Below are 143,375 nucleotides of genomic sequence, written 5' to 3'. Positions count from 1 at the left end.
ACATGCATAGTTATACAAGTATAACACACAGTGAAATGTAGCCTGACACGCTCCTCGACATGTGCAAAAATTGGGGGGGGGGGGGGGGGGGGGTGTAGAGGAAGAACATTATATATATATATATATATATAATAATGGATTGGATTTATATAGCGCTTTTCAAGGCACCCAAAGCGCTTTACAATACCACTATTCATTCACTCTCGCATTCACACACTGGTGGAGGCAGCTACGGTTGTAGCCACAGCTGCCCTGGGGCAGACTGACAGAAGCCAGGCTGCCATATCGCGCCATCGGCCCCTCTGGCCAACACCAGTTTCTGTACATTAATATGAATAGACATCTGACTATTATACAGGATAGACAATATAAACATATTTAAAATTAAAGGAATTGGAATGTACATTGTGCCTTGGTTTAGTGTCTGGAAGAGTCCTGTCTCAGTCAATTATAGATGATGTGAGAGGGCGGGTGTGTGTGTTTAGGGCACGGATGGCTTGGGGATAGAAGCTCCTCTTGAGTCTCTCTGTCCTTGCCCGGAAGATGCGGAACCTTCTACCAGATTGCAGAAGTTGGAACAGTTTGTTGCCTGGATGGGACGGGTCCTTCAGTATCTGCGCTGCTCTAGTCCGGCATCTCCTGGTGTAGGTGTCCTGAAGCGGGGGGAGAGCAATCCTGCAGCAGCGTTCTGCTGTACAGATCACTCTCTGGAGAGCTTTTTGGTCCTTCACACAGCTGTTCCCAAACCACGATGTCATGTTCTGTGTGAGGATGCTCTCCACAGCGCCTGTATAGAAAATCCTAAGGATCTTTGGAGAGACCCTGAACTTCCTCAGTTGTCGTAGGTGATACAGGCGCTGCCTAGCCTTTTTGGTCTGGACCTGAATGTGGGCAGCCCATGTCAGGTCTGAGGAGATGTGGACACCAAGATACTTGAAGGACTGCACCCTCTCCACTGGAGCTCCATTGATGATAATGGGCTTGTAGTCTCTGTGCTGACCCCTTCTGAAATCGACCACCAGCTCCTTGGTCTTGCTGACGTTCAGCTGGAGGTGGTTGTCCTGGCACCACGATGCCAGATTCTTCACTTCATCCATGTAGGCCGCCTCATCGTTGTTGGAGATGGCACCCAACACCACTGTGTCGTCAGCAAACTTCACAATGGTGTTGGAGCCATGGGTGGCCACACAGTCTGAAGTGTAGAGGGAGTAGAGCAGTGGCGAGAGGACACATCCCTGAGGTGCTCCTGTGTTGATGGTGATGCTGTTGGAGAAGCACCTGCCCACCCTCACCACCTGAGTTCTGCCAGTGAGGAAGTCCAACACCCATGCACACAGATGGCTGTTAAGTCCCAGATCCCTCAGCTTTGTGAACAGTCTGCAGGGCACTATTGTGTTAAACGCTGAACTGTAATCAAAAAACAGCATTCGCACATAGTTACCCTGTTTCTTGTCCACGTGGCTGAGAGTGGTGTGTAGGACGTGGGCGATGGCATCCTCTGTGGATCTGTTGGATCTGTAGGCGAACTGCAGCGGATCTGTGGTGTCTGGGATGGAGGAGGAGATGATGTTCTTCAGCAGCCTCTCAAACACCTTCATTACTACCGAGGTCAGTGCAACTGGCCGGTAATCGTTCAGGGATGAGGGTTTGCTGTGCTTGGGCACAGGGATGATGGTGGATCTTTTGAAGCATGTGGGGACCACAGACTTCGCCAGGGACTCGTTGAAGATGTAAGTGAACACACCTGCTAGCTGGTCAGCACAGCAGCGCAGCAGATGCCGTCTGGCCCCGCCGCTTTCCTTGTGTTCACTCTCCTCAGTGCCGCTCGGACGTCATGCTCCGCGATGCTGGTCACCGGTCTCTCGCTGATGACGTCACTGTCCTCGGTAGTCAGGCGGTAGATAGCATTAGCCGCCTGGCTAACCTCGAAACGGGCGTAGAACCGATTCAGCTCGTTGGTGAATGCAGAGTCGGCGTTGATCGGCGCAGTGTCCCTGGCTTTGTAGTCCGTAATGGTGCGTAGTCCGTGCCACATACTCCGTGTGTCGCCCTGGTGGAAGCGGGACTCCACACGTTCCCGGTACCTGCGTTTGGCATCTCTCACCGCGCGCCGCACGCCGTATGAGGCCGCTTTGTAGGCGCTCATATCGCCAGTGGCGAGACCCGCGTTGTAGGAGGCGGTCCTGGCGTTTACTGCAGTGCGGATCGATCTGTCCATCCACGGTTTCTGGTTTGGGAATGTGGTGACTCTCGCAGTGGGGATAATCTCCTCCGCTAGCATATTGACGAAGCATACTGCTACTTCCGTAAACTCGTTGATGTCGACTGCGCATGCTCTGAACATGTCCCAGTCAACGTTGTTGAGTGCGTCCTGTAGCGTAGCTTCTGATTGGGCAGTCCACCGTTTTACTTCCTTCGTGGTCACGTCTTCCCTCCGTATGCTTTGTTTATACTGGGGAATGAGGAAGATGGCGTTGTGGTCAGACTTCCCAAAAGCCGGGTGTGAGACAGCTTTGTAGCCCTGCTTGTATGGCGTGTAGCATACACCGATTGTGCAAGTTCCCCCACTTAAAATGATGACAGAGGTCAGTAATTTGCACCAGAGGTACACTTCAACTGTGAGAGACAGAATGTGAAAAAAAAATCCATGAATCCACATGGTAGGATTTGTAAAGAATTTATTCGTAAATCAGGGTGGAAAATAAGTATTTGGTCACCTCAAACAAGGAAAATCTCTGGCTCTCACAGACCTGTAACGTCTTCTGTAAGACGCTTTTCTGTCCCCCACTCGTTACCTGTATGAATGGCACCTGTTTGAACTCATCATCTGTATAAAAGACACCTGTCCACAGCCTCAAACAGTCAGACTCCAAACTCCGCCATGGCCAAGACCAAAGAGCTTTCGAAGGACACCAGGAAAAGTATTGTAGACCTGCACCAGACTGGGAAGAGTGAATCTACAATAGGCAAGCAGCTTGGTGTGAAAAAATCAACTGTGGGAGCAATCATCAGAAAATGGAAGACATACAAGACCACTGATAATCTCCCTCGATCTGGGGCTCCACGCAAGATCTCATCCCGTGGGGTCAAAATGATCATGAGAACGGTGAGCAAAGATCCCAGAACCACACGGGGGGACCTGGTGAATGACCTGCAGAGAGCTGGGACCAAAGTAACAAAGGTCACCGTCAGTAACACACTACAACGGCAGGGAATCAAATCCCGCAGTGCCAGACGTGTTCCGCTGCTGAAGCCAGTGCATGTCCAGGCCCGTCTGAAGTTTGCCAGAGAGCACATGGATGATACAGCAGAGGATTGGGAGAATGTCATGTGGTCAGATGAAACCAAAGTAGAACTTTTTGGTATAAACTCAACTCGTCGTGTTTGGAGGAAGAAGAATACTGAGTTGCATCCCAAGAACACCATACCTACTGTGAAGCATGGGGGTGGAAACATCATGCTATGGGGCTGTTTTTCTGCCAAGGGGACAGGACGACTGATCCGTGTTAAGGACAGAATGAATGGGGCCATGTATCGTGAGATTTTGAGCCAAAACCTCCTTCCATCAGTGAGAACTTTGAAGATGAAATGAGGCTGGGTCTTCCAACATGACAATGATCCAAAACACACCGCCCGGGCAACAAAGGAGTGGCTCCGTAAGAAGCATTTGAAAGTCCTGGAGTGGCCTAGCCAGTCTCCAGACCTCAACCCCATAGAAAATCTGTGGCGGGAGTTGAAAGTCCGTGTTGCTCGGCGACAGCCCCAAAACATCACTGCTCTCGAGAAGATCTGCATGGAGGAATGGGCCAAAATACCAGCTACTGTGTGTGCAAACCTGGTTTGAAGTTGAAGAGCCCCTCAGGTGGCTCGATGCACCGGCGGCACCCTGCACCAGGGCTGAGCCCCCATACACCCACCCGCCCACAACCCGGCAACACACCAACCAGGACCCAAGCCCCCGAGGCCCGGCCAGGGCCCCAGCCTGGAGACAGAGCACCCCCAGAACCCCACGCCCATCCTGGACCCACCCTGGGGCAGCCAGGCTACCAGGTCAGTAACCCACGTCCGTCAGCACAGACCCTCCCCTAGCCCCGCTGCACACAACCGTCACCTACGAGCCAACAGAGCCCTTAATAGGCCATGACTGGGTTGAGCCCCCCAAGGAAGATGCTCCTGGGTAATCCCCTGACGCCCCAATCCTGTCCCTACCTCCACACCAATCACAACAGCAAAGGTGGGACCAAACTATGACCCCCCCACCCCCACTAGGTGATGGAGCTGATCAAAGGAGCCCAGAGCAATTGATCTGATGTGGTGGCAGAGGCTGTATCAAGACTAATGTAATCTAATAGATAATTTCTATATTGGTTAGAATTAAGATTATTTTTATTTTTCCAGTTCATGAGGACAGTTTTCTTGGCTATGCATAGGGCAGTGAAAACCATATGGGCCATATTCTTTTCTGAAGTGACATTATCTAAGCTGCCCAACAAACACACTAAGGGGGAAGTTGGAATGTTACTGTATGTGGACATCACATTTTGGGTTATTTAGACTAAAATACTCAATTTTGCTCTACAAGGGCCTGATGTCCACTGACAAGGACATTATGCTGCTACTTTTCTATCAAAATTTTAAACAAATGTCCTCATATGTGGCTCTCATTTTTCATAAAAACAAAAATAAGGTTTTAAAAAAATCTGGTAATTCTTTGTTTTTACATTCATTGGGCCCCAATATGCAATAGCAAAGAGAAATTAAAAATGCTGCTGTGGAAGAGTTCGGGTCTTAGGAGGTTAAGGTGAAATAAGTTTTATTGTGAAGAAGCATTATTACAACAAAGAATTATCCACTAAATACAAACTTCCTTACTGTTTTGTCCTCAGATTATGGAGTATTACATTGAATAAGCAGGAAAGTTATTTTTTGTTTTTGTGTTTTTTGTTTTTATACACAATAAATACAGAAACGTGGCTTACCATCCCTTCTAATTTATCATTTGAATGTCCAGGAAGTGTCACTGTAGGGTCATGCAATAGAGGAGGTGCTAGTAGAAAGTAAAGGGAGCGCAGCTGCAGGTAAAACAGTGCAGTGTGTTGATAAAGGCAAATGCAAAATGGGTGCATTTCTTGTGTAATTTTGTGCAGACATCAGTCTGTGTGATTATCAACCACACAATCTGCTCATGTCCAAGTGATGTCATGTGCAAATGTCAGTGTGCCATTCATTGAGATGAGATGAGATAGCCTTTATTTGTCAGTTGCAGGTCTTTTGCCCACAACCGAGATGACAGACCTTGCCGACCGTACATAAAATACACAAACATCACACTGGGGAGACAGGTCAGGCCAGGTAGCGAGGAAAAAACATTGAAATGTGTAACACAGAAGGATAATACAGGAATGCACAGATATCAACACACCATAGCACAATAAACACAGACAGCAACATGGGGAAGAGTTCCAGTGTGCACATCTGATCTGGGACCTCTGCAATCTTCGACTGCGCCTCCAACTGACCCGATGTCCACATCAGAGGGGAGCGTTGGAGGTGGCGTTGGATCCGGGGTAGGGAGGGTGATGCTTCAGTGAGTGCTTATCAGTATCAGTATATGTATGTGTGTGCGTGTCCATAGTTCAGCTGAGACAGTGTCCTTCGCCCTGCCAGGCTAAGTAAACAGTCTTCCAGCCAACCCAGGTGGCCTTGTAGGGAATGGGAAGGAACAGACTAAACACAGTCGTTATCAGGGAGTTTTGTTCAGCTCCAGCCTTGCAGCTGGCACCGAGAGGGTATCCGCATAAATGATGTTATTTTTTACTTTAGTGCGAACAGCTCATATGAATTTCAAAGCAGTTCTACAGTGTAAAGGGAAGTCAAACGAAAAAGACAGGTGATCAGGGAAGTTAATTATTTTGTTGTGGGGAAATACCAACCCGAGGATATCTAACGCGCTTTGCAACACTAATAGTGAAAGAAAAACTTCAGAGGTTTAAAAGAGACACGGTTTCAAATAGAAGCGTATTATTAAGTGTCAATATTAAAACAATAAATGAGAAAATAACCATATAGTTAAAGGGTTAGGGGAGGTAGCCAATCAGGTCAGCTGTTAGCATTGATTAAGATAAGATCAGCTTTATTAGTCCCACGCGTGGGAAACTTTTCATCATGGCAGAAAGTACAAGTTTAAGAGCAGTAAAATTAAGAAAAACATGACAGAATAGGATAAGATAAAATCAGATACCATACGATACAACAAGAATAAAAGTGCTATATACAACAAAATAGAATAAAATGCTCAGTTATAGTAGGAAAAAAAATTGCACATAATATTGTATTTAAGGGAGACTGGGAGAAGGCTATCATGGTGTAATGGATGTGTGTGTGTGCATGTGTGTGGTCATCTGCAGAGACCATGTTGTCTGACAGCAGTGGGGAGGAAAGACCTGGGAAATCTCTCCGTCCCACACCGTGGGTGCTGCAGCCACTGAAGGAGCTGCTCAGTGCTGTCACAGTCTGCTGCATGGGGTGGGAGATGTTGTCCAACCGGGATGACACCTTAGCCACCATTCTCCTGTCACTCACCACCTCCACTGGGTCCAGAGGGCATCCTACAACAGAGCTGGATGTGTTTGTCGGCGGTGTGTTTGCTGCAGTAGGAGCGGAAAATGGCCAGCTTTTCATTATAATCCGCTGGAAGTTGCTGCGCTACCGTAGTCCTGGTCCGGATGGAAAAATGGCACCGTGTCATGAAACGAAAGCACCAAGACGGATCTCCTCGGAAATGTTCAATTTTCATTTCTTCTGCTAGCGAAACGCTTCTCCCGCTCGTTCTTTGCTCGATGATCCACTGCTCGAGTCTTTCCTCCAACTCGGGCCACCTCGCCTTATGTCCGCGGAAACTCCGCTGCATCTTCTTGACCTGTCGGAGCTCGTTTTCCAGCTTCCTCCACTTGCGAACCATCGATTCATTAATCTTAAATTCTCTCGCGGCTGCTCGATTTCCATGTTCCTCCGCGTAGCTTAAACTGTGCTTCATAAGCGTGTCTCTTTGCCATTTTCAGGGTTGTTAAAACAACGATGTTCTGCATAATGCACATACCTGTTCTTTCATACAGGTGTGTGCAATTGTACCGGTATATACAATCAACGCCCACACTTCACCCTTTAGCGTTCTCATGGTGTTCTCTACTATGTCCTCCTTACAACACACAGGGCGGACTGCGCTATAGGGAAACTTTTTGAAGAAAATCTAAGACTTTTATGTGCGCCTTATAGTCGCGAAAATACGGTACGTCATTGTCATGAGACACTCTCGCAAAAAAAGAAAATCATGGTTTTAGTAATGCAGTAACGCAGCGTGCTTATGGGAAAGTAACAGTAATCTAATTACCTTTTTTGCAATAGCAATCCCCTACTTTACTCGTTACTTGAAAAAAGTAATCGTATCTGCCCGTCTCTGCTAACTAGTCTCTCAGCGTGACTCTGAGACAGAATGTTTGTAATATTAGTTATACTGTGCAAAATAGTACTAACACATCAGAAACTACTAAAAGCTAATGCACAAAAGGAGATGTTTATTTATTATGTTTTTTTATTACTGCATACATCATGCATCTCTATAGAAAATACACACTTTGCTCACTGTGACGTATATGTCATTATCTTAGTGCACCTGCATGTCTGAGCGTACTTGCATATAAAATCACACAGGTGCAGGTAGAGGAAAATGTGTAATGGTTTTAGGTAAAAAAAACTTCCTTGTCAATTTACATAAAGATCGAAACTTGTGATAAACATCACAAATAAAGGCATCCCTTTCTAATGTGTTCTCAGAGTACATGTGATTGGAGCGAAACATTTCCCGGAACAATCAAACTCAAAGTTCCGTTTTCATGTTTTTCATGTAAAGTGTCCCACTTTCAGCGTCCATGCTTTTTTGGAATTGGGTTTGTAGAAGAAAATCATTAACAGTTATTATATTGAAAAGTGTTTTTAATTTGGGGAGGCATGGTGCCACACCCAGCTTAGTCTAGTTCTTCACTTCTGAGGCTGATTCGCTCTCCAAAAGTTGCTTCTGTTCATCTGGACGCAGCGTTTTGTGGGAGAAACGTTTCGTCATCATCAGGTGACGTCTTCAGTCTCAGCTGACTGCAGGTTTCAACCTTATAAACAGTACATTTGTATAATGACTGAAACCAGCCCACTGAAGGAACAATGAGCTGGGAGGTCAGTTCCTTAATCATAATTATGCAAATTCTCATGACCATTGGTCAACAACCACTGACCAAAGCCCACTGATCAATGACCATGAGTCCCATTCACAGAGAGTTGGGGAATGGCTGCAATCACAGCATTGTAAGATGGTGACAGATGTACCCTTAGGCCCCCTCCTCCATTCAGAGATAGTCTTTCCCTTTTCACATAAATGGCCTCCTTGACTCCGCCCTCAAACCAGCGTTCCTCCCTGTCCAGGATGTTACATCCTCATCCTTGAAAGAGTGTCCACTGGCCTGTAGGTGTAAATAGACTGCAGAGTCCTGGCCTGACGAGGTGGCTCTGCTGTGTTGTGCCATCCTCTTAGCCAGAGGTTGTTTGGTTTCCCTGATGTATAAATCCTGGCAATCCTCCTGCACTTAACAGCGTACACCAGGGGTCGGCAACCCTAGGCACGACCATAGCTGGACTGGCCATCGGGCATACCAGGCATTTGCTCGGTGGGCCAATGATTTCTTTCTATTTTTTTGGTAAGGGTATAAACAATGAAGGGTGGTGGATTGGTCAGATGCTGGCTGGTGTGGAAAAATAACTCAGCTGTATGGTGGTGGCTGTCCGGAACTTCCACAGATTCAGCAAGTGGTGGAGGCCAGCAGGTGGATGAGGGAAAGGGGAGGCAAGAGGAGAGACCCGAGGCGGCCGCCCGGTCCGAGTGTCAGGTGAACCGAACTTCAGGTAAGAATTTCTGACCTGCAGTCTATCTGGGTCAGATATAAACCAAGTTTAGGTGGAGTTTATTTTCATTGTGCTGACTTTTTACAGTCAGTTACAATAACTCGTACTGCTACTAGCTAGCATGAGGGAGTTTATACAGCTGGGTGGTGCTATGATGTTACTGATAGTGAACTTTATTTTGTTCATAAGGTTAGTTAGTAGAGTTGCCAACGGCTCCTTACAAAAATGGAATCGTCTCACATTCAGAGAAAATATTACACGTTTCGTATTGAGCTGAGAAGAGACGCAGTTTGTCCCGGACTTCAGCTACAATGGAAAAAGACACAAAGCTGGAGTTACTCTGTGTCTTTGCTGCACAGCTGCCTCTTCTTCTCTCATCCTCTCTCCCCCTCTCTCTCCTGTTTCTACTTCAATCATGAAACTGATCAATGATCAGCTGATCAGCTTTTCTCTCTTGTTTGTTTATCGCCCACTTTGCGCCAGAAACAGGAAACCAGCGGATGTCGCGCTAAACAACAGCAGCACGTTTAAGCTTGATCAGCTGTTGTTAGAATGTATTTAATATTAATTTCTAGTATCAGCTGATGTTTGCTGGAGCCACAGCTGTAAAGCTGCTGGTCATGATGTCGGTTTGGATATGTGGTGAGAGGGAAACATGAAGATGAAACCAGGAGATGTCCTTACTGAACCATCAGAGCTGAACAGGTGATGGAGAAACAGGTTTACCTTTTAGGTCACATGGATGAGTTGAAGTTATTCAATTCAATTCAATTTCTTTATTGTCCCACAAGGGGAAATTAGTTTAGCAGCAGGAGGATAAAAACAAACAGAACAATACTATAAAACAATAATAACAATAATAATGATAGAAAATTCAAGGACAATTATTTGCCATTAAGGAGACAAGACGCAGTAGGGATAAAAGAGACCTGGAGTCTTTTAGTCCTCCTCGGAGGTACTCTAAAACGGCGGCTGGAAGGCAACAACTCAAACTCACTGTGAAGTGGATGGTTCACACAATTAATAATAGAATGAGCCTTTCTAAGCACATTTCTATTGTAAATGGCCAAAAGTTCATCTTGCCAGCGCCCTGAAATTTTGCTAGCAGTTTTTACCAGAAGTCCCAACCGATTCTTATTCTTCACCATCAGGTTACCAAACCAGGCAACGATACAAAAGGACATCACAGATTCGATAAAACTTCTATAAAACAAGGACAACATCTCAGATGAGACGTTAAAAGATCTCATTTTCCTTAAAAAGAACAGTCTTTGTTGAACTTTTTTAGTAGTGGCATCAGCATGAGATTCAAAACACAGTTTATGGTCAAGTACCACACCTAGATATTTATAACTCTCAACGATCCCAATATCGGCAGTTTTAATGATAGTGGGTGATGAGCTATAAGAGGACTTCCTAAAATCAATAATCATGTCTTTAGTTTTTGACACGTTAAGTGAAAGGAAGGACTCATCACACCAATTCACAAAATCATCTACAACCTGTCCATGGCCTGACTCGTCCCCCACTAGAAGACTGACGATCACTGTGTCGTCAGCAAACTTCAGGATGTGTCTGTTTGTGAAATTGCTGCGACACTCATTTGTGTACAGAATGAACAGAAGGGGAGAGAGGCAACAACCCTGGGGTGATCCAGTAGAGGAGGAGAGCACATCAGAAAACACATGATTCACCTCACACATTGTGACCTATTAGTCAGAAAGTCTGTCACCCAGCCGACCAGACTAGTGTCAAGCTTGAAATGATTGTAAAGCCTGTCAGCAAGTAAGAGGGTTGAATTGTATTGAATGCCGATGAAAAGTCAGCAAATAATAATCTTGCATGGGTGTGGGGGGCCTCAAGATGCTTATACAAGAGATGCAGGAGTGTGACAGCAGCATCCTCCACACCTCTCCCTGCTCTATAGGCAAACTGGAAGGGGTCAAGATGGTGTTCAACATGCATTAAAATCTCCTTCTTAATTATCTTCTCAAATGTCTTCATCACTAAAGAAGTCAGAGCCACAGGCCTAACATCATTCAGTGCCTTAGGAGAACTGCCCTTAGCAACAGGAACAATGATCGCATGTTTCCAAATTTTAGGTACCATCTGTAGCTCTAAAGAAAGTGAGAAGATATAGTGAAAAATCCCACTCAGCTGATCAGCACAAGTTCTCAGTACCTGTCCACAGATGTTGTCAGGTCCAGGGCTCTTGCTTTTGGTATGTCTAAAAAGATTAGCTACCCCTGTCTCATCAATACAAATAGATGGGGGAGTGATGGTCTTTTCCCTCAGTGTGCTGGTCTACCTAGAACAGTCAAAGTTCTCAAAACGAAGGTAAAAACTGTTAAGACTGTCTGCCAGATGTTTGTCAGAGGTAAACGCCTCTAAGGTAATGCTGGGAACGTCTCCCTCGTTAAAAGCAATTTTCCTTTTAAGAATCAGATCCTTAATATCTTTAGAGAGCCACGGTTTGTTATTAGGGAAAGTCTTAAATTCTCTGAGTGGAACCACAGAGTCTTTGCAAAAAGAGATGTAGCTACACACCACATCAGTGAGTTCATCCAAATCACAAGTGTTCTCTTGAAACACGGAGCAGTCAGTGCAATCAAAACACCCCTGAAGGGCAACACAACTGTCTTTTGTCCAGACATTACTCCGCTTCACACAGGCCTTCTCCCTCCTAATCACAGATCTGTAGGCAGGGAGGAGGTGAATAACATTGTGATCCGAAGAACCTAGCGCAGGTCCGGCCACAGACTTGTATGCCCCCTTAATTGGTCCATAACACAAATCCAGCGTTTTGTTATGCCTTGTAGGACAAGTGACATATTGAAAGAAATTGTTCAGTGATTTCTTAAGATTACAATTGTTAAAATCACCAAGAATAAAATTAGGAGCATCCAGAGAGAGTCTGCAGATTGTGTACCACTTTAAAAATGGCATCAGCAGCAACTTTAACGTCAGCCTTAGGATGAATGTAAACAACAGTGACAAAAATTTGAGGGAACTCCCTCGGTAAGTAAAAAGGCCTGACAGATACTGAAAGGAGCTCGATGTCAGGAAGACACAACCGCCCCCGCACAGTAAAATTATTACACCAGCCCTGGTTGATATATAAACAAACCCCTCCTCCGTGAGATTTGTGTGTTACTCCACAGTTCCGATCCAATCTGACAGGGGTCCCAAAGCCGCTGATTCGCAGTTATGAACTGTTTCTGAGAGACAAATAACACCAGGATCCTTTTTTAGGTAGCTGACAGCTGGTAACTGTGCAGGGGCGGGTCTAGCAAAGTGTTGCCAGGGGGCCAGGTAGGGCATTAACAGGGAGAGGGGGGCACAAAGAAATACTTTTCTTTCTAATTGTCATTTAAAATTTCTAGCTTTTAACAAATAATTATCCGAATCTTGCGAACAAAGTTTTTATCTGATGTAAAATGTAGAGATGGCACGATGCCACATCTTTATGTCCGATACCGATATCAGAAATTTGGATATCTGCCGATACCGATATGAATCCGATATAGTGTTTTTTAATCAATAAAACTGTTTTTTTAAATATCTTGCTGCATTTTGTATAAGCTCATACTCAAGTTTAAATAAACAACACTCAAGTTTACAAAACAAAACAACAACACTAAAGCTATTGTAGTAGTATTTATTTTATTGTCATTGTCAAGAACAATGAAATTGCGTTTGGGGCTTCCATACAACCCAAAAAAAGAAGAAAATAATAAATACCCCTTAAAACCCAAGTGTACATATTTAACCCAGTGTGACTCCAATGCAATAAGACAATCCTTAGCAATAATGTTCGTAGAAATTCAGACAAAGACCTGAGAAACATGACAAAATACAACAATGCAACCCATTCAATATTATTGTACTGTGAGATATGATATCAGATATGATAGTTATCTATTTAAGAAAGAGGGGGGGGGGCAGGAGGGGGAAGAGAATAAAGATATGATGCACCAATGCAGACCAGTTCATTGCTATTAAGAAGTTGGATATGGTTATTGTCCGTGAGAGGGGGGCAGAGAGTTCAGGAGCCTCACAGCCTGTGGATACAGGCTGTTGGCCAGTCTGGATGTTCTGGCCATACAGATATTCTGTTATACCTGTGTGTAAAAAATACACCGCACCCAAAACATTTCATAGTTCAGCAACACTGATCAATCTAATAAACTTAAACCTGCTCCATCCTCCCTATTCTGGTATTTTAAAGAGTACTTAGAAGAAATATTAAAATATTAAGCAACCTAACTAATAGGGTTCCAACTCCCAGCAAAAGAAAATAGGGAACCCCCCCCCCCCCCCCCCCCACCCTCCACCTCATGATGCTTAATCGACGTAATCAACCTTAATTTGATGCAGTGTGAAAAAAAATGCACAGAAATCAATTATTTTTCAAGAAATATTAAATAGATTCAACATCTTTCTTCAGCAAAATTGCAGACTGCACAGATGGTACCTTCCCAAAGTAAAAAGTACTATAGCTTACTAGGGTATATATATTAGACTTAATAGTCACTATATACAGTAATGGACTTCTATTCATTTTACATCAAATTAAAACTTTCGGTGTAAGATTCGGATAATTATTTATTAAAAGCTCGACATTTTAAATGAGAATAAGAAAGAAAAGTATGTCTTTGTGCCCCCTTTTCCCTGTTAATGCCCTATCGGCCCCCCTGGCTAAACTTTGCTAGCTCCGCCCCTGCACAGTTACCAGCGTCAGCTACGTAGAAAAAGATCCTGGTGTAGAAAGTAATATTAAATAAATTCTAACAACAGCTGATCAAGCTTAAACGTGCTGCTGTTGTTCAGCCGCTGGTTTCCTCTTTCTGCTGCAAAGTGGACCAAAAACAAAGAAGACAGACGATCAGCTGATCACTGATCAGTTTCATGATTGAAGTAGCAGCAGGAGAGAGAGAGGAGGCAGCCGCTCCATATATCGGTTGTTAAGCTTAACGTGGGAATGCTTTACAAACATTTATCCGCTGGTCATTCGACATGAGGAATGACTTCTGCATTCTTAATTCAGCTCAAGACGCTGTAACAGTAACAGTAACACTTTCAATCCGCTAGTAAAACGTAGTTCTATTAAATTTAGTGATGATCATTTTCAAACCAATAAATGGAAATTCAAATTAGGCTAATTCAAATTCCGTTTTTAAAAGCATTTATTCAAGTTACAATTCAGATTCAATCCGAGCGATTCAAATTCAAATTTAACTTATTCAAATTCAGTTTCTGATGACACAGATTTCTGCCCATAAAACCTGCAGTCAGCTGACACTGAAGAAGTCACTTGGACGAGTGACGAATCGTTTCCCACAAAACGCTACATCCAGATGAACAGAATCAACTTTTGGAGATTTACTTTCCTGGATGATTGAGATGCATCAAGACGATATTCACTCTGTTTTCTGTTGTTGGAACAGCATCTATCATCCGTATGGAGGCCTCCTGGTTGACTCAGTGATTCTCCCAACATTTTCTTCAACTGACAATCATTGCCTGTCTTTAAACACGTGTCTTAGGTTCAATGTCAACACCATTATGGACTTTGTCTCCTCCTCCTTTGGCTCTTCCATCTCACTGTGCAGAGAGTTGAGGATTCATTTATGTCTGATGTACAGTTGGTCTTGTAAAGTACTTTATTTGTACTCTTAGATGTTTCTAGAAATATCTTTCTGGGGTTTCTTCTTTCTTCTTAAATCTTTTATTTAGAGATGCTGTGTTTTTCTCTCACACCTTTGGTATCTTTGCGAGCCCTTGTAGGGGAGATACAAGGGCTCGCAAAGATGGTAAATGTGACCTGGTTCAGGACACTGGCCCACATAGCTCTTTCTTTAGACTAAGCAGCACTAAATGACCCATTTCTAAACCAAGCTTTACCAAACTAAGTAATGCAATGATCTGGCAGGTGGTTTCGGGTAAGTGGCAATTAAGCACGAGACACAGTATAGAGTGCTTTCTACAACAAGCCATGTATACTTTACTTTCAATAAAAGGTTAGTGTTAGTTTGCTTTGCTTCTGAGAGTCTCAGTTCTGGTCCTGACAGTTCATAGCATGCTTCCTTTGCAGTTTTATTTACACAGCGCCAAATCACAACAACAGTCGGCTTTTATATTGTAAAGCAGACCCCACCGTAACACATACAGAGAAAAACCCAACAATCATATGATGTGAATATGTTTCTGTGTGTGAATGTGTGGATGACTGGATATGTAAAGCGCTTTGGGGTCCTTAGGGACTAGTAAGGCGCTATATAAATACAGGCCATTTACCATGTTTCTGAACTGAACTTATGGAGTTGGCAGAACAGAGACAGATTTCTGCCTATTTCTGTGTCAGTAGCTGTTTATGCATAAATTTAATTTTGACCACTTTTGTTTCTTGTTGCTCTCTCGCACTTTACTACTTTTACCACTTCTATAGTTCTTATTAGGGATGTTGTGATGAAACTCACCTATGTTCTGCATCTATTCTCAGCACACGGCTCTTCTGATTTAGTTCAAGGCAAAAACATCAGGAACAAAAGGTTGGAGACATTTTTGAGCCTACCTGTAACCTGTCCAGTGTCTACAACACATGCACAGATGAACATAGCAGAAGCAGTGCAATAAATATTTTTTGTGGTCTTGCTAAAAATTCACACAAATTACATTTAATATAGAATAATACAGAAATAGCCTGTTTTTAAGTTAGTCGACTGAATTAGAAAGAATGAAAATACAGAAATACAGTTGTTAATGTCATTTATTGATTAATTCTACAATCTAGTGTTAAATGCAGCTGTTTTCACAGTACACAACAGACAGAAGTTAGGATAAATGATCAGATCAATAATATTTACACAACTGAACATCTTTCTTTCGTAGTTAAATATTTCATCTAAATGCTGACCCTCTGATCGGACGAATGCAATTAACTCATGTGAAAATAATCTGGGATCCTTTTGAACATGCACACTATACAGAGCAAGTACACATATTTACCGGCTTCTAGAATCAAAGATACATTTCCCACACTTCTATTTATCCCCTCCGTTTCGACACTTTCATATAAGATGAAAAATAAACATAAAACACGATCAGACTGGAAATGAAAAGATGAGCTAGAACTGTAAATACGTCTGCTGTTCATTGCAGATTAATTACAGTCACATGTTGCTCTTTATAGAAGTGCAGCAGCGATGATGGCCACTGTGACAGAAACCAGGCTGACTTCATTAACCACTGCCCCCGCTACTACTGCCGTGGGTGTAGCTTTGGTTGTGGTTGTAGCAGCTTTGGTTGTGGTTGGAGCAGCTTGGGTTGTGGTTGGAGCAGCTGTAGTTGTGGTTGTAGCAGCTTTGGTTGTAGTTGTAGCAGCTTTGGTTGTGGTTGTAGCAGCTGTGGTTGTGGTTGTAGCAGCTTTGGTTGTAGTTGTAGCAGCTGTGGTTGTAGCAGCTTTGGTTGTGGTTAGTGCAGCTGTGGTTGGAGCAGCTGTAGTTGTGGTTAGCGTAGCTGTGGTTGCGGTTGTTGTTGGAACAGCAGCTGTGGTTGTGGTTGGATCAGATGTGGCCGAGGTTGGAGCAGCTGTGGCCGTGGTTGGAGCAGCTGTGGCCGTGGTTGGAGCAGGTGTACTAGTGGCTGCATCCGTGGTTGTGGTTTGTGTGTCGGCTAAAGATGTTCAAGAGCAACATTGATGAAATTATTTCACTTTCAGGCCCGTCTCCTGTACAAAGTAGAATTTGTGATATTTTGCGTAAACTTACCAACAAACAGAAGCAGGATGGCAAAGATCTTGGTCGTCATTGTGGAACGATCCTTTACTGTTTTAAAGATAAAATGATTGGTCATAGTATGATGTAACATTCAGAAGTGTTCAATGTGCCCTCACATTTGTCATTATTCCTACTCATACATCATATTATTATTATTATTATTATTATTATTATTATTATTATTATTATTATTATTATTATTGTTGAAAAAAAGGATATAAAACATGAGAGAGAGGATATGCATTTATCCTAACTTTGGAAATTCCCACGTTAAAATAACCAAAACATTAAACACAACCTATAACAACATAGCTTAACTAAGTTGGAATAACTGAAAAACAGAAAACATAATTACATAGATACAAGGGAAGTAAAATAAAATAAATGTGTTGACCAGCTTAATAAGTAATAAGTGATTTTTATGACAAACCTTTGTTTAAAAGGAGAAAAATAACTCTAGACTTTATTTTTTAAGGAGTAAAACTATAAAAACCTTTTTCTCCCAGAAACAAAAGCACGCAAAGTACTGTCATAATATCTAAAGTGTTATTTCTTTCTTTCTTTCTTTTTCTATTATTTTCTATTAAATAATATAATGGAACAAAGACAGAGCCAGCAGTTTTCACTGAGGTTAAATTTGGTAAAATATCCAGGATGAATGAACTTACAGGTTTCGGTGGCTTCCCTCCTGAGATAGAAAATGTGATGCTCACAGAGTCCAACTGTTTAATTGTCGATGTTCTTCAGTCGTTTTATACCCACAGAAGGCTGACCGTGACATCAGGTGCTGAACAAAGACACAGGGAGGGAAACTGGTTGGGTGACTTCTCGTGTTAATGTGATATTAGATTTACTTTTAGTTTTTTTTACTGATGGCTGTGAACAGAGTGAGCGAGTCTCCAGCCATCACACGGCAGAGGCTCTTTCAGGCTTGGTGCTGGGTTTCAGCCAATGGGGTTAGAGATCTTGTCAAATCCACAGGCCTTCAAGCACCTTGAAAGAGTAGTTGTCAAACAGCTAACAGATCATCTTCAGAGGTTTATTTGAAGAGTTTCAGTCAGGTTTCAGAGCTCATCACAGCACAGAAACAGCTTTAGTGAAGGTTACAAATGATCTTCTTATGGCCTCTGACAGTGGACTCATCTCTGTGCTTGTCCTGCTAGACCTCAGTGCAGCGTTCGATACTGTTGACCATAATATCCTATTAGAGCGATTAGAACATGCTGTAGGTATTACAGGTACTGCACTGCAGTGGTTTGTATCATATCTATCTAATAGACTCCAGTTTGTGCATGTAAATGGAGAGTCCTCTTCACACACTGAGGTTAATTATGGAGTTCCACAGGGTTCAGTGCTAGGACCAATTCTGTTTACATTATACATGCTTCCCTTAGGCAGCATCATTAGAAGACATAGCATACATTTACACTGCTATGCAGATGACACCCAGCTCTATCTATCCACGAAGCCAGATAACACACACCAATGAGTTAAACTGCAGGAATGTCTTAAAGACATAAAGACCTGGATGGCTGCTAACTTTCTGCTTCTTAATTCAGATCAAACTGAGGTTATTGTACTCGGCCCTGAAAATCTTAGAAATATGGTATCTAAGCAGATTCTTACTCTGGATGGCATTACCTTGGCCTCCAGTAACACTGTGAGGAACCTTGGAGTCATTTTTGACCAGGACATGTCCTTCAACGCACATATTAAACAAATATGTAAGACTGCTTTCTTCCATTTGTGCAACATCTCTAAAGTTAGAAATATCCTGTCTCAGAGTGACGCTGAAAAACTAGTTCATGCATTTATTACTTCCAGGCTGGACGACTGCAATTCATTATTATCAGGAAGTCCTAAAAACTCCCTGAAAAGCCTTCAGCTGATCCAAAATGCTGCAGCAAGAGTCCTGACAGGGACTAGAAAGAGAGAGCAGATTTCTCCTGTTTTGGCTTCCTGTTAAATCCAGAATTCAAAATCCTGCTCCTCACATACAAGGTCTTAAATAATCAGGCCCCATCTTATCTTAATGACCTTGTAGTACCATATCACCCTATTAGAGCACTTCGCTCTCGCTCTGCAGGCCTACTTGTTGTTCCTAGAGTATTTAAAAGTAGAATGGGAGGCAGAGCCTTCAGTTTTCAGGCCCCTCTTCTGTGGAACCAGCTTCCAGTTTGGATTCAGGAGACAGACACTACAATACAAGACAGACAAATTTTATTTGTCACGTACACAGTCATACACAGTACGATATGTAGTGAAATGCTTGGACAACTGCTCGTGACCTAAAGAGAACAAAAAGGAAAAGGCTATGAATAAGATAGGAAATAAATATGAAAAATTAAAAAGGGTAAATTTAACTAGGAAGGAATAAAATATAAATTAAGGTTAAAAATGAAATAACTGTACAACACAAATTAGAATGAAGGGTAAATTTAACTGGGAAAGAATAAGATAAAATATATAAATTAAAGTTGAAAATAAAATAACTGTACAACAAAATACACAAATCACACTGCACCGATGCCAAACAACACTGGCAGAAAAACAGTATTTAATGTCCTGGAATAAGAACTGGTCGTTTGGTGGTTGTGATTGACTAATGCCAAGCAGACAGACTTCAGACCTGTGGCCTACTGTTGTTAATAAAAAGCAGAAGAAACTGCTGTGATCTGGATTTTTCTTCACGTTGCCTTGCTTTATGTCCCTGCCGATTGAGCACTGACTCCACAGTGAAACAGGAGATGAGTCACGGGGACAATGATCTTTTTGTCATTCAAGCTTTGGTTTGAGAGAAATACGATGAGCAGGTGCACTTTGTTTGTTTGTCCCCAGTGGAAAATTGCTGTGACGTTTCAGTGTGTTGCGTATGCTGCTGCTCCTTTGACAGTCCCAGGTCTGACTGATTTGTCAGACACATCCAGGTCTCCTCTGTGTCCATTTTCCATGAAGTGAGCAAATATCCACTGCCTTCTGTAGAGCTACACACACACACACACACACAGTGCCTTAAAATTCACTAAAAAGCAATCTTTTCCATCTTTTAAATCTCTAAAGTTACATAAATCCAGCTGTTTAATGTTGGTGGTTCCTGTGTTCAGTGCGTTTTTATTTAAACTCCTTCCATACATGTAATTTTTTTTTTACTTTTCCAATGAAAAAAACAAATGATTTGCCAAATCTCTAACAAGCATTTATAAAGAGTTGGATAAATGTCCTCGCTGTGGGTATTTGGTTTGTAATGTTTCGAGTAGAAAAGTTTCTTAACTGGAGATATCTATAGTGGTCTTGGTTTTCAAATTCAAATTTTATTTGTCACGTACACAGTCATACACAGTACGATATGTAGTGAAATGCTTTCTATATCGATATGATCCCTTTTTCTATCCAGACAAGTTTATGTTTAAGTTCATGTTTCAATGAAAATATATTGATAATGGCTTAAACCCTGTCTTGCCTGTCAGCTTTTGCAGTTCTCGGCTTGTGCCAGAGTGGCCGGCTTCGGACGGGGATCAGCTGCCTCTGGTTCTCTGGACCTCTCCACACTGCTGGGATGGATCCACAGTTGTTATCGAGATGTGAGGGCACAAGTCTTCGAGACTCTTGGGCATCCCACTCTCATTATCAAGTACATGTTGTCAAAAAAGACACACACACACACACACACACACACACACACACACACACACACACACACACACACACAGTGCCTTAGTTTTATGCAGCACCACAGGGGTTTTACGATGAGTGTTTGTGAAACTGTTTGTCACTGAATAAAAGGCGGCAAGGGGACACTAGGAGTCGGAGTCGTCTGAGGTTGGGTGCAGAGTTGCTGCTCTGAGATTCCGACTGGACTCCCCTTGCGCAGGGTAAAACGATCGACCACTGTTTGTCTTGCTTTGTTCACGGTGATAAGTCTCTGAATCAGCGGGGCCTGCAAGAGCAGACCTAACACCCAGGACCGCTTACCAATATTTTTGGCTTTGGTTTGGCTTTTGTGTTTACTGACAAAGTCAATATTAATAAAAAATGAAAACAAAATATTTGAGTGTCTTTATGAAGCGTTCTGGTGTAACCACAGGAGCGTGCTTAGTTCCTTTTGTTTGTCATGAAGAAACCACAAACAAACCTTTGGTACTGAGTCGTGTCTGTCAGCGGAGCCTCGTTGGTATGCTGTCGCTTCTCCAACTCAGTACTGCTCAGCAGGTTTAGGTAGCAGAAAAGAAATGTGATGCCAAACCAGCCTGCAGGGTAATATGATACAGCTCTGTGCAGTATAACCTGTAATGATAATTAGTATGGTCAAAGAATGGTGGCCCTGGGTGATATTTTTCAGTGTCTTTTTGGTCTTACATTAAGATTATTTTCCAAATTCCAATTACAATAAAAGGTGTGAGAGAAAAATCATTACATTCAAGATGACTTATCCAAAGATTCAGTGTTTACTATCTTCTTAAAGAAAACAACAGCCTCACATTTGATTAATGGCTGCCATAAAACAGAATTTAAACCTACTGTGTTGGTGCCTTTCTGTTTCCATCATATTTCAAATGTTAAATACGATTGAAGTCAGAGTTGCACACACACACACACACACACACACACACACACACACACACACACACACACACACACACACACACACACACACACACACACACACACACACACACACACACACACACACACAGGTCAGCTGGTAACAGCAGACAGAACTACAGTTAATACTTCAGGTTTAATGTTGACGCTTTGTTCTCAATAGTACGCACATGTTCATGGAAAAGAAAATATGACACAAATATCATTAAACCGAGCACTGATCATTCTGGCCCCACCCGGACTCCTACCCAGCATCCACCTCCACCTGCTTCAGCTCACCACCAGGTGGAGACAAGTTGACAGCACAGCTGCTCTCTTCAAGCTGTCTGCTGCGCCTTTATATACGTATGTATAAATATGATACAATAGTACATATATATATAAATATGATATATGTACCTGTTAATAAAAAGCAGAAGAAAAAACAGAAATTATATGCCACACACACACACACGCACACACACACACACACACGCATATATAAAATTCTACCTTGAATAGCATATAATTTCTTCTATTTCCTTCTATTAGGTATGCTGCGCCTATTCACTTATTCCTGCCCCGCCCAGAATTTGAAATCTCTGGGATTATTAAAGGTCATCTTATCTTTGTTCTGTTAACGTGAGAAAGAAATGATTAAGAAAGCTGTAAACAGGCTAAACCTGTCAGCTGCCACAGTGTCTCTAATTTTGTCTTTGACAGGTGGGAGGTGCCACAGCTTTGGCATTGCATAATAAGATGTGACCTAATGTGACCCGACCACTGAGCTCTGACATTTTGGAACATCACTCATGATTTCCTGCAGCTTTGTCACAAAAGCCTGTAGCTGAGGTGGGATTTATGCTTTATGAAACCATATTTTTTAAATGGACTAGCCTGTTTATGACACAGATAATTATCACTCGTTTTCATTTCGATTAATTATTGTTTGAGACGACTGAGAGTAGTTTACTTTCCAGGTTCAGAGATCATGCCAAAGTCTCACCACACAACCCACAACCTGGAACACCCATTAATAAAGCCACCACAAAGCACTGTGTATAGTTTATTCTATTTATTGTGAGTCATTCTCACATAAAATGTGTTTGTTTATTAAACTCAGAGCTGAAAACAGGCTGATCCTACAACATTTTTTAGTCTTTTAGTTAAAAGAAGATGATTATTTTCATCTGCACTTACATTTATACTTGGAGGTGTGGTTGTTGGTGGACTTCCCCTTTAAAATGCAAACATTGGAAAGCTGGGTGTCAGAGCAATCTTTTTCCACTGATATCAGCTATTCAAATAAAAAAAGGTGGTAGCATTCTGTTTGTAAATACAATATCTCAACAATGTTGGGAATGAATTCCGAATAAACCAAGTTGCATAAAGTGTTCTGAGTGCTCAGGTAGAGTAGAAAAGAAAACAGACTCGTTCTTTTATAGAAATCAACAATTTATCAGCTGAAAACTGACAAAATGCCTATTGACTTAGAAACTATGATTCTTACAGTTGGTGTGTATTTTCAGCATATAAAATTATTTTTTAAGGATTTAAAATATCATGTCATATTTGACCTCTGACCTCTCCTTCAAGGTCAACAGATCGATCTGAAGATCAAAGTGATAAAAATGCTATACATAGCTGTTTCTGTCATGTAAACAATAATAGGAAAAATGTTTCTTATTGACATTGTTCATATTCACATCAATAAAAGACTATAATAAACGATAAAACAGATAAAAACAATAAAAAGAAAGACTTTAGTTATTAATGTTTAAGTTGTCTCACACAAAATACCAAAGTGAAAAAGTTTGTTTTAAATTCTTGTAAATTTATTCAAATGATAAGATAAAAATACAATATTTACATAATCATTTACAGCCCAAACTGTTTTTGAGTCTGAGACATTTCCTTGGACTTCATGGCTTGGTTAGTTCTCTGACATGGACAGTCTGCTATGGGACCTTATATGGACAGGTGTGTGCTTTTCCTAATCATCCTAAATGCCCATCATCTACTAAATTTTGTAGGATTTTGAGGTGATAATAAATCCATAAGACTGTAACATGATCATCTGTGGAACAAGTGAAGCACTGTGTATACTTTCCGGATACACTGTATGTAAATACTTTATCTCTTTGTTTACGGTGTGATGGAACCAAACCTGTTTTGTGTGACATAAAAAGTTGGACAGTTGGAATCAGTGGGCATTACAACTTTAATAACATCAGCAAAGACAACCTAGAACCACAAGTAACTTGTAAGTAACTTGTAAATAAATCTTGAATATATGTCCTAATTTCACAATAATGATTCAGTTATTTGTTACAAGATGTTAAATATATTCTATAAATATATTCAATTGTTTATTATTTTTTATATTTATTAATTATCTTTGATCAGTTGAGTAATTTTCTGGGAAAAAAAGCTAATATAAAAGGTCTACAAAAGTGTTCTTATAAAGTCCAAACATACTGAGGCATTTAGGGCATTAGCTGCACTTTAGCTTGTTTTTTTTTTCAAAAGGTGCTTCTCTTTAGATACGGCACTGTAGCGTTTTAGAAGCTTGCAATTTTCACGAGCAAATTGTACAGTTATAAAAAAAATTATAGATAAGCATAGGAGAACAAATTCAGAATGCTGTTGTAATTATGATTAGGATCTTTTAAAATATATTTTATTATGAAATATATGATAATTTAAATATTGAAGTGGTGATTCTGCTTTTGAAGGTTTGTAACATTTTCCCAAAATGATGGTGAGGGTCGTTGTCATCTTATTTCTGTTTGTTGGTAAGTTAATTATGAAAAACATTACAGAATATTAATGAATAAAAAAAAAGTAGTGTGAAAACAATATCAATCTCACACTGGCATAGGTGGTGCAAACGCTACAACAACAAACACAGCTACAGAAACTACAACTGAAACATCACCAACCACAGCTACAAGAGATGCACCAACTACAACCACAGCTCCACTAACTACAACAACAGCTCCACCAACTACAACTACAGTAACACCAACATCAACAACAACTACAGCTCAACCAGCTACAACCACAACTCCACCAACTACAACTACAGCTCCACCAACTACAACTATAGCTGCACCAACTACAACCACAGTTTCATTAACAACAACAGCTGAACCAACTACAACCACAGGTCCACCAACTAGAACTACAGTCACACCAACTACAACCACAGCTTCATCAACTACAACAACGGCTGCACCAACTACAATAACAGCTGTGCCAACTACAACCACAGCTGCACCAACAACAACTACAGCTGCCCCGAGAACAACCACAACTGCACCCACAACCACAGCTGCCCCAACAACAACCACAATTACTCCAACAACAACCACTCCTGCTCCAACAACGACCACAGCTGCTCCAACAACAACCACAACTGCTGCCGCAACAACAACCACAACTGCCACAAGAACAACCACACATGCCCCAACAACAACCACAACTGCACCCACAACAACCACGACTGCTCCAACAACAACTACAGCTGCTCCAACAACAACCACAGCTGCCACCCAAACAACAACAACAACTGCGGAATCAACTGCAGCAGCCCCAACAACAACCACAGCTGCTCCAACAACAACTACAGCTGCCCCAACAACAACCACAGCTTCCCCAACAACAACAACAACTGCTCCAACAACAACCACAACTGCTTCAACAAAAACGACAGCTGCCCCAACAACAACCACAATTGCGGTATCAACCGCAGCTACCCCAACAACAACTACAGCTGTTCCAACAACAACGTCAGCTGCTTCAACAACAACCACAACTGCTCCAAGAACAACCACAGCTGTCCCAACAACAACCACAATGGCAGCAACAACTACAGCTGCCCCAACAACAACCACAACTGCCACACCAACAACAACGTCAATAGCTACACCCACAACCACAGCTGCCCCAACAACAACCACAATGGCAGCAACAACCACAGCTGCTCCAACAACAACCACAACTGCCCCAACAATAAACACAACTGCTTCAACAACAACGACAGCTGTTCCAACAACAACCACAATTGCGGTATCAACCGCAGCTACCCCAACAACAACTACAGCTGTTCCAACAACAACTACAGCTGTTCCAACAACAGCCACAACTGCACCAACAACAACCACAGCTGCCCCAACAACAACCACAATTGCGGTATCAACCGCAGCTACCCCAACAACAACTACAGCTGTTCCAACAACAACTACAGCTGCTCCAACAACAACCACAGCTGCTCCAACAACAACTACAGCTGCCCCAACAACAACCACACCTGCTCCGATAACAACCACAACTGTCACCCCACCAACATCCACAACTGCACTCACAAGCACAGCTGCTCCAACAACAACCACAGATGCTTCAGGAACAACTACAGTTGCTCCAACAACAACCACAGCTGCCGCCCCAACAACAACCACAACTGCGGCATCATCCACAGCTTCCTCACCGACAACAACCACAACTACACCCACAACCACAGCTGCTCCAACAACAACTAAAGCTGCTCCCACAACAACTACAATTGCGGCTCCAACAACAACCACAATTGCGGCTCCAACAACAACCACAGCTGCTCCAACAACAACTACAGTTGTTCCAACAACAACCACAGCTGCCGCTGCAACAACAACCACAACTACGCCCACAACCACAGCTGCCCCAACAACAACTACAGCTGCTCCGACAAATACCACAACTGTTGCCACAACTGCAGCAGCTCCAATAACCACCACAACTGCTCCAACAACAACTACAGCTGCTCCCACAACAACTACAATTGCGGCTCCAACAACAACCACAGCTGCTCCAACAACAACCACAATTGCGGCATCATCCACAGCTTCCTCACCGACAACAACAACTGCTCTCACAACATCAGCTGCCCCAACAACAACCACAACTGCCCCAACAACAACCACAGCTGCTTCTACAACAACCACAGCTGTCGCCTCAACAACAACCACAACTGTTCCAACAACAACCACAATTGCGGCTCCAACAACAACCACAACTGCACCCACATCAACCACAGCTGCTCGAAGAACAACCACAACTGCTCCAACAACAACCACAACTTTGGCCACAACTGCAGCTGCTCCAACAACAACCACAACAACTGCACCCACAACCACAGCTGCTCCAACAACAACTACAGCTGCTCCAACAACAACAACAACTGTGGCCACAACTGCAGCTGCTCCAACAACAACTACAGCTGCCCGAAGTACAACCACAACTGCACCCACAACCACAGCTGCTCCAACAACAACTACAGCTGCACCACCAACAACCATAACTGTCGCCACAACAACAACCACAGCTGCTCAAACAACTACAGAAGCTTCAACAACAACCACAACTGCACCCACAACCACAGCTGCCCCACCAACAACCACAACTGCCACCCCAAGAATAACCACAGCTGCCCCAACAACAACCACAGCTTCCTCAACAACAACAACAACAACAACAACAACAACTGCACCCTCAACCACAGCTGCTCCAACAACAACTACAGCTTTCCCAACAACAACCACAGCTGCTCAAACAACAACCACAACAACAACCACAACTGCACCCACAACCACAGCTGCCCCACCAACAACCACAACTGCCACCCCAAGAATAACCACAGCTGCCCCAACAACAACCACAGCTTCCTCAACAACAACAACAACAACAACAACTCCCTCAACCACAGCTGCTCCAACAACAACTACAGCTGCCCCAACAACAACCACAACTGCTCCAACAACAACTACAGCTGCTCCAACAACAACCACAACTGTCGCCTCAACAACAACCACAACTGTTCCAACAACAACCACAATTGCGGCTCCAACAACAACCACAGCTGCTTCAAGAACAACTACAGTTGCTCCAACAACAACCACAGCTGCCGCCCCAACAACAACCACAACTGCGGCATCATCCACGGCTTCCTCACCGACAACAACAACAACAACACCCTCAACCACAGCTGCTCCAACAACAACTACAGCTGCTCCAACAACAACTACAATTGCTGCTCCAACAACAACCACAGCTGCTCCAACAACAACCACAATTGCGGCATCATCCACAGCTTCCTCACCGACAACAACTGCTCTCACAACATCAGCTGCCCCAACAACAACCACAACTGCCCCAACAACAACCACAGCTGCTTCTACAACAACCACAGCTGTCGCCTCAACAACAACCACAACTGTTCCAACAACAACCACAATTGCGGCTCCAACAACAACCACAACTGCACCCACATCAACCACAGCTGCTCCAACAACAACCACAACTGCTCCAACAACAACCACAACTGTGGCCACAACTGCAGCTGCTCCAACAACAACCACAGCTGCTCCAACAACAACAACAACTGTGGCCACAACTGCAGCTGCTCCAACAACAACTACAGCTGCCCGAAGTACAACCACAACTGCACCCACAACCACAGCTGCTCCAACAACAACTACAGCTGCACCACCAACAACCATAACTGTCGCCACAACAACAACCACAACTGCGGCCACAACCACAGCTGCTCAAACAACTACAGAAGCTTCAACAACAACCACAACTGCACCCACAACCACAGCTGCCCCACCAACAACCACAACTGCCACCCCAAGAATAACCACAACTGCTCCAACAACAACCACAGCTTCCTCAACAACAACAACAACAACAACAACAACTGTACCCTCAACCACAGCTGCTCCAACAACAACTACAGCTTTCCCAACAACAACCACAGCTGCTTCTACAACAACCACAACTGTCGCCTCAACAACAACCACAACTGTTCCAACAACAACCACAATTGCGGCTCCAACAACAACCACAGCTGCTTCAAGAACAACTACAGTTGCTCCAACAACAACCACAGCTGCCGCCCCAACAACAACCACAACTGCGGCATCATCCACAGCTTCCTCACCGACAACAACCACAACTACACCCACAACCACAGCTGCTCCAATAACAACTACAGCTGCTCCCACAACAACTACAATTGCGGCTCCAACAACAACCACAATTGCGGCATCATCCACAGCTTCCTCACCGACAACAACAACTGCCCTCACAACCTCAGCTGCCCCAACAACAACCACAACTGCCTCAACAACAACCACAGCTGCTTCTACAACAACCACAACTGTCGCCTCAACAACAACCACAACTGTTCCAACAACAACCTCAATTGCGGCTCCAACAACAACCACAGCTGCTCCAACAACAACTACAGCTGTTCCAACAACAACCACAACTGCTGCCCCAACAACAACCACAACTGCCCCAACAACAACCACAGCTGCTTCTACAACAACCACAACTGTCGCCTCAACAACAACCACACCTGTTCCAACAACAACCACAATTGTGGCTCCAACAACAACCACAGCTGCTACAACAACAACTACAGTTGCTCCAACAACAACCACAGCTGCCGCCCCAACAACAACCACAACTGCGGCATCATCCACAGCTTCCTCACCGACAACAACCACAACTACGCCCACAACCACAGCTGCTCCAACAACAACTACAGCTGCTCCCACAACAACTACAATTGCGGCTCCAACAACAACCACAACTGCGGCATCAACCGCTGCTGCTCCAACAACAACTACAGCAACATTAACCCCAACTAAAGCATCAACCACAACTACCACAACAAAAACCACCTCCTCTGCTATTGTTAACAACTTCAGCTTTTTGTCCCTAGTTCTGGCTCTAATACCACATGTTCTTCGCTCATATTTTTAATATTTTTCTCTTACGTTCACATTCGTTAAATGAAGTCACAAACCAAAATACATGTGGAAATGTAAAATAATTAAGTATGTAAATTTTAATTTGTCTTCATTGTGGGTTCATCACTTTTGGTTTGACAGAGAAAAGTTAATTTTAACAGTTTTAGTGTTTTCCTCCTCGAGATGATGTTTGTGTATGTATCATCCAAACGTTTGATTTGATAACTGATAAAAATATTGTAATGTCTGCTATCTCAACACTGATCTTATCATGGCACTTTTCAAAACTATCATAAATAAAGTCTTTTTGCATTGATTAATAAATGTCCCCTGACTTTTTAAGGATGAGAATAATTTCTCATAATAATAATTTCTCTACAATAGTCAGTGTTAATACTAACTTATTCAGCTTTTTTTTAAATTTTGCTGCAACTCACAATAGTTCTCTCATCACATTTTGTAAATTAAAGACCGTGCAGTATTTGGAAGACAAAACAAGCAAGCACAAACTGTGGGAGAATATTGAGTGACATCCTGCAGTTGTATATAAACACACACAGAGAGAGTATATACGCATAAAAATTATGATATTTTAAAGCAAAAGTCTGAGTGATTCTGATAATCCAGACTATATGACTGTGGTTTTATGGGGTCTGATATCTCCTTGTATGTCACGGCTGGCGGGGTGAGCCGTGTGGTGTTGGAGGAAAAGGAGGACCCAAAATGCGGCAGTGACTGATGATTCGAGTGACTTTTATTTACAAGGTGGCAGTGGCAAAAACAGGCAGTGAAGCATGACAAAACAACTGAAGAAACCTAAACTGGGAGAACTAAATGACAAACCTGAGACCATACAAAAGGGGTGCGGGGCAGAGAGACGCAGAGACAGGAACGGAACACCATAGAACGCAGATGAACGCAGACGAGCCGACAAAGAACACAGACCGACACCCACTAAATATACACACACACAAGGTAATCAGGTAATCACACACACAGGAGGGAAGAACAGCTGAACCTAATACACATCAGAACCGGAGGAGACACAGACTTTCAGAATAAGACAGGAACTCTAGGACACGAGCCTACAAAGTAAAGCAGGGAACACACGGACTGATTTACAACACAACACTAAGGACAGACACAGGTAGGGCTGAATATACACTAACTTCAGGTTCAACCCTAAACCAATACAAATCAGAACAAACACAAGGCACAAAAATGAACTTCAAGAAAACACAAAACGCTGGGTCAAAACGACCCAGGACCGTGACATTGTAATGTAAACAATCAACTCAAATATCCAATTTGATTATTAAACTTGACAGTGGTAATCTAACACAACTAACAGTTGACACTCACATACAGCTGCTTTTACAACCACAGAGGTGCAGAAGAATGTGATGTAAGCAGAAACTTTGTGTTGATTTTGTCTCTGTCTTTCTTTGTGTTTGCACAAGATTTACTGCACTGTCCCTCAGCCCAAAACAGTGTTTCACACATTACATTACACACTGAGAATAAGGGCTCAGTGGAAGGCGTCTCACTCCCACTGCGCCACATATGGACATTTGGTCAGGACCTGTTGTCATCACACTTTAATGCAACAGGTAACTGACACAATTTTTCCCCTTAAATAAACGAGACCTCAAAGAAGACCAATACAAATCTTACTGCAGGTACGAGAATTCTAATTAGAGGACTGAACCTGTTCACAGTCACAGCGGTAAAATGTAGCAGGTCACTTCTGAAAAATGTCACAGAGCATGTGTGAAACAGCACTGCAACAGTCAGTGTTGTTGGCTGTTTCAGGAGGACAAAAGCAGAGAGACACTTGCATTCAAGCTGTTTCTGCACACACCTTTAACCAGGACGATATCTACCATTACTCCACCTGCACATTATTATCTGGATGCTGATATTATCACATGTCTGGCTCATAAAACATAACACTTTCTTTCACTGTAGTGGACAGCTTACAAGTAATGGAATCATAATTGTCCAGTTGTATTAATGTTCTCTGAATGGAGTTAGAAAGTTAGGGAGGTGTTGGAGTGGCTTCAGGGAACTGAGTGTAATGGAATTTCTTTCATCTGATGTATTAGTCACATGTTTTAGTAATGGTAAATGGCCTGCATTTGTATAGCGCTTTTCTAGTCCTTAAGGACCCCAAAACGCTTCACACTACATTCAGTCATTCACCCATTCACACACACATTCACACACTGGTGATGGCAAGTTACATTGTAGCCACAGCTGCCCTGGGGCGCACTGATATCAGTTTTCTGTCACTTAATTGTACACATGTGGGATACCATTAAGTTTCAACTTTATTGCATGCACACAGTTGCGTGTTGTGGAGACAGCTGGAGACACCCAGTTTTTACATGTCTCCGGAAGAGGCAGGGGGCAATCTTTAGATAACACAGTAAGAGGAGATAAAGGCTGTAAAACTCTCTGTCTCTCTGGGGACCTGTATTTAAACCAGAGCTATGCTGTTCATCAGTAGAGACCCTGCTATCAGTCCCATGATGATTGATTACAAGAAGGCCTATGACTCAATGCCCCACACCTGGATCCTGGAATGCCTAGAACTATATAAGATCAACAGTACCCTGAGAGCCTTCATCAGGAACTCAATGGCGGACAACACTGGAGGCCAACCTCAAGCCCATAGCATCAAGTGCATCATCTACCAAGGAGATGCTCTGTCTGTTCTGCATAGGCCTTAACCCCATTCAGTGAGATAATTGACAAGACTGGCTACGGATACCGACTACGGAACGGAGCAGTTGTCAGCCACCTCCTGTACATGGATGACATCAAGCTGTATGCCAAGAGTGAACGAGACATCGATTCACTGATCCACACTACCAGGCTATACAGCAATGACATCGGGATGTCATTCGGGCTGGAGAAGTGTAGTCGGATGGTAACAAAGAGGAAAGGTAGTCAGAACGGATGGGATCAAACTACCACAAGGCAACATTGCAGACGTAGAGGACAGTTACAAGTACCTGGGGATCCCGCAAGCGAATGGGAACCATGAAGAGGCCGCTAGGAAAGCTGCAACCAGCAAGTAGGGTCAGGCAAGTCCTGAGGAGTCAGCTGAACGGTAAGAACAAGATCCGGGCCATCAACACCTACGCCCTGCCCGTGATCAGGTACCCTGCTGGGGTAATAGGCTGGCCAAAGGAGGAGATAGAAGCCACTGACATCAAGACAAGAAAGCTCCTTACCATGCATGGAGGGTTTCACCCCAAGTCCAGCACTTATGATAAGGCTTCTCTCAAAAGACACTTCAGAGTAAGTGATAAAGTACTTGTCTTACTTATTTTACTCACTTACTCATTTTTACTTGGTTACCTTGAAAGTACAAAACCCCTCCTATGCCACACTTCTGTGTTAACTGCACCCGACTTGATGCAACCATGCAAGTTAGAAATTGACGCCAGTGCTGTTGGGGCTAGAGCAGTACTGTTGCAAAAAGACTTGCAGGGATTGGACCACCCCATTTGTTACTTCTCCTGCAATTTTAACAAGCATCAGGTAATTTACTCCACCATTAAGAAGGAGACATTGGCTCTGTTGCTAGCTCTTCAGCACTTCCATGTTTACTTGGGGTCTGGCACATTACCCATTGTAGTGTACACTGATCATAATCCACTTGTATTTCTTGCCCGAATGTTTAGCCACAATAAATGCCTCATGCGATGGGCCGCACTGCTGCAAGAAAACAATTCAGAGATTTGGCATTTAAAAAAAGACAAAAAACAAACGTACTGATAAAGTACTAGTTGATGACCTCTCCCGGTTGTGAGTATGACTTGTTTTGTTGTCTGTCATGAATATTGAAATCTGTGTATACAAAACGTAGTCTTGTATTTTAAGGGGAGGGGTGTTACGGCCCTGGGCCTTGGAGAGAGTCAGACTACCCTTTTGTTTATGCAAATCTAGGTGTGCCAGTACTCGTGGATGACTGGCTTCTGGGAGTCCTGTGCCAGCCTTCTTTTATGCAGATCACAGTGTGCCAGACCTCGCGGACGATTGGCTGCCTGGAGATCCCATGACCACTCCATGTCTAACGAATGTGTGTGTTCGTGTATGTGTTGACCTTACATGCTCTCTCAATTCACCCGTTGCATTTCTGACCTTTTACCAGAACAGAGGCTCATCCTTATGTGTAACAACCTAACTGAAACTATATGTACTATATTGAATAAATGTTTTAATCAAGAACCTCTACTAAAAGCTTAATAAAAGAATATAAAAGTATAACAGACAATTTGAATAACCTAGTAATTCAAATAGCCTCGTCTAACCAGCTCCTCAGAATAACCTGCACTTAGACTCTGGTTTCAGTTTCAGTTCTGCAAACGCTCTGGAAACCTGCAGTTTCCTGTCACTCTGACTCTGTACAGAGCGTACTCAAAATCAACAGAATCAGCACATACACACTTAAGATTATAACAAGCATTCAAAAGCATTTAAGATTATAGATTCAACTCAACAGTTTAAAGTGGTTATAACTGCACCTGTAATAAAGGCTAATTGGGTACCAAAATGTTTCAACATCTGAATGCACTATCAATGCTGTAGATTATATTATTAATGCAATGGTCATGATGATTATTATTAACAATAGCAGCAAAATATCTCTCTACTCTCAATAATGACCAATTGACTGGCTGATTGTCTGCACCTGGGAGTATAAAAGGCTGAAGATCCTTCACACTATGGGGAACTGCTGTTCTGAAGTGAACATGCAGTGTCCTCCTCGTCTGCTTTGCATGTGAAGCTTGTTTGTTAAACTTGTTTGCTGTGTTGCTCTTTGTTTAAACCTGATATACAGCTGAACTTTGTTTCATTAGAGTTTTGTGATGCTGGCTTGCCTTAGTTAACCCTTAGCTTTTACTCTTGCCTGTTCTTTTTATTGTGTATTAATTGTTTCCCCGGTGGTCTGTTGAACAGCCCCGTCGGTTTTTAGTTTAATGTTTGTAATAAAACCCCTTATTTACTCAGATTTCATGAGAGGGCTTGTGTATGTTTCTCCCCTCCTGTCGCCTAGCAGAGGGGGTCAAAGCAGAGGGGGAGGAGAAGTCCAGCACCCTGAGGCTGTACGCTAAGCGGAAGGAAGGGTAGCCTGGTAGTGTGGATCAGTGAATCGATGTCTCGTTCACTCTTGGCATACAGCTTGATGTCATCCATGTACAGGAGGCGGCTGACAACTGCTCCGTTCCGTAGTCGGTATCCGTAGCCAGTCTTGTTAATGATCTCACTGAATGGGGTTAAGGCCTATGCAGAACAGACAGAGCATCTCCTTGGTAGATCCCGCACTTGATGGTGACTTGTGCTATGGGCTTGGAGTTGGCCTCTAGTGTTGTACGCCACATCCCCATTGAGTTCCTGATGAAGGCTCTTAGGGTCCCATTGATCTTGTACAATTCTAGGCATTCCAGTATCCAGCTGTGGGGCATTGAGTCATAGGCCTTCTTGTAATCAATCCAGGCAGTGCACAGGTTGGTCAGTCTGGTCTTGCAGTCTCGGCTGACTGTTCTGTCTACCAGTAGCTGGTGTTTTGCGCCTCTGGTATTCTTGCCAATTCCTTTCTGTGTCCCGCTCATGTATTGACCCATGTGCCTGTTCATCTTAGCCGATATGATGCCTGACAGGAGCTTCCATGTAGTACTGAGGCAGGTTATTGGTCGGTAGTTGGAGGGGACCGGTCCCTTCTTGGGGTCCTTGGGGATCAGGACTGTCCGACCTTCGGTTCAATCCACTGCCATGATGCAGTTCTCAAATCAGTAGAGTATTTCCTCGCCCACATTAGACATTGTCATTGGGTTTACACACATTGCTGTTGCTATTGCACATTACATTGATATTGTTTCTACACAGACTTCACTATGAAAAATACGTGTTAGCCTGTCGATGGACTCCTCACTTGAATCTCACAACTCATCCAAACAGTTTGCACTTTTGTCAGGTACAGTTCAAAATCTCTCACTTTCCTGACTACTGTCCAGGTGTCACTGCACTGACTCTGCAACCCAGTGTTTTGTGTCTGATTACTGTTATTCACAGTTTTGAGCTCTCTTGATGGTTTTCTGGCCATGTTAAATTTGTTGTTTTTTAGCTTCTCGTTTCAGTCACTGCGTCCTCTCTGTGTTCCATGGTTCATATTCAGTCAGTCATGTGTGCATACGTCATGTGAATCATGACACTAGCATTGCACTAATGTTTTCAGTCAAATTACTTTAGCTGCTCTCCAAATTTCCTTTTCAAGCACATCCCAAGGATGCTCTACTGGACTGAGATCTGGTGTTTGTGGAGTCTATCGGAGTGTTTTTCAGTCTTCTGTTGTTTAATGTTGGTGAGTCGGTATTACATGTAGCCTTAGATTCCTCTTCCTGTTCCTGTAGACCATCATCAGGGTCAGGTGTGTCATGCTTTCAGGGATGCTCTTTTGCAAAGCTTGTTTGTAGTGACTGGTTGTTTGAGTTCCTGCTTCCTTCTAGTGCCACATTTTAGCTGAATTCTTTCCAGAGTCGGTTGGGTTTTGAGTAAAAATCTAAATGTTTAGATGACTCAGACTTCAAAGGGTGGTGAAGTGATTGACTTTTCATGCTTTGACAAATGTGACAGATTGTTTGACTCTGACTGTTTTGAGAACTGAATGAAGATTGGTGAGAATGACTTTTCTGCTGTGAGAGCTGAACCAAATTGATTGAGAAAAACTGTAATGTACTTGTGATCAAAGCAGTTTCTTTCTCAGTCCAGCACGTTGCCTATTCCAAAGCTAAATGGGAGGCAGAGCGTTCCTTTGTCAGGCCCCTCTCCTGTGGAATCTGTTCCCAGCCAGGGTTCAGTAGACAAACAGCCTCTCTACTTTTCAGATTAGACTTTTGTTTTTATTTTATGATTAGAATTACAAGCTCAAATGATGCTTAACCATGACTTATTAGGCTGCTATAGGTTCAAGTTTCCTATGACTTCTCCTCCACCCCTTCTTTTCACTCCTCATTCATTTAATTGCATACCATTTTCTTTTGTCCACCCTCTCCTGTGGTGTATGTTTTGTCCTGTTTGTTCTGTGTTTCATGGTTCTTTGGTTTCCCCTCAGCCACTAAATGACATGACGGATTGCTGCCTCTCCCTGAGCCTCGGTCTGTAGGTAAAAGAGCTCTTCTTTCTCACTATCGTCAAGTACTTGTACTTGGTTGGTTGACTGATTACTTCACAGTTTGCCGCATCTTGGACTGGTATATGAATACAATTTCAGTTCAAAACGGATTGAAATATTATTGTTTAAAAAAATCATATAGCTGTAGTGACAACAAGGCTCTAACAGTATGTAGCCTACTTTTTTTTTTATTAACATGGGATACAGGCTGCCTATGTGAGAGGAAGGTGGTGATGTGGGTCAGTGTAGCAGAGAGAAGCCAGAAAATGTCAAACCAGTAGGAAAACTGTCAGCGTTATACTGGCCAGTATTACGGATGAGTGTACAAATGTATGCACACACACACACACACACGCACACACACGCACGCACACACACGCACGCGCGCGCACACACACACACGCACGCACAAACACTCTCTCTCTGACACACACACACACACACACACGCACGCACGCACGCGCACACACACACACGCACGCACGCACACACACACATGCACGCGCGCGCGCGCACACACGCACGCACACACACACACACACATGCACACACGCGCGCACGCACACACACAGACACACACACACACACGCGCGCGCACACACAGACACACACACGCATGTGAAATAAAAAACAGTTTTACTTGTGCTTTCTTTTATGACTGGTCTGAGTTTCAGCTTCGGACTGAAGGTCAGACGTGTCACAGTGTTCACTTAGATATTTCTGAAGACTGCGTTCTGCTTCGTGAAATGTGTCTGGAAGTACAAACACAATGTATGGCCAGACATAAATTAGGACACGAAAAACGTGTTATTGTTACATTTATACAACACCAATCCAGATGATACCCACCATGGCTTATTAGAAGTCGGACTGGTGCATAGGTGAGCCATGTTGCACCAGGATGAACTCTCCTCTTTACTGCGTCGTGGATCCTGAATGTGTCTCACGGAGGATATGGAGGCCATGACAATTTCTCCCCATTTATCCATGATCTAGGGACTATTTCTGTACCACCAGTGCTAAACTGCACAATGCACCAGTCTTTCATTTTTATCTCTTTTTAAAAATTTGGAGTCCTTTTTTGTCCTGTCTAGGATAAACAGGAAACAGATAATTACAATATATTTCATAGTCACTACAAAACTTGATCTATTGATTGAACTAAATAATAAATAATAGCTTAAAATGTATATAGGCAACAATTACAAGCAAACCCGATAAAACAAACTCTTTTTTTTTTTTTTACATACAACTGCGTGTGTATATGTAAGCATTTAAACACTGAAGATAATAAAATTAACTGTATTTTCTCTAAGTCTGCCATTGTAGGAATTCATGGCACCGAGGCAAAAACTTGGCGCACAGTGTGGCATCAAAATAGGCGCACACCTTTGACGCTGCGTTTTCTCCGTCTTCCTCGTCCACACATAAATGCCAAACGGAGTTTTCGAAAATATCCGCCCTGGCAGGCGTCTTTAAAAATCTCAGTTTTCAGTTAACAAAAACGCAGTTTACGTGTGGACAAAAGGTGCAAAAGCAAGGTAGGTGAGCGTGCAACGTAAAGGTAGGTGAGCGTGCAACGTAAAGTTTGAATTGAGTGCGAATCGAAGCGGGTGCTCTCCAATCATTAAAAGTAACAAAGTCATTGAACACATTTATACAGTTACCTTTACGTTTATCAATCATATTTACAATTTTTTGTAGTACTATGCTAAAAAGCAACAGAGCGAAAGTCTGCGTCAAGCGTCGAGGCGACGGCAAGAACAAAGGAACCCTCGAAGCGTTAAAGCTAGCTTTGTAAGGGAATATAACGGAAAAGTATGAAACGAAAATGTTTTCTTTGTTGATAGACTTTGTTCACAGTGCAAATTATTTGTTGCCGGATTGTAAGATGAAAGTAGACACAATTTCGGGCTCCCACATTTTATCCGAAACTTTACATTAACAAGTTTGTTTGTTTTTTTTACTGTTATTCAAATGCGACCGTGGAAATAACGAATAGAACAAAAGTCATTCATTCTCACCTTATACTAATCGTGGTGCAGGCCAGTGCAGTGCATGAACTGATGCCTTCTCCGGTCAATTCCGCTGAGAGTAAATCTAATGTCCCGCTCTACTGTACAAGACAATGGTTACCTGGAGGGATGTACCAATGTGATAGGGGTGCTGCGGAATAGTCCAAGTGGTAGCAGCTTTGATTTCCCGCTCAACTATAAATTGATGATTTTTCAACGTGATTGTTGTCACCTTGTCAACTATAAATAGATCAACAATCAACGATGACAGAACAACAGTGAATCAATGTTAATTCAATGTCAGTGTAAGGTTTCATCAGTATTTCAATGTTGTTTCAACATTGGTTTTGTGTTGACATTTCAATCCTGACGATTCTGATGGTTCAGATGGAAAATCAACATCTGTTCAATGTCTCCTTGCTATCTGGGTAGTCATTTGTTAAGTGTTATGTTTGGAAAGAAAAAGGAAAAAAACTCCCAAGCTGGTGAACTGAATGTTGCAGTTGCTTTGCACACTGTTAATGAAGACTGTGTGCTGTTTTGTTTGTACCAGTTGCCAGAATAAAGAGGGAGCCCAGAGTAAAGGCAAGTCCAGCGTTGCAGTGCCGTCCTTTCTACATGGGCATATCACACCACTTGCACAATAAACTCACAGAACAGCAACAGCTACATATGTTTCCAGAGAGGATGCGGCAGCTGAAAAAACCTCTCCCATTGCGCCTGTCTCTGTGTGTTCGGCACCACCATTGTATGTTTTGCAAGATGATGACTTGATTGACAAGAGCAGTTGTATGCCTGTGGCCCGTTTGCGAAACTCAGAAGTGTTAGAAAACTTAGAATCGTTTCTGTCGCATCTGTCAGATTCCGCCCGTGAAGATATCCTTGATCTGATTGAAGCTAATTTGCTGCTTTTCTCTGACCATCCTCAGCAGACGTCTGTGCTGTTTCATGATATCGTTGTGGAAGTTGATAAGCCAATAAAACAACATGCTTATAGACTAAATCCAACCAAGCGGATTTTAATGCAACAGGAAGTTGAATACCTGGTTAAACATGGGTTAGCTGAGCCCAGTAACAGTGCGTGGAGTTCGCCCTGTATTTTCGTGCCTAAACCAGATGACACCCCACGTTTCTGTACCGATTTCAGAAAGGTTAATGCAGTCACAAAACCTGATTCTTTCCCTCTCCCCAGAACGGAGGACTGCATTGATCGTAGCTCAGCTACATACTGTCACGGTGCGGCATGGCACACCGTGGAAGGAGTGGGGAAGGAGGACCCAGGCGCGTGGAAGGAGTGGGGAAGGAGGACCCAGGCGCGGTACTCTGTGTATAAACAGTGCGTTTATTTACAGTGATGGAAACAATAACAGTAAATCCCCGTGCTCTCCCGTGTCTCCCGTGTCGTGTCTTCCCAAAACGTCCGTGCTCCGTGTTCTCCACTCTCGTGTGTCCACACACACCCCGTGCCTGCTGCCCTCCGATGTTCCACGCTCCTCCTGAGGGGAAAATGACAGAGGCAGCCGTCAAGACACTTAATTCCAGTAGGCATACACTCAGACTTTAACTAAACAGAAGACTAACGTGGAGTCTCATGGAATGATCCCGCGTCGGTGGGAGCTCCAAGACTCTCTTAAGTAGCTCCCCCGACGAGGCCTGATCAGCAGCAGGTGTGTGGCTTCGGGTGTGGCCAGTCCCCTTGCAGGACCACACCCTCCAGGCCTGACGCCGCCTATAAACAGGTGCTCAGCCACACACACATATATATATATACACACACACAAGCACAGAGAAGGGAAGCAACACCAAAATACATATAATAATACTAATAATATAATTCATAACTGCTCAGGGATCCTGGGTCGCTCAGACCCAGGACCCTGACACATACATCATAAATTAGACCTGTTAAAAGGGTATTGGCAAGTCCCGTTAACCCCCAGAGCTTCTGAAGTCTCCGCGTTTGTAACTCCAGATCATTTCCTCCAATACACTGTAATGCCCTTCGGGTTGCGAAACGCACCTGCAACATTTCAACGTCTGATGCAGAAGGTATTGTTTGGAGTGAGAAACTGTGAGGCATACTTGGATGACATTGTCATTTATTCTCCAACATGGTCAGAACATCTGGAAACGCTCTCTGAGGTGTTCAGAAGTTTTTGTGAATCTTCTCTCACATTAAACCTCTCTAAGTGTGAGTTTGGTAAAGCCATTATTATTTATTTAGGGAAACAGGTCGGACAGGGGCAAGTGCGCCCTGTTGCTGCGAAAGTACAGGCCATTGTTGATTTTCCTGTCCCGCAGACAAAAAGAGCTCTGCGTCGTTTTTTAGGAATGGCTGGTTTTTATCGAGGGTTTTGCAGAAATTTTTCTGATGTGGTTAGTCCCCTAACTGATCTTGTTAGCCCCTTAAAGTCTTTTATTTGGTCTCCAGCGTGTCAGGTGGCATTCGAGTCTGCCAAAGCATTGTTGTGCAGTGCACCAGTGCTAGCTGCGCCGACTTTTGAGCACCCTTTTAAACTAGAAACTGGGGGCGATCGTGGTTCAAGAGTTGGGAGTTCGCCTTGTAATCGGAAGGTTGCCGGTTCGAGCCCCGGCTTGGACAGTCTCGGTCGTTGTGTCCTTGGGCAAGACACTTCACCCGTTGCCTACTGGTGGAGGTCAGAGGGCCCGGTGGCACCAGTGTCCGGCAGCCTCGCCTCTGTCAGTGCGCCCCAGGGTGGCTGTGGCTACAATGTAGCTGCCATCACCAGTGTGTGAATGTGTGGATGACTGGATATGTAAAGCGCTTTGGGGTCCTTAGGGACGAGTAAAGCGCTATATAAATACAGGCCATTTACCATTTACCATAGAAGTTGATGCCAGCTCGTGTGGCGCAGGCGCTGTTCTGTTACAGGAAGATGGTCACGGCGTAGATCATCCCGTCTGCTACTTTTCAAAAAAGTTTAACAGACACCAGACCCATTATAACACCACTGAAAAAGAGGCCATTTTTGAGCATTTTGAGGTCTATGTCGGGTCAAGTGTGCTGCCTGTGCAGGTGTTTACCGATCACAACCCACTAGTGTTTCTTTCCCAAATGCGCAACTCCAATCAAAGACTTATGTGCTGGTCCTTGTTACTGCAAGATTTTAACTTGGAGATCAATTACAAGAAAGGGAAAGAGAATGTGTTGGCTGATACTCTGTCTAGAGCACTTTCTCCTTGAATTAAACATTTTGGGGGTAATGTTAATTCTTGGGAAAGGGGGTGTTACGACTGTGATCATATCATATCGTAAATTTGAGTGTGCAGGTGCTCCTCCGTGGTTGGTGCATCCAGGGTGGATGGCTCGCACCGATTGGCTTAGGACCGTATATATATATACATATGTGTATATGTGTGTGTGTGTGTGTGTGTGTATGTATGTATATATATATATATATATATATATATATATATATATCGATTCACTGATCCACACTACCAGGCTATACAGCAATGACATTGGAATGTCATTTGGGCTGGAGAAGTGTAGTCGGATGGTAACAAAGAGAGGGAAGGTAGTCAGAACTGAGGCGATTGAACTACCAGAAGGCAACATTGCAGACATAGAGGACAGTTACAAGTACTTGGGGATCCCGCAGGCGAATGGGAACCATGAAGAGGCCGCTAGAAAAGCTGCAACCACCAAGTACCTGCAGAGGGTCAGGCAAGTCCTGAGGAGTCAGCTGAATGGTAAGAACAAGATCCGGGCCATCAACACGTACGCCCTGCCCGTGATCAGGTACCCTGCTGGGGTAATAGGCTGGCCAAAGGAGGAGATAGAAGCCACTGACATAAAGACAAGAAAGCTCCTTACCATGCATGGAGGGTTTCACCCCAAGTCCAGCACCCTGAGGCTGTACGCTAAGCGGAAGGAAGGGGGCCGGGGACTGGTGAGTGTCAGCACCACAGTCCAGGATGAGACAACGAACATCCAAGAATACATTGGGAAGATGGCTCCAACTGACCGAGTGCTCAGTGAATACCTCAGGCAGCAGAAACCCAAGAAAGAGGAGGGAGACGAGGAACCATCATGGAAGGACAGGCCCCTGCACGGTATGTACCACCGGCAGATAGAGGAGGTGGCTGATATCCAGAAATCCTACCAGTGGCTGGACAAAGCTGGACTGAAAGACAGCACAGAGGCACTAATCATGGCAGCACAAGAACAAGCTCTGAGCACAAGATCCATAGAGGCTGGGGTCTATCACACCAGGCAAGACCCCAGGTGCAGGCTGTGTAAAGATGCCCCAGAGACAATCCAGCACATAACAGCAGGGTGCAAGATGCTAGCAGGCAAGGCATACATGGAACGCCATAACCAAGTGGCCGGCATAGTGTACAGGAACATCTGTGCCGAGTATAACCTGGAAGTCTCGAGGTCAAAATGGGAGATGCCCCCAAGGGTGGTGGAGAATGACCGAGCTAAGATCCTGTGGGACTTCCAGATACAGACGGACAAAATGGTGGTGGCTAACCAACCGGACATAGTGGTGGTAGACAAACAGAAGCAGACGGCCGTAGTGATTGATGTAGCGGTTCCGAATGACAGCAATATCAGGAAGAAGGAACACGAGAAGCTGGAGAAATACCAAGGGCTCAGAGAAGAGCTCGAGAGGATGTGGAGGGTGAAGGTAACGGTGGTCCCCGTGGTAATCGGAGCACTAGGTGCGGTGACTCCCAAGCTAGGCGAGTGGCTCCAGCAGATCCCGGGAACAACATCGGAGATCTCTGTCCAGAAGAGCGCAGTCCTGGGAACAGCTAAGATACTGCGCAGGACCCTCAAGCTCCCAGGCCTCTGGTAGAGGACCCGAGCTTGAAGGATAAACCGCCCGCAGGGGCGTGCTGGGTGTTTATATATATTGAACAGCCACAAGGGGCAGTACCCTCCATGGAGAAGGAGGCTAGAGGGCAAGATCATAGTAGCACAGGGGGAGGTTAGCCAACTAACGGAGTTGCAGAAAGGTGCGACAAAGAAGGTACATAAGAAATACAGCAAGCTGTCCATACCTGAGGCCTTGGAAACTGCCAAGCAAAGACTCATAGCCTTGGCAAGCCGCTTGAGGAGGTACACCAGAGAGATAGAAGGCAGGAGAATAAACCAGCTGTTCTCCACAGAACCAGCAAAGGTGTACTCTCAGTGGCAGGGGAACAATAATAATAAGAGAACAGCACCACCAAGGCTGGAGACGGAGCAATACTGGAAGAGCATATGGGAGAAGGACGCAACCCATAACGGCAATGCTCAGTGGCTAGTGGATTTGAGGCCAGACCACAGCGACCTCCCTGAACAGGGTCCAGTAACCATCACAGTGGCAGATATCCAAGAAAGGGTCTCCAGTATGAAGAGTTGGACAGCACCAGGGCCCGACATGGTTCACGCCTACTGGCTGAAGAAGCTGACTGCACTCCACGAGCGTCTGGCAGCACAAATGAACCAGCTGCTAGTTAACGAGAGACACCCGGAATGGCTAACCGAAGGTCGGACGGTCCTGATCCCCAAGGACCCCAAGAAGGGACCGGTCCCCTCCAACTACCGACCAATAACCTGCCTCAGTACTACATGGAAGCTCCTGTCAGGCATCATATCGGCTAAGATGAACAGGCACATGGGTCAATACATGAGCGGGACACAGAAAGGAATTGGCAAGAATACCAGAGGCGCAAAACACCAGCTACTGGTAGACAGAACAGTCAGCCAAGACTGCAAGACCAGACTGACCAACCTGTGCACTGCCTGGATTGATTACAAGAAGGCCTATGACTCAATGCCCCACAGCTGGATACTGGAATGCTTAGAATTGTACAAGATCAATGGGACCCTAAGAGCCTTCATCAGGAACTCAATGGGGATGTGGCGTACAACACTAGAGGCCAACTCCAAGCCCGTAGCACAAGTCACCAACAAGTGCGGGATCTACCAAGGAGATGCTCTGTCCCCACTGCTGTTCTGCATAGGCCTGAACCCCTTCAGTGAGATCATTAACAAGACTGGCTATGGATACCGACTACGGAACGGAGCAGTTGTCAGCCACCTCCTGTACATGGATGACATCAAGCTGTATGCCAAGAGTGAACGAGACATCGATTCACTGATCCACACTACCAGGCTATACAGCAATGACATTGGAATGTCGTTCGGACTGGAGAAGTGTAGTCGGATGGTAACAAAGAGAGGGAAGGTAGTCAGAACTGAGGGGATTGAACTACCAGAAGGCAACATTGCAGACATAGAGGACAGTTACAAGTACCTGGGGATCCCACAGGCGAATGGGAACCATGAAGAGGCCGCTAGAAAAGCTGCAACCACCAAGTACCTGCAGAGGGTCAGGCAAGTCCTGAGGAGTCAGCTGAATGGTAAGAACAAGATCCGGGCCATCAACACGTACGCCCTGCCCGTGATCAGGTACCCTGCTGGGGTAATAGGCTGGCCAAAGGATGAGATAGAAGCCACTGACATAAAGACAAGAAAGCTCCTTACCATGCATGGAGGGTTTCACCCCAAGTCCAGCACCCTGAGGCTGTACGCTAAGCGGAAGGAAGGGGGCCGGGGACTGGTGAGTGTCAGCACCACAGTCCAGGATGAGACAACGAACATCCAAGAATACATTGGGAAGATGGCTCCAACTGACCTGTTAGGATGCCTGGGTCGTTGACCCAGGGTGTTTGAGTTTATTATATTATTTATACTTTTTAGTCTTTGGTTTCTTTGAGTTCTGTCTTATGGTTTATGTCTCTGTCTTCTTTAGTTGCTCTGTCTCCCCTATCACCTGTATCCCCTTGTCTAGTTCGTGTCTCTATGTATCCTTAGTTCCTATATCCCCGTGTTCAGTCAGTGTTTGTGTCTGCCCTGGTCCCACGTCTCTGTTCCCTCTGTAGTGCCTGCATGTGAGTCTGTGTTATGTGTTTCCTGTTTTACTTTGAAGGTCTCTGTCTTATCTCAGTGTGTTCAGTTTACGCTTCCTTTTGTCTCGTCAGTTCTGATTTGCCCCAGCTGTGTTTCCCTCCTGTTATTCATTCCCTGATTGCTCCTTCTGTGTATTTAAGCCCTGTGTTTCTCTGTGTCCGTGTCGCGATCTACCGTTTATTTTGCTGTGTGTTTTGTCAATCCGCTGGTGTTAGTTTATTTTTGACCTTTTTCCAGTTATATTATGTTTGCGTTCAGCATTAAAGCTGTTTTGGTTTAAGTTTCTCTCTGGAGTCTGCATCTTGGGTCCTATCCCTGTCCGCACACAGCCGTCACCTAACAGACCGAGTGCTCAGTGAATACCTCAGGCAGCAGAAACCCAAGAAAGAGGAGGGAGACGAGGAACCATCATGGAAGGACAGGCCCCTGCACGGTATGTACCACCGGCAGATAGAGGAGGTGGCTGATATCCAGAAATCCTACCAGTGGCTGGACAAAGCTGGACTGAAAGACAGCACAGAGGCACTAATCATGGCAGCACAAGAACAAGCTCTGAGTACAAGATCCATAGAGGCTGGGGTCTATCACACCAGGCAAGACCCCAGGTGCAGGCTGTGTAAAGATGCCCCAGAGACAATCCAGCACATAACAGCAGGGTGCAAGATGCTAGCAGGCAAGGCATACATGGAACGCCATAACCAAGTGGCCGGCATAGTGTACAGGAACATCTGTGCCGAGTATAACCTGGAAGTCCCGAGGTCAAAATGGGAGATGCCCCCAAGGGTGGTGGAGAATGACCGAGCTAAGATCCTGTGGGACTTCCAGATACAGACGGACAAAATGGTGGTGGCTAACCAACCGGACATAGTGGTGGTAGACAAACAGAAGCAGACGGCCGTAGTGATCGATGTAGCGGTTCCGAATGACAGCAATATCAGGAAGAAGGAACACGAGAAGCTGGAGAAATACCAAGGGCTCAGAGAAGAGCTCGAGAGGATGTGGAGGGTGAAGGTAACGGTGGTCCCCGTGGTAATCGGAGCACTAGGTGCGGTGACTCCCAAGCTAGGCGAGTGGCTCCAGCAGATCCCGGGAACAACATCGGAGATCTCTGTCCAGAAGAGCGCAGTCCTGGGAACAGCTAAGATACTGCGCAGGACCCTCAAGCTCCCAGGCCTCTGGTAGAGGATCCGAGCTTGAAGGATAAACCGCCCGCAGGGGAGTGCTGGGTGTTTTATATATGTATATATATATGTATTTCCTTGACTTATTCGAATAATGGTGTAATATATATATATATATATATATATATATATATATATATATATATATATATATATATATATATATATATATATATATATATATATATATATATATTCAGTGAGCAACAAATCACCCTGTCATGAAATAAAACTGTGTTAAAATAAGGACCACTAGATTTATTGTCTTGTGTCTGGGGGTGGGCGTCCGGGTACACACCGGCTCACTCCTTGGCGGCCGCTTATCGGGGCCTGGAGCCTGGGGCTCGCTCGGGCCACTTCAGAGGTGGGGTGCCCCCGGCCTCTTGGCGTGGTGCTCGGTCACTCAGGCACAGCTGGCTGCCGGCGGAGCTCACGGGCGCGTCACTGCAACTCCCCCTGGCTTCTGCTCCGCGGCTGCTGAGTGAGCCCTCATCTGGGACTCTCCTCAGCTCTTTCTGGGCCAGTGGCGCGGCTGCCCCTCTGTTGGTCTTCCTTGGTCTCTTGTGTTCTGGGGGCCTCTGGATGTCTGGAGTTTTGATCTCCTCCATACCTGCTTCATACCCTGGAGGACGGGGCTGTGGCCCCCCCACACCCTCTAGCAGATCGTTACATGGAGAAAACTTTGGAATGCAAGCATGCTGATCCACACAGGTGTACACACGGGTATTCACAGACGCGGACTACAGCTTTCTTGGCTGTTGCCTCAAAGCACATTGTGCGCTGTCTATCTTGCGTGCTGCACAATATCGTTTATTATTTAGTATCTACTGATATCTACTGCTAGCTAGTTTATTGTGATGGTGCTGTTCTTTTTATTATGTTGCTCTTTGTTGTTTTCTTTCTCTCCCTCTCTTTCTTTCATTCTTTCCCCCTGTCCTATCACACAGTCATGTCTGTCCCGTTTGCAACTGAAAATAAAATAAATACATGATAATAATAAAGGTCAATCAAATGGACCAATATGGCAGGCCATGATGATCCACTTGGTGAAGTAAATCTGTTTGGCATCTTTCTGCCTTCAGACAACAATTCTGACGGCTAAAGATCCAAACGGGCAAAAAAAAAAGAAAAAAAGAAAAATAAATGACAGGATGGCATGTGGCTGCAGGATGCTGTGGTAGCCATGCTGGTTCAGTGTGCCGTCAATTTTGAATAAATCCTTGATAGTGTCACCACAAAGCCTCCCCACACTATCACACCTCCTCCATGCTTCATGGTGGGAACTATGCATGTAGAGACCATCGTTCACCTTTTCTGTGTCACACAAAGACACGGTGTTATGGTGGCCGGTAATAAACAAGCCCTCGGCAATGACTGCAGCACATAGACTTACATAGTGGATGTGTTATGTGACAGCTGTGTGCAGGCAGGAAAAGGACCCAGAGTGCAGACTCCGGAGACAGACGTGAACTCAAAAAACAGCTTTAATGCTGAACTCAAAGTAACAAACCTCCAAAGTACAAACATTAACGCAGGCAGGGGAAAAATCAAAGCACACAGCATAAGCAAGGGTAGATAAGAGTAGATCACAACCATGACAAACTGAAACACAGGGCTTAAATACATAGAGGGAGCAATCAGGGAATGGACAACAGGAGGGAAACACAGCTGGGGCAAATCAGAACTGACGAGACAAGGAAGCGTAAACTGAACACACTGAGATAAGATAGAGACCTTCAAAGTAAAACAGGAAACACATAACACAGACTGAACAAAGACACAGACTCACATGTAGGCACTACAACAGAGACGTGGGACCAGGGCAGACACAGACACTGACTGGACACGGGGATATAGCAACTAAGGATTACACAGAGACAAACCATAAGACATGACTGTAACAAAAACCCAAAGACTAGAAACTGTAAATAATATAATAAACTCAAAAACCGGGTGTTACATAGATGTTTGGCACATTTGGCAGTGCACACTTGTGAGACTTGCGTTGATTGCATGGATACCCTTTCTATGGATGCCCATTATTCATATTTGTTTACAGCTTGTGTCTAAGCTCACTGTCTAGGCAGAGTGTTCTACACAGCAGATAGTGCACAGTGAGTAATACATAATTCACTCAAACATACCTCAGGTTATTCTTCTGGTGTTATTAGAATAGAATAGAATAGAATAGAATACTCCTTTACTGTCACTGTACATTTACAGCATGAATGGGGTGCAGGAGGAAAAAAATATAAATAGTACAGACATCAGGAATAAAGAGCAAACAGAAGAAATAGTCTAGAGGAATATGTACAGAATTACACATTAAAAGAAAAAGTGCTTTGAAGTAGTGCAAAAGACTTGATCTGCATGTGAGTGTCCTGAATGATGAGGGTCACTCAGACCATGGATCAGATTAGTGAGGTCGTGGGCAGGGATGGCAGTAGTGTTTGTTGACAGTCTGAATGGCCCAGAGGAAGAAGCTGTTAGTGAGTCTGGAGGTTTGGGGCCTGCCTGACTAACCAGAAGGCAGCGGGTCAAACGGGTAGTCGGCAGGCTCACCTGTGATAGCCCTGGTTTACCTGATACAGGAGGATCTGGCGAATGCCTCCAGGTGTGTCCAGGTGATACTTTTGGTTAATGACCCTCTGTGCAGCCTTCCTGTTCTCAGTCGTGGTTCCTGAACACCAAACACCAGGCAGAAGGAGAGTATGCTCTCCACTGAGGAGCGGTAAAGGCTAGCAGCAGCTTCTGGTCCAGGTTATTCTTCCTCAGGACACGGAGGAAGTGCAGCTGCTGCTGGGCCTTCGTTACCAGGCTGATGGTGTTGTGGGTCCAAGAGTGGAGTGGACCTGTCTGTGCCTCCTGAAGTCCATTATGAGTTCTTTGGTTTTAAGGACATTCAGCTTCAGGTTATTTTCTGTGCACTAGCTGGACAAGTTTTTAAAACATAAAAATAAGTTTTATAAGAAGTAACAGGCTTAGATTGTCTAAATAATTGTAATTTCTTTTTATAATTTCTGTTTTCAACTCCTTTTTCAGGAGAGAATTTCAGCATTCTCACACAGCAATGGAAGCACAAGCTAAATAACTGAGGTCCTAAAATTGGTCCTTCCAGCACTCTAACTGTACAGACGTGTTCATTTGGACACAATGAATGCGATCAGCTAATTAAGATCCAATTACTGAACTGATTTACAGAGTCAACTGCTTTACACAAGACCAAAACTACTGCACCCACGATCCCTCCTTTATCAAAGTTGGGACTTTGATAAAGGAGGGATAAAGTAACAACATGCAGTTTCGGTCGAATGCTCTAAATCCAGACAGGGTTTGTCTTTCTGTATGTTCTTTCAGCTGCTTGCTTTACTTTTTCAATAACCTCAGAAAAGCCCAGGTAAAATCACTAAATGTTTGTTTCCAGCTTTATATACTGGAGGAACAACTACATTTTTAAGGACAAAGAGAATTACGCCCTCTAAATAGCTTCATTTATAATTTGAGTGGCAACTGCCAAAAGAGGATCTTTTGTCTTTGAGTTCTTCAGTAATGTAATCTTTTTTTCTGTTACCAACTTATCCACCAGTTTAGATGACATTTTTTTAATTGCAGGTACAGCATCTTATATATGTATATGATGCTGTACCTTGCACTGAAGTTTGAAGTTATTCTAACATATGGAACAGCAGTAAAAACAGCATTTCAGAAAAACTAGCTGAGCAGGTTTAATCTGGCCGGTCTCCAAATCTTCAGTAATATGAGGAGCGGTTACTGAAGCGTGACACTGAAGCTGCTTCTAGTTACATAAACTTTCAGCCACACCTCAGAGTTTAGTCTACGCATTAACAGCTGCTTGGAATTAGCAGCTTAAGCATTTTCCTCACGGTAGACTCGAGGTGGTTGAGTCTTCACTGAAGAATGCCACACGACTAAGCTGTAGTGCCTTTTCACTGTGCAATACTTTGTTAATATCCAACAGTACAATAGACTTCAATACGTGAAATGTGCCATTCCCTTGTGTTTTTATTCCTATTTATTCTATTTATCCCTGATAAAGTAAAATCAAAATGTACCATTACATTAAGAGGAGCAAAATGAAATCAAAATAGGGAAATTGTGTATGAAGAACATGACTGATAACTGTTGTGTCTTAAGTTTTGTTATAACACAGATTGCATTACAAGGGGGGAAATTGAGTTTTAAAATGAAGGTTTTGTTTCTAGGCAGCTCTGAATGGAGTCAGGAGTTTAAAAGATTTAACATGATGATTGAACTGATTTTATTTCTGAACACAGGTTTGGAGGTCCAGAGGACGGGTACTCAGAGAGGAGAATTGCTGAGGGTTTTTTAGATTATTTTGGATTTAATTTGAAATAAGGGGCTTTATAATCATTTTATGACTTTTGGGGTGTTTTGATAATTTAGATACGGTAAAACTGAGGCTGTTACGGCCGAGACCGTTTTGGACGAGTGACAGGACTCAAACGCAGGACGCCGAACAGCTCGTAAGTAGATTTTAAGAATAAAGTTTAATGTTTCCACAAATATTCATAAACAAAAGGTGAGAGTAGACAAGTATGATGTTCCACCACTGAAACTAAGTAATGATCTGGTCCGGGTCAGAGAGGACAGCTATTCCAGGGATTGGACTGGAAAGCAAGTCACATTTGATCCAGGAAAAGGTCGGGGTCACTGTAACAGAGTGCACATGTTCAGATACGGATAAGGAGACATATGAATATGTTGCTGATTCAGAATCCTCCTTCGTACTGCGTACTTGCCAAAGGAGGTCGGAGATGACGTAGAGGGGTGAGTAGTCCGGGTGTGAAATCCAAAAAACTCCTGGCGTGGAGGCAGAGAGGCAGGTAGGTAATTTGGGTGTAGCCTGTGGGACTGCCAGATGGTCCAGCATCCAAGTAGGTGCTCTTCGACAGGGGTTGACAGTTGGGTGTAGCTAAGAGAGAGGCGCACAAAAGACAAACATACAGTGAGGCAAGGTGATTCACAAAATACATAGGGAATGATGGTGGTGGCCTGCACTGACTGATGTTAGCAGAGAATCTGGCGAAGAGAGATTGAGTACGCTGGCCTTATGAGTCCCCGGCTAAATTACCCACAGGTGTAAGCGATCAGCAAAAACACTGAGGCCCCTCCCCGGGGTGGAGACGCCGGCTCGGAGGGAGACACACTGGCACACACCCGGACCATGAAAGAGGCAGAAATTGTTATTTTCATTTTTAAGCTAAAGGTTTAAAATGAACTGAATCCTGTTCATAATAAGTTGAATACCAATCTTAAAGGGAAACTGTGGGACAGCTTGAATAAAACATATGCTTTGTAGAAAGGAAGATTTTTGGAGTAAAAATGTTTGATTTCTTTTTGATTTCTAGAATAAGCGGTTATCATGCACACTTACAGTCACAGACATGACATAGATTAGTTTCTGGGGTAAAGATGAAAAACAGTTTGCTTTGTCTTTGCTTAGCAAGAAGTAATGCAGAAGGTGTGGAAATAGGCCTGCTCTGAATAGGTCGACAGGAAGGATATGAAGACTGAGACAGAAAAATGTGGGTGAGCTTGCAACTGAATGTGCACCTGCAAAATAACATTTTTTTTTATTTTTGTACAGGATGTTTATGATCAGATAAGAGAAGAAGAGAGCTTCTTAAAATTGTGTCAAAAGTGTCGCTTAACCAAATGAATAACATTGAAGATTATTTATGTATAAATGATTTTTTATACACACATTGCAATCGTGCTCATAGGAGTTGTCACTCGGTAAAGTGAAGGTCAAAAACGTCGTTCAGCGTGACTGACTGAACTGATATATTGTAGGGAGGACCCTGAGTGCCGATGGATGAATGCCAACATGCTTATACACATAATGAGGCTGATCCTTTTGATTAGAGAGTCCCGAACATGATAGGTTGAACCAAGTTTGAAGAATTAAGAGAACAATTGATGAACATAATAGGTTATGGAGGCGTAGCAGGGAAAGTGTTTGTTTATTCTTTACAGGAGATTCCAGAACCAGAGCAAAACCATGGCGAGAATCCAGGAACCAACCAGAGGAAGGGGGACCCCGAAAAGAAGCACAGCACAGAGAACCACAGTACCAGCAAATGTGTTGTTTAAGAGACTAAAAGCTTGTTAGACACAGGTTGAATGTGCGCGTAAAAGTAATGAAGAGTAATGAGAGGGACTTTAGGAATAGTTTGCAGGATCGATATGTTATGTAAATTGCCCAAGAATAGTGTTAAGACCGGATATATGTTACCCCTAGAGGGGGTGAAAACCAGGAGTAAATTTTACATTTTAACTCTATAGAGGCCTTTTAATAGGATAAAGTTAATTATAGATGATTGGGTTTTATAGTGAGCAGTGAGGGAAGGCAGAAGTGGGGTTAAATTCTGACTCTGGGGTCAAAAGGGGATGGTAAGAAGAGAAGCAATGATAGTTCACAGCCCAGCGTAAACTCGAGGTGCTGTATAAGGGCTTGATTTATTTGTTTGATTTATTTGTTGTGGATACAAGTAACTACACCATAGTAATAAGGGAACATTGAAAGGGTTGGGCAATTGAAAGGTTTCATTTTTGATATGATTTCTTTTGTTATATTTTAGCTATTATTCTCACATGAAAGTAAACTTAATGGGAGAAATTAGGAATTATGTTTCTGGTTTCTTGGGAAACACGAAAGGGGAAACTGTTGGGATTTAAATATACAATCTGAATGCTTATTTGCTGATTATATGTATAAGAGAGGCCCAACTCTGAGTACAGTCTGTGCCAAAAGTACTAACAGGAAACCGCGTGCTTTTGCAGAGAAAATAGGAGCTGCAGCCAGAAAGTGAAACTAAGCAGAGTCTTTGATCGAAACTCAAAGTGTGTGTGACGTCTAGAGGAAGTATATAAATAACTAGGCTTCCTGTTTGTGCTTCAGACTTTTCTTTTTATGTCAGGATGTCATGTTGAGGCTTGTTGTTTCTGTGTGACATTGATGACACGCCTCACAAACTAGAACAGCCTTTATTAAATCCATATATAACGACTGAATGGAGGCTGGAGTGGATGCTAATCATCATTGTGCTTTTACTTAACAGACTGTGAGTCACCTGAACATAAAACATCTTCATTAAACATTAATAAATATTTATGTATTTTATGAGAGCTAGAAGAAAGAAGGGTGGAACTTCAATACTGTCCTGGATGCATGCCGACTATAGTTTATGGCCAAATATTGTGTCTATTTAATGCCAGTTTAGGTTCATTCTTGAATAAATTATTGTGCTTTTAAATTTCCAACAACATCTTCCTGGAAGGTTTAAACTCACTCACAAAAGTGAAGAACATTTCTGTGCATTGGGTGTGTTGCTGTTTAAATGCATCATCAGACATGCAATGGACTGTAATAAACTGTGCTGTCAGTCAGCTTGTTGGTATTTACCAGGAGATTAAAAAAAGCTCCTGGTTCTGATCACTGACGCCAGCAGCTGCTGCACACATGAATCACCTCTGTGCAATATTTAGCAAAGACTTCCTGCAAAACATTTCCTGTAAAAGTAACTTATGTTGACTGAAGCTTACCTATCAAACTGGTGAAGAAAGTCAGTCATAAACAAGAAAAGAAATTCTGGAGTACCACTGTAAAATTCTTCAAACACAAAATAAATAGTTCAAATAAAGTCGTTTTTGCAATATTTTGAAATATTACTATAAACATATTTATGAACTGACACAATTGTGTTTTCCATTGTGAAGCTTTTATTGGTGTGTGTGCTCACATGTTAGATTTACAAGACGGTGTGATTTTTTCATATTGCTATCACCAAATATATCGGTCCGAAATTACAGATCCGGATTCTTTTTGATGGGAAGAAACACTAGTGAAAGTTATTTTCTGAATTATAATTAGAGGATATTTGGAAACTCCAGCATTTTGCTATTTTTGGATTTGACTGTATTTTTGCTTTTCTCGTACAATTTGTCATATTGGCTCAATCGATGATGAAAGTTAAACATTAAAGTTTTCTATATGCTTTCTTTCGCAGTAGTGTAAAACTCAAATACAGACCACTCAAAAAGGTCCAAAATTGAACAAATGTTTAAAATCATTTGCTGCCGACAGAAATGATGAGCTAATGGAAGTGGACTGATAAATGAAATGGATGCATGGCTGATAGACACTGCTCGCTGCTGAATAAAAATGATTGTGGTATGGCAGTATGGCTAAACAGGTGTTGTCTCAAAGCACAGGCACAATTGTAACAAAATCTTAAACTATCACCTATCTGGGGTTTTGGACAGTTAATTATTAGAGTAAAATGATAAGCTGAATGTTACCAAGGTCCAATTCACAATGGGTTCAACATGTGAACATGAAATGTGTTGTGGAGTTTTGAGTCCGTCTGACAGAGTTCTGGCTCCACCACTCACAGACTACGTGGTGCTGAAGTTTTAAATCAGAGTAATGCTTTCTTGTTCTTTCCAGTCTGCCTACATTAGGCTACCTGAATGCAGATTTCACTTCAAGGTTGTGTGGTAAAAGTGTCATGGCTGACTGGTAGTTTCAGCTGCAGAGAGAAACTGTGATGTTTTATGAGCCAGCGACATGTGATAACATCAGCATCCAGATAAATATGTGCAGGTGGAGTAATGGTAGATATCGTCCTGGTTAAAGGTGTGTGCAGACACAGCTTGAATGCAAGTGTCTCTCTGCTTTTGTCCTCCTGAAACAGCCAACAACACTGACTGTTGCAGTGCTGTTTCACACATGCTCTGTGACATTTTTCAGAAGTGACCTGCTACATTTTACCGCTGTGACTGTGAACAGGTTCAGTCCTCTAATTAGAATTCTCGTACCTGCAGTAAGATTCGTATTGGTCTTCTTTGAGGTCTCGTTTATTTAAGGGGAAAAATTGTGTCAGTTACCTGTTGCATTAAAGTGTGATGACAACAGGTCCTGACCAAATGTCCATATGTGGCGCAGTGGGAGTGAGACGCAAAGTTTCTGCTTACATCACATTCTTCTGCACCTCTGTGGTTGTAAAAGCAGCTGTATGTGAGTGTCAACTGTTAGTTGTGTTAAATTACCACTGTCAAGTTTAATAATCAAATTGGATATTTGAGTTGATTGTTTACATTACAAGGAGATATCAGACCCCATAAAACCACAGTCATATACTCTGGATTATCAGAATCACTCATTTTTATCCTTATCTACTCTTTTTTGTCTCTGTGTGTTTATATACCACTGCAGCATGTCACTCAATTTTCTCCCACAGTTTGTGTTTACCTGTTTTGTCTTTTTCTGGGTGGTGTTATTTTTTTTCTCCTTAGCTTTCCTCATGTTGTGCATTTTCCATTGTTATACCTCTCTGACCTGTCTTCCCCATGTGATGTTTTCGTGCAATGTATGTATGGTCAGAGGGTATGATGGCGCCGCCATTGCGTGCAAATGGTCGGCAGCCTTAACATGAAATTTCCCACTCGTGGGACTAATAAAGGCATCTCATCTCGTCTCATCTCATCTTCCAAATACTGCAGGGTCTTTAATTTACAACAGGAAACATGATGAAATAACTATTGTGATTTGCAGAAATATAAACAAAGCTGAATATAACTCAGTATTAACACTGACTATTGTAGAGAAATGATTATTATGAGAAATTATTCTCATCTTTAAAAAGTCAGGAGACACTTATTAATCAGTGCAAAAAGACTTTATTTATGATAAGCTCAGTGTTGAGATTGTAGACATCACTAAATTTTTAATATCAGTCCTCTGATCACACAAGTTTGGAACACACAAACATCAGGAAAACATTTAACAACTTCTCTCTGATAGATATAAATAAATAAATAAAACCATAATAAATAAGAATAAATATATGATTAAACATTTGGTTACTTAAACATTTCAAATGGTCACAGGTACTTCAGTTTGTTGCTTCATTTGGAGGATGTGAACTTAAGAAATGTTAAAAACATGATCTGAGTACATGTGACGACAGAGCCAGAACTACTGTAAGGAAGCTGATGTTGTTGAGAATAGCAGAGGAGGTGGTTGTTGCTGTCGCTGCAGTTATGGTTGTTGAAGCAGCTGTAGTTGTTGTCGCGGCAGTTTTGGTTGTTGTTGGAACAGTTGTGGTTGTTGTTGCTGGTGTTGTTGTTGTTGTCGCTGCGGTTGTGGTTGTTGTTGAAGCAGCTGTAGTTGTTGTCGCGGCAGTTTTGGTTGTTGTTGGAACAGTTGTGGTTGTTGTTGCTGGTGTTGTTGTTGTTGTCGCGGCAGTTGTGATTGTTGTTGGAACAGCTGTGGTTGTTGTCGCTGCAGTTGTGATTGTTGTTGGAACAGCTGTGGTTGTTGTCGCTGCAGTTGTGATTGTTGTTGGAACAGCTGTAGTTGTTGCCGCTGCAGTTGTGGTTGTTGTTGGAACAGCTGTGGTTGTTGTTGGGGCAGATGTGGTTGTTGTTGGAGCAGCTGTGGTTGTTGTTGGAACAGCTGTGGTTGTTGTCGCTGCAGTTGTGGTTGTTGTCGCTGCAGTTGTGGTTGTTGTTGGAGCAGCTGTGGTTGTTGTCGCTGCAGTTGTGGTTGTTGTTGGAACAGCTGTGGTTGTTGTCACTGCAGTTGTGATTGTTGTTGGAACAGCTGTGGTTGTTGTTGGGGCAGATGTGGTTGTTGTTGGAGCAGCTGTGGTTGTTGTTGGAACAGCTGTAGTTGTTGTCGCTGCAGATGTGGTTGTTGTCGCTGCAACTGTGGTTGTTGTTGGAGCAGCTGTAGTTGTTGTTCGAGCAGATGTGGTTGTTGTCCCTACAACTGTGGTTGTTGTTGGAGCAGCTGTGGTTGTTGTTGGAGCAGCTGTGGTTGTTGTCGCTGCAGCTGTGGTTGTTGTTGGATCAGCTGTGGTTGTTGTCACTGCAGTTGTGGTTGTCGTTGGAACAGCTGTGGTTGTTTTTGGGGCAGATGTGGTTGTTGTTGGAGCAGCTGTGGTTGTTGTTGGAACAGCTGTGGTTGTTGTTGGAACAGCTGTGGTTGTTGTTGTTGCAGCTGTAGTTGTTGTTGCTGCAACTGTAGTTGTTGTTGCTGCAACTGTAGTTGTTGTTGGAGCAGCTGTTGTTGTTGTTGTCGCAGCTGTAATTGTTGTCGGTGCAGCTGTAGTTGTTGTCGGTGCAGCTGTAGTTTTTGTTGCTGCAACTGTAGTTGTTGTCGCTGCAACTGTAGTTGTTGTTGGAGCAGCTGTGGTTGTTGTTGTCGCAGCTGTAGTTGTTGTCGGTGCAGCTGTAGTTGTTGTTGCTGCAACTGTAGTTGTTGTTGCTGCAACTGTAGTTGTTGTTGGAGCAGCTGTGGTTGTTGTTGGAGCAGCTGTAGTTGTTGTCGCTGCAACTGTAGTTGTTGTTGGAGCAGCTGTGGTTGTTGTTGTCGCAACTGTAGTTGTTGTTGGCGAAGCTGTGGTTGTTGTTGGAGCAGTTGTGGTTGTTGTTGGAACAGCTGTAGTTGTTGTTGGAGCAGCTGTGGTTGTCGTTGGAGCAGATGTGGTTGTTGTTGTTGCAGCTGTAATTGTTGTCGGTGCAGCTGTAGTTGTTGTTGCTGCAACTGTAGTTGTTGTTGCTGCAACTGTAGTTGTTGTTGGAGCAGCTGTGGTTGTTGTCCCTGCAGCTGTGGTTGTTGTTGGAGCAGCTGTGGTTGTTGTTGGTGCAGCTGTGGTTGTTGTTGGAGCAGCTGTGGTTGTTGTCGCTGCAGTTGTGGTTGTTGTTGTTGCAGCTGTAGTTGTTGTTCCTGCAACTGTAGTTGTTGTTGCTGCAACTGTAGTTGTTGTTGGAGCAGCTGTGGTTGTTGTCGCTGCAGTTGTGGTTGTTGTTGGTGCAGCTGTAGTTGTTGTTGCTGCAACTGTAGTTGTTGTTGCTGCAACTGTAGTTGTTGTTGGAGCAGCTGTGGTTGTTGTTGGTGCAGCTTTGGTTGTTGTTGGTGCAGCTGTGGTTGTTGTTGGAGCAACTGTAGTTGTTGTTGCTGCAACTGTGGTTGTTGTTGGAGCAGCTGTGGTTGTTGTCCCTGCAGCTGTGGTTGTTGTTGGAGCAGCTGTGGTTGTTGTTGGTGCAGCTGTGGTTGTTGTTGGAGCAGCTGTGGTTGTTGTCGCTGCAGTTGTGGTTGTCGTTGGAACAGCTGTGGTTGTTGTTGGGGCAGCTGTGATTGTTGTTGGAGCAGCTGTGGTTGTTGTTGGAGCAGCTGTGGTTGTTGTCGCTGCAGTTGTGGTTGTCGTTGGAACAGCTGTGGTTGTTGTTGGGGCAGCTGTGGTTGTTGTTGGAGCAGATGTGGTTGTTGTTGGAACAGCTGTAGTTGTTGTCGCTGCAACTGTAGTTGTTGTTGGAGCAGCTGTGGTTGTTGTTGGTGCAGCTGTAGTTGTTGTTGCTGCAACTGTAGTTGTTGTTGTCGCAACTGTAGTTGTTGTTGGTGCAGCTGTGGTTGTTGTTGGAGCAGCTGTGGTTGTTGTTGGAACAGCTGTAGTTGTTGTCGCTGCAACTGTAGTTGTTGTTGGAGCAGCTGTGGTTGTTGTTGTCGCAACTGTAGTTGTTGTCGGTGCAGCTGTGGTTGTCGTTGGAGCAGATGTGGTTGTTGTTGGAGCAGCTGTGGTTGTTGTTGGAACAGCTGTGGTTGTTGTTGTTGCAGCTGTAGTTGTTGTCGGTGCAGCTGTAGTTGTTGTTGCTGCAACTGTAGTTGTTGTTGCTGCAACTGTAGTTGTTGTTGGAGCAGCTGTGGTTGTTGTTGTCGCAGCTGTAGTTGTTGTCGGTGCAGCTGTAGTTGTCGGTGCAGCTGTAGTTGTTGTTGCTGCAACTGTAGTTGTTGTTGGAGCAGCTGTGGTTGTTGTTGTCGCAGCTGTAGTTGTTGTCGGTGCAGCTGTAGTTGTTGTTGCTGCAACTGTAGTTGTTGTTGCTGCAACTGTAGTTGTTGTTTGAGCAGCTGTGGTTGTTGTTGGCGAAGCTGTGGTTGTTGTTGGAGCAGCTGTGGTTGTTGTTGGTGCAGCTGTGGTTGTTGTTGGTGCAGCTGTGGTTGTTGTTGGAGCAACTGTAGTTGTTGTTGCTGCAACTGTGGTTGTTGTTGGAGCAGCTGTGGTTGTTGTCCCTGCAGCTGTGGTTGTTGTTGGAGCAGCTGTGGTTGTTGTTGGTTCAGCTGTGGTTGTTGTTGGAGCAGCTGTGGTTGTTGTTGTCGCAACTGTAGTTGTTGTCGGTGCAGCTGTGGTTGTCGTTGGAGCAGATGTGGTTGTTGTTGGAGCAGCTGTGGTTGTTGTTGGATCAGCTGTGGTTGTTGTTGTTGCAGCTGTAGTTGTTGTTGCTGCAACTGTAGTTGTTGTTGCTGCAACTGTAGTTGTTGTCGGTGCAGCTGTAGTTGTTGTTGCTGCAACTGTAGTTGTTGTTGCTGCAACTGTAGTTGTTGTTGGAGCAGCTGTGGTTGTTGTTGTCGCAGCTGTAGTTGTTGTCGGTGCAGCTGTAGTTGTTGTCGGTGCAGCTGTAGTTGTTTTTGCTGCAACTGTAGTTGTTGTCGCTACAACTGTAGTTTTTGTTGGAGTAGCTGTGGTTGTTGTTGTCGCAGCTGTAGTTGTTGTCGGTGCAGCTGTAGTTGTTGTTGTTGCAACTGTAGTTGTTGTTGCTGCAACTGTAGTTGTTGTTGGAGCAGCTGTGGTTGTTGTCCCTGCAGCTGTGGTTGTTGTTGGAGCAGCTGTGGTTGTTGTTGGTGCAGCTGTGGTTGTTGTTGGAGCAGCTGTGGTTGTTGTCGCTGCAGTTGTGGTTGTTGTTGGTGCAGCTGTAGTTGTTGTTGCTGCAACTGTAGTTGTTGTTGCTGCAACTGTAGTTGTTGTTGGAGCAGCTGTGGTTGTTGTCCCTGCAGCTGTGGTTGTTGTCCCTGCAGCTGTGGTTGTTGTTGGAGCAGCTGTGGTTGTTGTTGGTGCAGCTGTGGTTGTTGTTGGTGCAGCTGTGGTTGTTGTTGGAGCAACTGTAGTTGTTGTTGCTACAACTGTGGTTGTTGTTGGTGCAGCTGTGGTTGTTGTCCCTGCAGCTGTGGTTGTTGTTGGAGCAGCTGTGGTTGTTGTTGGTGCAGCTGTGGTTGTTGTTGGAGCAGCTGTGGTTGTTGTCGCTGCAGTTGTGGTTGTCGTTGGAACAGCTGTGGTTGTTGTTGGGGCAGCTGTGATTGTTGTTGGAGCAGCTGTGGTTGTTGTTGTCGCAGCTGTAGTTGTTGTCGGTGCAGCTGTAGTTGTTGTTGCTGCAACTGTAGTTGTTGTTGTCGCAACTGTAGTTGTTGTCGGTGCAGCTGTGGTTGTTGTTGGAGCAGCTGTGGTTGTTGTTGGAACAGCTGTAGTTGTTGTCGCTGCAGCTGTGGTTGTTGTTCGAACAGCTGTGGTTGTTGTCCCTGTAGCTGTGGTTGTTGTCGCTGCAGATGTGGTTGTTGTCGCTGCAGATGTGGTTGTTGTCGCTGCAGTTGTGGTTGTTGTCGCTGCGTTGCAGCAGGCTGTGTAGAGAATCTTACATCATTTTCATATTTCATCACATTAACCACATCTTTATGAATAGGAAATTCTTTGACAAATTATTTTTTTCCTACCAACAACAAGAAGAACGATGACAAACATCTTTGCGATCATGGTGATGCTGATTTTCTGCTCCTGTCTCTGAAAATAAAAATTCACTGTGGTTATTATGATTTAAAGAAAGCATTATTCCTACAATTGCCTTAATTAAGCTTTCTAAAGTTATCTTGAAAAGAAGTTTGAGATCTAAAACTCATAATATAAAAAAGTTCCTATTCAATTACATAATTTAAAATATAGATTTTTTTTTCTATAGTACTGTCTTTGTGATAGTCCACTTCTCTCAACGAGGTGCTTGTACACATGTAGTTTGAAGCAAAACCAACAAGAAGAAATTAAGAAATCATGAAGGAAAGGCTCTGACTATGATGACCTCATTGTTCCTGACTGTAAATCAGAGCAAAAGTCACCACTTCATGTTTATAGTGTTAATCAACTCCAATATTGACATATAATCACTAACCCATTAAATCTATCTATCTATCTATCTATCTATCTATCTATCTATCTATCTATCTATCTATCTATCTATCTATCTATCTATCTATCTATCTATCTATCTATCTATCTATCTATCTATCTATCTATCTATCTATCTATCTATCTATCTATCTATCTATCTGTGTGTGTGTGTGAATGTGTCATATATTATTTATCAAGGGTAATAGCAAAAAACAAAACAAAAACAGAAGCATAAAAAAACCTTCAGAACTTTAAGATAAACACAACCCAACACAACAAATTGCTGCCTAAATTACACCATATGTTGCCAAAAGATCATTTCCAGAAATAAATCTATCAATTCATCTTAAATTCACATGTAGATGTCAGATATATATTTAATATTAGGGTTACTTACATAGTATTTCTTTGCTTGTAAGTCGTCCACTGCAGTGAAAGAAAGTGATGTTCTCTGACTTCATCTCCTCTTTTTATAATCAGCCAACATGAACCTGAGGACAAATATGTGCAGGTGGAGTAATGGTAGTTATCGTCATGGTTTAAGGTGTGTGCACTAAACTTTTATTTACCTGCATCTCTCTCCTATTGTCCTCCTGAAACAGTCATCACTTTAATTTTAGCACTTACACACACACAGACACACACACACACATATTTGTGACATGTTTTGACGTGAGCTTCGACATTTTCTCTGTGTGACTATGACTACATTTATGTGATTGTATCTTTATGGCTACATTAGGACTCTATGTGGTCCATAAAAGATGACCATTTTGGATAATAAAATCTGACAGAAGAAAACAAATATTCGGTGATTAGTTTTGGATTAACTAAATCTCACAACTGGCTGACTAGATTTAGACGGAGAATCAACATTTACAGGTTGGTGGTGCTCGGTGGGCAGTCAGCGTCCACATCAAAATAACTCTGATTTCTCTCTTTTTTGTCTTTTCTTTTACACACATTCTAAATATTACTGGTTCATTTACTTGAAATGAAGAAGTTTTCATCAATGGAAATAAGAAGTCAGTTTTAAAGGCATTCTTGCGAGTTGGGAGCTTGCTTTCATTTTCTTCTTGCAACACTTAATGCAGGAAGTCATTCCTCAGTTATCAGAGACACAAGGTGAGACCCGACTAAAAGACACTTACACACTTGTGCTGTAATAAATTGAATATAGCCACCGAGTACCGCTGGCCATGATTAAAAATGCAGGTTTAATGCATTTCAGCATTATGTTCACTTTTCAGACCTGACTGGGTTCATCTTTTGCACCTTCAAATCTTCAAATATACACAGGTATCAAAAAGTGAGAGTAAAGGATGCTTACAGTCTTTAAAGGTGTAAACTTTTATTTCTTTGAGCCTAAAACAACACCAGTGTGAATCAGTCACTTTATGTAAATAGTTTATTTGTAAAGACTTTAGATATACACATCCTTCATTGATCGCACGAGGGTTTATTTTTTTCTGTAACAGCAGCATGATAAAGAGTAAAAAAAGTGCAGCTGCAATAAACCACATATTAGCAATGCAGTTAAAATAATAGTACCACAGATGCCCAGTAAGTGTCTTATACTGTAACACAGGTCAGGGATTTATATATATATATATATATATACACAACATATTTCTGCTTTGTTGAACTTGTTTTATGAATCTTGCTGATCTGGTGCAACTCTGGAAATTAATTGATGCAGATTTGTTCATTAATTTATTCTGAAGTTATTCCAACACATGGATTTTCTTTTAGTTCTTTGGAGATATGCATATGAACAGCAGCACACACAGCAGTTTATAAAATATACCTGAGCAGGTTTGATCCCGGCCTTTCTCTGTCGCACAATCAGTCATAAGAGGTGTGGTTATTGAAGCTGCTTCTAGTTGCATAAACTTGCAGCCACACCTCATAGTTTAGTCTCCTGTGCGTTAACAGATGTTGAGAATTAACATTCATTGTTTCTGTACTGAGGTCCAAAAACAGCTTAAAGCATTTCCCAGCATGTACTTGAGATGGTTGAGCCTTCACTGAGGAATGCCACATATCCGTCAAACAGGAGACAACACGTCACACGAAAACCTGTCCTGTGTGACCTTCAGTTCTGTGATGATGCATTTCTATGTTGTGATACAACATGATGTAGGAAAATGGAGATTCTGTTAGGCAACAACACAACAAAACTAATATCACAACACACACGTATGTACATTATGAACTGGAAAAAGTCCCTAGATCTTCAACTGAGGCATCTACAACACAAATAAAAACACGTCTTGACCCACATCCAGTCTGTCTCTGGGGCTCCTGAGTGCCCGTTGGGCCACAAGGGTGTGAGGGAGGATGGGGTGCAGTTGATACAGTTTGGGTGGATGTTTGCAGTGACTTATCTCAAACTTACACCAGCCTGGGATCTGTGTGTAGTCTTGGGAAGTCCAACAGGTAGCCAGGGAGTGCTCCACTCTCCCTGTGGTAGGATTTAGGAAATAGGGGTGCTTACTAGCGCTCTCTTTCTGAGGGTAGTCCTCTACCTCCTGGCCATCCCATGCCTTCTCCTCTCGAGGCCTCCTGTGACAACACATTATTCACACAGGCAGGGTCTTGGAGGGGGGGGGGGGGGGGGGGTGCCTTTATATGGCACCTTACAGCATATATAACTTGTATACAAATGTATATAGCTGTGTGTCTTTTATCTTTTATTCTAAAGTAATTTTAATGTAAAGAATCTACATACTGCTAATGGAGAGATGCCAAACTGCCTTTCATTGTTGTTGTAACAGTGACAATAAAGATCTATCTTTTCTATCTGATTTTATCTTAGCTGGCTGTGCTGTGCGGCCATTTGTTGCTCCTTTTTAATTACGCTATAGCCATTACATCTCTTGACATAGCAACATACACGTAGGATCTTGGGGGCAGGTGCGTTACCCAGGATAGGCGGGGATATTGTCCCTGCTGCTCGCTGCTGGTTGTTGTTTCATTTGTTATTTAAGATATCTCAGGGATAAAATGTGTTGTCAAACTTCTGTGCACTAACAGAAAGGAGAGTTTCACTGGTCTGGCCCACATAGACTCAAAATGAGGTGAGTGTGTTTGGAGATGTAAAATGAGTTTGACCTCGCTGCCGTAAACCCAACAACAAGTCAATGTTTGGGTCAAGTGTAATTTTGGTGGTGTTTTCACTATAGTCAAACCTTGTATTCTAATGAACTGCTAGAGACTGAATTGGAGTAGCATGATCTTTGGTGACTTCTTGATGTTAATGCTCAGAGCTTTTCAGTTTTCATGAAAAGTCTTGATTCTTTGCTGGTAGCATTAAATAAGCAACAGGCGATGTACGTGAGATTTCTGTTGTGGATTTCAAAGGACACACAACTACATGACATATCAGACGATGTCTTCCCGGGACAGGAAGTGACCACCAGCCTACTTCAACTGCAGCACACTTCAACGTGCGCTGATGTGCAAGTTCCCCATCATCACTGCTGGCAGCTTTAATTTATTTTACTTTTCAAATGAACTCTACCTTACGTGACTTTAATCTTCAGGACAGGTCGTCATGTTGAGCCTTGTATTGTCTGTGTGACATTGTGAACACACCTCACACACTAGAACAGCCGTTATTAAATCCATATATAAAGACTGAATGGATGCTGGAGTGGATACTAATTGTCATGGTTCTGGGTCAGTTTTGACACAGTATTTTGAGATGTTTTGGTTTGATTTTGTATTATGGATTATTTTCTGATTCTCTTGTTGTGCTTTGTTGATTATTATTACAATTCTATGTTTCAGGTCATTCTGGTTGAGGGGTCAGTTCTTAGGTTCAGTTTCGATGCCCTCATTTTTCTGCATGTTTAGTTCAGTGTCTAGTCTGCGTCTTTGTGTTGTTATTTCCTGTTTCCTGTTTTATTGTGAAGGTTCGTGTTTTATGTGAGCGTATTCAGTTTTGCCTCCCTTGTCTCATCTCGTCAATTACTTCCAGCTGTGTTCCCCACCTGTGTGTAATCTCCTTGTGTTCTTCTGTGTGTATTTAAGTCATGTCTTCTTATGTTGTAGTCGCTGGTCTGTCTGTGAATCTACCGTGTTTCATCCACGTGTTCTCCCTGCTGTCTACCGTCATATGCCTCTGCTCAACCTCCTCCATGTTCGTGTTCATGTCTAGTAGTTTAGTTTTCCCAGTTCAGATTATCTTTAGTTCCGTTTGCCGTTTTCCACTTGTGTTTTATTTTTTACAATAAACGTCCTTCGCACCTCCACGAGTGCCTACAATTGGATCCTCCTTTATTTTTCTCCACACGGCTCATCCCATTTGCCGTGACAGTATTGACCCGCCAGGTTATGGATCCAGCGGCATTCGCCCCACAGAAGGAGCTTCGGGAGCTCATAATCGACTCTGCTTCAAGGTTGAAATTTCCCACTCGTGGGACTAATAAAGGCATCTCATCTCGTCTCATCTCATCTTCCAAATACTGCAGGGTCTTTAATTTACAACAGGAAACATGATGAAATAACTATTGTGATTTGCAGAAATATAAACAAAGCTGAATATAACTCAGTATTAACACTGACTATTGTAGAGAAATGATTATTATGAGAAATTATTCTCATCTTTAAAAAGTCACTTATTTAAAGAGACACTTATTAATCAGTGCAAAAAGACTTTATTTATGATAAGCTCAGTGTTGAGATTGTAGACATCACTATATTTTTAATATCAGTCCTCTGATCACACAAGTTTGGAACACACAAACATCAGGAAAACATTTAACAACTTCTCTCTGATAGATATAAATAAATAAATAAAACCATAATAAATAAGAATAAATATATGATTAAACATTTGGTTACTTAAACATTTCAAATGGTCACAGGTACTTCAGTTTGTTGCTTCATTTGGAGGATGTGAACTTAAGAAATGTTAAAAACATGATCTGAGTACATGTGACGACAGAGCCAGAACTACTGTAAGGAAGCTGATGTTGTTGAGAATAGCAGAGGAGGTGGTTGTTGCTGTCGCTGCAGTTATGGTTGTTGAAGCAGCTGTAGTTGTTGTCGCGGCAGTTTTGGTTGTTGTTGGAACAGTTGTGGTTGTTGTTGCTGGTGTTGTTGTTGTTGTCGCTGCGGTTGTGGTTGTTGTTGAAGCAGCTGCAGTTGTTGTCGCGGCAGTTGTGATTGTTGTTGGAACAGCTGTGGTTGTTGTCGCTGCAGTTGTGGTTGTTGTTGGAGCAGCTGTGGTTGTTGTTGGAGCAGCTGTGGTTGTTGTCGCTGCAGTTGTGGTTGTTGTTGGAACAGCTGTGGTTGTTGTTGGGGCAGCTGTGATTGTTGTTGGAGCAGATGTGGTTGTTGTTGGAACAGCTGTAGTTGTTGTCGCTGCAACTGTAGTTGTTGTTGGAGCAGCTGTGGTTGTTGTTGTCGCAGCTGTAGTTGTTGTTGCTGCAACTGTAGTTGTTGTTGTCGCAACTGTAGTTGTTGTCGGTGCAGCTGTGGTTGTTGTTGGAGCAGCTGTGGTTGTTGTTGGAACAGCTGTAGTTGTTGTCGCTGCAACTGTAGTTGTTGTTGGAGCAGCTGTGGTTGTTGTTGTCGCAACTGTAGTTGTTGTCGGTGCAGCTGTGGTTGTCGTTGGAGCAGATGTGGTTGTTGTTGGAGCAGCTGTGGTTGTTGTTGGAACAGCTGTGGTTGTTGTTGTTGCAGCTGTAGTTGTTGTCGGTGCAGCTGTAGTTGTTGTTGCTGCAACTGTAGTTGTTGTTGCTGCAACTGTAGTTGTTGTTGGAGCAGCTGTGGTTGTTGTTGTCGCAGCTGTAGTTGTTGTCGGTGCAGCTGTAGTTGTCGGTGCAGCTGTAGTTGTTGTTGCTGCAACTGTAGTTGTTGTTGGAGCAGCTGTGGTTGTTGTTGTCGCAGCTGTAGTTGTTGTCGGTGCAGCTGTAGTTGTTGTTGCTGCAACTGTAGTTGTTGTTGCTGCAACTGTAGTTGTTGTTGGAGCAGCTGTGGTTGTTGTCGGTGCAGCTGTGGTTGTTGTTGGAGCAGCTGTGGTTGTTGTTGGTGCAGCTGTGGTTGTTGTTGGTGCAGCTGTGGTTGTTGTTGGTGCAACTGTAGTTGTTGTTGGTGCAACTGTGGTTGTTGTTGGAGCAGCTGTGGTTGTTGTCCCTGCAGCTGTGGTTGTTGTTGGAGCAGCTGTGGTTGTTGTTGGTTCAGCTGTGGTTGTTGTTGGAGCAGCTGTGGTTGTTGTTGTCGCAACTGTAGTTGTTGTCGGTGCAGCTGTGGTTGTCGTTGGAGCAGATGTGGTTGTTGTTGGAGCAGCTGTGGTTGTTGTTGGATCAGCTGTGGTTGTTGTTGTTGCAGCTGTAGTTGTTGTTGCTGCAACTGTAGTTGTTGTTGCTGCAACTGTAGTTGTTGTCGGTGCAGCTGTAGTTGTTGTTGCTGCAACTGTAGTTGTTGTTGCTGCAACTGTAGTTGTTGTTGGAGCAGCTGTGGTTGTTGTTGTCGCAGCTGTAGTTGTTGTCGGTGCAGCTGTAGTTGTTGTCGGTGCAGCTGTAGTTGTTTTTGCTGCAACTGTAGTTGTTGTCGCTGCAACTGTAGTTTTTGTTGGAGTAGCTGTGGTTGTTGTTGTCGCAGCTGTAGTTGTTGTCGGTGCAGCTGTAGTTGTTGTTGCTGCAACTGTAGTTGTTGTTGCTGCAACTGTAGTTGTTGTTGGAGCAGCTGTGGTTGTTGTCCCTGCAGCTGTGGTTGTTGTTGGAGCAGCTGTGGTTGTTGTTGGTGCAGCTGTGGTTGTTGTTGGAGCAGCTGTGGTTGTTGTCGCTGCAGCTGTGGTTGTTGTTGGAGCAGCTGTAGTTGTTGTTGCTGCAACTGTAGTTGTTGTTGCTGCAACTGTAGTTGTTGTTGGAGCAGCTGTGGTTGTTGTCCCTGCAGCTGTGGTTGTTGTCCCTGCAGCTGTGGTTGTTGTTGGAGCAGCTGTGGTTGTTGTTGGTGCAGCTGTGGTTGTTGTTGGTGCAGCTGTGGTTGTTGTTGGAGCAACTGTAGTTGTTGTTGCTACAACTGTGGTTGTTGTTGGTGCAGCTGTGGTTGTTGTCCCTGCAGCTGTGGTTGTTGTTGGAGCAGCTGTGGTTGTTGTTGGTGCAGCTGTGGTTGTTGTTGGAGCAGCTGTGGTTGTTGTCGCTGCAGTTGTGGTTGTCATTGGAACAGCTGTGGTTGTTGTTGGGGCAGCTGTGATTGTTGTTGGAGCAGCTGTGGTTGTTGTTGTCGCAGCTGTAGTTGTTGTCGGTGCAGCTGTAGTTGTTGTTGCTGCAACTGTAGTTGTTGTTGTCGCAACTGTAGTTGTTGTCGGTGCAGCTGTGGTTGTTGTTGGAGCAGCTGTGGTTGTTGTTGGAACAGCTGTAGTTGTTGTCGCTGCAGCTGTGGTTGTTGTTCGAACAGCTGTGGTTGTTGTCCCTGTAGCTGTGGTTGTTGTCGCTGCAGATGTGGTTGTTGTCGCTGCAGATGTGGTTGTTGTCGCTGCAGTTGTGGTTGTTGTCGCTGCGTTGCAGCAGGCTGTGTAGAGAATCTTACATCATTTTCATATTTCATCACATTAACCACATCTTTATGAATAGGAAATTCTTTGACAAATTATTTTTTTCCTACCAACAACAAGAAGAACGATGACAAACATCTTTGCGATCATGGTGATGCTGATTTTCTGCTCCTGTCTCTGAAAATAAAAATTCACTGTGGTTATTATGATTTAAAGAAAGCATTATTCCTACAATTGCCTTAATTAAGCTTTCTAAAGTTATCTTGAAAAGAAGTTTGAGATCTAAAACTCATAATATAAAAAAGTTCCTATTCAATTACATAATTTAAAATATAGATTTTTTTTTCTATAGTACTGTCTTTGTGATAGTCCACTTCTCTCAACGAGGTGCTTGTACACATGTAGTTTGAAGCAAAAGCAACAAGAAGAAATTAAGAAATCATGAAGGAAAGGCTCTGACTATGATGACCTCATTGTTCCTGACTGTAAATCAGAGCAAAAGTCACCACTTCATGTTTATAGTGTTAATCAACTCCAATATTGACATATAATCACTAACCCATTAAATCTATCTATCTATCTATCTATCTATCTATCTATCTATCTATCTATCTATCTATCTATCTATCTATCTATCTATCTATCTATCTATCTATCTATCTATCTATCTATCTATCTATCTATCTATCTATCTGTGTGTGTGTGTGAATGTGTCATATATTATTTATCAAGGGTAATAGCAAAAAACAAAACAAAAACAGAAGCATAAAAAAACCTTCAGAACTTTAAGATAAACACAACCCAACACAACAAATTGCTGCCTAAATTACACCATATGTTGCCAAAAGATCATTTCCAGAAATAAATCTATCAATTCATCTTAAATTCACATGTAGATGTCAGATATATATTTAATATTAGGGTTACTTACATAGTATTTCTTTGCTTGTAAGTCGTCCACTGCAGTGAAAGAAAGTGATGTTCTCTGACTTCATCTCCTCTTTTTATAATCAGCCAACATGAACCTGAGGACAAATATGTGCAGGTGGAGTAATGGTAGTTATCGTCATGGTTTAAGGTGTGTGCACTAAACTTTTATTTACCTGCATCTCTCTCCTATTGTCCTCCTGAAACAGTCATCACTTTAATTTTAGCACTTACACACACACAGACACACACACACACATATTTGTGACATGTTTTGACGTGAGCTTCGACATTTTCTCTGTGTGACTATGACTACATTTATGTGATTGTATCTTTATGGCTACATTAGGACTCTATGTGGTCCATAAAAGATGACCATTTTGGATAATAAAATCTGACAGAAGAAAACAAATATTCGGTGATTAGTTTTGGATTAACTAAATCTCACAACTGGCTGACTAGATTTAGACGGAGAATCAACATTTACAGGTTGGTGGTGCTCGGTGGGCAGTCAGCGTCCACATCAAAATAACTCTGATTTCTCTCTTTTTTGTCTTTTCTTTTACACACATTCTAAATATTACTGGTTCATTTACTTGAAATGAAGAAGTTTTCATCAATGGAAATAAGAAGTCAGTTTTAAAGGCATTCTTGCGAGTTGGGAGCTTGCTTTCATTTTCTTCTTGCAACACTTAATGCAGGAAGTCATTCCTCAGTTATCAGAGACACAAGGTGAGACCCGACTAAAAGACACTTACACACTTGTGCTGTAATAAATTGAATATAGCCACCGAGTACCGCTGGCCATGATTAAAAATGCAGGTTTAATGCATTTCAGCATTATGTTCACTTTTCAGACCTGACTGGGTTCATCTTTTGCACCTTCAAATCTTCAAATATACACAGGTATCAAAAAGTGAGAGTAAAGGATGCTTACAGTCTTTAAAGGTGTAAACTTTTATTTCTTTGAGCCTAAAACAACACCAGTGTGAATCAGTCACTTTATGTAAATAGTTTATTTGTAAAGACTTTAGATATACACATCCTTCATTGATCGCACGAGGGTTTATTTTTTTCTGTAACAGCAGCATGATAAAGAGTAAAAAAAGTGCAGCTGCAATAAACCACATATTAGCAATGCAGTTAAAATAATAGTACCACAGATGCCCAGTAAGTGTCTTATACTGTAACACAGGTCAGGGATTTATATATATATATATATATATATACACAACATATTTCTGCTTTGTTGAACTTGTTTTATGAATCTTGCTGATCTGGTGCAACTCTGGAAATTAATTGATGCAGATTTGTTCATTAATTTATTCTGAAGTTATTCCAACACATGGATTTTCTTTTAGTTCTTTGGAGATATGCATATGAACAGCAGCACACACAGCAGTTTATAAAATATACCTGAGCAGGTTTGATCCCGGCCTTTCTCTGTCGCACAATCAGTCATAAGAGGTGTGGTTATTGAAGCTGCTTCTAGTTGCATAAACTTGCAGCCACACCTCATAGTTTAGTCTCCTGTGCGTTAACAGATGTTGAGAATTAACATTCATTGTTTCTGTACTGAGGTCCAAAAACAGCTTAAAGCATTTCCCAGCATGTACTTGAGATGGTTGAGCCTTCACTGAGGAATGCCACATATCCGTCAAACAGGAGACAACACGTCACACGAAAACCTGTCCTGTGTGACCTTCAGTTCTGTGATGATGCATTTCTATGTTGTGATACAACATGATGTAGGAAAATGGAGATTCTGTTAGGCAACAACACAACAAAACTAATATCACAACACACACGTATGTACATTATGAACTGGAAAAAGTCCCTAGATCTTCAACTGAGGCATCTACAACACAAATAATAACACGTCTTGACCCACATCCAGTCTGTCTCTGGGGCTCCTGAGTGCCCGTTGGGCCACAAGGGGGTGAGGGAGGATGGGGTGCAGTTGATACAGTTTGGGTGGATGTTTGCAGTGACTTATCTCAAACTTACACCAGCCTGGGATCTGTGTGTAGTCTTGGGAAGTCCAACAGGTAGCCAGGGAGTGCTCCACTCTCCCTGTGGTAGGATTTAGGAAATAGGGGTGCTTACTAGCGCTCTCTTTCTGAGGGTAGTCCTCTACCTCCTGGCCATCCCATGCCTTCTCCTCTCGAGGCCTCCTGTGACAACACATTATTCACACAGGCAGGGTCTTGGAGGGGGGGGGGGGGGTGCCTTTATATGGCACCTTACAGCATATATAACTTGTATACAAATGTATATAGCTGTGTGTCTTTTATCTTTTATTCTAAAGTAATTTTAATGTAAAGAATCTACATACTGCTAATGGAGAGATGCCAAACTGCCTTTCATTGTTGTTGTAACAGTGACAATAAAGATCTATCTTTTCTATCTGATTTTATCTTAGCTGGCTGTGCTGTGCGGCCATTTGTTGCTCCTTTTTAATTACGCTATAGCCATTACATCTCTTGACATAGCAACATACACGTAGGATCTTGGGGGCAGGTGCGTTACCCAGGATAGGCGGGGATATTGTCCCTGCTGCTCGCTGCTGGTTGTTGTTTCATTTGTTATTTAAGATATCTCAGGGATAAAATGTGTTGTCAAACTTCTGTGCACTAACAGAAAGGAGAGTTTCACTGGTCTGGCCCACATAGACTCAAAATGAGGTGAGTGTGTTTGGAGATGTAAAATGAGTTTGACCTCGCTGCCGTAAACCCAACAACAAGTCAATGTTTGGGTCAAGTGTAATTTTGGTGGTGTTTTCACTATAGTCAAACCTTGTATTCTAATGAACTGCTAGAGACTGAATTGGAGTAGCATGATCTTTGGTGACTTCTTGATGTTAATGCTCAGAGCTTTTCAGTTTTCATGAAAAGTCTTGATTCTTTGCTGGTAGCATTAAATAAGCAACAGGCGATGTACGTGAGATTTCTGTTGTGGATTTCAAAGGACACACAACTACATGACATATCAGACGATGTCTTCCCGGGACAGGAAGTGACCACCAGCCTACTTCAACTGCAGCACACTTCAACGTGCGCTGATGTGCAAGTTCCCCATCATCACTGCTGGCAGCTTTAATTTATTTTACTTTTCAAATGAACTCTACCTTACGTGACTTTAATCTTCAGGACAGGTCGTCATGTTGAGCCTTGTATTGTCTGTGTGACATTGTGAACACACCTCACACACTAGAACAGCCGTTATTAAATCCATATATAAAGACTGAATGGATGCTGGAGTGGATACTAATTGTCATGGTTCTGGGTCAGTTTTGACACAGTATTTTGAGATGTTTTGGTTTGATTTTGTATTATGGATTATTTTCTGATTCTCTTGTTGTGCTTTGTTGATTATTATTACAATTCTATGTTTCAGGTCATTCTGGTTGAGGGGTCAGTTCTTAGGTTCAGTTTCGATGCCCTCATTTTTCTGCATGTTTAGTTCAGTGTCTAGTCTGCGTCTTTGTGTTGTTATTTCCTGTTTCCTGTTTTATTGTGAAGGTTCGTGTTTTATGTGAGCGTATTCAGTTTTGCCTCCCTTGTCTCATCTCGTCAATTACTTCCAGCTGTGTTCCCCACCTGTGTGTAATCTCCTTGTGTTCTTCTGTGTGTATTTAAGTCATGTCTTCTTATGTTGTAGTCGCTGGTCTGTCTGTGAATCTACCGTGTTTCATCCACGTGTTCTCCCTGCTGTCTACCGTCATATGCCTCTGCTCAACCTCCTCCATGTTCGTGTTCATGTCTAGTAGTTTAGTTTTCCCAGTTCAGATTATCTTTAGTTCCGTTTGCCGTTTTCCACTTGTGTTTTATTTTTTACAATAAACGTCCTTCGCACCTCCACGAGTGCCTACAATTGGATCCTCCTTTATTTTTCTCCACACGGCTCATCCCATTTGCCGTGACAGTATTGACCCGCCAGGTTATGGATCCAGCGGCATTCGCCCCACAGAAGGAGCTTCGGGAGCTCATAATCGACTCTGCTTCAAGGTTGAAATTTCCCACTCGTGGGACTAATAAAGGCATCTCATCTCGTCTCATCTCATCTTCCAAATACTGCAGGGTCTTTAATTTACAACAGGAAACATGATGAAATAACTATTGTGATTTGCAGAAATATAAACAAAGCTGAATATAACTCAGTATTAACACTGACTATTGTAGAGAAATGATTATTATGAGAAATTATTCTCATCTTTAAAAAGTCACTTATTTAAAGAGACACTTATTAATCAGTGCAAAAAGACTTTATTTATGATAAGCTCAGTGTTGAGATTGTAGACATCACTATATTTTTAATATCAGTCCTCTGATCACACAAGTTTGGAACACACAAACATCAGGAAAACATTTAACAACTTCTCTCTGATAGATATAAATAAATAAATAAAACCATAATAAATAAGAATAAATATATGATTAAACATTTGGTTACTTAAACATTTCAAATGGTCACAGGTACTTCAGTTTGTTGCTTCATTTGGAGGATGTGAACTTAAGAAATGTTAAAAACATGATCTGAGTACATGTGACGACAGAGCCAGAACTACTGTAAGGAAGCTGATGTTGTTGAGAATAGCAGAGGAGGTGGTTGTTGCTGTCGCTGCAGTTATGGTTGTTGAAGCAGCTGTAGTTGTTGTCGCGGCAGTTTTGGTTGTTGTTGGAACAGTTGTGGTTGTTGTTGCTGGTGTTGTTGTTGTTGTCGCTGCGGTTGTGGTTGTTGTTGAAGCAGCTGCAGTTGTTGTCGCGGCAGTTGTGATTGTTGTTGGAACAGCTGTGGTTGTTGTCGCTGCAGTTGTGATTGTTGTTGGAACAGCTGTGGTTGTTGTCGCTGCAGTTGTGATTGTTGTTGGAACAGCTGTGGTTGTTGTCGCTGCAGTTGTGGTTGTTGTTGGAACAGCTGTGGTTGTTGTCACTGCAGTTGTGATTGTTGTTGGAACAGCTGTGGTTGTTGTTGGGGCAGATGTGGTTGTTGTTGGAGCAGCTGTGGTTGTTGTCGCTGCAGTTGTGGTTGTTGTTGGAGCAGCTGTGGTTGTTGTCACTGCAGTTGTGATTGTTGTTGGAACAGCTGTGGTTGTTGTTGGGGCAGATGTGGTTGTTGTTGGAGCAGCTGTGGTTGTTGTTGGAACAGCTGTAGTTGTTGTCGCTGCAGATGTGGTTGTTGTCGCTGCAACTGTGGTTGTTGTTGGAGCAGCTGTAGTTGTTGTTCGAGCAGATGTGGTTGTTGTCGCTGCAGTTGTGGTTGTTGTTGTCGCAACTGTAGTTGTTGTCGGTGCAGCTGTGGTTGTTGTTGGAGCAGCTGTGGTTGTTGTTGGTGCAGCTTTGGTTGTTGTTGGTGCAGCTGTGGTTGTTGTTGGAGCAACTGTAGTTGTTGTTGCTGCAACTGTGGTTGTTGTTGGAGCAGCTGTGGTTGTTGTCCCTGCAGCTGTGGTTGTTGTTGGAGCAGCTGTGGTTGTTGTTGGTGCAGCTGTGGTTGTTGTTGGAGCAGCTGTGGTTGTTGTCGCTGCAGTTGTGGTTGTCGTTGGAACAGCTGTGGTTGTTGTTGGGGCAGCTGTGGTTGTTGTTGGAGCAGCTGTGGTTGTTGTTGGAGCAGCTGTGGTTGTTGTCGCTGCAGTTGTGGTTGTTGTTGGAACAGCTGTGGTTGTTGTTGGGGCAGCTGTGGTTGTTGTTGGAGCAGATGTGGTTGTTGTTGGAACAGCTGTAGTTGTTGTCGCTGCAACTGTAGTTGTTGTTGGAGCAGCTGTGGTTGTTGTTGTCGCAGCTGTAGTTGTTGTTGCTGCAACTGTAGTTGTTGTTGTCGCAACTGTAGTTGTTGTCGGTGCAGCTGTGGTTGTTGTTGGAGCAGCTGTGGTTGTTGTTGGAACAGCTGTAGTTGTTGTCGCTGCAACTGTAGTTGTTGTTGGAGCAGCTGTGGTTGTTGTTGTCGCAACTGTAGTTGTTGTCGGTGCAGCTGTGGTTGTCGTTGGAGCAGATGTGGTTGTTGTTGGAGCAGCTGTGGTTGTTGTTGGAACAGCTGTGGTTGTTGTTGTTGCAGCTGTAGTTGTTGTCGGTGCAGCTGTAGTTGTTGTTGCTGCAACTGTAGTTGTTGTTGCTGCAACTGTAGTTGTTGTTGGAGCAGCTGTGGTTGTTGTTGTCGCAGCTGTAGTTGTTGTCGGTGCAGCTGTAGTTGTCGGTGCAGCTGTAGTTGTTGTTGCTGCAACTGTAGTTGTTGTTGCTGCAACTGTAGTTGTTGTTGGAGCAGCTGTGGTTGTTGTCGGTGCAGCTGTGGTTGTTGTTGGAGCAGCTGTGGTTGTTGTTGGTGCAGCTGTGGTTGTTGTTGGTGCAGCTGTGGTTGTTGTTGGAGCAACTGTAGTTGTTGTAGCTGCAACTGTGGTTGTTGTTGGAGCAGCTGTGGTTGTTGTCCCTGCAGCTGTGGTTGTTGTTGGAGCAGCTGTGGTTGTTGTTGGTTCAGCTGTGGTTGTTGTTGGAGCAGCTGTGGTTGTTGTTGTCGCAACTGTAGTTGTTGTCGGTGCAGCTGTGGTTGTCGTTGGAGCAGATGTGGTTGTTGTTGGAGCAGCTGTGGTTGTTGTTGGATCAGCTGTGGTTGTTGTTGTTGCAGCTGTAGTTGTTGTTGCTGCAACTGTAGTTGTTGTTGCTGCAACTGTAGTTGTTGTCGGTGCAGCTGTAGTTGTTGTTGCTGCAACTGTAGTTGTTGTTGCTGCAACTGTAGTTGTTGTTGGAGCAGCTGTGGTTGTTGTTGTCGCAGCTGTAGTTGTTGTCGGTGCAGCTGTAGTTGTTGTCGGTGCAGCTGTAGTTGTTTTTGCTGCAACTGTAGTTGTTGTCGCTGCAACTGTAGTTTTTGTTGGAGTAGCTGTGGTTGTTGTTGTCGCAGCTGTAGTTGTTGTCGGTGCAGCTGTAGTTGTTGTTGCTGCAACTGTAGTTGTTGTTGCTGCAACTGTAGTTGTTGTTGGAGCAGCTGTGGTTGTTGTCCCTGCAGCTGTGGTTGGTGTTGGAGCAGCTGTGGTTGTTGTTGGTGCAGCTGTGGTTGTTGTTGGAGCAGCTGTGGTTGTTGTCGCTGCAGTTGTGGTTGTTGTTGGTGCAGCTGTAGTTGTTGTTGCTGCAACTGTAGTTGTTGTTGCTGCAACTGTAGTTGTTGTTGGAGCAGCTGTGGTTGTTGTCCCTGCAGCTGTGGTTGTTGTCCCTGCAGCTGTGGTTGTTGTTGGAGCAGCTGTGGTTGTTGTTGGTGCAGCTGTGGTTGTTGTTGGTGCAGCTGTGGTTGTTGTTGGAGCAACTGTAGTTGTTGTTGCTACAACTGTGGTTGTTGTTGGTGCAGCTGTGGTTGTTGTCCCTGCAGCTGTGGTTGTTGTTGGAGCAGCTGTGGTTGTTGTTGGTGCAGCTGTGGTTGTTGTTGGAGCAGCTGTGGTTGTTGTCGCTGCAGTTGTGGTTGTCGTTGGAACAGCTGTGGTTGTTGTTGGGGCAGCTGTGATTGTTGTTGGAGCAGCTGTGGTTGTTGTTGTCGCAGCTGTAGTTGTTGTCGGTGCAGCTGTAGTTGTTGTTGCTGCAACTGTAGTTGTTGTTGTCGCAACTGTAGTTGTTGTCGGTGCAGCTGTGGTTGTTGTTGGAGCAGCTGTGGTTGTTGTTGGAACAGCTGTAGTTGTTGTCGCTGCAGCTGTGGTTGTTGTTCGAACAGCTGTGGTTGTTGTCCCTGTAGCTGTGGTTGTTGTCGCTGCAGATGTGGTTGTTGTCGCTGCAGATGTGGTTGTTGTCGCTGCAGTTGTGGTTGTTGTCGCTGCGTTGCAGCAGGCTGTGTAGAGAATCTTACATCATTTTCATATTTCATCACATTAACCACATCTTTATGAATAGGAAATTCTTTGACAAATTATTTTTTTCCTACCAACAACAAGAAGAACGATGACAAACATCTTTGCGATCATGGTGATGCTGATTTTCTGCTCCTGTCTCTGAAAATAAAAATTCACTGTGGTTATTATGATTTAAAGAAAGCATTATTCCTACAATTGCCTTAATTAAGCTTTCTAAAGTTATCTTGAAAAGAAGTTTGAGATCTAAAACTCATAATATAAAAAAGTTCCTATTCAATTACATAATTTAAAATATAGATTTTTTTTTCTATAGTACTGTCTTTGTGATAGTCCACTTCTCTCAACGAGGTGCTTGTACACATGTAGTTTGAAGCAAAAGCAACAAGAAGAAATTAAGAAATCATGAAGGAAAGGCTCTGACTATGATGACCTCATTGTTCCTGACTGTAAATCAGAGCAAAAGTCACCACTTCATGTTTATAGTGTTAATCAACTCCAATATTGACATATAATCACTAACCCATTAAATCTATCTATCTATCTATCTATCTATCTATCTATCTATCTATCTATCTATCTATCTATCTATCTATCTATCTATCTATCTATCTATCTATCTATCTATCTATCTATCTATCTATCTATCTATCTATCTATCTATCTGTGTGTGTGTGTGAATGTGTCATATATTATTTATCAAGGGTAATAGCAAAAAACAAAACAAAAACAGAAGCATAAAAAAACCTTCAGAACTTTAAGATAAACACAACCCAACACAACAAATTGCTGCCTAAATTACACCATATGTTGCCAAAAGATCATTTCCAGAAATAAATCTATCAATTCATCTTAAATTCACATGTAGATGTCAGATATATATTTAATATTAGGGTTACTTACATAGTATTTCTTTGCTTGTAAGTCGTCCACTGCAGTGAAAGAAAGTGATGTTCTCTGACTTCATCTCCTCTTTTTATAATCAGCCAACATGAACCTGAGGACAAATATGTGCAGGTGGAGTAATGGTAGTTATCGTCATGGTTTAAGGTGTGTGCACTAAACTTTTATTTACCTGCATCTCTCTCCTATTGTCCTCCTGAAACAGTCATCACTTTAATTTTAGCACTTACACACACACAGACACACACACACACATATTTGTGACATGTTTTGACGTGAGCTTCGACATTTTCTCTGTGTGACTATTACTACATTTATGTGATTGTATCTTTATGGCTACATTAGGACTCTATGTGGTCCATAAAAGATGACCATTTTGGATAATAAAATCTGACAGAAGAAAACAAATATTCGGTGATTAGTTTTGGATTAACTAAATCTCACAACTGGCTGACTAGATTTAGACGGAGAATCAACATTTACAGGTTGGTGGTGCTCGGTGGGCAGTCAGCGTCCACATCAAAATAACTCTGATTTCTCTCTTTTTTGTCTTTTCTTTTACACACATTCTAAATATTACTGGTTCATTTACTTGAAATGAAGAAGTTTTCATCAATGGAAATAAGAAGTCAGTTTTAAAGGCATTCTTGCGAGTTGGGAGCTTGCTTTCATTTTCTTCTTGCAACACTTAATGCAGGAAGTCATTCCTCAGTTATCAGAGACACAAGGTGAGACCCGACTAAAAGACACTTACACACTTGTGCTGTAATAAATTGAATATAGCCACCGAGTACCGCTGGCCATGATTAAAAATGCAGGTTTAATGCATTTCAGCATTATGTTCACTTTTCAGACCTGACTGGGTTCATCTTTTGCACCTTCAAATCTTCAAATATACACAGGTATCAAAAAGTGAGAGTAAAGGATGCTTACAGTCTTTAAAGGTGTAAACTTTTATTTCTTTGAGCCTAAAACAACACCAGTGTGAATCAGTCACTTTATGTAAATAGTTTATTTGTAAAGACTTTAGATATACACATCCTTCATTGATCGCACGAGGGTTTATTTTTTTCTGTAACAGCAGCATGATAAAGAGTAAAAAAAGTGCAGCTGCAATAAACCACATATTAGCAATGCAGTTAAAATAATAGTACCACAGATGCCCAGTAAGTGTCTTATACTGTAACACAGGTCAGGGATTTATATATATATATATATATACACAACATATTTCTGCTTTGTTGAACTTGTTTTATGAATCTTGCTGATCTGGTGCAACTCTGGAAATTAATTGATGCAGATTTGTTCATTAATTTATTCTGAAGTTATTCCAACACATGGATTTTCTTTTAGTTCTTTGGAGATATGCATATGAACAGCAGCACACACAGCAGTTTATAAAATATACCTGAGCAGGTTTGATCCCGGCCTTTCTCTGTCGCACAATCAGTCATAAGAGGTGTGGTTATTGAAGCTGCTTCTAGTTGCATAAACTTGCAGCCACACCTCATAGTTTAGTCTCCTGTGCGTTAACAGATGTTGAGAATTAACATTCATTGTTTCTGTACTGAGGTCCAAAAACAGCTTAAAGCATTTCCCAGCATGTACTTGAGATGGTTGAGCCTTCACTGAGGAATGCCACATATCCGTCAAACAGGAGACAACACGTCACACGAAAACCTGTCCTGTGTGACCTTCAGTTCTGTGATGATGCATTTCTATGTTGTGATACAACATGATGTAGGAAAATGGAGATTCTGTTAGGCAACAACACAACAAAACTAATATCACAACACACACGTATGTACATTATGAACTGGAAAAAGTCCCTAGATCTTCAACTGAGGCATCTACAACACAAATAAAAACACGTCTTGACCCACATCCAGTCTGTCTCTGGGGCTCCTGAGTGCCCGTTGGGCCACAAGGGTGTGAGGGAGGATGGGGTGCAGTTGATACAGTTTGGGTGGATGTTTGCAGTGACTTATCTCAAACTTACACCAGCCTGGGATCTGTGTGTAGTCTTGGGAAGTCCAACAGGTAGCCAGGGAGTGCTCCACTCTCCCTGTGGTAGGATTTAGGAAATAGGGGTGCTTACTAGCGCTCTCTTTCTGAGGGTAGTCCTCTACCTCCTGGCCATCCCATGCCTTCTCCTCTCGAGGCCTCCTGTGACAACACATTATTCACACAGGCAGGGTCTTGGAGGGGGGGGGGGGGGGGGCCTTTATATGGCCCCTTACAGCATATATAACTTGTATACAAATGTATATAGCTGTGTGTCTTTTATCTTTTATTCTAAAGTAATTTTAATGTAAAGAATCTACATACTGCTAATGGAGAGATGCCAAACTGCCTTTCATTGTTGTTGTAACAGTGACAATAAAGATCTATCTTTTCTATCTGATTTTATCTTAGCTGGCTGTGCTGTGCGGCCATTTGTTGCTCCTTTTTAATTACGCTATAGCCATTACATCTCTTGACATAGCAACATACACGTAGGATCTTGGGGGCAGGTGCGTTACCCAGGATAGGCGGGGATATTGTCCCTGCTGCTCGCTGCTGGTTGTTGTTTCATTTGTTATTTAAGATATCTCAGGGATAAAATGTGTTGTCAAACTTCTGTGCACTAACAGAAAGGAGAGTTTCACTGGTCTGGCCCACATAGACTCAAAATGAGGTGAGTGTGTTTGGAGATGTAAAATGAGTTTGACCTCGCTGCCGTAAACCCAACAACAAGTCAATGTTTGGGTCAAGTGTAATTTTGGTGGTGTTTTCACTATAGTCAAACCTTGTATTCTAATGAACTGCTAGAGACTGAATTGGAGTAGCATGATCTTTGGTGACTTCTTGATGTTAATGCTCAGAGCTTTTCAGTTTTCATGAAAAGTCTTGATTCTTTGCTGGTAGCATTAAATAAGCAACAGGCGATGTACGTGAGATTTCTGTTGTGGATTTCAAAGGACACACAACTACATGACATATCAGACGATGTCTTCCCGGGACAGGAAGTGACCACCAGCCTACTTCAACTGCAGCACACTTCAACGTGCGCTGATGTGCAAGTTCCCCATCATCACTGCTGGCAGCTTTAATTTATTTTACTTTTCAAATGAACTCTACCTTACGTGACTTTAATCTTCAGGACAGGTCGTCATGTTGAGCCTTGTATTGTCTGTGTGACATTGTGAACACACCTCACACACTAGAACAGCCGTTATTAAATCCATATATAAAGACTGAATGGATGCTGGAGTGGATACTAATTGTCATGGTTCTGGGTCAGTTTTGACACAGTATTTTGAGATGTTTTGGTTTGATTTTGTATTATGGATTATTTTCTGATTCTCTTGTTGTGCTTTGTTGATTATTATTAGAATTCTATGTTTCAGGTCATTCTGGTTGAGGGGTCAGTTCTTAGGTTCAGTTTCGATGCCCTCATTTTTCTGCATGTTTAGTTCAGTGTCTAGTCTGCGTCTTTGTGTTGTTATTTCCTGTTTCCTGTTTTATTGTGAAGGTTCGTGTTTTATGTGAGCGTATTCAGTTTTGCCTCCCTTGTCTCATCTCGTCAATTACTTCCAGCTGTGTTCCCCACCTGTGTGTAATCTCCTTGTGTTCTTCTGTGTGTATTTAAGTCATGTCTTCTTATGTTGTAGTCGCTGGTCTGTCTGTGAATCTACCGTGTTTCATCCACGTGTTCTCCCTGCTGTCTACCGTCATATGCCTCTGCTCAACCTCCTCCATGTTCGTGTTCATGTCTAGTAGTTTAGTTTTCCCAGTTCAGATTATCTTTAGTTCCGTTTGCCGTTTTCCACTTGTGTTTTATTTTTTACAATAAACGTCCTTCGCACCTCCACGAGTGCCTACAATTGGATCCTCCTTTATTTTTCTCCACACGGCTCATCCCATTTGCCGTGACAGTATTGACCCGCCAGGTTATGGATCCAGCGGCATTCGCCCCACAGAAGGAGCTTCGGGAGCTCATAATCGACTCTGCTTCAAGGTTGAAATTTCCCACTCGTGGGACTAATAAAGGCATCTCATCTCGTCTCATCTCATCTTCCAAATACTGCAGGGTCTTTAATTTACAACAGGAAACATGATGAAATAACTATTGTGATTTGCAGAAATATAAACAAAGCTGAATATAACTCAGTATTAACACTGACTATTGTAGAGAAATGATTATTATGAGAAATTATTCTCATCTTTAAAAAGTCACTTATTTAAAGAGACACTTATTAATCAGTGCAAAAAGACTTTATTTATGATAAGCTCAGTGTTGAGATTGTAGACATCACTATATTTTTAATATCAGTCCTCTGATCACACAAGTTTGGAACACACAAACATCAGGAAAACATTTAACAACTTCTCTCTGATAGATATAAATAAATAAATAAAACCATAATAAATAAGAATAAATATATGATTAAACATTTGGTTACTTAAACATTTCAAATGGTCACAGGTACTTCAGTTTGTTGCTTCATTTGGAGGATGTGAACTTAAGAAATGTTAAAAACATGATCTGAGTACATGTGACGACAGAGCCAGAACTACTGTAAGGAAGCTGATGTTGTTGAGAATAGCAGAGGAGGTGGTTGTTGCTGTCGCTGCAGTTATGGTTGTTGAAGCAGCTGTAGTTGTTGTCGCGGCAGTTTTGGTTGTTGTTGGAACAGTTGTGGTTGTTGTTGCTGGTGTTGTTGTTGTTGTCGCTGCGGTTGTGGTTGTTGTTGAAGCAGCTGCAGTTGTTGTCGCGGCAGTTGTGATTGTTGTTGGAACAGCTGTGGTTGTTGTCGCTGCAGTTGTGATTGTTGTTGGAACAGCTGTGGTTGTTGTCGCTGCAGTTGTGGTTGTTGTTGGAACAGCTGTGGTTGTTGTCGCTGCAGTTGTGGTTGTTGTTGGAACAGCTGTGGTTGTTGTCACTGCAGTTGTGATTGTTGTTGGAACAGCTGTGGTTGTTGTTGGGGCAGATGTGGTTGTTGTTGGAGCAGCTGTGGTTGTTGTCGCTGCAGTTGTGGTTGTTGTTGGAACAGCTGTGGTTGTTGTCACTGCAGTTGTGGTTGTTGTTGGAACAGCTGTGGTTGTTGTTGGGGCAGATGTGGTTGTTGTTGTAGCAGCTGTGGTTGTTGTTGCAGCAACTGTAGTTGTTGTTGCTGCAGATGTGGTTGTTGTCGCTGCAACTGTGGTTGTTGTTGGAGCAGCTGTAGTTGTTGTTCGAGCAGATGTGGTTGTTGTCGCTGCAGTTGTGGTTGTTGTTGTCGCAACTGTAGTTGTTGTCGGTGCAGCTGTGGTTGTTGTCGGAGCAGCTGTGGTTGTTGTCACTGCAGTTGTGGTTGTCGTTGGAACAGCTGTGGTTGTTTTTGGGGCAGCTGTGATTGTTGTTGGAGCAGATGTGGTTGTTGTTGGAGCAGCTGTGGTTGTTGTTGGAACAGCTGTGGTTGTTGTTGTTGCAGCTGTAGTTGTTGTCGGTGCAGCTGTAGTTGTTGTTGCTGCAACTGTAGTTGTTGTTGCTGCAACTGTAGTTGTTGTTGGAGCAGCTGTGGTTGTTGTTGTCGCAGCTGTAATTGTTGTCGGTGCAGCTGTAGTTGTTGTCGGTGCAGCTGTGGTTGTTGTTGCTGCAACTGTAGTTGTTGTCGCTGCAACTGTAGTTTTTGTTGGAGCAGCTGTGGTTGTTGTTGTCGCAGCTGTAGTTGTTGTCGGTGCAGCTGTAGTTGTTGTTGCTGCAACTGTAGTTGTTGTTGGAGCAGCTGTGGTTGTTGTCCCTGCAGCTGTGGTTGTTGTTGGAACAGCTGTGGTTGTTGTTGGTGCAGCTGTGGTTGTTGTTGGAGCAGCTGTGGTTGTTGTCGCTGCAGTTGTGGTTGTTGTTGGTGCAGCTGTAGTTGTTGTTGCTGCAACTGTAGTTGTTGTTGCTGCAACTGTAGTTGTTGTTGGAGCAGCTGTGGTTGTTGTTGGTGCAGCTTTGGTTGTTGTTGGTGCAGCTGTGGTTGTTGTTGGAGCAACTGTAGTTGTTGTTGCTGCAACTGTGGTTGTTGTTGGAGCAGCTGTGGTTGTTGTCCCTGCAGCTGTGGTTGTTGTTGGAGCAGCTGTGGTTGTTGTTGGTGCAGCTGTGGTTGTTGTTGGAGCAGCCGTGGTTGTTGTCGCTGCAGTTGTGGTTGTCGTTGGAGCAGCTGTGGTTGTTGTTGGGGCAGCTGTGATTGTTGTTGGAGCAGATGTGGTTGTTGTTGGAGCAGCTGTGGTTGTTGTTGGAACAGCTGTGGTTGTTGTTGTCGCAGCTGTAGTTGTTGTTGCAGCAACTGTAGTTGTTGTTGGGCAGATGTGGTTGTTGTCGCTGCAGCTGTGGTTGTTGTTGGAGCAGCTGTAGGTTGTTGTTGGTTGTCGCAGCTGTAGTTGTTGTTGGAGCAGATGTGGTTGTTGTTGGAGCAGCTGTGGTTGTTGTTGGAACAGCTGTGGTTGTTGTTGTCGCAGCTGTAGTTGTTGTTGCAGCAACTGTAGTTGTTGTTGCTGCAACTGTAGTTGTTGTTGGAGCAGCTGTGGTTGTTGTTGTCGCAGCTGTAGTTGTTGTCGGTGCAGCTGTAGTTGTTGTCGGTGCAGCTGTAGTTGTTGTTGCTGCAACTGTAGTTGTTGTCGCTGCAACTGTAGTTGTTGTTGGAGCAGCTGTGGTTGTTGTTGTCGCAGCTGTAGTTGTTGTGGTGCAGCTGTAGTTGTTGTTGCAGCAACTGTAGTTGTTGTTGCTGCAACTGTAGTTGTTGTTGGAGCAGCTGTGGTTGTTGTCCCTGCAGCTGTGGTTGTTGTTGGTGCAGCTGTAGTTGTTGTTGCTGCAACTGTAGTTGTTGTTTCTGCAACTGTAGTTGTTGTTGGAGCAGCTGTGGTTGTTGTCCCAGCAGCTGTGGTTGTTGTCCCAGCAGCTGTGGTTGTTGTTGGTGCAGCTGTGGTTGTTGTTGGTGCAGCTGTGGTTGTTGTTGGAGCAACTGTAGTTGTTGTTGCTGCAACTGTGGTTGTTGTTGTCGCAGCTGTAGTTGTTGTCGGTGCAGCTGTAGTTGTTGTCGGTGCAGCTGTAGTTGTTGTTGCTGCAACTGTAGTTGTTGTCGCTGCAACTGTAGTTGTTGTTGGAGCAGCTGTGGTTGTTGTTGTCGCAGCTGTAGTTGTTGTCGGTGCAGCTGTAGTTGTTGTTGCTGCAACTGTAGTTGTTGTTGGAGCAGCTGTGGTTGTTGTCCCTGCAGCTGTGGTTGTTGTTGGAGCAGCTGTGGTTGTTGTTGGTGCAGCTGTGGTTGTTGTTGGAGCAGCTGTGGTTGTTGTCGCTGCAGTTGTGGTTGTTGTTGGTGCAGCTGTAGTTGTTGTTGCTGCAACTGTAGTTGTTGTTTCTGCAACTGTAGTTGTTGTTGGAGCAGCTGTGGTTGTTGTCCTAGCAGCTGTGGTTGTTGTTGGAGCAGCTGTGGTTGTTGTTGGTGCAGCTGTGGTTGTTGTTGGTGCAGCTGTGGTTGTTGTTGGAGCAGCTGTAGTTGTTGTTGCTGCAACTGTGGTTGTTGTTGGAGCAGCTGTGGTTGTTGTCCCTGCAGCTGTGGTTGTTGTTGGAGCAGCTGTGGTTGTTGTTGGTGCAGTTGTGGTTGTTGTTGGAGCAGCTGTGGTTGTTGTTGGAGCAGCTGTGGTTGTTGTCGCTGCAGTTGTGGTTGTTGTTGGAGCAGCTGTGGTTGTTGTTGGGGCAGCTGTGGTTGTTGTTGGAGCAGTTGTGGTTGTTGTTGGAACAGCTGTAGTTGTTGTCGCTGCAACTGTAGTTGTTGTTGGAGCAGCTGTGGTTGTTGTTGTCGCAGCTGTAGTTGTTGTCGGTGCAGCTGTAGTTGTTGTTGCTGCAACTGTAGTTGTTGTTGTCGCAACTGTAGTTGTTGTCGGTGCAGCTGTGGTTGTTGTTGGAGCAGCTGTGGTTGTTGTTGGAACAGCTGTAGTTGTTGTCGCTGCAACTGTAGTTGTTGTTGGAGCAGCTGTGGTTGTTGTTGTCGCAACTGTAGTTGTTGTCGGTGCAGCTGTGGTTGTTGTTGGAGCAGCTGTGGTTGTTGTCGCTGCAGTTGTGGTTGTTGTTGGAACAGCTGTGGTTGTTGTTGGAACAGCTGTAGTTGTTGTTGGTGCAGCTGTGGTTGTTGTTGTCGCAGCTGTAGTTCTTGTCGGTGCAGCTGTGGTTGTTGTTGGAGCAGCTGTAGTTGTTGTCGCTGCAGCTGTGGTTGTTGTTCGAACAGCTGTGGTTGTTGTCCCTGTAGCTGTGGTTGTTGTCGCTGCAGATGTGGTTGTTGTCGCTGCAGATGTGGTTGTTGTCGCTGCAGTTGTGGTTGTTGTCGCTGCGTTGCAGCAGGCTGTGTAGAGAATCTTACATCATTTTCATATTTCATCACATTAACCACATCTTTATGAATAGGAAATTCTTTGACAAATTATTTTTTTCCTACCAACAACAAGAAGAACGATGACAAACATCTTTGCGATCATGGTGATGCTGTTTTTCTGCTCCTGTCTCTGAAAATAAAAATTCACTGTGGTTATTATGATTTAAAGAAAGCATTATTCCTACAATTGCCTTAATTAAGCTTTCTAAAGTTATCTTGAAAAGAAGTTTGAGATCTAAAACTCATAATATAAAAAAGTTCCTATTCAATTACATAATTTAAAATATAGATTTTTTTTTCTATAGTACTGTCTTTGTGATAGTCCACATCTCTCAACGAGGTGCTTGTACACATGTAGTTTGAAGCAAAAGCAACAAGAAGAAATTAAGAAATCATGAAGGAAAGGCTCTGACTATGATGACCTCATTGTTCCTGACTGTAAATCAGAGCAAAAGTCACCACTTCATGTTTATAGTGTTAATCAACTCCAATATTGACATATAATCAATAACCCATTAAATCTATCTATCTATCTATCTATCTATCTATCTATCTATCTATCTATCTATCTATCTATCTATCTATCTATCTATCTATCTATCTATCTATCTATCTATCTATCTATCTATCTATCTATCTATCTGTGTGTGTGTGTGAATGTGTCATATATTATTTATCAAGGGTAATAGCAAAAAACAAAACAAAAACAGAAGCATAAAAAAAACTTCAGAACTTTAAGATAAACACAACCCAACACAACAAATTGCTGCCTAAATTACACCATATGTTGCCAAAAGATCATTTCCAGAAATAAATCTATCAATTCATCTTAAATTCACATGTAGATGTCAGATATATATTTAATATTAGGGTTACTTACATAGTATTTCTTTGCTTGTAAGTCGTCCACTGCAGTGAAAGAAAGTGATGTTCTCTGACTTCATCTCCTCTTTTTATAATCAGCCAACATGAACCTGAGGACAAATATGTGCAGGTGGAGTAATGGTAGTTATCGTCATGGTTTAAGGTGTGTGCACTAAACTTTTATTTACCTGCATCTCTCTCCTATTGTCCTCCTGAAACAGTCATCACTTTAATTTTAGCACTTACACACACACACACACACACACACACATATTTGTGACATGTTTTGACGTGAGCTTCGACATTTTCTCTGTGTGACTATGACTACATTTATGTGATTGTATCTTTATGGCTACATTAGGACTCTATGTGGTCCATAAAAGATGACCATTTTGGATAATAAAATCTGACAGAAGAAAACAAATATTCGGTGATTAGTTTTGGATTAACTAAATCTCACAACTGGCTGACTAGATTTAGACGGAGAATCAACATTTACAGGTTGGTGGTGCTCGGTGGGCAGTCAGCGTCCACATCAAAATAACTCTGATTTCTCTCTTTTTTGTCTTTTCTTTTACACACATTCTAAATATTACTGGTTCATTTACTTGAAATGAAGAAGTTTTCATCAATGGAAATAAGAAGTCAGTTTTAAAGGCATTCTTGCGAGTTGGGAGCTTGCTTTCATTTTCTTCTTGCAACACTTAATGCAGGAAGTCATTCCTCAGTTATCAGAGACACAAGGTGAGACCCGACTAAAAGACACTTACACACTTGTGCTGTAATAAATTGAATATAGCCACCGAGTACCGCTGGCCATGATTAAAAATGCAGGTTTAATGCATTTCAGCATTATGTTCACTTTTCAGACCTGACTGGGTTCATCTTTTGCACCTTCAAATCTTCAAATATACACAGGTATCAAAAAGTGAGAGTAAAGGATGCTTACAGTCTTTAAAGGTGTAAACTTTTATTTCTTTGAGCCTAAAACAACACCAGTGTGAATCAGTCACTTTATGTAAATAGTTTATTTGTAAAGACTTTAGATATACACATCCTTCATTGATCGCACGAGGGTTTATTTTTTTCTGTAACAGCAGCATGATAAAGAGTAAAAAAAGTGCAGCTGCAATAAACCACATATTAGCAATGCAGTTAAAATAATAGTACCACAGATGCCCAGTAAGTGTCTTATACTGTAACACAGGTCAGGGATTTATATATATATATATATATATACACAACATATTTCTGCTTTGTTGAACTTGTTTTATGAATCTTGCTGATCTGGTGCAACTCTGGAAATTAATTGATGCAGATTTGTTCATTAATTTATTCTGAAGTTATTCCAACACATGGATTTTCTTTTAGTTCTTTGGAGATATGCATATGAACAGCAGCACACACAGCAGTTTATAAAATATACCTGAGCAGGTTTGATCCCGGCCTTTCTCTGTCGCACAATCAGTCATAAGAGGTGTGGTTATTGAAGCTGCTTCTAGTTGCATAAACTTGCAGCCACACCTCATAGTTTAGTCTCCTGTGCGTTAACAGATGTTGAGAATTAACATTCATTGTTTCTGTACTGAGGTCCAAAAACAGCTTAAAGCATTTCCCAGCATGTACTTGAGATGGTTGAGCCTTCACTGAGGAATGCCACATATCCGTCAAACAGGAGACAACACGTCACACGAAAACCTGTCCTGTGTGACCTTCAGTTCTGTGATGATGCATTTCTATGTTGTGATACAACATGATGTAGGAAAATGGAGATTCTGTTAGGCAACAACACAACAAAACTAATATCACAACACACACGTATGTACATTATGAACTGGAAAAAGTCCCTAGATCTTCAACTGAGGCATCTACAACACAAATAAAAACACGTCTTGACCCACATCCAGTCTGTCTCTGGGGCTCCTGAGTGCCCGTTGGGCCACAAGGGGGTGAGGGAGGATGGGGTGCAGTTGATACAGTTTGGGTGGATGTTTGCAGTGACTTATCTCAAACTTACACCAGCCTGGGATCTGTGTGTAGTCTTGGGAAGTCCAACAGGTAGCCAGGGAGTGCTCCACTCTCCCTGTGGTAGGATGCTGACCCACATCCACCCATCCACATTAAGGGGACGGCTGTGGAGTGTGTGAGCAGCTTCAAGTTCCTGGGAGTCCACATCTCCGAGGATCTCACCTGGACGACCAACTGCTCCAAGCTGGTCAAGAAGGCTCACCAGCGCCTCTTCTTCTTGAGGACTCTGAGGAAGAACCACCTGTCCTCAGACATCCTGGTGAACTTCTATCGCTGCACCATCGAGAGCATCCTGACCAACTGTATAACAGTCTGGTACGGGAACTGCTCTGCCTCGGACCGGAAGGCGTTGCAGAGGGTCGTGAAAACTGCCCAGCGCATCGCCGGAGCACCACTTCCTGCCATAAAAGACATCTACAGGAAGCGGTGTCTGAAAAGGGCTGGGAAAATCATCAAAGACCCCAGTCACCCATCACATGGACTCTTCACCCTCCTGCCCTCTGGGAGGCGCTACAGGAGCCTCCGGACTAAGACCACCAGGTACCGGAACAGCTTCTTCCCCACAGCTGTCAGACTCCTGAACTCTGCCTCCTGACATCTGACCCACGTTAAACTCATGGACTGAACATACACACACCCACAATGGACAACTGTACCCTCAAACACAATAATAACATGGACTGAACCACCACTCACAACCACTAGCACTTTATATAGCCTCTGTAGAAACTATCTACACCCTCACTTATCTTAACTGCACTGCTGTATAGCTCTGTGTAAATAATCATTCTGTACATTCGATAATCTTTAATCCTACAACTGTTTACAACTTGCATAGTTCCCATTTCTGTATAGCTGTATATCTCAGATTCTGTAAAGTTATTTATTTCATATTCTATATAGTTTTTCATATTTATATCCTGTTCATATCCTGTACATAGCTTGTACTCACTACAGCCTGTACATACTTATAGTTATAGAATATTCACAACATACTTCATACCGTGTACATTATAACATACCATAATAAATAATGTGAAAATAAGTACGATGCATCCCAGTTTACTGAGGTGTGAGAAATACATCCACACACTTATTGGAAAAAAAAAACAGCAGAGAAAAGTGAGTTGGGCCGTTATATGTGAGGAGCAGCACAGCTATGCTAACCTTCATGTTGAGACGTTACATAACTCCCGGTGCAGACGGCTCCCTGTTATAGTGTTTCCTCACTTGGCTCATGCGAGCCCAGCCCAATTTTTACTCTTTAAGTGTGCGCGTGTGTGTGTGTGTGTGGGGGGGGGGGGGGGGGGGGGATATGTGTGTATTCACATCATTTATGTTAATGAGAGTGTGGGGAGTGAGTTGGAGGGTGGGGTGGGCTGCTTTTAACTATGTAAGGCACTTTGTGCTACATTTTTTTTTGTATGAAAAGTGCTTTATAAATAAAGATTGATTGATTGATTGATTGATTGATAACTGTGTGACAGCTGAACAAAAAAATCATTGAAGTGAATCCAAAGAAAGAAAAACGGATTTATTATATTATATTATATATATTATATTTCAAGTTTACTGGCCTGCATTAAGAGCTATATGTGTACCTGAGTTTAAGAACATGCAGCTTCTGGTCTGAATGAAACCACTGCACCTGTATTTGGAAAAACCAGTCTGGGTTGTGCCTCTTATCTGGACCCCTCCCTGTCAAGCTATGTCATCTGTCATCCACCTCTAGTTGGTTGGGGAGACACACCCAGACTGGCAGTATATGTATGCACTCTAACCTGGAACATACTGGCTCAGTTCCCTGAAGCTACTCCACCATCTGCCTACCTTTCTAGCTCCATTCAGAGTAAGGGTCTGCCACATTAATGCCACTCCTAACCAAATAACATTAAACATTTATAAGGGAACTTTTGTTCATATCTTCTCAAGAAGACATCGCAGATGAAGGTCAAATGTACCTGAATGAACTTGTCTATCGATCTCTCAGTCAGGATCACACACTTACTGTCACAATCCTGGGTCATAAGACCCAGCGGTCTCAGTTTCTTGTGTTTTGTCATTTTGTATTATGATTTGAGTCCACCTTGTTAGTTTAGTCCTGGTCCCGAGGTTGTCATGTTTGGCTTTTGGTTGTTAGATATCCCCATGTCTTTGCTCCTTATCTTCCTCTGTGTACCTGTGTTCATATATCTCTGAGTATTTTCAGTTCTGTGTCCTCCCTGTCTTTTTATGCGTAATTGTCCTCATCTGTGCTCCCTGTGTATTCCCATGTCCCTTATTACCTTCTGTGTATTTATGTGATAATCTCCCTCTGTTTCATGTCGCGTCATCCTTCAGTTTTGTGCGTATTTCCCTGTGATTTCCCTGTGCCTCCTGGTGAGTTAGTTTTAGTTCTCCCCAGTGTAATTTTGTATCGCCCTTTGCCTTTCTGTTAATAAAGCTGTGTTTTGAGTTTATCTACACGTGTTGTGAGTCTTGCATTTGGGTCCTCACCTCCCTGCACACACCCAGTCCCTGAAACTAACATAACTCAGTTCATTTAAACATTTCACATTTTCACGTCCTTCAGTTTTTAATCGCTGCACTTACAGGATGTGAGCTGGACAACATTAATAATCTTAATGAGGTACATGTGACATTGGCGACACAGCTACTGAGATGAAGCTCATTTTGCAGCAGAGGTGGTTGTAGTTACAGTAGCTGTAGTTGGAGCAGCTGCGGTTGGAGCAGCTGTGTCTGAGAGCTGCATGAAGCTGTAGTGAAGAGAAACTGTTTGATCAACTGAGCTTTTGGTACCACATATACACTGCAGTCTAAAGTCTTAGACATATGAAGTTACATCATAATTTAATAGAACTTGTTACTTGTAAGCTGTCCATCACAGTGAAAGCAAGTGTGATGTTTTATAAGCCAGCGACATGAGATAACATCAGCATTCATATAAATATGTGCAGGTGAAGTAATGGTAGATATTGTCCTGGTTAAAGGTGTGTGCAGACACAGCTTGAATGCAAGTGTCTCTCTGCTTTTGTCCTCCTGAAACAGCCAACAACACTGACTGTTGCAGTGCTGTTTCACACATGCTCTGTGACATTTTTCTGCTGCTACATTTTACGCTGTGACTGTGAACAGGTTTGTAGAAAAAGTATTATTAAGAGAAACCATTCTCATCATAAAACAGTCAGGGGACACTCATTAATCAATCCAAAGAGACTTTATTTATGATATTTTTGAAAAGTGCAATGATAAGATCAGTGTTGAGATTGTAGACATCACAATATTGTTAATATTAGTCCCCTGATCACACGCTTGGATGATACACATACAAACAACATCTCAGGGAGGAAAACATCAAACATGTCTGATCTGAACCCCCCCCCCCCCCTAAAACTACAATAAATAAGAATTCAAATATGCTTTACAACCTGGTTACTTAATAATTTCAAAACTTCACATGTACTTTGGTTTATTACTTCATTTTCAGGATGTGAACTTAAAAATGTTACAAATATGAGCTGAGTACATGTGACATCAGAACCAGAACTAATGTAAGGAAGCTGATGTTGTTCACCATGGCAGAGGAAGTGGTTCTTGCAGTAGTTCTGGTTGTTGTTGGGGTTGTTGTTGGGGTGGTTGCTGAGGTTGTTCTGGTGGTTGTACTTGTTGTTGGGGTAGTTGAAGTTGTTGTTGGGGTGGTTGCTGAGGTTGTTGTAGTGGTTGTACTTGTTGTTGGGGCAGTTGAGGTTGTTGTTGGGGTCGTTGCTGATGTCGTTGTAGTGGTTGTAGTTGTTGGGGTAGTTGTGCTTGTTGTTGGGGTAGTTGCTGAGGTTTTTGTAGTGGTTGTACTTGTGGTTGGGATACTTGAGGTTGTTGTAGGGGTAGTTGTTGATGTTGTTGTAGTTGCTGTGGTTGTGGTTGTTGTTGGGGTAGTTGCTGATGTCGTTGTAGTGGTTGTAGTTGTTGGGGTAGTTGTGCTTGTTCTTTGGGTAGTTGCTGATGTTTTTGTAGTGGTTGTACTTGTTGTTGGGGTAGTTGAGGTTGTTGTTGGGGTCGTTGCTGATGTCGTTGTAGTGGTTGTAGTTGTTGGGGTAGTTGCTGAGGTTTTTGTAGTGGTTGTACTTGTTGTTGGGATACTTGAGGTTGTAGGGGTAGTTATAGATGTTGTTGTACTGGCTGTGGTTGTTGTTGGGGTAGTTGAGGTTGCTGTTGGAGCAGCTGTGGTTGTTGTTGGGGCAGCTGTTGTAGTTGTGGTTGAGGTTGTTGTCACCACAGCTGTAGTTGCTGTTGTTGGCGCAGCAGTTGTGGTTGTTGTTGGGGCAGCTGTACTTGTTGTTGTTGGGGCGGCAGTTGTGGTTGTTGTTGGGGCAGCTGTAGTTGTTGTTGTTGGGATGGCTGTTGTGGTTGTTGTTGGGGCAGCTGTAGTTGTTGTTGTTGGGGCAACAGTTGTGGTTGTTGTTGGAGCTGCAGTTGTGGTTGTTGGAGCAGCAGTTGTGGTTGTTGTTTGTGCAGCTGTAGTTGTTGTTGTTGTTGGGGCAGCTGTTGTGGTTGTTGTTGGGGCGGCAGTTGTGGTTGTTGTTGGGGCGGCAGTTGTTGTTGTTGTTGGGGCAGCTGTAGTTGTTGTTGGGGCAGCTGTAGTTGTTGTTGTTAGGGCGGTTGTTGTGGTTGTTGTTGGAGCTGCAGTTGTGGTTGTTGGAGCAGCAGTTGTGGTTGTTGTTGGTGCAGCAGTAGTTGTTGTTGTTGTTGGGGAGGCTGTTGTGGTTGTTGTTGGGGCAGCTGTAGTTGTTGTTGTTGGCGCAGCAGTTGTGGTTGTTGTTGGGGCAGCTGTAGTTGTTGTTGTTGGGGCAGCAGTTGTTGTTGTTGTTGGGGCAGCTGTAGTTGTTGTTGTTGGGGCAGCTGTAGTTGTTGTTGTTGGGGCGGCTGTTGTGGTTGTTGTTGGAGCTGCAGTTGTGGTTGTTGGAGCAGCAGTTGTTGTTGTTGTTGGGGCAGCTGCAGTTGTTGTTGTTGGGGCGGCTGTTGTGGTTGTTGTTGGGGCAGCTGTAGTTGTTGTTGTTGGGGCGGCTGTTGTGGTTGTTGTTGGGGCAGCTGTAGTTGTTGTTGTTGGGGCAGCAGTTGTGGTTGTTGTTGGAGCTGCAGTTGTGGTTGTTGGAGCAGCAGTTGTGGTTGTTGTTGGTGCAGCTGTAGTTGTTGTTGTTGTTGGGGCAGCTGTTGTGGTTGTTGTTGGGGCGGCAGTTGTGGTTGTTGTTGGGGCGGCAGTTGTTGTTGTTGTTGGGGCAGCTGTAGTTGTTGTTGGGGCAGCTGTAGTTGTTGTTGTTGGGGCGGCTGTTGTGGTTGTTGTTGGAGCTGCAGTTGTGGTTGTTGGAGCAGCAGTTGTGGTTGTTGTTGGTGCAGCAGTAGTTGTTGTTGTTGTTGGGGCGGCTGTTGTGGTTGTTGTTGGGGCAGCTGTAGTTGTTGTTGTTGGGGCAGCAGTTGTGGTTGTTGTTGGGGCAGCTGTAGTTGTTGTTGGGGCAGCTGTTGTGGTTGTTGTTGGGGCAGCTGTAGTTGTTGTTGTTGGGGCAGCTGTAGTTGTTGTTGTTGGGGCGGCTGTTGTGGTTGTTGTTGGAGCTGCAGTTGTGGTTGTTGGAGCAGCAGTTGTGGTTGTTGTTGGGGCAGCTGTAGTTGTTGTTGTTGGGGCGGCTGTTGTGGTTGTTGTTGGGCCTGGCGTTGTGGTTGTTGGAGCAGCAGTTGTGGTTGTTGTTGGGGCAGCTGTAGTTGTTGTTGTTGGAGCTGCAGTTGTGGTTGTTGGAGCAGCAGTTGTGGTTGTTGTTGGAGCAGCTGTAGTTGTTGTTGTTGGGCTCGCTGTTGTGGTTGTGGTTGTTTGAGAAGCTGTACTAGTTGTTGTTGGTGAAACAGTTGTGGTTGTTGTTGGTGAAGCTGTACTAGTTGTTGTTGGTACAGCAGTTGTTGTGGTTGTTGTTGGGGCAGCAGTAGCTGTTGTTGTTGGGGCGGCTGTGGTGGTTGTTGTTGGGGCAGCTGTTGTGGTTGTTGTTAGGGCAGCAGTTGTGGTTGTTGTTGGAGCAGCTGTAGTTGTTGTTGGAGCAGCTGTGGTTGTTGTGGGTGCAGTTGTGGTTGTTGTTGGAGCAGTTGTGGTTGTTGTTGGAGCAGCTGTAGTTGTTGTTGGAGCAGCTGTGGTTGTTGTTGGAGCAGCTGTGGTTGTTGTTGGAGCAGCTGTGGTTGTCGTCGCTTCAGCTGTGGTTGTTGTTTGAACAGCTGTCGTTGTTTCTTCAGTTGCGGTTGTTGTCGTGGCAGGTGTGGCTGTTGTTGGAACAGTGGTGGTTGTTGTTGGAGCAGCTGTAGTCGTTGTCGCTTCAGCTGTAGTTGTTGTCGCTGCAGCTGTGGTTGTTGTTGGGGCGGCAGTTGTTGTTGTTGTTGGGGCAGCTGTAGTTGTTGTTGGGGCAGATGTAGTTGTTGTCGCTGCAACTGTGGTTGTTGTTGGAGCAACTGTGGTTGTTGTTGGAGCAGTTGTAGTTGTTGTCGCTGCAACTGTGGTTGTTGTTGGAGGAGCTGTGGTTGTTGTTGGAGCAGCTGTGGTTGTTGTTGGAGCAGTTGTAGTTGTTGTCGCTGCAACTGTGGTTGTTGTTGGAGCAGCAGTTGTGGTTGTTGTTGGAGCAGCTGTGGTTGTTGTTGGAGCAGTTGTAGTTGTTGTCGCGGCAACTGTGGTTGTTGTTGGAGGAGCTGTGGTTGTTGTTGGAGCAGCTGTAGTTGTTGTTGGAGCAGTTGTAGTTGTTGTCGCTGCAACTGTGGTTGTTGTTGGAGCAGCTGTGGTTGTTGTTGGAGCAGTTGTAGTTGTTGTCGCGGCAACTGTGGTTGTTGTTGGAGGAGCTGTGGTTGTTGTTGGAGCAGCTGTAGTTGTTGTTGGAGCAGTTGTAGTTGTTGTCGCTGCAACTGTGGTTGTTGTTGGAGCAACTGTGGTTGTTGTTGGAGCAGTTGTAGTTGTTGTCGCTGCAACTGTGGTTGTTGTTGGAGCAACTGTGGTTGTTATTGGAGCAGCTGTAGTTGTTGTCACTGCAGTTGTGGTTGTTGTTGGAGCAGCTGTGGTTGTTGTTTTAGCAGCTGTAGTTGTTGTTGGAACAGTTGTAGTTGTTGTCGCTGCAACTGTGGTTGTTGTTGGAGCAGCTGTAGTTGTTGTCGCTGCAACTGTGGTTGTTGTTGGAGCAGCTGTAGTTGTTGTCGCTGCAGTTGTGGTTGTTGTTGGAGCAGCTGTAGTTGTTGTTGGAGCAACTGTGGTTGTTGTTGGAGCTGCAGCTGTGGTTGTTGTTGCTGCAGTTGTGGTTGTTGTCGCTGCAACTGTGGTTGTTGTCGCTGCAACTGTGGTTGTTGTTGAAGCAGCTGTAGTTGTTGTCACTGCAACTGTGGTTGTTGTCGCTGCAACTGTGGTTGTTGTTGGAGCAGTTGTAGTTGTTGTCGCTGCAACTGTGGTTGTTGTTGGAGGAGCTGTGGTTGTTGTCGCTGCAACTGTGGTTGTTGTTGGAGCAGCTGTGGTTGTTGTCGCTGCAACTGTGGTTGTTGTCGCTGCAACTGTGGTTGATGTTGGAGCAGCTGTAGTTGTTGTTGTTGGAACTGCAGTTGTGGTTGTTGGAGCAGCTGTAGTTGTTGTCGCTGCAACTGTGGTTGTTGTTGGAGCAGCTGTGGTTGTTGTCGCTGCAACTGTGGTTGTTGTCGCTGCAACTGTGGTTGTTGTTGGAGCAGCTGTAGTTGTTGTTGTTGGAACTGCAGTTGTGGTTGTTGGAGCAGCAGTTGTGGTTGTTGTTGGGGCAGATGTAGTTGTTGTCGCTGCAACTGTGGTTGTTGTTGGAGCAACTGTGGTTGTTGTTGGAGCAGTTGTAGTTGTTGTCGCTGCAACTGTGGTTGTTGTTGGAGGAGCTGTGGTTGTTGTTGGAGCAGCTGTGGTTGTTGTTGGAGCAGTTGTAGTTGTTGTTGGCGAAGCTGTGGTTGTTGTTGGAGCAGTTGTGGTTGTTGTTGGAGCAGCTGTAGTTGTTGTTGGAGCAGTTGTAGTTGTTGTCGCTGCAACTGTGGTTGTTGTTGGAGCAACTGTGGTTGTTGTTGGAGCAGCTGTGGTTGTTGTTGGAGGAGCTGTGGTTGTTGTTGGAGCAGCTGTAGTTGTTGTTGGAGCAGTTGTAGTTGTTGTCGCTGCAACTGTGGTTGTTGTTGGAGCAGCTGTAGTTGTTGTCGCTGCAGTTGTGGTTGTTGTTGGAGCAGCTGTGGTTGTTGTCGCTGCAACTGTGGTTGTTGTTGGAGCAGTTGTAGTTGTTGTCGCTGCAACTGTGGTTGTTGTTGGAGAAGCTGTGGTTGTTGTTGGAGCATTTGTAGTTGTTGTCGCGGCAGCTGTGGTTGTTGTTGGAGGAGCTGTGGTTGTTGTTGGAGCAGCTATAGTTGCTGTTGGAGCAGTTGTAGTTGTTGTCGCTGCAACTGTGGTTGTTGTTGGAGAAGCTGTGGTTGTTGTTGGAGCATTTGTAGTTTTTGTCGCGGCAGCTGTGGTTGTTGTTGGAGGAGCTGTGGTTGTTGTTGGAGCAGCTGTAGTTGTTGTTGGAGCAGTTGTAGTTGTTGTCGCTGCAACTGTGGTTGTTGTTGGAGCATTTGTAGTTGTTGTCGCTGCAGTTGTGGTTGTTGTTGGAGCAGCTGTGGTTGTTGTCGCTGCAACTGTGGTTGTTGTTGGAGCAGCTGTGGTTGTTGTCGCTGCAACTATGGTTGTTGTCGCTGCAACTGTGGTTGTTGTTGGAGCAGCTGTAGTTGTTGTCGCTGCAGTTGTGGTTGTTGTTGGAGCAGCTGTGGTTGTTGTTGGAGCAGCTGTGGTTGTTGTCGCTGCAGTTGTGGTTGTTGTTGGAGCAGCTGTGGTTGTTGTTGGAGCAGCTGTAGTTGTTGTTGTTGGAACTGCAGTTGTGGTTGTTGGAGCAGCAGTTGTGGTTGTTGTTGGGGCAGATGTAGTTGTTGTCGCTGCAACTGTGGTTGTTGTTGGAGAAACTGTGGTTGTTGTTGGAGCAGTTGTAGTTTTTGTCGCTGCAACTGTAGTTGTTGTTGGAGGAGCTGTAGTTGTTGTTGGAGCAGTTGTAGTTGTTGTCGCTGCAACTGTGGTTGTTGTCGCTGCAACTGTGGTTGTTGTTGGAGCAGCTGTAGTTGTTGTTGTTGGAACTGCAGTTGTGGTTGTTGGAGCAGCAGTTGTGGTTGTTGTTGGAGCATTTGTAGTTGTTGTCGCGGCAGCTGTGGTTGTTGTTGGAGCAGCTGTGGTTGTTGTTGGAGCAGCTGTAGTTGTTGTTGGAGCAGTTGTAGTTGTTGTCGCTGCAACTGTGGTTGTTGTTGGAGCAGCTGTGGTTGTTGTTGGAGCAGCTGTAGTTGTTGTCGCTGCAGTTGTGGTTGTTGTTGGAGAAGCTGTGGTTGTTGTTGGAGCATTTGTAGTTGTTGTCGCTGCAGTTGTGGTTGTTGTTGGAGCAGCTGTGGTTGTTGTCGCTGCAACTGTGGTTGTTGTTGGAGCAGCTGTGGTTGTTGTCGCTGCAACTGTGGTTGTTGTCGCTGCAACTGTGGTTGTTGTTGGAGCAGCTGTAGTTGTTGTGGCCGCAGTTGTGGTTGTTGTTGGAGCAGTTGTGGTTGTTGTTGGCGAAGCTGTGGTTGTTGTGGCCTCAGTTGTGGTTGTTGTTGGAGCAGTTGTGGTTGTTGTTGGAGCAGCTGTGGTTGTTGTTGTTGGAACTGCAGTTGTGGTTGTTGGAGCAGCAGTTGTGGTTGTTGTTGGGGCAGATGTAGTTGTTGTCGCTGCAACTGTGGTTGTTGTTGGAGCAGTTGTAGTTGTTGTCGCTGCAACTGTGGTTGTTGATATAGGAGCTGTGGTTGTTGTTGGAGCAGTTGTAGTTGTTGTCGAGGCAGCTGTGGTTGTTGTTGGAGGAGCTGTGGTTGTTGTTGGAGCAGCTGTAGTTGTTGTCGCTGCAACTGTGGTTGTTGTTGGAGCAACTGTGGTTGTTGTTGGAGCAGTTGTAGTTGTTGTCGCTGCAACTGTGGTTGTTGTTGGAGCAGCTGTAGTTGTTGTTGGAGCAGCTGTAGTTGTTGTGGCCACAGTTGTGGTTGTTGTTGGAGCAGTTGTGGTTGTTGTTGGAGCAGCTGTAGTTGTTGTTGGAGCAGTTGTAGTTGTTGTTGGAGCAGCTGTAGTTGTTGTTGGAGCAGCTGTGGTTGTTGTTGGAGCAGTTGTAGTTGTTGTCGCTGCAACTGTGGTTGTTGTCGCTGCAACTGTGGTTGTTGTTGGAGCAGCTGTGGTTGTTGTTGGAGGAGCTGTGGTTGTTGTTGGAGCAGTTGTAGTTGTTGTCGCTGCAACTGTGGTTGTTGTTGGAGCAGCTGTAGTTGTTGTCGCTGCAGTTGTGGTTGTTGTTGGAGCAGCTGTGGTTGTTGTCGCTGCAACTGTGGTTGTTGTTGGAGCAGCTGTAGTTGTTGTCGCTGCAGTTGTGGTTGTTGTTGGAGCAGCTGTGGTTGTTGTCGCTGCAACTGTGGTTGTTGTTGGAGAAGCTGTGGCTGTTGTGGGAGCAGTTGTAGTTGTTGTCGCTGCAACTGTGGTTGTTGTTGGAGCAACTGTGGTTGTTGTTGGAGCAGCTGTGGTTGTTGTTGGAGGAGCTGTGGTTGTTGTTGGAGCAGCTGTAGTTGTTGTTGGAGCAGTTGTAGTTGTTGTCGCTGCAACTGTGGTTGTTGTTGGAGCAACTGTGGTTGTTGTTGGAGCAGTTGTAGTTGTTGTCGCTGCAACTGTGGTTGTTGTTGTAGCAACTGTGGTTGTTGTCGCTGCAACTGTGGTTGTTGTTGGAGCAGCTGTGGTTGTTGTCGCTGCAACTGTGGTTGTTGTTGGAGAAGCTGTGGTTGTTGTTGGAGCAGTTGTGGTTGTTGTCGCTGCAGTTGTGGTTGTTGTTGGAGCAGCTGTGGTTGTTGTCGCTGCAACTGTGGTTGTTGTTGGAGCAGCTGTGGTTGTTGTTGGGGCAGCTGTGGTTGTTGTTGGTGCAGTTGTGGCTGTTGTTGGAGCAGCTGTAGTTGTGGTTGGAGCAGTTGTAGTTGTTGTTGGAGCAGCTGTAGTTGTTGTTGGAGCAGCTGTGGTTGTTGTTGGAGCAGCTGTAGTTGTTGTCGCTGCAACTGTGGTTGTTGTTGGAGCAACTGTGGTTGTTGTTGGAGCAGCTGTGGTTGTTGTCGCTGGAACTGTGGTTGTTGTTGGAGCAGCTGTGGTTGTTGTTGGAGCAGCTGTAGTTGTTGTTCGAGCAGTTGTAGTTGTTGTTGCTGCAACTGTGGTTGTTGTTGGAGCAGCTGTAGTTGTTGTCGCTGCAGTTGTGGTTGTTGTTGGAGCAGCTGTGGTTGTTGTCGCTGCAACTGTGGTTGTTGTTGGAGCAGCTGTAGTTGTTGTCGCTGCAGTTGTGGTTGTTGTTGGAGCATTTGTAGTTGTTGTCGCGGCAGCTGTAGTTGTTGTTGGAGGAGCTGTGGTTGTTGTTGGAGCAGCTGTAGTTGTTGTTGGAGCAGTTGTAGTTGTTGTCGCTGCAACTGTGGTTGTTGTTGGAGCAGCTGTGGTTGTTGTCGCTGCAGTTGTGGTTGTTGTTGGAGCAGTTGTGGTTGTTGTTGGAGCAGTTGTGGTTGTTGTTGGAGCAGCTGTAGTTGTTGTTGGAGCAGTTGTAGTTGTTGTGGCCACAGTTGTTGTTGTTGTTGGAGCAGCTGTAGTTGTTGTCGCTGCAGTTGTGGTTGTTGTTGGAGCAGCTGTGGTTGTTGTCGCTGCAACTGTGGTTGTTGTTGGAGCAGCTGTAGTTGTTGTTGCTGCAACTGTGGTTGTTGTTGGAGCAACTGTGGTTGTTGTTGGAGCAGTTGTAGTTGTTGTCGCTGCAACTGTGGTTGTTGTTGGAGCAGCTGTGGTTGTTGTCGCTGCAGATGTGGTTGTTGTCGCTGCGTTGCAGCAGGCTGTGTAGACAATCTTACATCATTTTCATATTTCATCACATTAACCACATCTTTATGAATATGAAATTCTTTGACAAATTAATTTTTTTCCTACCAACAACAAGAAGAACGATGACAAACATCTTTGCGATCATGGTGATGCTGATTTTCTGCTCCTGTCTCTGAAAATAAAAATTCACTGTGGTTATTATGATTTAAAGAAAGCATTAACTAAAGTTATCTTGAAAAGAAGTTTGAGATCTAAAACCTATAATATAAAAAAGTTCCTATTCAATTACATAATTTAAAATATAGATTTTTTTTTCTATAGTACTGTCTTTGTGATAGTCCACATCTCTCAACGAGGTGCTTGTACACATGTAGTTTGAAGCAAAAGCAACAAGAAGAAATTAAGAAATCATGAAGGAAAGGCTCTGACTATGATGACCTCATTGTTCCTGACTGTAAATCAGAGCAAAAGTCACCACTTCATGTTTATAGTGTTAATCAACTCCAATATTGACATATAATCACTAACCCATTAAATCTATCTATCTATCTATCTATCTATCTATCTATCTATCTATCTATCTATCTATCTATCTATCTATCTATCTATCTATCTATCTATCTATCTATCTATCTATCTATCTATCTATCTATCTATCTATCTATCTATCTATCTATCTGTGTGTGTGTGTGAATGTGTCATATATTATTTATCAAGGGTAATAGCAAAAAACAAAACAAAAACAGAAGCATAAAAAAACCTTCACAACTTTAAGATAAACACAACCCAACACAACAAATTGCTGCCTAAATTACACCATATGTTGCCAAAAGATCATTTCCAGAAATAAATCTATCAATTCATCTTAAATTCACATGTAGATGTCAGATATATATTTAATATTAGGGTTACTTACATAGTATTTCTTTGCTTGTAAGTCGTCCACTGCAGTGAAAGAAAGTGATGTTCTCTGACTTCATCTCCTCTTTTTATAATCAGCCAACATGAACCTGAGGACAAATATGTGCAGGTGGAGTAATGGTAGTTATCGTCATGGTTTAAGGTGTGTGCACTAAACTTTTATTTACCATTTTTCTCTCCTATTGTCCTCCTGAAACAGTCATCACTTTAATTTTAGCACTTACACACACACAGACACACACACACATATATTTGTGACATGTTTTGACGTGAGCTTCGACATTTTCTCTGTGTGACTATGACTACATTTATGTGATTGTATCTTTATGGCTACATTAGGACTCTATGTGGTCCATAAAAGATGACCATTTTGGATAATAAAATCTGACAGAAGAAAACAAATATTCGGTGATTAGTTTTGGATTAACTAAATCTCACAACTGGCTGACTAGATTTAGACGGAGAATCAACATTTACAGGTTGGTGGTGCTCGGTGGGCAGTCAGCGTCCACATCAAAATAACTCTGATTTCTCTCTTTTTTGATGAAGCAAGCCTCGATACGCGCTTCGCGGAAACGCCCCCTCCATTACTCGACACACGCTCCGAAGCCTCGATACAGAACGTCCCATCACTATCATGCATTTGTGATGCGTTCAATGGCAGGAAATAAGTGCAGGAAATAAGTGCAGGAAATTACTCTGGGTTACTCTGGGTTCATGTATTTTATGTCTGTGGCGTATGTTGTCAGTCCAGGTTGTCATGTTTATATCTCACTGTGTTTCCTGTTTTATTGTGAAGAGGTCTGGTGTTCTGTGTTCATCATGTTCAGTTTTACTCTCCCACTGTGACGTCATTATGTTCATGTGTGCCAGCTGTTTCCCCATGTGTTCCCACTTCCCTCATCATCCTGTGTGTATTTAGTCCGTGTGCTTTCAGTCATTTGTTGTCAGGTCGTCTGCTCATCCATGTCTCATCTCCAGGTACCCATGTCAGTTCACTATGGTTAAGGTTTTTCATGTTTTGTTATTAGTTCACCCAGTTTAGGTTATTGTTTAGTTTTCACCGATGCCCTATTATTTTGTACCCTCGTTGCTAACCTCAATAAACGGCTTGTTTTGTTAATCCACACCACGTTTTGGTCTGCGTTTGAGTCCTCCTCTGCAACACATACGGTCTGCCCCAGTCAGACCATGACAGTGACAGCACATTTGCAATGTTAATCAAGCTGTAAACTGACTACTTTACATTTTATCAAAGTGTCATATCATCAATGTTGTCCCATGAAATGATGTAAAAAAATATTTACAAAAATGTGAGGGGTGAACTCAATTTCGTGAGATAATGTATATATGAACATGTTGTTTGGTTATGAATCAAGAAGACGAATAATCAAAGAATAATTTTAAAATATGGTTCTACTAAAAAGAGAGAAATCAGAGTTATTTTGATGTGGACGCTGACTGCCCACCGAGCACCACCAACCTGTAAATGTTGATTCTCCGTCTAAATCTAGTCAGCCAGTTGTGAGATTTAGTTAATCCAAAACTAATCACCGAATATTTGTTTTCTTCTGTCAGATTTTATTATCCAAAATGGTCATCTTTTATGGACCACATAGAGTCCTAATGTAGCCATAAAGATACAATCACATAAATGTAGTCATAGTCACACAGAGAAAATGTCGAAGCTCACGTCAAAACATGTCACAAATATGTGTGTGTGTGTGTGTCTGTGTGTGTGTAAGTGCTAAAATTAAAGTGATGACTGTTTCAGGAGGACAATAGGAGAGAGATGCAGGTAAATAAAAGTTTAGTGCACACACCTTAAACCATGACGATAACTACCATTACTCCACCTGCACATATTTGTCCTCAGGTTCATGTTGGCTGATTATAAAAAGAGGAGATGAAGTCAGAGAACATCACTTTCTTTCACTGCAGTGGACGACTTACAAGCAAAGAAATACTATGTAAGTAACCCTAATATTAAATATATATCTGACATCTACATGTGAATTTAAGATGAATTGATAGATTTATTTCTGGAAATGATCTTTTGGCAACATATAAGATAAGATAAGATAGAACTTTATTAATCCCTCGGGTGGGTTCCTCTGGGAAATTCGATTTCCAAAAAAGCACAGCAACGACAGAAGTTACAGAGTTACAGAATATTATATATATATACACACACACACACACACACACACACACATATATATATATATATATATATATATATATATATATATATATATATATATATATATATAAATACAGAGACAATATAAATAAAATATACGAAGGGGATAAATAGAATAAATAGGAATAAAAAATAAAAAATAAAAATACAAGTGAATTGCACATTTCAAGTATTGAGGTCTATTGCACTGTTGACTATTTACAAAAGTATTGCACAAAAGGTATTGCACAGTGAGGTGAAGAGGCACTACAGCTTAGTTGTTCCCCCCTCCTTTGTCCTCCTGTTTCCCCTCCCTCTCCCCTCCAGAGAGGAGTTAAACAGTCTGATGGCGTGTGGGACAAAGGAGTTTTTAAGTCTGTTAGTTCTTGTCTTGGGGAGAAGCAACCTGTCACTGAACAGACTCTTCTGGTTGTTAACGGCCGTGTGCAGAGGATGCCCAGCATTGTTCATAATGTCCATCAGTTTCTTTGGCAACATATGGTGTAATTTAGGCAGCAATTTGTTGTGTTGGGTTGTGTTTATCTTAAAGTTGTGAAGGTTTTTTTATGCTTCTGTTTTTGTTTTGTTTTTTGCTATTACCCTTGATAAATAATATATGACACATTCACACACACACACAGATAGATAGATAGATAGATAGATAGATAGATAGATAGATAGATAGATAGATAGATAGATTTAATGGGTTAGTGATTATATGTCAATATTGGAGTTGATTAACACTATAAACATGAAGTGGTGACTTTTGCTCTGATTTACAGTCAGGAACAATGAGGTCATGATAGTCAGAGCCTTTCCTTCATGATTTCTTAATTTCTTCTTGTTGCTTTTGCTTCAAACTACATGTGTACAAGCACCTCGTTGAGAGATGTGGACTATCACAAAGACAGTACTATAGAAAAAAAAATCTATATTTTAAATTATGTAATTGAATAGGAACTTTTTTATATTATGAGTTTTAGATCTCAAACTTCTTTTCAAGATAACTTTAGAAAGCTTAATTAAGGCAATTGTAGGAATAATGCTTTCTTTAAATCATAATAACCACAGTGAATTTTTATTTTCAGAGACAGGAGCAGAAAATCAGCATCACCATGATCGCAAAGATGTTTGTCATCGTTCTTCTTGTTGTTGGTAGGAAAAAAATTAATTTGTCAAAGAATTTCCTATTCATAAAGATGTGGTTAATGTGATGAAATATGAAAATGATGTAAGATTGTCTACACAGCCTGCTGCAACGCAGCGACAACAACCACATCTGCAGCGACAACAACCACATCTGCAGCGACAACAACCACAGCTACAGGGACAACAACCACAGCTGCACCAACAACAACCACAAGTGCTGCGACAACAACCACAGCTGCTCCAACAACCACAACTGCTGCGACAACAACCACAGCTGCTCCAACAACAATCACAACTGCTGCGACAACAACCAAAACTGCTCCAACAACAACCACAACTGCTGCTCCAACAACCACAGCTGTTCCAACAACAACCACAACTGCAGCGACAACAACCACAGCTGCTCCAACAACAACCACAACTGCAGCGACAACAACCACAACTGCCCCAACAACAACCACAACTGCAGCGACAACAACCACAGCTGTTCCAACAACAACCACAACTGCAGCGACAACAACCACAGCTGTTCCAACAACAACCACAACTGCAGCGACAACAACCACAGCTGCTCCAACAACAACCACAACTGCTGCGACAACAACCACAGCTTCTCCAACAACAACCACATCTGTAGCGACAACAACTACAGCTGCTTCAACAACAACCACAACTGTTCCAACAACAACCAAAACTGCCGCGACAACAACTACAGCTGCTTCAACAACCATAACTGCAGCGACAGCAACAACCACCTCCTCTGCTATTCTCAACAACATCAGCTTCCTTACAGTAGTTCTGGCTCTGTCGTCACATGTACTCAGATCATGTTTTTAACATTTCTTAAGTTCACATCCTCCAAATGAAGCAACAAACTGAAGTACCTGTGACCATTTGAAATGTTTAAGTAACCAAATGTTTAATCATATATTTATTCTTATTTATTATGGTTTTATTTATTTATTTATATCTATCAGAGAGAAGTTGTTAAATGTTTTCCTGATGTTTGTGTGTTCCAAACTTGTGTGATCAGAGGACTGATATTAAAAATTTAGTGATGTCTACAATCTCAACACTGAGCTTATCATAAATAAAGTCTTTTTGCACTGATTAATAAGTGTCTCCTGACTTTTTAAAGATGAGAATAATTTCTCATAATAATCATTTCTCTACAATAGTCAGTGTTAATACTGAGTTATATTCAGCTTTGTTTATATTTCTGCAAATCACAATAGTTATTTCATCATGTTTCCTGTTGTAAATTAAAGACCCTGCAGTATTTGGAAGATGAGATGAGACGAGATGAGATGCCTTTATTAGTCCCACGAGTGGGAAATTTCATGTTAAGGCTGCCGACCATTTGCACGCAATGGCGGCGCCATCATACCCTCTGACCATACATACATTGCACGAAAACATCACATGGGGAAGACAGGTCAGAGAGGTATAACAATGGAAAATGCACAACATGAGGAAAGCTAAGGAGAAAAAAAATAACACCACCCAGAAAAAGACAAAACAGGTAAACACAAACTGTGGGAGAAAATTGAGTGACATGCTGCAGTGGTATATAAACACACAGAGACAAAAAAGAGTAGATAAGGATAAAAATGAGTGATTCTGATAATCCAGAGTATATGACTGTGGTTTTATGGGGTCTGATATCTCCTTGTAATGTAAACAATCAACTCAAATATCCAATTTGATTATTAAACTTGACAGTGGTAATTTAACACAACTAACAGTTGACACTCACATACAGCTGCTTTTACAACCACAGAGGTGCAGAAGAATGTGATGTAAGCAGAAACTTTGCGTCTCACTCCCACTGCGCCACATATGGACATTTGGTCAGGACCTGTTGTCATCACACTTTAATGCAACAGGTAACTGACACAATTTTTCCCCTTAAATAAACGAGACCTCAAAGAAGACCAATACGAATCTTACTGCAGGTACGAGAATTCTAATTAGAGGACTGAACCTGTTCACAGTCACAGCGGTAAAATGTAGCAGGTCACTTCTGAAAAATGTCACAGAGCATGTGTGAAACAGCACTGCAACAGTCAGTGTTGTTGGCTGTTTCAGGAGGACAAAAGCAGAGAGACACTTGCATTCAAGCTGTGTCTGCACACACCTTTAACCAGGACGATATCTACCATTACTCCACCTGCACATATTTATCTGGATGCTGATGTTATCACATGTCGCTGGCTCATAAAACATCACAGTTTCTCTCTGCAGCTGAAACTACCAGTCAGCCATGACACTTTTACCACACAACCTTGAAGTGAAATCTGCATTCAGGTAGCCTAATGTAGGCAGACTGGAAAGAACAAGAAAGCATTACTCTGATTTAAAACTTCAGCACCACGTAGTCTGTGAGTGGTGGAGCCAGAACTCTGTCAGACGGACTCAAAACTCCACAACACATTTCATGTTCACATGTTGAACCCATTGTGAATTGGACCTTGGTACACAGCAAAATCTCCAGTGTTAAACTGACACTAGAGAGTGTCTATATGAGTCCACTCCTCTGAGTGTTAAATATAACACTGTTGAGTGTTAAATGAACACGTTTGACAGTATTGTATTTTTAAAAGTAACCTAGTCAGTTTTGAAGTTTAACAATGACTAACACTTAGCAGTGCTGATTTTCTTACACTGGAAAATAACTCAAAATGTTAGAAATATTCAAAAATAGCTACATAATTTTTCTGTGCTGTTTTTCTGTGCCCTTTTGTTATCGCTTCTTGTCACTGATGTGTTGGCTGCCTTAGTCTATGATCGCCTGGTGTCACGGCCTTTTATGTTCCAAACACCCAAAAAGTCCAAGAAAAGGCCGTGGGTGGTGTTTTAGAACGCACTTCTGACTCCATTGTTTAAAAATCATATGCCGTGTATTTCGTGGAAAATTACAAACAAAAATCAACCAAATAACTTCTTAAAACTTACAATTAAACGAAAGTTAATTTAATTTGCTTTAACAACTTCAAAAATGTTCAAAAAATCATTTTCTAACCCTCCCGTCTTCCTATCAGACATTTGGCAAACAAAAAAACATCTTTACCACACCCCTCCAGGGTGCTCTTAGTCCCCTGATTAATGGGAGGGTCCATAAGCTAATAAACCAATCACTTTCCAAAAACGTTTCCAAGAAAATGAATTACAAATTTACATAACAAAACTAGGTCAACATATTCTTACAACTTTAAAGAAAAAACAAAAATGGATACAAATTGCGTTTTATAAACATTCAACAAAAATGGCCACAACATTTCTGTGTAACATGAATTATATCTGTCTGTGTGGCCATCACAAAAAGCAATACCATTAATTTTCTTCAGTAGTCCATATACATCTTCTTAAAAAACAAACAAAAGGAAAGGTCAATGTTCTATGATTTCAAGTCTTTGTTGTTCATGTGTTTACTTTGTGTGTATTGAAAAAAGGTGTATGTTGCATAATGGAGTGACTTTAAAACTGACCAGTTAAGAGCCTTGTCTATAAATGCAGATGTTATCTTTGCTCTGTTACCAAAGTTCCACTCAAGCTGCTTTTTTGCCTCAGTATAAGCTGCATGCACATAACATGTGAATGCAGCTTCTCACTAAAATTCTGGGCTGTCCTGTAGTAAACTGTTCTAAATAATAAAGTCTATCCTGCATGTTATCAGTCTTAGTTTCTATTCCTTGCTCAAACGCCTTAAGAAAGGATCTAAAAAGCAAAGGATCACAACCAAAAACAGGAATTTCTATTGCTGGAAGCAGTGACAACCTCTGTTATTTTACAAGCATCTCAGTAATCTCATTTTGCTTTCTCATGATATCTGTTAGGGCACTGTGGACATCAACCTGAGAAGAGATTGGCCTTGGGCTTTCCCCTTCTGGTTTAACCTTAGCAGGTGCATGTGTCTCTAGGGGCATTGGCAAAGGTGAATGAACTAAAGGGGCTTTCTTTATTCTTGGAGCCTTTTGAGCTGTAGCAGCAGGTATGAACTTAGTAGATGTTCCAGAAGGAGCTTCTGATTCAACCTCAGCCCTGGAATCAAGGCTCTGCTGATCCTGAGCAGAGGTGAAAATTTGCATTTTTGCATCTGCCATAACCAACTTCTATAAGTAGTTTAGAAGAAATGCTGATTAAACAGTATAATCAAGATTTTGTGGAGAACCGGTGTAATGAGCGTGCAGAAATGTCTGTAGAAGATAAACAGTTCATGACCATAATGTCAGAGTCAGCTGTACTTGATACGGGACAGACTTGACTGGGGAAAAGAAAGAGGGAAAAAAACAGTGGGGAAGAGGGACGGGGATAAAGGGCAAAAAACAAAAACCAACAAAATAAGCAGACAACAAATACAAATATCAATCACCTGGATCACCTGTTGACAAAGAAAAAAGAAAACAAGCAGAAGAAAAAGAGCAACATAATAAACATCATCACGATGATCTATGGGAATATAACAGTAAATACTAAATATTAAACATTATTGTGCAGCACGTAGGATCGACAGCGCACAGTGTGCTTTGAGGTAGGACTCAAAAAGGGTGTAGTTTGTGTGTGTGAGCACCCGTGTGTACACCTGTGAGCATGGACGCGCTTGTTTTTAAAAGGTTCCTTCATGTAATGGTCTGCTAGAGGGTGTGGGGGAAGCCATTGCATAAGTGCATGGAGGCAGGACCTCACAGCAGAAGCATACTCCATAATGTGCATTATTATATGTATATTATATGTAACGTGGTGTTTTTCAATTATTGAATATACCAACATCAAGAAGTCACAAGCAAAGAAAGACCAAACCATGGTGCATGTTTAAACAAGGAAAGTTTCCTGGTCAAAATTATTTATAAAAGAAATAATACACAATTTTGTCACCCCAAAAAATACACGTTTAAAGCAACACAGCGGTGGCCCAATATCAGACAGAACTCCACTCTGTAGAGTGGGCAATCATTACGAAGCAGTTGGTTTTATTTTGTGGATTCAAGCTGCTCTTCATATTTTTGGCCACCAGATGTCACCAGAGAGGACTGTGTTGGAAAGCTTCAAGTAATGAACCGTTTTTCAATACAAGCTTCAGAAAGCTTCATCTGCCCATCACTAGCTTTTTGTATCCTTCCCCTATATGATGTTGAACAATCTTTGTTTTCAGGTCATTTGAGGGTTGTTTTGTTGCTTTGAGGCTCCCATTTTGCCACACTTCAGAGAAGATGCAAAGAGGAGAAAAACTTGCAATTGGCCACCTTAAATATCCTTTATCATGATTGGATTCACCTGTGTATGTAGGTCAAGGGTCAATAAGCTTACCAAACAAACTATGTGTTCCAATAATCGGTGCTAAAGGTATTTAAATCAATAAAATGACAAGGGTGCCCAAATATATGCGCCCGCTTAATTTTGTTTAAGTAACTATTGCAGACTCTCTGTAAATCCTATAAACTTCATTTCATGTGTCAAATATCATTGTGATTGTCGGCTATATGGTATATTTAAATGAAACTGCTGATCAAAACAACCAAAGTTTTGTAAAGGAAAATCATAAAATGTATCAGGTTATGAATGATAAGTCGAATTATTATTTATGTGTGTAAGAGTGTTTGCATTTACCCCTCAGCACTCTAAGTCCTTCATTATTGCAATGTGAAAATAATTATAACCACTTACTTTAGTAGAAGTAAGTGGGTTACCTGCCAGGTCTAGCCTATCTTAGAATAGAATAGAATAGCCTTTATTGTCATTGTACAGAGTACAACGAAATTGGAGTGCCACTCCCTTGGTGCAAGTTTCAATAATAAATATAAATGTAAAATATAAAAAGTACAAAAAAACAATCGTAAGTACTCAAACAATAGTATGTACAATATATACAGGATAGCAGCATTAATATAATGACAGTATGAATAGCAGCATAATATAATGACAGTATGAATAGCAGCATTAATATAATGACAGTGACGGTATGGAATAGGTTCAATTGTTTTTGTGCTTATTTACTACGGTGATAGCTCTGGGAAAGAAGCTATCCCTGAATCTGTTTGTCCTGATTTTATGTGACCTGTACCGTCGGCCTGACGGTAATAGTTCAAACAGTTGGTTGCTGGGGTGAGAGTGGTCCTTGATGATATTGCCAGCTCTGCTGAGGTACCGAGAGTTTGCAGTGACCTCCAGGCTGGGCAGAGAGCAGCCAGTGATCTTCTGGGCTGTGTTGATGACCCTCTGCAGTACTTTCCTGTCTGCAGCTGAGCACCCTGCATACCATGTTGTTATGCCGTACGTTAGGATGCTCTCTATGGTGGCTCTGTAAAATGTCACCAGCAGCCTCTCCTCCAGGTTGTTCCTCCTGAGCACTCTCAGAAAGTGGAGACGCTGCTGGGCCTTTTTAACCACCGCTGTAGTATTTGCTGTAGTATCTTGATACATCAAGAGGTGTGCAGCCAATTGTGGAAAAGCTCCCTTTATATCTCCAAGACAAGTGGCTGTCACAGGGGTGCAAATACAAAAGAGATCATCATGCTGCCTTTCCTCCTTTTTCCTACTTCAAAGAATTCATCTGCAGAGAGGCTGAAGAGAGAAATGGTCCCAGTTTTAACTATCCAGATCTTTTCACAAATTCTTACAGAGAAGAAAGGTCAAATCAAGTGAGACCTGTCTCCGTGCACAAGACGAACGATCTATGGCTTCAGAGCCCAAAATAGGAAATCCAGAGAAGCTATGCCCCATGCACCACAAGCCTCATTCTCTTCAAAAATGCAGAGGTTTTCAAAAACTGCTCTTGGAAGAGAGGAAAAGGTTCTTAAAAGAAAACAACATATGTTTTCGCTGCTGCGCCTCTACGACTCATCAAGCCAAATCTTGTGAGGCCATCGTAAAATGCGAGGAATGTGATAGCGATAAACACATTCCCGCTCTGCACCCTGGACCAGCTTCGCGCTCAGATGCAGTTCCTACTTCCTCGACAGAGAATGGCGGGGAGAGGTCAGACACAGAGGTACAGAGTGTCACATCCAGATGTACCCAGGTATGTGGGGATGGGTTTCAAGGGAAATCCTGCTCAAAGATCTGGCTGGTGAATGTGTACCCAAATGGCCACCAAGAGCTATGGCAGAAGATGTATGTCATTTTAGATGACCAAAGTAATGTTTCACTGGCCAGATCTGAGTTTTTTGACATGTTTGGTCTCAAGGGAGCAACCGTGCCATACACACTGAAAACCTGTGCAGGCGTCATAGAAGCATCTGGGAGAAGAGCCCACAGTTTTATGATAGAATCGTTGGATGGGAAAGTTACCATGCCCTTGCCTGCACTTATATCCCGCAATAATATCCCAAACAACAGGTCAGAGATACCCACACCCGAAGCTGCATGTCACCACCATCATCTTAAAAGAGTGACAGATAAGATTCCACTGCTTGACCCAGATGCAGACATTCTTCTTCTATTGGGAAGAGACATTATCAGAGCGCATAAGGTTCGAGACCAGTATAATGGTCCACTAAACGCCCCACATGCACAACGCTTAGACCTAGGGTGGGTCATAGTTGGAGAGGTGTGCATAGGAGGTGCACACAACACGACTACAGTGAGTGCTATGAAAACCTGCATCCTGGAAAATGGCAGACCAAGTCACTTTGCCACGTGTGAGAATAAGATAAAGGTGAAAGAAAATCCTAATGGCAAAGATGAGAAAAAGAGAACCCGACCCAATAGAGACATCCAAAATGCATCGACAGTGACAAATCTTGGAGAAACAGTCTTCAATGCCACAAAAGATGACAACCAGCTAGCACACTCCATTGAGGATTCAGTCTTCCTACAGATCATGGACAAAAATCATGGGTTGCCCCTCTTCCTTTTCGGCACCCACGTAAACATCTGCCAAATAACAGATGCTACGCTCATCACCGTCTGATGTCACTGCGGAAGACTTTAGATAAGACGCCTTAAATGAAAATGCATTTCACAGACTTCATGCAAAATATGTTAGACAAGGGACATGCTGAACTTGCACCACCACTGCAGGAGGGGGCAGAATGCTGATATTTGCCCACGTTTGGTGTTTACCATCCCAAAAAACCAAACAAGATTAGAGTGGTATTTGATTCCAGTGCTCAGTATGACGGAATCTCACTAAACGAGGTGCTGCTGTCTGGACCAGATCTTAACAACAGTCTCATCGGTGTCCTCCTCAGATTCAGAAAAGAGCCTGTAGCCATAACTGCAGATATTCAGCAGATGTTTTACTGTTTCGTTGTTCGTGAGGACTGCAGGGATTACCTTAGGTTCCTGTGGTACCAGGATAACGATCTGAGTAAGGATGTGGTGGATCGCAAGCGTGTTCATGTTTTCGGAAACAGTCCATCACCTGCAGTGGCAATCTTTGATCTGAGGAAAGCAGCAGAGCACCAAGAAGTTGAATATGGCAGTGATGCGAGGCACTTCGTAGAAAGAGACTTCTATGTAGATGACGGCCTCCGGTCTTTTGCTACAACAGCAGAGGCCATTGATGTTCTGCGTTGAACACAGCAGATGTTGGCAGCATCTAACATCACTCTGCACAAAATAGCTCCAAATCGAGCAGAAGTATTGAACGCATTTCCTGCAGATCAAAGAGCAGACAATGTAAAAGACCTTAACCTCTTTGTGGATGACTTACCAGTCCAACGCAGTCTAGGAGTCAGCTGTAACACAATGACTGACACCTTTGGATTCAATATTCCTGAGAATCAAAAGCCATTTACACACCGTGGTGTCCTGTCAACAGTAAACAGTCTGTTTGATCCTTTGGGGTTCATAGCTCCTGTTGCAGTGACAGGGAGGCTGATTCTAAGAGAGCTAACAACCGAGAATGCGGACTGGGACGCAGAACTCCCCGAGGCTAAAAAAGAAAGTTGGAGAAGATGGAATGAATCATTGTCAGCACTAAAAAACCTGGATGTTCCACGAACATATACCTCTTTCTGTTTCCAAAGCACAGCATGCCGAATTATTGATCTTCTGTGATGCCTCTGTCAAAGCAATATCTGCAGTTGCTTATCTTAAGACAACGAATGAACAAGGTCTCCAAGAGGTGGGCTTTGTTTTCGGGAAATCCAAGCTCGCTCCCAACCCAGGCCTCACAATCCCAAGACTGGAATTGTGTGCTGCTGTCATGGCCGTTGAGAGAGCCGATCTAGTAATAAGGGAGCTTGATCTAGATCTCAAGACAGTGAAATTCTACACTGACAGCAGAGTTGTATTGGGATACATACACAACGAGACAAGGAGGTTCTATGTGTATGTGAACAATAGAGTGCAGCGCATCCGGCAGTCAACACGACCTGATCAGTGGAACTACATTCCTTCAGAACTAAATCCGGCTGATCATGGGTAACGTTCTGTTCCAGCCGCCGAGCTTGCCGACACCATGTGGCTAACAGGACCAGCATTCCTAACGAAACAATCAAAGGTAGCTGCCAGTGGCGATAAAGGATCAACATTTGACCTTGTGAACCCAGATGCTGATGCTGAGGTACGTCCTGAGGTAATCTCGCTCGCCACACAAGTTAGTAGAGACAAGCTTGGCTCAAAACGCTTCCAGCGTTTTTCTACCTGGACCACACTCAGTAAGACTGTGGCACGTCTGTGTCATATCGCTCAGTGTTTCTCTCACTCCTCAAAGAACCAAAGGTGTGTTGGATGGCATATGTGCAAAAGTGGCCTGTCAGTCGTTGACATTGTCAGAGCAGAACAGATCATCATAAAATGTGTGCAAGAAGAAATGTATTCAGAAGAACTGAAATGCATCAAAATGAAACATGACCTTCTGAAAACCAGCACTCTGTACAAACTCCAACCCATTCTCGACAGCGAAGGTATGTTAAGAATAGGTGGACGCATTGGTCGAGGACAACTTGAAAGTGGTGAAGTCCATCCGCTAATAATACCAAGCCGCAGCCATGTAGCAAGCTTGCTTGTTTGTCATCATCATCAGGCTGTAAAGCACCAGGGCAGGCATTTCACTGAAGGTGCAATTCGCAACAGTGGTCTGTGGATTGTTGGAGGGAAACGTCTCATCAGCAGTATTATTCACAAGTGTGTTACATGCAGGAAACTAAGAGGAAGAACCGAGCAGCAACAAATGTCAGACCTACCCACAGAGCGCCTTCAAGCTGACCCTCCATTTTCCTATGTTGGCCTTGATGTTTTTGGACCATGGGAAGTGGTGATACGCCGTACCAGAGGTGGTCAAGCTCAAGACAAAAGGTGGGCTGTCCTTTTCACGTGTATGTCCAAACGAGCCATACATATTGAGGTTATCGAAACAAGGACGTCCTCAAGCTTTATAAATGCGCTCCGAAGGTTTTTCTCCATCAGGGGTCATGCCAAACAGCTTCGCTCGGACTGTGGGACCAATTTCACTGGAGCGTTCAAAGAGCTGAAGATGGATCCTGGCAATAAGAGCGTAGAGGATTACCTTCTTCAACAAAAATGCACTTGGGTTTTCAACCCACCTCACTCCTCTTATATGGGCGGCGCTTGGGAGCACATGATTGGAGTGGCAAGACGGATTTTAGATTCTATGCTTCGTCAGGTTGGACATGTAAAACTCACTCATGAGGTCTTAACCACTTTCATAGCTGAAGTGAGTGCCATTGTCAATGCAAGGCCGTTAATACCAGTTTCTACTGATCCTGAGGCGCCTTTCATTCTAACACCTTCCATATTGCTGACCCAGAAAGGGGGTGTTGCCTCTCCTACTGTAAGTGAGTTTTCAAGAGGGGATCTTCTCAAGAATCAGTGGAAAAGAGTTCAGGCCTTGGCAGATACCTTCTGGGCTAGGTGGCACCGTGAATATTTGAGCACATTACAGAGTCGGCACAAATGGCAATCTCAGAAACCTAATCTCAAAGAAGGAGATATTGTTCTGCTCAAGGACGATCAAACCAAGAGGAATCAGTGGCCTATGGGAATTATTGTCAAGGTTGTTCCCAGCAGAGATGGACTTAGTGGAATACTCCCACTAGGTTTATATCTGGGACTCTCCACCATTTGACCTTAGAACTGAAGAAGCTTCTCGGATGAGAGGTGAAACGTCTTCAAGTAACTTAAAGAAGTCCAGACGCTTTTCTTTGCAAGTGGGATAAAGTGTCATATCTTTAATATGCCAGGTGTCATGGAACGGACATATTATAGTTTTTTAAGAAGTGTTACTACCACCTAGTGGTAACTAAGCAGAATGTCTTTTTTGTAGAGGAAGTGGTCTACAGGAAGTGGTGTGCTCTTTAGCTGCTACAGTGGTAGCATTTGTAATCTGATGGCAATCTCTGCAATCCTGGTGTTAAAGTCCACAATATCGACTTCATCCGTAAGTTCCTATACATTTAATGTGTATTAGTAAGTTTTGACACTGTTTTGAGTTAAATCTAGTGATGGCCCGCTTGAAGCTGATGCTCCGGTGCGTGTGTCACAAAAATCGACACACTGCTTCAGAAGCGCTGTGTCGAAGCTTGATTCGTTTGGCCAGAGTCACGTGATCAGTGACGTCCGAAGCTTCATTTAGAACCTAACTGCTTCGGTGTCTGATTCCCTGGTTTATAAGGAAGTGATTTGTGGAGTGTTTTGATGGTGACAGATAACGAACCACTGATAATTCTACAGAGAGATTTGGAGCCAGTGAGGAATAGAGGAGGTTCTGTTGTGTGGGAGTATTTTGAGTTGATTTTGGTCGATCGGGTGGGTTTTCCAGCTTTGTGTTCTGGCTGTTTATTTTATCTGAAAACGGGAAAAACTTAAAATGTCAAAAATCTGATTTTCATAGTATAAATATCATTAAATAACTTTAGAAAAACTTCCATTTGACTCTTTACATTTAATGTTATAAAAATATATATCTTATTTTGTAATTAATCTTAAAACGTTAGTCTGCAAAATGTGCAGCAATTTAATTTATTTATTCTCTTTAGCTGATAGTTTGTGGGGCCCATAGACTGTATAACTGCATCTCTACCAGTTTCTCTGCACTGCAGCCTCCTCTGTGCCATGTGAAGGGATTTTCCTTAATGCAGGAGAAATGATCTCCACGAAAAGGAACAGGTTCAGCCATCGCACAGTGGAACAAATTCTCTTCTTAAATAAAAATGAAAAAGGGTTACCTTAAATGCATCGTGTTTTTAATTTGCAAGTTCGTGAGCATTTTCCCTTTCCAGTTCACAATCAATTCTACCCCCAGGTCAAAAATATGTATAGGAAAATGTCCCTAATATAATATTATTTATAAATATGCCTGTCCGGCAATTAATTGCATAAGTACAAGGAGGCAGGACCTCACAGCAGAAACATACTCCATAATGTGTTGTACATTATTATATGTAACGTGGTACTTTTCAATTATTGTATTTACCAACATCAAGAAGTCACAAGCAAAGAAAGACCACACCATGGTGCATGTTTAAACAAGGAGAGTTTACTGGTCAAAATTATGTATTAAAGAAATAAACAACATTTTTTTCACCCCCAAAAATACACGTTTAAAGCAACACAGCGGTCGTCCAATATCAGACAGAAGTCCACTCTGTAGAGTGAGCAATCATAATGAAGCAGTTGGTTTTATTTTGTGGGTTCAAGCTGCTCTTCATATTTCTGGCCACCAGATGTCACCAGAGAGGACTGTGTTGGAAAGCTTCGAGTAATGAACCGTTTTTCAATTCAAGCTTCAGAAAGCTTCATCTGGCCATCACTAGTTAAATCATATGGAGGCAGGTAGATGCTTATATTTTTTCAGCAGATGCTTCATCTGTGGTCGTGTGTTTTTCACTAGAGCAATGTTATTCTCCCAGTGTAATGGAACATGTCTTCATTGTGTATTTTGTATTCCTTTTCTTTGTACAGTTTTACAAAAAAGAGAGAGAGAGAATTTATTTTCACCATTAAATCCTGCCAAACGCAACAAGCGGCCTGTTTCTTGGAGGATGAAGTGCTGGGAATAAAGATTGTTAAGCTAGCTGTATAGCTGAAATTACGTTGCCTGCAACAAACTTTAGTGAGGACAGCATACAAAGAGAGCTGATTATTAACTCATCAAAACACAAAACATCATCACCATAAGGGCGACACCTGACAGGTTTTCTATAAGTGCACTATTACAAAAATAATGGGCCCAGTTGTGGACATGTCCATGTATAGAAAAACTCCCTCTGTTGAAAACAGGAAAACAACCCAAACCTAACTGGCAGAATTAACCAACAATTAATCACTAAAACAAAAAGTTCCACTGTTTCACCTGCAGGTTTTGTTATCAGCCGCAGTGTTCGCACAACACTAATATTGCCCATTAAGCACTTCCTAAACACTTGATGACAATGTATCATCACTAAATTATAACTTTCTTCTCCATGTCTGCATTACTGCATTTTAGCCACAGACCCACCCACTTTATTTAATCATCCCGTACCATGCTGTCATGTATTTTACCAAGCAATTCTTCTCACACAGTCAGGGATATGTTTCTCTCAGTGCAAGCTTCACTCATACATTCAAACAGGAAACTTTTGTTTTTTGTTTTTTGTTTATGTTTCCACTCTAACCGACTCGGCTACATCTGGTTCACTTGAGAGATCAAATCATCTGTTCCTAATCCAACAACACTCAACTAATTTGCATATCAGTTAATAACTCAATAAGTTGACAGGACAAAAGAAATGCATATTTAACATATTACCACAAAAAGAATTTCTGGGCCCAGTAAGCTCAGTTTTCCAATCAGGTGCTCATGAATGATTGTGTTGAATGCTGAACTGAAGTGCACAAAGGACCGTTTACAAAAAGAATAAACAAGTAGCTTAATCAAAAACAAAAAAGCCTATTTGAAAAGCTCAAGTGGCTCAAGTCAAGTCTACATGTCATCTTCACCATCACCATCTGACAGTCACCCAGGTAGACCCCGATAGCCTCCCTTTATACTCCATTGCCCCTCCCACTACACATAATTTTTATCCATCAAGGCAACTTTCCTCACAAAAAATTATTTTCTCTACTCATTTCCAGACATATTTTTCATAATAATCATATCTGTATTTATGACTGTTTTCAGGCAACTTACAGTGTCTAGTAATAAGGGAAAAACCCAAAGAAAAATAATGCAATCCACATAACCCCTCAAGCACGCGCAAACCCACGATTTAATCCCCGAAACACTGTACCTTTGTCTTGCCCAACTGCTCTTGTAATCGGCGATGAATGGGAGACTGTGCCCAAAGCTTTTCGTTAAAGGTAAGTGGCAGTGTACGCTGGCCGCCCCAGTACTGCTCTGGAATCCCGTGCATGCTTCCATGTCTGCTGTCTGCAGTCCGTGATGGCATAATTCCCTCACACACCTTTAGAAATACATTTCCTTAGAAAACTGGTGACATGTTCAATACTTCTGTTCTTATTAGGACACAAATAAACACATAGTTTAAAACAGCCAACCGTGACCAAAATGTTGTATAAAGTTTCTGCTTTTTCTTGATTCCAGACATCTGTGTACCATTAACACTCAATTTAAAAAACAAATAAACAAACAAACTTGCTCACTGTGACATCAGCAGAGGACATCATTGTTCAGGATGATGAGACATTGGTGTCATGTATACGATGTTTTAGCTTTAGTTGCATGTGTGAGGATTTGACTGAGGTACACAGTTATGGCTCCCAGCTCACCGTCTCCCTTTATAAAATCCTGTATTGTAGAAACACCACTGAGCTTTGAGCACCACAAATTCAAAGTGTGGACTGTATCTATACAGGAAATCAAGACTGTTCTGAAGAGATCAGTTTGCTCAGGGTGTAGTCTCTCCCTGCTGCCACTAGATGTCACCTAAGTCTTCTTTATGTTTATTGTTCCTTTGCCCTAATCCTCGAGCCGTTCACCCCACACATCTCACATATTTGAATTTATTTATTTCAAATGGACAGCGCATATATCAATGTAAATATGCCAGATTTAGCCAGAAGGCCACTTTTCATCTGTAGTCCCTGGCAGGTCAGACAAAGATGATACATAAGGAATTTAGCACACCATCAGACAATGTACAACAACGTAGTCTAGTCAACAAATACATAAGATTATAACACAAAGTAATACAATGAAATGCAAAACAACAAATAAACAAAAAACATACAGGATTGCACACAGTAATATGAAACAAGTGATGACAACTCTGATTCCGCTTTCACCAATTTTTTAAATAAATAAATGGTAAATGGCCTGTATTTATATAACCTGCGGCCTCACACTGCTGCAGTCATTTGCAATGTATAAGTGACTTCCTGAATCCCAGGCTTGCAGCCTCAGATTAGAGGCATCAGCTGCTCGGGCCTTGTCAGTCCCTGTATGTCTGAGGAAGCAAAGCTCTCGCCATCACCATTCCTCAACATCGTTGACTGTTTCCCAGCAGGCGGCTCTGCCTTTGTTCTGAAACTGGACGGGCTAACATCTCACCCACTGAGTAAGAGAGACTATGATACATATGTTAACCATGAGTAAAGAGATTTTGATTGATTGATTGAATCTTTATTTTGAACATGTTGAAAAATGTATCGATAGCAATGTTGAATATTGTCACACAATTAAAAAAGAAAATACACAAAATAATTACACAATAAAAATGGTTTGTTCTTCTGTTATGTAAAAGTGGTCATTTATTTTATTGTAATTTATTGCAGTTTACTTTTATATGTTTAAAAGATTTGAGGTGTGAAATAAACTGCAATGGAGTTGGGGGGGGAGGGGGGGCGCCAAGACTTTCTTGCAAAACAAAGGGGGACCTAGCAAAACAAGTCTGGGAACCACTGTGCTAATGCAATCATATAATCCATGGTGGATAGATTTCAATTCAGTTCAATTTTATGTATATAGCAAAAAATCTCAACAATCACATCCCATTATGACCTGGTGCTTTGGCAACAGTGGGAAGAAATAACTCATGATTAAATGCAGAGAGCTCAGGGAGGGGCAGGGCCATCTGCCACGACAGGTTTGGGTGAGTAGAGGAAGACTGTCATAGGGCGAGAGGCGGGGTACACCCTGGACAGGTCGCCAGTCTGTCGCAGGGCCAACACACAGGGACAGACAACCATTCACACTCACATTCACACCTAGTGGCAATTTGGATTATCCAATTAACCTATCCCCACAAGCTGCATGTCTTTGGACGGTGGGAGGAAGCCGGAGTACCCGGAGGGAACCCACGCAAACACGGGGAGAACATGCAAACTCCACACAGAAAGACCCCGGCCTGATGGTGGAACTGAACTCAGGACCTTCTTGCTGTGCGGCAACAGTGCTAACCACCGTGCTGCCGTGCTGCCTGATTAGAGAACATTTTGCTGATAAATCTTCCGGACACGCCTGCAGTACAGGACTCCACCAGTTTAAGACCTGAGGACTTTTTTTTTTGAACATGTTGTTGACAGATCGTCAGTATTAAGCTATTAACAAAGGATAAAGGATTATTCTATTATGTCTCAATCATACTTTAGAAACACCTAATGACAGAAATAGCTGATTAAAAGGTCAGACAGGACAGGTTTCATGGTGTCGTAGCTGCCAGTGATGTGTCCCTTCTGTTTGACAGATATGTGGCTTTCCTCAATGAGGACTCAACCACCTCCTAAGGCTCCAGAAAAATGATTGAAGTTGTTTGTTGACTTCAATGCACAAAACAATAAATTCTCGTTCTGAGTGCCTGTTAATGCACAACAGGCTAAACTATGAGTTGCAGCTGAAAGTTTATGCAACGAGAGGCAGCTTCAATCACCACACCTCATATGACTGAGCGTACATCGGGACTGAGGGGGTTCAGGCCTATGTTCCCCTCAGAACTGAGGGGATTGAACTACCAGAAGGCAACATTGCAGACATAGAGGACAGTTACAAGTACCTGGGGATCCCGCAGGCGAATGGGAACCATGAAGAGGCCGCTAGAAAAGCTGCAGCCACCAAGTACCTGCAGAGGGTCAGGCAAGTCCTGAGGAGTCAGCTGAATGGTAAGAACAAGATCCGGGCCATCAACACGTACGCCCTGCCCGTGATCAGGTACCCTGCTGGGGTAATAGGCTGGCCAAAGGAGGAGATAGAAGCCACTGACATAAAGACAAGAAAGCTCCTTACCATGCATGGAGGGTTTCACCCCAAGTCCAGCACCCTGAGGCTGTACGCTAAGCGGAAGGAAGGGGGCCGGGGACTGGTGAGTGTCAGCACCACAGTCCAGGATGAGACAACGAACATCCAAGAATACATTGGGAAGATGGCCCCAACTGACCGAGTGCTCAGTGAATACCTCAGGCAGCAGAAACCCAAGAAAGAGGAGGGAGACGAGGAACCATCATGGAAGGACAGGCCCCTGCACGGTATGTACCACCGGCAGATAGAGGAGGTGGCTGATATCCAGAAATCCTACCAGTGGCTGGACAAAGCTGGACTGAAAGACAGCACAGAGGCACTAATCATGGCAGCACAAGAACAAGCTCTGAGCACAAGATCCATAGAGGCTGGGGTCTATCACACCAGGCAAGACCCCAGGTGCAGGCTGTATAAAGATGCCCCAGAGACAATCCAGCACATAACAGCAGGGTGCAAGATGCTAGCAGGTAAGGCATACATGGAACGCCATAACCAAGTGGCCGGCATAGTGTACAGGAACATCTGTGCCGAGTATAACCTGGAAGTCCCGAGGTCAAAATGGGAGATGCCCCCAAGGGTGGTGGAGAATGACCGAGCTAAGATCCTGTGGGACTTCCAGATACAGACTGACAAAATGGTGGTGGCTAACCAACCGGACATAGTGGTGGTAGACAAACAGAAGAAGACGGCCGTAGTGATCGATGTAGCGGTTCCGAATGACAGCAATATCAGGAAGAAGGAACACGAGTAGCTGGAGAAATACCAAGGGCTCAGAGAAGAGCTCGAGAGGATGTGGAGGGTGAAGGTAACGGTGGTCCCCGTGGTAATCGGAGCACTAGGTGCGGTGACTCCCAAGCTAGGCGAGTGGCTCCAGCAGATCCCGGGAACAACATCGGAGATCTCTGTCCAGAAGAGCGCAGTCCTGGGAACAGCTAAGATACTGCGCAGGACCCTCAAGCTCCCAGGCCTCTGGTAGAGGACCCGAGCTTGAAGGATAAACCATATATATATATATATATATATATATATATATATATACGCTCAGGAACTTTTACTCGTGCACCATAGAGAGCATCCTGGCGGGAAACATCTCAACCTGGTTCGGGAACAGCACCATGCAGGACAGACGAGCTCTACAGAGGGTTGTGCGGTCAGCTGAGCGCACCATCCGCTCCGAGCTCCCTGACCTGCACTCAATCTACAGCAGGCGGTGCTGGACCAAGGCCAGGAAGATCGTGAAGGACCTCAGCCATCCCAACAACAGACTGTTCTCTCTGCTGAGGTCAGGAAAGCGATTCCGCTCCCTGAAGACCAACACAGAGAGACTGAGGAGGAGCTTCTTCCCGCAGGCGATACGGTCTCTCAATCACACCACCACACAGTACTGACCCACACATGTGGTTCTTACACACACAGTGGACATTCTGGACATTTGTTTACACCAGTAGCTGCTGCACAACTACACTGCGTGGTCATCTAATCGGATCACTTTATCACAAGTCACTTAAATAAATCACTTTAAGCATATTTGCACTGCACAAGACACTTACACATGTGGATTACACAACCCTGCACATTATGTTTCTTCATACCATTTATTACTCGTACAGCTGCTCTTATTGTTTCTTATATTTCTTCATATATTTCTATATTGTGTATTGTGTATTTTGTTGTACAGGTATTTTATTTTTAACTTTAATTTTTATATGCGATTAATCAGAATGCACAGAAATTTCAGTTCACTGTGACTTTCAACAGTAACAGTTTCACAGCAAAAAAAACAACAACTAGGGCCCTTAAAATAAAAACAGATATAAAATGCATTGTCCTTAATAATTGAAATTGTCCCTTTGAAAGTATTTGTTAGGTTGCAACCTTATAGTTCAGTTGGTTCCTCAGAGTTTATAGAGGGTCAGTCAAGTCAAAGCACAGATCGGATGAGGGAATGATCTGTAAGGATCTGTCAGTCAGCAAAAAGGTCCAGTGAAGTTTCACACTTAGTGTTTTTATAGTCTTTTTGTCTGTTCACTGTTGCCAGTCGGGGTGACTGGTGGAATCCTACCAGAAACCAGATAAACCATTGGCCGTCTGACTTGTTGTGTAGATCTGGATCCTGGAAATCACACTGGGAGGCTCGCCATCAATTGGAATCACTGGTCTTTTCTCGTGGAGCTCAAAGCTCACTAAAAGACCTGACCTGTATTTAGAAACAGGTTTATAGTCTCTGATCTATCACTTATTTCAGCATTCAAATTAATCATAAACTCAACAACAATAACTGCAATTTGCAATTACTTACACCCTGAAAAATTGTGGTACTCTTCAGTGACTCATGTTAGAACTTCTGTCTAACCAACATAGTTGCAATAGACACACGTGTAACACAATTATTAGAGAAATGAAATAAAAATGTTAAAGCTTAAGTTTCTTCAGAACATACGTTACACTAAATTCAGCACAAAAGCTGTCAAATTGCATTTGTTGGCATTGCTCAACACAAGATCGCTGATAAATACAATTTTTATCCTTTATCCTTTTTCCTTACCCTGCACCTGTTCTGTTCCTGACAGAAACCTGGATTCGCTCTGGTGAGCTCTCTTCCTTCTCTGAATTCCTTCCTCTCGACTGTTTCAGCTCACCGCGACTTTCAGGGAAGGGTGGAGGCCTAGCCACAGTTTTTAAAAATATATTTAAACTTCGGCGACAGGCTCTCCTTCTGTCATGGTTGGCTGTGTGGCAGGTGGGCAAGCAGGAGTGGTGGATCCAAAATGCAGGACTCAGACACAGAAATTCAACTTAAAGCGCAGCTTTAATGCTGGAAAACCTCTTACTAACTAAACTCACCAAAAGACAAACAAAAACACTGGTGGACTAAAACACTGAAGCACAAAACACTGAACTGGAACTGGAAACAAAACACTGGCAACACGGAGGCAAAACACACACAGCTTGTTGAGGGTACGACGCAACACTGACTCAGAGAAACACAGGGACTAAATACACTGGGAAGTAACGAGGAGAATGAGACACAGAAGGAGAGCACAGCTGGGGGAAATTAGAACTGACGAGACAAGCAAAGCAGGACACATTCACATAAGACACGGACCTTCAAAGTAAAACAGGAAGGATCACACAGAGACGCGAACTTGACACAGTGGAGACAGCAACTAAGAAACACAGAGACATAAACCATAAGGCAGAGGACTCTAAGAACCGAGAGACACAGAGGGGAAATCAAACATGCAGACACAGACTTACACAGAACAGAGGGGACACAGAGAAACATGAAGGGCAAGGGATCGAAACTAGAAACTCACACCAAGTACAATAATACAAAAATCACAAAGAACTAAAACGCTGGGTCAGGAGACCCAGGACCCTGACACCTTCAGTGTTCATGGCAGGATTTTAACTTCAACTGTAACTCAGATGGACTCAATTTGATATACCTAAAAGGGTTTAATTTACCAACCAAGAATCAATAGAGACCATAGAGAGTGACGACAATGACCTTCAGAGTGACCAAGCAGGCAACCACGAAGCACTGAAGTCCTACAGAATCACCCTCACAATAAACAACACATTCATAATAGATGTTTTCATTATGAAAATCACCATAACAAACAACTTTGATTTCTTGGAGCTATAAAGAGATACTCGAACAATCAAAACAAAAGAGTGAATGAAGACAGTCACCACCCTAAAGTATAGAATATTTCTCTGCATTGGGTGTGTTGCTGCTTAAATACATCATCAGACTGTAATAGACTGTGCTGTCAGTCAGCTTGTTGGTATTTACCAGGAGAATAAAAAAAGAACCCACATGTTTTTGTTAAACATGTTCCTGGTTCTGATCACTGATGTCAGCAGCTGCTGCACGCAATGAATCAAACAAACAAATTTCCCACGCGTGGGACTAACAAAGGTTATCTTATCTGTTATCTTATCTTAAACATCTCTGCGCAATATTTAGCAAAGACTTCCTACAAAACATTTCATGTAAAAGTAACTTATGTTGACTGAACCTTACTGAACCTCAGTCAGCCAATACGGCAGTTATGTGACCCACACTGTAGTGTTGGGGATGAATGCGTGAAATTAACCAGGATTTGTAGTTTCAGATAGAGATATCAAAAAATATCTTAGGACTGGCTGATTCTATGATTTAAAAAAGAAAGCTTTCCAGTAAAGTGCCATATTTGTCACATGGCAAAAGACAATTAGTCTTTGTTTGTACATAAATGTTTGTACATAAAAAAACAATTAATGAAAATAAAAAAGGGATAATTTCATGTTCGTAGTCTTACAATCCCCCAGCAGCGTAAGTCTTGAGCAGTATTGTAGGAATGGGGTCTAAAAGACACGTTGATGGTTTGGAGGAAGTAGTTATTGAAGTTAACTCAGAAAGATCAGTTGGAGAAAAAGACTCTAAATGAATATCAATGTAACTGAAAGTAGCTGTAGATAATGTTACATCTGTGGGATTACAGCCCGTTCGCACTCCCGAGGCATAATATACTGATTTGTCACGTCCCGCGGCGTTCCTAAGGAAAGCGAAAAGTGACCGTTTGCATTCTTATGCTACACGCCGGGTTATGCATGAAATCCAGTAGAATGACGCTCCCACGGTAACACTTGTTCCAGCCATGTATTCCAGCCCTAACCATAACCTTATCCCTAACCTCAACCAGCACTTTAATAATGTTAAATAGTGTTTCCAAAGCGATTTAAGTAAAACAAATATACACGTGTAGATTCATTCCAAACGGTTCTCATGTTTCCTCATTTTTCTGATCTCATCATATAGGGACATGTCGGGTGCCTCGAAGTGTAATATACAGACGATTTGCCAGCTAGCGTAAAATGTTACGCTTTGGGAGTGAGAACGTGTTGGAGATGACTATGAGTAGATTAAGAAGTAAAATTATTAACAAGATGATCGACCTCTGTTAGAGTAGCGTTCAGGTAGCTGCTCTGCTCTGTGTTGGTACAGGGCATTGAAGATGATAACAGTGGGTGGATTATATTCTTAAACTTAGTTACAGCGCTTTCAGAAAGACATCTGTGATCAAGTCTACTCTCCACTGCTGTGTAATCAATTATTATAAATGTAAATGTTATCAGGAAATGATCAGACAGGAGAGGGTTTTCAGGAAACACTGTTATACTGCCTGTATTTATCAGTAATGTACCAGAGGCCTTCAAGATGGCAGAAGGTAAAGAGCCATCTCCAACCTTCCTTTCAAATCAAGGAAATGGAAACGGAAATCAAATCCTTGAAGGAGAAGTTGTCAAACAGCTGACAGATCATCTGCAGAGGAATGGCTTATTGGAAGAGTTTCCGTCAGGTTTCAGAGCTCATCATGTCAAAGAGAGTCAGGATTAAATGAGACAGATATCATTTATGCAGGCTCTCAAATGAGTTATGATCTGATATGGATGAGGACTCAGGTTTCGTTTTAAAGCTGGGAAAACCAAAATGTCCTTTGACTGTGGTCAGAGTGAAAGGATTACTCTCCTGCTGCATATTGAAGGTTTGTGTGAGAACAGTGAGCTGTCTGGAGCACAGAATGTGAAGACCAGCACAACAATGATACAGAGCAATGCCTGTGTGTTTGTACTGCACATCAGAGCCAACGACAGGCTGTCATGTGACTGAGGAGCGGTAAGACACTGCATACAAGACACTGAGTTGAACATGTTTCTCTGTATCCACATTAAAATGCATCTATTTACTCAGAAAAGAGTGTCTTTTTAAAAATCTGGCTGATTTCTGCATGGTTACATAATCCTTCCTTATGAAACCATCCTATCTGATGACTTCATAATGAAATCAACCCAGGCTGGTTCCAGAGAGCAAAGCTGACTGTTGAATAAAGGCAAACATTTGATGCATTTCCACTCACATTGTAGGGACTGACAGTTAACAAAGGAGAGCACAATAGAGGAAATGACACACCTGCTAGTTTGGGAGTTTCTCTCTATAAGTATATATGTATAATACATCACATTTACAATACAGTATATCTGCCAAGTCATACTCTGAGTTCCTCTGCATGAAAACAAAAAAGAAAGGAAAACAGAATCTAAGGCGTGGATTACCTCCCGGCAGTAATTCCACAACTGCGCGAGATACTGAGACCGTGAGTCCGCAGGATCCATTTGATGGTTGCGTCGTTCTGTCATGGTTGGCTGTGTGGCAGGCGGGCAAGCAGGAGTGGTGGATCCAAAATGCAGGACTCAGACACAGAAATTCAACTTAAAGCGCAGCTTTAATGCTGGAAAACCTCTTACTAACTAAACTCACCAAAAGACAAACAAAAACACTGGTGGACTAAAACACTGAAGCACAAAACACTGAACTGGAACTGGAAACAAAACACTGGCAACACGGAGGCAAAACACACACAGCTTGTTGTTGAGGGTACGACGCAACACTGACTCAGAGAAACACAGGGACTAAATACACTGGGAAGTAACGAGGAGAATGAGACACAGAAGGAGAGCACAGCTGGGGGAAATTAGAACTGACGAGACAAGCAAAGCAGGACACATTCACATAAGACACGGACCTTCAAAGTAAAACAGGAAGGATCACACAGAGACGCGAACTTGACACAGTGGAGACAGCAACTAAGAAACACAGAGACATAAACCATAAGGCAGAGGACTCTAAGAACCGAGAGACACAGAGGGGAAATCAAACATGCAGACACAGACTTACACAGAACAGAGGGGACACAGAGAAACATGAAGGGCAAGGGATCGAAACTAGAAACTCACACCAAGTACAATAATACAAAAATCACAAAGAACTAAAACGCTGGGTCAGGAGACCCAGGACCCTGACACCTTCAGTGTTCATGGCAGGATTTTAACTTCAACTGTAACTCAGATGGACTCAATTTGATATACCTAAAAGGGTTTAATTTACCAACCAAGAATCAATAGAGACCATAGAGAGTGACGACAATGACCTTCAGAGTGACCAAGCAGGCAACCACGAAGCACTGAAGTCCTACAGAATCACCCTCACAATAAACAACACATTCATAATAGATGTTTTCATTATGAAAATCACCATAACAAACAACTTTGATTTCTTGGAGCTATAAAGAGATACTCGAACAATCAAAACAAAAGAGTGAATGAAGACAGTCACCACCCTAAAGTATAGAATATTTCTCTGCATTGGGTGTGTTGCTGCTTAAATACATCATCAGACTGTAATAGACTGTGCTGTCAGTCAGCTTGTTGGTATTTACCAGGAGAATAAAAAAGAATCGACATGCTTTTGTTAAACATGTTCCTGGTTCTGATCACTGATGTCAGCAGCTGCTGCACGCAATGAATCAAACAAACAAATTTCCCACGCGTGGGACTAACAAAGGTTATCTTATCTGTTATCTTATCTTAAACATCTCTGCGCAATATTTAGCAAAGACTTCCTACAAAACATTTCATGTAAAAGTAACTTATGTTGACTGAACCTTACTGAACCTCAGTCAGCCAATACGGCAGTTATGTGACCCACACTGTAGTGTTGGGGATGAATGCGTGAAATTAACCAGGATTTGTAGTTTCAGATAGAGATATCAAAAAATATCTTAGGACTGGCTGATTCTATGATTTAAAAAAGAAAGCTTTCCAGTAAAGTGCCATATTTGTCACATGGCAAAAGACAATTAGTCTTTGTTTGTACATAAATGTTTGTACATAAAAAAAACAATTAATGAAAATAAAAAAGGGATAATTTCATGTTCGTAGTCTTACAATCCCCCAGCAGCGTAAGTCTTGAGCAGTATTGTAGGAATGGGGTCTAAAAGACACGTTGATGGTTTGGAGGAAGTAGTTATTGAAGTTAACTCAGAAAGATCAGTTGGAGAAAAAGACTCTAAATGAATATCAATGTAACTGAAAGTAGCTGTAGATAATGTTACATCTGTGGGATTACAGCCCGTTCGCACTCCCGAGGCATAATATACTGATTTGTCACGTCCCGCGGCGTTCCTAAGGAAAGCGAAAAGTGACCGTTTGCATTCTTATGCTACACGCCGGGTTATGCATGAAATCCAGTAGAATGACGCTCCCACGGTAACACTTGTTCCAGCCATGTATTCCAGCCCTAACCATAACCTTATCCCTAACCTCAACCAGCACTTTAATAATGTTAAATAGTGTTTCCAAAGCGATTTAAGTAAAACAAATATACACGTGTAGATTCATTCCAAACGGTTCTCATGTTTCCTCATTTTTCTGATCTCATCATATAGGGACATGTCGGGTGCCTCGAAGTGTAATATACAGACGATTTGCCAGCTAGCGTAAAATGTTACGCTTTGGGAGTGAGAACGTGTTGGAGATGACTATGAGTAGATTAAGAAGTAAAATTATTAACAAGATGATCGACCTCTGTTAGAGTAGCGTTCAGGTAGCTGCTCTGCTCTGTGTTGGTACAGGGCATTGAAGATGATAACAGTGGGTGGATTATATTCTTAAACTTAGTTACAGCGCTTTCAGAAAGACATCTGTGATCAAGTCTACTCTCCACTGCTGTGTAATCAATTATTATAAATGTAAATGTTATCAGGAAATGATCAGACAGGAGAGGGTTTTCAGGAAACACTGTTATACTGCCTGTATTTATCAGTAATGTACCAGAGGCCTTCAAGATGGCAGAAGGTAAAGAGCCATCTCCAACCTTCCTTTCAAATCAAGGAAATGGAAACGGAAATCAAATCCTTGAAGGAGAAGTTGTCAAACAGCTGACAGATCATCTGCAGAGGAATGGCTTATTGGAAGAGTTTCCGTCAGGTTTCAGAGCTCATCATGTCAAAGAGAGTCAGGATTAAATGAGACAGATATCATTTATGCAGGCTCTCAAATGAGTTATGATCTGATATGGATGAGGACTCAGGTTTCGTTTTAAAGCTGGGAAAACCAAAATGTCCTTTGACTGTGGTCAGAGTGAAAGGATTACTCTCCTGCTGCATATTGAAGGTTTGTGTGAGAACAGTGAGCTGTCTGGAGCACAGAATGTGAAGACCAGCACAACAATGATACAGAGCAATGCCTGTGTGTTTGTACTGCACATCAGAGCCAACGACAGGCTGTCATGTGACTGAGGAGCGGTAAGACACTGCATACAAGACACTGAGTTGAACATGTTTCTCTGTATCCACATTAAAATGCATCTATTTACTCAGAAAAGAGTGTCTTTTTAAAAATCTGGCTGATTTCTGCATGGTTACATAATCCTTCCTTATGAAACCATCCTATCTGATGACTTCATAATGAAATCAACCCAGGCTGGTTCCAGAGAGCAAAGCTGACTGTTGAATAAAGGCAAACATTTGATGCATTTCCACTCACATTGTAGGGACTGACAGTTAACAAAGGAGAGCACAATAGAGGAAATGACACACCTGCTAGTTTGGGAGTTTCTCTCTATAAGTATGTATGTATAATACATCACATTTACAATACAGTATATCTGCCAAGTCATACTCTGAGTTCCTCTGCATGAAAACAAAAAAGAAAGGAAAACAGAATCTAAGAATGGCTGGAATCCTTTCATTCACATTAAATAATGTGAAAATAAGTACGATGCATCCCAGTTTACTGAGGTGTGAGAAATACATCCACACACTTATTGGAAAAAAAAAACAGCAGAGAAAAGTGAGTTGGGCCGTTATATGTGAGGAGCAGCACAGCTATGCTAACCTTCATGTTGAGACGTTACATAACTCCCGGTGCAGACGGCTCCCTGTTATAGTGTTTCCTCACTTGGCTCATGCGAGCCCAGCCCAATTTTTACTCTTTAAGTGTGCGCGTGTGTGTGTGTGTGTGTGTGTGTGGGGGGGGGGGGGGGGGGGGGGGGGTGGGCTGCTTTTAACTATGTAAAGCACTTTGTGCTACATTTTTTTTTGTATGAAAAGTGCTTTATAAATAAAGATTGATTGATTGATTGATTGATTGATAACTGTGTGACAGCTGAACAAAAAAATCATTGAAGTCAATACAAAGAAAGAAAAACAGGGATTTATCAGCCACAAAGAGGGTGACTTTATATTTCAAGTTTACTGGCCTGCATTAAGAGCTATATGTGTACCTGAGTTTAAGAACATGCAGCTTCTGGTCTGAATGAAACCACTGCACCTGTATTTGGAAAAACCAGTCTGGGTTGTGCCTCTTATCTGGACCCCTCCCTGTCAGGCTATGTCATCTGTCATCCACCTCTAGTTGGTTGGGGAGACACACCCAGACTGGCAGTATATGTATGCACTCTAACCTGGAACATACTGGCTCAGTTCCCTGAAGCTACTCCACCATCTGCCTACCTTTCTAGCTCCATTCAGAGTAAGGGTCTGCCACATTAATGCCACTCCTAACCAAATAACATCAAACATTTATAAGGGAACTTTTGTTCATATCTTCTCAAGAAGACATCGCAGATGAAGGTCAAATGTACCTGAATGAACTTGTCTATCGATCTCTCAGTCAGGATCACACACTTACTGTCACAATCCTGGGTCATAAGACCCAGCGGTCTCAGTTTCTTGTGTTTTGTCATTTTGTATTATGATTTGAGTCCACCTTGTTAGTTTAGTCCTGGTCCCGAGGTTGTCATGTTTGGCTTTTGGTTGTTAGATATCCCCATGTCTTTGCTCCTTATCTTCCTCTGTGTACCTGTGTTCATATATCTCTGAGTATTTTCAGTTCTGTGTCCTCCCTGTCTTTTTATGCGTAATTGTCCTCATCTGTGCTCCCTGTGTATTCCCATGTCCCTTATTACCTTCTGTGTATTTATGTGATAATCTCCCTCTGTTTCATGTCGCGTCATCCTTCAGTTTTGTGCGTATTTCCCTGTGATTTCCCTGTGCCTCCTGGTGAGTTAGTTTTAGTTCTCCCCAGTGTAATTTTGTATCGCCCTTTGCCTTTCTGTTAATAAAGCTGTGTTTTGAGTTTATCTACACGTGTTGTGAGTCTTGCATTTGGGTCCTCACCTCCCTGCACACACCCAGTCCCTGAAACTAACATAACTCAGTTCATTTAAACATTTCACATTTTCACGTCCTTCAGTTTTTAATCGCTGCACTTACAGGATGTGAGCTGGACAACATTAATAATCTTAATGAGGTACATGTGACATTGGCGACACAGCTACTGAGATGAAGCTCATTTTGCAGCAGAGGTGGTTGTAGTTACAGTAGCTGTAGTTGGAGCAGCTGCGGTTGGAGCAGCTGTGTCTGAGAGCTGCATGAAGCTGTAGTGAAGAGAAACTGTTTGATCAACTGAGCTTTTGGTACCACATATACACTGCAGTCTAAAGTCTTAGACATATGAAGTTACATCATAATTTAATAGAACTTGTTACTTGTAAGCTGTCCATCACAGTGAAAGCAAGTGTGATGTTTTATAAGCCAGCGACATGAGATAACATCAGCATTCATATAAATATGTGCAGGTGAAGTAATGGTAGATATTGTCCTGGTTAAAGGTGTGTGCAGACACAGCTTGAATGCAAGTGTCTCTCTGCTTTTGTCCTCCTGAAACAGCCAACAACACTGACTGTTGCAGTGCTGTTTCACACATGCTCTGTGACATTTTTCTGCTGCTACATTTTACGCTGTGACTGTGAACAGGTTTGTAGAAAAAGTATTATTAAGAGAAACCATTCTCATCATAAAACAGTCAGGGGACACTCATTAATCAATCCAAAGAGATTTTATTTATGATAGTATTGAAAAGTGCAATGATAAGATCAGTGTTGAGATTGTAGACATCACAATATTGTTAATATTAGTCCCCTGATCACATGCTTGGATGATACACATACAAACAACATCTCAGGGAGGAAAACATCAAACATGTCTGTTCTGAACCCCCCCCCCCCTAAAACTACAATAAATAAGAATTCAAATATGCTTTACAACCTGGTTACTTAATAATTTCAAAACTTCACATGTACTTTGGTTTATTACTTCATTTTCAGGATGTGAACTTAAAAATGTTACAAATATGAGCTGAGTACATGTGACATCAGAACCAGAACTAATGTAAGGAAGCTGATGTTGTTCACCATGGCAGAGGAAGTGGTTCTTGCAGTAGTTCTGGTTGTTGTTGGGGTTGTTGTTGGTGTGGTTGCTGAGGTTGTTGTAGTGGTTGTACTTGTTGTTGGGGCAGTTGAGGTTGTTGTTGGGGTCGTTGCTGATGTCGTTGTAGTGGTTGTAGTTGTTGGGGTAGTTGTGCTTGTTGTTGGGGTAGTTGCTGAGGTTTTTGTAGTGGTTGTACTTGTGGTTGGGATACTTGAGGTTGTTGTAGGGGTAGTTGTTGATGTTGTTGTAGTTGCTGTGGTTGTGGTTGTTGTTGGGGTAGTTGCTGATGTCGTTGTAGTGGTTGTAGTTGTTGTTGGGGTAGTTGTGCTTGTTCTTTGGGTAGTTGCTGATGTTTTTGTAGTGGTTGTACTTGTTGTTGGGGTAGTTGAGGTTGTTGTTCGGGTCGTTGCTGATGTCGTTGTAGTGGTTGTAGTTGTTGGGGTAGTTGTGCTTGTTGTTGGGGTAGTTGCTGAGGTTTTTGTAGTGGTTGTACTTGTTGTTGGGATACTTGAGGTTGTTGTAGGGGTAGTTATAGATGTTGTTGTACTGGCTGTGGTTGTTGTTGGGGTAGTTGAGGTTGCTGTTGGAGCAGCTGTGGTTGTTGTTGGGGCAGCTGTTGTAGTTGTGGTTGAGGTTGTTGTCACCACAGCTGTAGTTGTTGTAGTTGGGGCTGCAATTGTAGATGTTGTTGGGGCAGCTGTTGTGGTCCTTGTAGGGGCAGCAGTCGTGGTTGTTGGGGCTGCTGTTGTGGTTGTTGTTGGGGCACCTGTTGTGGTTGTAGTTGGTGCGGCTGTTGTGCTTGTTAAAGCAGCTGTGCTCGTGGCTGCAGTTGTGGTTGTTAATGGGGATGCTGTAGTTGTCGTTGTTGGGGCAGTTGTTGTGGTTGTTGTTGGGGCTGCAGTTGTAGTTGTTGGCACAGCTGTTGTGGTTGTAGTTTGGAAAGTTGTCGTGGTTGTTGTTGGTGTAGCTGTAGTAGTTGTTTTTGGGACTGAAGTTGTTGTGGTTGTTGTTTGGGCACCTGTAGTTGTTGATGTGGGGGTGGTTGTTGTGGTTGTTGTTGGTGCTGCAGATATGGTTGTTGTTGGAGCAGGTGTAGTTGTTGTTGTTGGGCTAGCTGTTGTGGTTGTGGTTGTTTGAGAAGCTGTGGTTGTCACTGTAGTTGTAATTGTTGTTGGTGAAACAGTTGTGGTTGTTGTGGTTGTTGTTGGTGAAGCTGTACTAGTTGTTGTTGGTACAGCAGTTGTTGTGGTTGTTGTTGGGGCAGCAGTAGTTGTTGTTGTTGGGGCATCTGTTGTGGTTGTTGTTGGGCCTGGTGTTGTAGTTGTTGGTGCAGCAGTTGTGGTTGTTGTTTGGGCAGCTGTAGTTGTTGGCGCAGCAGTTGTGGTTGTTGAGGTTGTTGTTGGTGCAGCTGTAGTAGTTGTTGTTGGGACTGCAGTTGTTGTGGTTGTTGATGGGGCAGCTGTAGTTGTTGTTGTTGTGGTTGGTGGCGCAGCTGTAGTTGTTGTTGTTGGGGCAGCTGTAGTTGTTGTTGTTGGTGCACCTGTAGTAGTTGTTGTTGTGAATGTAGTTGTTGTGCTTGTTGTTGGGGCAGCAGTTGTAGTTGTTGGCACATCAGTTATGGATGTTGTTTGGGCTACTGTAGCAGCAGTTGTTGGGGCAGCTGTTGTGGTTGGGGCAGCTGTAGTTGTTTTTGGGGTGGCTGTTGTGGTTGTTGTTGGGCCTGGCGTTGTAGTTGTTGGCGCAGCAGTTGTGGTTGTTGTTGGGGCAGCTGTAGTTGTTGTTGTTGGAGCTGCAGTTGTTGTTGTTGGCGCTGCAGTTGTGGTTGTTGTCGGTGCAGCTGTAATTGTTGTTGTTGTGACTGCAATTGTTGTTGTTGGGGCAGCGGTTGTGGTTGTTGTTGGGGCAGCTGTAGTTGTTGTTGTGTGGGCGCTTGTTGTGGTTTTTGTTGGAGCTGCAGTTGTGGTTGTTGGGGCGGCTGTTGTGGTTGTTGTTGGGGCAGCTGTAGTTGTTGTTGTTGGGGCGGCTGTTGTGGTTGTTGTTGGGGCAGCTGTAGTTGTTGTTGTTGGGGCGGCAGTTGTGGTTGTTGTTGGGGCAGCTGTAGTTGTTGTTGTTGGGGCTGCAGTAGTTGTTGTTGGGGCAGCTGTAGTCGTTGTTGGGGCGGCTGTTGTTGTTGTAGGGGCAGTTGTAGCAGTTGTTGGGGCAGCTGTAGTTGTTGTTGTTGTTGGGGCTGTAGTTGTTGTTGTTGGGGCAGCTGTAGCAGTTGTGGTTGTTGTTGGGGCAGCTGTAGTTGTTGTTGTTGGGGCTGCAGTTGTGGTTGTTGGGGCAGCTGTAGTTGTTGTTGTTGGAGCTGCAGTTGTGGTTGTTGGAGCAGCAGTTGTGGTTGTTGTTGGGGCAGCTGTAGTTGTTGTTGTTGTTGGGGCGGCTGTTGTGGTTGTTGTTGGGGCAGCTGTAGTTGTTGTTGTCTGGGCTGTTGTTGTGGTTGTTGTTGTGGCGGCTGTAGTCGTTGTTGTTGGGGCGGCAGTTGTGGTTGTTGTTGGCGCAGCAGCTGTAGTCGTTGTTGGGGCAGCTGTAGTTGTTGTTGTTGGGGCAGCTGTAGTTGTTGTTGTTGGAGCAGCTGTAGTTGTTGTTGTTGGAACTGCAGTTGTGGTTGTTGGAGCAGCAGTTGTGGTTGTTGTTGGGGCAGATGTAGTTGTTGTTGTTGGGGGAGCAGTTGTGGTTGTTGGGGCAGCTGTAGCAGTTGTTGTTGGGGCTGCAGTAGTTGTTGTTGTTAGGGCAGCAGTTGTGGTTGTTGTTGGGGCAGCTGCAGTTGTTGTTGTTGGGGCGGCTGTTGTGGTTGTTGTTGGGGCAGCTGTAGTTGTTGTTGTTGGGGCAGCAGTAGCTGTAGTTGTTGTTGTTGGCGCAGCAGTTGTGGTTGTTGTTGGTGCAGCTGTAGTAGTTGTTGTTGGGGCAGCTGTAGTTGTTGTTGGCGCAGCAGTTGTGGTTGTTGTTGGGGCAGCAGTTGTGGTTGTTGTTGGGGCAGCTGTTGTGGTTGTTGTTGGGGCAGCTGTAGTTGTTGTTGTTGTGGCGGCAGTTGTGGTTGTTGTTGGGGCGGCAGTTGTTGTTGTTGTTGGGGCAGCTGTAGTTGTTGTTGTTGGGGCAGCAGTTGTGGTTGTTGTTGGGGCAGCTGTAGTTGTTGTTGTTGGAGCTGCAGTTGTTGTTGTTGGGGCAGCAGTTGTGGTTGTTGTTGGGGCAGCTGCAGTTGTTGTTGTTGGGGCGGCTGTTGTGGTTGTTGTTGGGGCAGCTGCAGTTGTTGTTGTTGGGGCAGCAGTTGTGGTTGTTGTTGGGGCAGCTGTACTTGTTGTTGTTGGGGCAGCTGTAGTTGTTGTTGTTGGGGCGGCTGTTGTGGTTGTTGTTGGGGCAGCATTAGTTGTTGTTGTTGGAGCTGCAGTTGTTGTTGTTGTTGGGGCAGCAGTAGTTGTTGTTGTTGGGGCAGCTGCAGTTGTTGTTGTTGGGGCGGCTGTTGTGGTTGTTGTTGTTGGAGCTGCAGTTGTTGTTGTTGGAGCAGCAGTTGTGGTTGTTGTTGGGGCAGCTGCAGTTGTTGTTGTTGGGGCGGCTGTTGTGGTTGTTGTTGGGGCAGCTGTAGTTGTTGTTGTTGGGGCAGCAGTTGTGGTTGTTGTTGGGGCAGCTGTACTTGTTGTTGTTGGGGCAGCAGTAGCTGTTGTTGTTGGGGCGGCTGTTGTGGTTGTTGTTGGGGCAGCATTAGTTGTTGTTGTTGGAGCTGCAGTTGTTGTTGTTGGCGCAGCAGTTGTGGTTGTTGTCGGTGCAGCTGTAGTAGTTGTTGGGACTGCAGTTGTTGTGGTTGTTGTTGGGGCAGCAGTAGTTGTTGTTGTTGGGGCAGCAGTTGTGGTTGTTGTTGGGGCAGCTGTAGTTGTTGTTGTTGGGGCAGCTGTAGTTGTTGTTGTTGGGGCGGCTGTTGTGGTTGTTGGGGCAGCTGTAGTTGTTGTTGTTGGGGCAGCAGTAGCTGTTGTTGTTGGGGCGGCTGTTGTGGTTGTTGTTGGGGCTGCAGTACTTGTTGTTGTTGGGGCAGCAGTAGCTGTTGTTGTTGGGGCGGCTGTTGTGGTTGTTGTTGGGGCTGTAGTTGTTGTTGTTGGGGCGGCTGTTGTGGTTGTTGGGGCAGCTGTACTTGTTGTTGTTGGGGCAGCAGTAGCTGTTGTTGTTGGGGCGGCTGTTGTGGTTGTTGGGGCAGCTGTAGTTGTTGTTGTTGGGGCAGCAGTAGTTGTTGTTGTTGGGGCGGCTGTTGTGGTTGTTGTTGGGGCAGCTGTAGTTGTTGTTGTTGGAACTGCAGTTGTGGTTGTTGGAGCAGCAGTTGTGGTTGTTGTTGGGGCAGATGTAGTTGTTGTTGTTGGGGGAGCAGTTGTGGTTGTTGTTGGGGCTGCAGTTGTTGTTGTTGGAGCTGCAGTTGTGGTTGTTGGAGCAGCAGTTGTGGTTGTTGTTGGGGCTGCAGTTGTTGTTGTTGGGGCAGCTGTAGTTGTTGTTGGGGCGGCTGTTGTGGTTGTTGTTGGGGCGGCTGTAGTCGTTGTTGGGGCAGCTGTAGTTGTTGTTGTTGGGGCAGCTGTAGCTGTTGTTGTTGGGGCGGCTGTTGTGGTTGTTGTTGGGGCAGCATTAGTTGTTGTTGTTGGAGCTGCAGTTGTTGTTGTTGGCGCAGCAGTTGTGGTTGTTGTCGGTGCAGCTGTAGTAGTTGTTGGGACTGCAGTTGTTGTGGTTGTTGTTGGGGCAGCTGTTGTTGTTGTTGGGGCAGCAGTAGCTGTTGTTGTTGGGGCGGCTGTTGTTGTTGTTGTTGGGGCAGCTGTAGTTGTTGTTGTTGGAACTGCAGTTGTGGTTGTTGGAGCAGCAGTTGTGGTTGTTGTTGGGGCAGATGTAGTTGTTGTTGTTGGGGGAGCAGTTGTGGTTGTTGTTGGGGCTGCAGTTGTTGTTGTTGGAGCTGCAGTTGTGGTTGTTGGAGCAGCAGTTGTGGTTGTTGTTGGGGCTGCAGTTGTTGTTGTTGGGGCAGCTGTAGTTGTTGTTGGGGCGGCTGTTGTGGTTGTTGTTGGGGCTGCAGTTGTTGTTGTTGTTGTCGGTGCAGCTGTAGTAGTTGTTGTTGGGGCTGCTGTTGTGGTTGTTGGGGCAGCTGTACTTGTTGTTGTTGGGGCAGCAGTAGCTGTTGTTGTTGGGGCGGCTGTTGTGGTTGTTGTTGGGGCAGCATTAGTTGTTGTTGTTGGAGCTGCAGTTGTTGTTGTTGGCGCAGCAGTTGTGGTTGTTGTCGGTGCAGCTGTAGTAGTTGTTGTTGGGACTGCAGTTGTTGTGGTTGTTGTTGGGGCAGCTGTTGTTGTTGTTGAGGCAGCAGTAGCTGTTGTTGTTGGGGCGGCTGTTGTGGCTGTTGTTGGGGCAGCTGTAGTTGTTGTTGTTGGAACTGCAGTTGTGGTTGTTGGAGCAGCAGTTGTGGTTGTTGTTGGGGCAGATGTAGTTGTTGTTGTTGGGGGAGCAGTTGTGGTTGTTGTTGGGGCTGCAGTTGTTGTTGTTGGAGCTGCAGTTGTGGTTGTTGGAGCAGCAGTTGTGGTTGTTGTTGGGGCTGCAGTTGTTGTTGTTGGGGCAGCTGTAGTTGTTGTTGGGGCGGCTGTTGTGGTTGTTGTTGGGGCTGCAGTTGTTGTTGTTGTTGTCGGTGCAGCTGTAGTAGTTGTTGTTGGGGCTGCTGTTGTGGTTGTTGGGGCAGCTGTACTTGTTGTTGTTGGGGCAGCAGTAGCTGTTGTTGTTGGGGCGGCTGTTGTGGTTGTTGTTGGGGCAGCATTAGTTGTTGTTGTTGGAGCTGCAGTTGTTGTTGTTGGCGCAGCAGTTGTGGTTGTTGTCGGTGCAGCTGTAGTAGTTGTTGTTGGGACTGCAGTTGTTGTGGTTGTTGTTGGGGCAGCTGTTGTTGTTGTTGGGGCAGCAGTAGCTGTTGTTGTTGGGGCGGCTGTTGTGGTTGTTGTCGGTGCAGCTGTAGTAGTTGTTGTTGGGGCAGCTGTTGTGGTTGTTGGGGCAGCTGTACTTGTTGTTGTTGGGGCAGCAGTAGCTGTGGTTGTTGGGGCGGCTGTTGTGGTTGTTGTTGTGGCAGCATTAGTGGTTGTTGTTGGAACTGCAGTTGTGGTTGTTGGAGCAGCAGTTGTGGTTGTTGTTGGGGCAGATGTAGTTGTTGTTGTTGTTGGGGGAGCAGTTGTGGTTGTTGTTGGGGCTGCAGTTGTGGTTGTTGTTGGGGCTGCAGTTGTTGTTGTTGTTGTTGGGGCAGCTGTAGTTGTTGTTGTTGGGGCAGCTGTTGTGGTTGTTGGGGCAGCTGTAGTTGTTGTTGTTGGGGCAGCAGTAGCTGTGGTTGTTGGGGCGGCTGTTGTGGTTGTTGTTGGGGCAGCATTAGTTGTTGTTGTTGGGACTGCAGTTGTTGTGGTTGTTGTTGGGGCAGCTGTTGTTGTTGTTGGGGCAGCAGTTGTGGTTGTTGTTGGGGCAGCTGTAGTTGTTGTTGTTGGGGCAGCTGTAGTTGTTGTTGTTGGAACTGCAGTTGTGGTTGTTGGAGCAGCAGTTGTGGTTGTTGTTGGGGCAGATGTAGTTGTTGTTGTTGGGGGAGCAGTTGTGGTTGTTGTTGGGGCTGCAGTTGTTGTTGTTGGGGCAGCTGTAGTTGTTGTTGGGGCAGCTGTAGTTGTTGTTGGGACTGCAGTTGTTGTGGTTGTTGTTGGGGCTGCAGTTGTTGTTGGCGCTGCAGTTGTGGTTGTTGGAGCAGCAGTTGTGGTTGTTGTTGGGGCAGATGCAGTTGTGGTTGTTGGAGCAGCAGTTGTGGTTGTTGTTGGGGCAGATGTAGTTGTTGTTGTTGGAGCAGCAGTTGTGGTTGTTGTTGGGGCTGCAGTTGTTGTTGTTGTTGTCGGTGCAGCTGTAGTAGTTGTTGTTGGGGCAGCTGTTGTGGTTGTTGGGGCAGCTGTAGTTGTTGTTGTTGGGGCAGCAGTAGCTGTTGTTGTTGGGGCGGCTGTTGTGGTTGTTGTTGGGGCAGCAGTAGTTGTTGTTGTTGGGGCAGCTGTTGTTGTTGTTGGGGCAGCAGTAGTTGTTGTTGTTGGGGCGGCTGTTGTGGTTGTTGTTGGGGCAGCTGTAGTTGTTGTTGTTGGAACTGCAGTTGTGGTTGTTGGAGCAGCAGTTGTGGTTGTTGTTGGGGCAGATGTAGTTGTTGTTGTTGGGGGAGCAGTTGTGGTTGTTGTTGGGGCTGCAGTTGTTGTTGTTGGGGCAGCTGTAGTTGTTGTTGGGGCAGCTGTAGTTGTTGTTGGCGCAGCAGTTGTGGTTGTTGTGGGTGCAGCTGTAGTTGTTGTTGTTGGGGCTGCAGTTGTTGTTGTTGGAGCTGCAGTTGTGGTTGTTGGAGCAGCAGTTGTGGTTGTTGTTGGGGCAGCTGCAGTTGTTGTTGTTGGAGCAGCAGTTGTGGTTGTTGTTGGGGCAGATGTAGTTGTTGTTGTTGGGGGAGCAGCAGTTGTGGTTGTTGTTGGGGCAGCATTAGTTGTTGTTGTTGGAACTGCAGTTGTGGTTGTTGGAGCAGCAGTTGTGGTTGTTGTTGGGGCGGCAGTTGTGGTTGTTGTTGGGGCTGCAGTTGTTGTTGTTGTTGTCGGTGCAGCTGTAGCAGTTGTTGTTGGGGCAGCTGTAGTAGTTGTTGTTGGGGCTGCAGTTGTTGTTGGGGCAGCTGCAGTTGTTGTTGTTGGGGCAGCAGTTGTGGTTGTTGTTGGGGCAGCTGTAGTCGTTGTTGGGGCAGCTGTAGTTGTTGTTGTTGTTGTCGGTGCAGCTGTTGTGGTTGTTGTTGGGGCGGCTGTTGTGGTTGTTGGGGCAGCTGTAGTTGTTGTTGTTGGGGCAGCAGTAGCTGTTGTTGTTGGGGCGGCTGTTGTGGTTGTTGTTGGGGCAGCAGTAGTTGTTGTTGGAGCTGCAGTTGTTGTTGTCGGTGCAGCTGTAGTAGTTGTTGTTGGGACTGCAGTTGTTGTGGTTGTTGTTGGGGCAGCTGTTGTTGTTGTTGTTGGGGGAGCAGTTGTGGTTGTTGTTGGGGCTGCAGTTGTTGTTGTTGGAGCTGCAGTTGTGGT

General features: G+C 43.3%; 3 protein-coding genes and 8 long non-coding RNA genes across 15 annotated transcripts; 1 reads left to right on the top strand and 10 right to left on the bottom strand.

The window, feature by feature from the left end:
- Nucleotides 1-36,933: 36,933 nt before the first annotated feature.
- Nucleotides 36,934-38,474, bottom strand: LOC113014776 (uncharacterized). The gene is made up of 3 exons (XR_003271002.1): nucleotides 38,312-38,474; nucleotides 37,137-37,377; nucleotides 36,934-37,039 (listed from the first exon to the last, which is right to left on the bottom strand). It is a non-coding gene; the product is annotated as an uncharacterized LOC113014776 (long non-coding RNA).
- Nucleotides 38,475-51,008: 12,534 nt separating this feature from the next.
- LOC113014783 (uncharacterized) lies at nucleotides 51,009-51,582 on the bottom strand. The gene is made up of 3 exons (XR_003271014.1): nucleotides 51,456-51,582; nucleotides 51,189-51,365; nucleotides 51,009-51,103 (listed from the first exon to the last, which is right to left on the bottom strand). It is a non-coding gene; the product is annotated as an uncharacterized LOC113014783 (long non-coding RNA).
- A 6,120-nt stretch (nucleotides 51,583-57,702) lies between these two features.
- LOC113014775 (mucin-5AC-like) lies at nucleotides 57,703-59,817 on the bottom strand (the record flags this gene model as incomplete). Its single annotated transcript, XM_026156513.1, has 1 exon — nucleotides 57,703-59,817. A coding segment is annotated over one exon (2,115 nt), but the record flags the coding sequence as incomplete, so codon positions are not given.
- A 1,051-nt stretch (nucleotides 59,818-60,868) lies between these two features.
- LOC113014780 (uncharacterized) lies at nucleotides 60,869-62,073 on the bottom strand. 2 transcript variants are annotated; one of them, XR_003271011.1, is made up of 4 exons: nucleotides 62,019-62,073; nucleotides 61,847-61,940; nucleotides 61,002-61,068; nucleotides 60,869-60,908 (listed from the first exon to the last, which is right to left on the bottom strand). It is a non-coding gene; the product is annotated as an uncharacterized LOC113014780 (long non-coding RNA). The 2 variants fall into 2 exon arrangements; XR_003271010.1 differs by having other exon boundaries at nucleotides 61,847-62,066.
- Nucleotides 62,074-68,917: 6,844 nt separating this feature from the next.
- On the bottom strand, nucleotides 68,918-70,114 carry LOC113014779 (uncharacterized). Of its 2 annotated transcripts, none has more exons than XR_003271008.1 (3): nucleotides 70,060-70,114; nucleotides 69,888-69,981; nucleotides 68,918-69,133 (listed from the first exon to the last, which is right to left on the bottom strand). It is a non-coding gene; the product is annotated as an uncharacterized LOC113014779 (long non-coding RNA). The 2 variants fall into 2 exon arrangements; XR_003271009.1 differs by having other exon boundaries at nucleotides 68,946-68,973; nucleotides 69,067-69,133; nucleotides 69,888-70,107.
- A 7,513-nt stretch (nucleotides 70,115-77,627) lies between these two features.
- Nucleotides 77,628-78,832, bottom strand: LOC113014778 (uncharacterized). 2 transcript variants are annotated; one of them, XR_003271006.1, is made up of 3 exons: nucleotides 78,778-78,832; nucleotides 78,606-78,699; nucleotides 77,628-77,843 (listed from the first exon to the last, which is right to left on the bottom strand). It is a non-coding gene; the product is annotated as an uncharacterized LOC113014778 (long non-coding RNA). The 2 variants fall into 2 exon arrangements; XR_003271007.1 differs by having other exon boundaries at nucleotides 77,656-77,683; nucleotides 77,777-77,843; nucleotides 78,606-78,825.
- Nucleotides 78,833-86,894: 8,062 nt separating this feature from the next.
- On the bottom strand, nucleotides 86,895-88,087 carry LOC113014782 (uncharacterized). Its single transcript, XR_003271013.1, has 3 exons — nucleotides 88,033-88,087; nucleotides 87,861-87,954; nucleotides 86,895-87,110 (listed from the first exon to the last, which is right to left on the bottom strand). It is a non-coding gene; the product is annotated as an uncharacterized LOC113014782 (long non-coding RNA).
- Nucleotides 88,088-88,702: 615 nt separating this feature from the next.
- On the bottom strand, nucleotides 88,703-100,197 carry LOC113015137 (GATA zinc finger domain-containing protein 14-like; the record flags this gene model as incomplete). The annotated part of the gene is made up of 7 exons (XM_026157074.1): nucleotides 88,703-88,746; nucleotides 93,447-93,778; nucleotides 93,893-94,156; nucleotides 95,744-95,790; nucleotides 98,098-98,817; nucleotides 99,073-99,082; nucleotides 99,770-100,197. Coding segments are annotated over 7 exons (1,845 nt in total), but the record flags the coding sequence as incomplete, so codon positions are not given.
- A 1,587-nt stretch (nucleotides 100,198-101,784) lies between these two features.
- On the bottom strand, nucleotides 101,785-102,853 carry LOC113014781 (uncharacterized). Its single transcript, XR_003271012.1, has 3 exons — nucleotides 102,718-102,853; nucleotides 101,907-101,973; nucleotides 101,785-101,812 (listed from the first exon to the last, which is right to left on the bottom strand). It is a non-coding gene; the product is annotated as an uncharacterized LOC113014781 (long non-coding RNA).
- An 823-nt stretch (nucleotides 102,854-103,676) lies between these two features.
- LOC113014777 (uncharacterized) lies at nucleotides 103,677-106,217 on the top strand. 2 transcript variants are annotated; one of them, XR_003271003.1, is made up of 5 exons: nucleotides 103,677-103,703; nucleotides 104,497-104,520; nucleotides 104,599-104,692; nucleotides 105,993-106,059; nucleotides 106,154-106,217. It is a non-coding gene; the product is annotated as an uncharacterized LOC113014777 (long non-coding RNA). The 2 variants fall into 2 exon arrangements; XR_003271004.1 differs by lacking the exon at nucleotides 104,497-104,520 and having other exon boundaries at nucleotides 103,679-103,703.
- A 33,103-nt stretch (nucleotides 106,218-139,320) lies between these two features.
- Nucleotides 139,321-141,951, bottom strand: LOC113015136 (GATA zinc finger domain-containing protein 14; the record flags this gene model as incomplete). Its single annotated transcript, XM_026157073.1, is given in 3 exon segments — nucleotides 139,321-139,599; nucleotides 140,611-140,964; nucleotides 141,478-141,951. Coding segments are annotated over 3 exon segments (1,107 nt in total), but the record flags the coding sequence as incomplete, so codon positions are not given.
- Between the last annotated feature and the right edge of the window lie 1,424 nt (nucleotides 141,952-143,375).

Source organism: Astatotilapia calliptera, chromosome 22 (genome assembly GCF_900246225.1).
Source record: "Astatotilapia calliptera chromosome 22, fAstCal1.2, whole genome shotgun sequence".
NCBI lineage: Eukaryota > Metazoa > Chordata > Actinopteri > Cichliformes > Cichlidae > Astatotilapia > Astatotilapia calliptera.
Note: the sequence above shows the minus strand (reverse complement) of the source record. Positions and strands in the feature narration are given on the sequence as shown.